General features: G+C 28.6%; 4 protein-coding genes across 4 annotated transcripts; all 4 read right to left on the bottom strand.

Annotated features, from left to right (window-relative positions):
• Nucleotides 1–17,694: 17,694 nt before the first annotated feature.
• LOC113389070 lies at nucleotides 17,695–21,718 on the bottom strand. Its single transcript, XM_026626125.1, has 3 exons — nucleotides 21,608–21,718; nucleotides 21,447–21,532; nucleotides 17,695–18,336 (listed from the first exon to the last, which is right to left on the bottom strand). Exons 1-3 carry the CDS (start codon nucleotides 21,654–21,656, stop codon nucleotides 17,875–17,877), a joined length of 597 nt encoding a protein of 198 aa, XP_026481910.1. The 5' UTR covers nucleotides 21,657–21,718; the 3' UTR covers nucleotides 17,695–17,874.
• Nucleotides 21,719–21,740: 22 nt separating this feature from the next.
• Nucleotides 21,741–42,537, bottom strand: LOC113389484 (leukocyte tyrosine kinase receptor-like; the record flags this gene model as incomplete). The annotated part of the gene is made up of 23 exons (XM_026626511.1): nucleotides 42,509–42,537; nucleotides 41,941–42,151; nucleotides 40,664–40,745; nucleotides 38,685–38,852; nucleotides 38,034–38,167; nucleotides 36,713–36,894; nucleotides 36,092–36,276; nucleotides 35,666–35,828; nucleotides 35,355–35,502; nucleotides 34,888–35,034; nucleotides 33,855–34,017; nucleotides 33,294–33,509; nucleotides 32,544–32,686; nucleotides 32,053–32,161; nucleotides 31,576–31,677; nucleotides 29,452–29,659; nucleotides 28,225–28,440; nucleotides 24,429–24,498; nucleotides 23,982–24,172; nucleotides 23,479–23,605; nucleotides 23,235–23,350; nucleotides 22,060–22,144; nucleotides 21,741–21,845 (listed from the first exon to the last, which is right to left on the bottom strand). Coding segments are annotated over exons 1-23 (3,300 nt in total), but the record flags the coding sequence as incomplete, so codon positions are not given.
• Nucleotides 42,538–43,859: 1,322 nt separating this feature from the next.
• Nucleotides 43,860–63,576, bottom strand: LOC113389483. The gene is made up of 5 exons (XM_026626510.1): nucleotides 63,460–63,576; nucleotides 60,477–60,796; nucleotides 56,943–57,214; nucleotides 51,013–51,319; nucleotides 43,860–44,068 (listed from the first exon to the last, which is right to left on the bottom strand). Exons 3-5 carry the CDS (start codon nucleotides 57,198–57,200, stop codon nucleotides 43,860–43,862), a joined length of 774 nt encoding a protein of 257 aa, XP_026482295.1. The 5' UTR covers nucleotides 57,201–57,214; nucleotides 60,477–60,796; nucleotides 63,460–63,576.
• Nucleotides 63,577–69,056: 5,480 nt separating this feature from the next.
• LOC113389481 (adult-specific cuticular protein ACP-20-like) lies at nucleotides 69,057–80,537 on the bottom strand. The gene is made up of 4 exons (XM_026626509.1): nucleotides 80,514–80,537; nucleotides 73,416–73,631; nucleotides 70,506–70,602; nucleotides 69,057–69,248 (listed from the first exon to the last, which is right to left on the bottom strand). The coding sequence occupies exons 1-4, from the start codon at nucleotides 80,535–80,537 to the stop codon at nucleotides 69,100–69,102; spliced, it is 486 nt and encodes a 161-aa protein (XP_026482294.1). The 3' UTR covers nucleotides 69,057–69,099.
• Nucleotides 80,538–118,665: the final 38,128 nt, after the last annotated feature.

Raw genomic sequence — 118,665 nt, 5'->3', positions numbered from 1 at the left:
TATACATCTTGTAATATACAATACAAAAATAGACTATAAACAAACTCCTGTACATTTTTTCAACAATAAAAAACTAAGATAACATTTTCTTCGTACATTTGATACTTTTCTTAGAATTTCCTAATCTAGAAGTTTGTCAGTGCAACATGATTTACTAGAATCTTGATTATTTTTGTTAAAACAGTGCTCTCCAGTTTTTTTTAACCCAAAGTCATTCTAATAGTTAAAATTGAAGTGGACTGATGCATTGTTAGTACTTCTGATTGATTCATATATTTTGTTAAAATGCATCCAAAAATTCTTTGTCATGACTCGGATTTTGGTAAGATTTTCAATTATTAATGATTAATGATTTATTGCAATTAGGTTGTATGAAAGACATCTGAATAATAACAAATCCAGGGAAATAAAACGCGTTCCAATAGATAAATTAGATTGGACTGATGCATTGTTAGTACTTCTGATGGATTCATATATTTTGTTAAGGTGCATCCAAAAATTCTTTGTAATGACTCGGATTTTGGTAAGATTTTCAAATATTAATGATTAATGATTTATTGCAATTAGGTTGTATGAAAGATGTCTGAGCAGGAAAACAAAATGCTGATTAAACTTTTACTATTAGCCCTGATTTGAACACCAAATCCAGAAACTAAAAGGTTCCTCATCGGCGCCTTCTTTTACTACCAGAGCATCCGCTCCTGACTTTGGTTTCATATATTTTGTTAAAATGCATCCAAAAATTCTTTGTTAATACTCGGATTTTGGTAAGATTTTCAAATAATAATAATTAATGATTTATTGCAATTAGGTTGTATGAAAGACGTCTGAATATTAATAAATCCAGGGAAATAAAACGCTGATTAAACTTCTACTATTAGCCCTAAAAGACAATCTTTTAGTTCATCGGCGCCTTCTTTTTCTGCCAGAGCACCCGCTCCTGGCCCTCGATTTCCCGGATCTGGATCTTTTCCTGGATCTGGATCGTTTCCTTCCTCTGGATCTTGGTTTAGATTTCGATCTTGATTTGCTCCTCGATCTGGATCGTCCAGATCTCGCACTTCCACATCGCTTTTTACGGGCCAAACGGCGTTTTAGCCTAAGGGCCTGATCTACGTAAGGTTTCTTCTCGCACTTTGACATCTTGTTCCAAAGGCGGGCTCCACGGACAGTTGCCTGATTAAAAATAAAATCAATATAAATATGACAAGTGGGATGCATGGCATCATACCTTAAGGCAAATTGCTGGAACTTCCCGTACCTGAATTAAATATTCAAAGACTAAAAATAATCAGTCAACAAAAATGTGTATGAATAAATATTAAAAAATCTAGAATTTTCATTATTTGTTCCTTGTAAGACACAATGTGAAAACTTATTAGATTAGGCGACGATGTTTATATACGTTTGAATGAAATATATATAAACAAAATCTAATTAAGCGGACTTATTGTTAGAATGAACATATTTCATTTCAAATGCATCAATTTTTCGTTCGCGAAATTTATGCACTGAGTTAACAATTTTAAATAGTTCATGTAGTATCAACTATAGAAACATAAAAAGTATTAAAAAAAAATATGATGTGGGATTCGAACCCAATCAGTCTTGACTTTCTTATCTACCAACGCGAATGAAAATAGCAGTGACGCGCCAACCAACTCAGCTATAACGTCATGCTCATGCACAACGCTATGAGCGGATGTCTAGGATCTATTAGGAATTTCTGCACTTTTTGCTATGTATCTTTGAAACGGCTGGACCTGTCTATACCAACAACTAATCAGTACGTCTCCACATCAATACGAATCGAATGTTTTTTGAATTATTCAAATCGGTTGATCGGCGTTTCCGAAATCGTCGACAAAAATTTGTATCCGTACACACACATACATACACACCCATACACACGTCAGAAATTAGATATTATGTCGTGAAAAATTATAATACTTCTATCAGTTTTAATAATGAAAATTTTTGCATTTCTCGACGTTTTGAAAGTTTCTGAACATTTTGGCATACAGAAAAAATGGATGTGTGTGTTTTGTATGTCCGCATTTTTTCGTCCACGTTTTCGGGCGCACGGATCAACCGATTTGAATGATTTAAAAAACATTCGATTCCTATTAGTAGGGAGGTGTGCTTAATAGTTTTTCGCAAAGGCAGGCCCAGCCGTTACGGAGATACGGTGCAAAGAGTGCAGAAAATAGAAATCGAGATTTTGAGAGAACGGATCATCCGATTTGTATGATCCAAAAAACATTCAGTTCGTAATGACGGGGAAAAGTGGTTCAAAAAAAACTTTCTGCTTGTTTCAACAAAATAATTGATTTTGGAAAAAAAAATTTGTTTTTCAGAAAATATTTTTGTAATTTTGGATAAAAAATTCATAAAATTACCCAGACTAAGCACAGTCTAAGCGCCACTCTGGTACAAATTTTCACCCAAGTGCGTTTAGGCTGTTTATGTATTGAACCACTTTTCCAATTTTGTGAAAACTACTGAAAAATGTAAAAATGCCGCCAAGCTAAGCACAGTATAAGTGAAAACGTCGCACAGAATTATTTGCAAATGCGTTTAGACTGCGACTATTCGGGAGCACTTTTTAAATTTTGTGTAAATTAGGCAACTATTTTTTTTAAAATAATTCTGGAATAATGTTCTGGAGATAAATTGATTTATGATTCACATTTGATTTGCTCAGATACAACGAGATAGCAAAAATAATTAAAGTTACAGTAATCAACAATCTTGATACCCAGTACTAATAATCAATACTCAGTACTAATAATACCAATCAATATTATTATAATTCTCAGGTGTTTTATGAAATTTTGGTTAATTCTTCATTTTTGTTTATATATTCTTCTTACTTATCTTATTTAAAAAAAAATGACATACTTATACAATAAACAAAAAGACAATAGAAGTCAAAACCAATAAAATTGGGACCTGCTAAAGGTGATTGTCTTTTGACTTCTACGCTAACTACTTCTAAAAACAGTCCCAAAAATTCACCGGTAAAAAATAGACTTGCATTCGTTGCGAAACCCTCCTCACCCGTTTTGAGCCCTGTTAATGTTGGTCACGATATAATTTGATTTGATTTAAACCAAACAACCAATTTATGAGTTGTCTTTTCAAACATTAGTCTCTCAGTATGTCCTCATCTTATAGAACATTTTACCCATATTATATAAACAACATGTCTTTCCTAATTAGTAGCAATTCCTCTTAATAAATATGTTAATTACTATTACAGTTACTAATTTAGTTTTTGCTCACCTGTACCATTGAGAGACCCTTGTGCGTGGCTCGGAAAATTCTCAAAAAATTCAAAAAGGGATTCGTTGTCATCTTATCCCTTGTACAAACTTTGATCGGTTTCTGACAACTTGTCCCTTTTTTTCCCTTCTCGTAACTGCGGTCAACCATCTGACACTTCTTTTTTCTTTTCCTGCGCTTGCAGGCGGCGGAGGCGGCCGACTTCGCCTTGCGTTTGCTGCGCCGGGAGGAGCATTTGCAGGACAATGCTTCAAACTAATAAATTAATAGTAATATAGTAAATATATTAATTATTGTTGTTTCAATTATTAACTATTTACTTAATATATCAATTGGAATTCATAAATTTTGTGTGGAATAATTTTTTTTTAACTAGAAATTAAAAATAATTGTTTTGATCATTAAGTAGAGTTGTATAAAATTATCGATATGTGCTTAATGAATGAATAACAATTCAATTTGACAACTTTCAAAATATAGATTTCATCCATATATACATTTATATATCCATTTATGTACAACAAAACCTACATTTATATATGAAATTTCAAGGGAAAATCTATATATACATTTATATATCCATTTATACACAACAAAACTTACTTTTATATATGGGATTTCAATGAAAAATCCATATATGCATTTATATATCTATTTATACACAACAAAACCTATATTTATAAATGAAATTTCAAAGAAAAATCCATATATACATTTATATATCCATTTATACACCACAAAACCTATGATTATAAATCAGATTTCAAGGGAAAATCCATATATACATTTATATATCCATTTATACACCACAAAACCTATGATTATAAATGAGATTTCAATGAAAAATCCATATATACATTTATATATCCATTTATACACTACAAAACCTATGATTATAAATGAGATTTCAATGAAAAATCCATATATACATTTATATATCCATTTATACACCACAAAACTTATGATTATAAATGAGATTTCAATGAAAAATCCATATATACATTTATATATCCATTTATACACAACAAAACCTACATTTATATATGAGATTTTGAAGGAAAATCCATATATACATTTATATAACCATTTATATACAACAAAACCTACATTTATATATGAGTTTTAAAATTATGATGTAGCCTCCCAAAGTATAATAAATATTTATGATTAATCTAATTACGTAGATGTTCTACTTACTATCTTTGAAGAATATTCCTGTCTATCATAAAATTTCCTATAACAATTTTTTTTAACAATTTATTATAATGAAACCGCCCGGCCAATCTTACTTAAAACTAATACTAACGGATATATTTTGGAAGAGATTTTGAATTTTTAAGATTGGTTAAGGATTTTTGACTTTACAATAAATAATAATTGGTATAATAAATAAATAAATAAATAAAGCCAAAGTGCCAAATTTTTCATCCACCATTTCGTAATTCGAAAACTGTTCGAACCACGTCATTTAAAAATCGCACTAATTAGTTGTTAGTACAGATCAGCAGAGTTATTTCTTTGTAATTCAAAAGATAATTTAAAATTTATTTTAAAAATGACAAAATAAGGTAGAGTGGGGCTTAAAAGTACGCGTTTAAAAAGGTCAATCATCGGTATCTTATAATTATATTGAAATATTGAATTAAGCAACTTTTAAAATAGTGACGATACAATTTTATATTTATAAATGTCTATTCTGTCTATCATAACATTTTATTTCATTCTCGAATTTCTTCTAAACGTTTAATGTAGATTTATAAGTTTTTGAGAAAACGTCGACTAAATGTGAAAATTTAGCTCACTTTACAACCAAAACTACCTGTTATTCCAAATTTTAACGAATTTTTGATAATTAATATTCTAGTCAATTTTCGATTAAAAACATTCAAGAAAATTTAATTCTAGCAGGTGATAAAAACAGGGGTCTAAAAAATTGGAACATAGCTATGCCCCTGATTCTAGCCCTCCAAATAATCAGAAGAAAAAATAATTCATAATAAATTCAAAAAAATTTAGAACTTAAAAAAGAAATTTAGAACTTTAAAAATTGCAAGATGTGATAGAGATCGGGGCCTAAGGTACGTGGATAAAAAGGTCCACAATTGATATCTCAAAAACCAGTGGATAAAATAAAAAAAAATTAAGTGGTAGATCTTTTTGCCCCTGGCTGTCCCTCTTCACACCGCTAATGTGGAAAAAAGAACCAGGTAATATATTCTAATATAATTAATATTTGTCATTATAAATTAAGCTCAGAATTTTACTTTTGTTAATTTTTTAATTAACTATTTTACTCTGAATTTATTTTAGTTAGTTGTTTATTTATTTATTTGACTTTATTTTATTTATTTGATTTGCTCTAGTTGATTTGATTTTTACATTATACTTGCAAAAATTCGAATTGGACCTTTGTGCCTCGCCTTACCCTATAATATTTCCCTAATTAAGACATTTGTTTTTACCAGAAAATCGATTGTGCCTAATTCACATTTATCCTCACCTATTAATCCACATTGTAAACAAAAAACTGCGTTTTCATCTATGTTTCACGAATTGATTTCTAAACTTTAAATCTATTTTAGATAACTTAATTATAACTTAATAATAACACAAAAATTTAAAATGAAGAAATGGCCTGATGAAAATCTAATCACTTAAAATAAATTATAGCTTTAGATAATTATCTACTAGGGAATCTTCTCAATGGAGAAGATTCTTACTTGACATTGTAATTCATCAATGACTTATAGAAACTGTTGTATTTTTCTAATTGTCAAAAATAAATAAATAAAATAAAATTAAAATACTACTTCTCTATCCGATTAATTTCTGAAGTAATATAAAAGGCGAAAAAAATCTGTCAAAAGACCAGATTTTAATTAGCCTATTTTAGGTTTAAATTAATAATACCTTGCTCTTCCTAAACACTGGTGTTTCAGATTTTTCATGCAAACGACACGTAGGAAGCAAAAAATCTTACCTGACTGAAAACAAGAAAAACATTTTATTAGTAATTGAGCAATATTATAAATCTAATTGAAAATAAAATGTTATTAATGAATCTGACATCAGTAAAAACTGTCTATGACCAAAGTATCTTAGGTCTATAATTTTGAAGTTGACAGTTCCATTTTTTCCTAAATTTTAAATTATATTCTTACCATGTGTCTGGTTTGGGTTGGTCAACATCCTGGACGTCGACTTCCTCATCAGATGAAGATAATGAAGAATCGTCTCCTGTCCCAGACTCTTCAGACATCTCTCTTTCCGACATTTGAGAAAAATTTTATTTAAATTGTGTAATACAATAAATTATTTATATTGTATTACACTAATAAGTGTAACTGTTGATTGGTTCACCCATACTTAAAATTTTGGTAAAACCACACGAAAAATTTTAAATTTCCATAAAATATTTTCCAACGATTTGGAAATAAACCGAGTTTTGTTTTAAAATTTTTAATAGCCAATGTGATGATGAGCAAAGAAAACAAATGTAATTTGGTACATTCAATTTTATTTTTGGCTGTCTTTGTGATTCGATTTATCTCGAAAATAAACGTCAAAAATATTTGAACACTTTTGTGAAATGGTAATAAATTTGATTTCTATCAAAATTAGTTCTAAGAACAAGTTGTTTTCAAAATTTTATATGCAGTTTTCTAAGATTTTTTTTGAAAATATTTGATAATTTAATGTGCCTACGCCTAATGATCATTTTTGACCGCCAAATGGTATTTTTCTAATTTTTTTTGTTGGATCTCTAAAACCGCTAGACCTGCCTTCCAAAAAATTTAATCAGTTCTTCATCTTGCCAATACAAGTAAAATTTTTATGAATATTCCAAATCGGACGCTCCGTTCTCTCAAAAACTGGATTGCCATTTTTTGTCACTTTTTGTTCCTTATCTTCTAAACGGCTAGACCTGCCTTTGCCAAAAACTAATCAGCTGGGCTCCCCATCAATAGGAATCGATCAAATGTTTTCGAAATTTGACGAAAATTTGTATCAGCACATGCATACATTTTGTCTAAGGTATGTAAAAATGTTCAGAAACCATTGAAACGTAAAGATATGCAAACATTTTAGATCAACCAATTTGAATAATTCAAATTCGTATTGATTAAGAGAATCTATACATTGTAAAGGTTTCTGAACATTCTGGCATACCTTAGAAAAAATAGATGTATGTGTGTAATTATGTGTGTATGTGTGTGTGTCTGTGCGTGTGTGCAGATACAAATTTTCTTCGACAAGTTCGGGAACACCGATCAACCGATTTGAATAATTCAAAAAACATTCGATTTGTATTGATAAGAAGACGTGCTGTTTAGTTTTTCGCAAAGGTAGGTCTAGCCGTTTAGGAGATACGGGGTAAAAAAAGTCGAAAATAGTAATTCAGATTCAAAAAACATTTTATTTGTATTGATGAAATAAAAAACCGAGAAATTTTTGAGAAGGCAGGTCTAGTGGTTTCGGAGATCTACCAGAAAAATTAAAAAAAAACTTCTTCGGGAAATTAAAAAGTAAAAAACAAAATTTCATCTCTACACAGCGCGATTTTTTTTTGGAAAAAAGTTCAAAATTTCCAGAATATCAAAAAAATCTAATTTTTCAAAAAAGTCATTTTTTTTCCAAAATTTCAAAATTTTCAAAAATCTAAGTTTAAAAAAAACGGAACGGAATAAAAAGATCTAATGAAAAAATAAAAAAGTTAAAAAAAAACATTTCATCTCTACGTAGCCCGATTGCTTGAAAAATGTTCAAAATTTCCAAAATAAATAATAAATTTTTTCAAAAAAGTCAAATTTTACCAAAAATTTCAAAATTTTCAAAAATCTAATTCAGTCAAATCAGAAATATCGTTTTTACTAATTGTGTCAACTTTATCCAATTGACTAGTAGATTAGTTTTCGGCAAAGGCAGGTCCACTCGTTTAGGAGATACGGGGCAAAGAGTGTCAAAAATGGTAATTCAGTTTTTGAGATAACGGAGAATCCGATTTGAATGATTCAAAAAACATTTTACTTGTATTGTTGAGATGAAGAACTGATGGAATATTTGGAAAGGCAGGTCTTGCGGTTTCGGAGATCTAATGAAAAAATAAAAAAAAAGTAAAAAAAGTCTTTTTGAAAACAAAAGTTCAAAATTTTCAAAATAAAATAGAATATTTCTATATTTCTATAATATAACAGATTAATTAAAAAAAAAATTTAAAAAAAGTAAAAAAAGTCTTTTCTTTAAAAAAAGTTCAGAATTTCAAAAATATAAAAAAATATCAAATTATTCAAAAGTCAATTTTTTTTCAAAATTTTCAAAAATCTAATTTTTTCAAATCAGAAATATCGTTTTGTTACCCAATTCTGTCAACTTTATCCAAAATGACGTCATCGTCCATCGACCAATCAGAGTTCCTTCCTAAAATTCCTTCAAAAAACCTAGAAAAAATAACAATATCAAATTAAAAAAATTCAAACAATAATTATTATTTGAATTTCATTTTTTATTTCATATCCATTTTTGTTACACACACACGGTGTTGTAGGGAGGTGTAAACTATTTTAACATATTTTCACCTATCAATTTTATTATTTATTAATAATAATACCATATCATCATTTTAATTATATTTAATATAATTTTTTGGTTTTCCAAAATTTTTACCAAGCAATTTCATTATCAATTTTTTTTTGGGGGTTTGGGGTTACTTTTTTCACATTTTTTTAATATATAATATCTCTTTGGGAATAAATACCAAGATCAACATACACACAACCATCATTTGTTTTTTTATTATTTACATTTTTTATAAAATGTTCTTGTTAATAAATACTTTTAAGGTTTTATAGGTTTTGGGGAAAAATCTGCATTTTCATGTGGAAAATGGGGAAATGGAGATTTTTAGAGATTTTTTACAAGAGTTACAAATTGTACTCTTGATGTAGAAAGAATTTTAGAGAAATTTGTAAAAGTCTGATGACAAATCTTTATTAGAAAAAAAATGATAAAAACACTTTTAAAGATTTTACTAAAAAACTTTCTGGATACTAAATTTAATAAACTTCATTCTTTTTGTGTTAGATTTGAATTTCTATAAATTTAACATTAAATTTTAATTTTTTCAATAAAGATTTGTCATAACTTTCATCATTTTTCATACAGACAGCAATTATATTTCTTACAGATAGAATTATGCATAGAGTGCCTATTTTTAGTACAAAGAAATAATATTTTAGATAAAAATTAATTTAATTTAATTTTTCAGTTTAGAAACAGCCTTTTGTAAAAACTCTGGCAATTTGTAATAAATTTTACCACAGTTCTTGCAAAAGAAATCTTCCGAGATGATTAATAAAATATAAGAATTCAGAAATTAATAATTATTTAAATTGTGGCCAAATGAGAAACCAAAATACCATTTTTTTTTCAAATAAATTTAGAAGTAAATTTAACAAATAAAATTTTGCTACTTAAACTAAAGCTTTGTCTAACAAAATTTCCTTTTCAAAATAATTTTCATCCAGTTTTTGTTATAAAATTAAAATAAAATAGTACACCTATTATGTTCAAAGACGAGTATTGTAAATGCAAATATTTTTCCAGCATTTTCTAGTGAAGTGCGAAAGTGTGAAATATCCTTAAAATTTATTAGAACCATACAAATAAATAAATTCACAATTTATTTATTCATATGCATCAATTATCATCATATACCTATATATTTCCATTCCTCTCAATATATTTTTAATAATATTTTAAACCTTTCTTATTCTCTATATATATAATTATGACATTTAACTTTTTTTGTCAACATCGAATTCTTGTTCATCAATATTTATTATTTTTTTTATTAAATGTGTTTTTCTGTTTTGCTTACTTATTTGACTAGGGTTGTTTTTTTACTTACTTAAATATTAATATATATAAATAGTTAAAGCATTTGTTTTATAACACACACGTGGCCGACATTAGAGAAAGTTTGACTATAAACTTTATAAAAAGTTCCTGGAATTTGGGCGAGTGTTTGTAAAAATTGTAAAGGATCATCTTTTCAGAAAACAATACTAGAAATAAAAAAATTTCTTTAATAAAAAAATGGATTTTCGTTAATTTTATTTTGAATCTTTGCAATAATACTTAAAATGCCCGAAAATGTGCCATCAACAGCATTGAATAATTGTGATAAACATCATCATCAATGACAAAATATGACAAAATTATATGCTAATTCCAATTTAGAATAAAATTCCAATTATTTTGTTTGTTTCTTTATATTACCCAAATTTTTATTTTGAAATCTATTCTTTGCTGAACAGGCCCAACCAAAAATTAGTACCGAATAAAATTTTTACCTATTTTACAAAAAATACCCAAATTTTCCCTTCCCCTTCAATTTCCCTTTAAAAAAATCCATTCCTTTCATAGAAAACATTTTCCCCAATGCCGGTTTTACAAAATGCGTGTTAGTTTTTTTAAATATTATACCCTATACATTTTTTGTATCACACTAACTGTATGTATATTTTAATAATATATTATGTATATATCTTATTTTATATAAATGGGGTTTTTTACTTATATTGTATAGTGTACAATCACTATACTAACATATATAATTAATATATACTATATACTAGTATAACTTTTGTTTATACTAAAAAATCGCTGAACCCTTTGTAATAATATTTCTTATGGAGTTTGGCGATTTGTGTGTGTATATAATATATATTTACATATATTTACATCCACATACTGTTGTACATGAATTATATATGGTGAATTTTTGTTAAATAATTTTTTTTAAATGAATTATGAAATTATTTTTCATATTTTGACAATATTGCTTGAACTATTCTAACAAAATTACTTTAGTAAATATATTATTTATAATTTTTTGAATTAAAATAGATTTACAAGTTAAAAAATATAGCAATAAATTTAATTTAATTATTATATTTTTATTTCAGCACTTTTGTTAGTCATTAAATTTTTTTGTAATGTTCTAGCCTAAAAGGAAAAAATTCAAATATTTTAGTTTAGTACAAGAAATTTAGACAAAATGATGTTCAATTTGAATAAAAATTTGTAGAATAATTTTATACATTAAATTACTTGATAAGTAACTTAAATTTTTGATTTATTGATTTTCATATCGGTTAAAAATAATTTAATTTTAATTTAATTTAAATAGAAACAATTTGCACCTTCTAAGATTTTATGTTAAGATTTAAGTCAATATTTTTATAATATAAATTAAAATAATTTAATTTTGAATAGTATCTCAAATTTTACTGTCAAAATATGAAAAATCGGCTGTAATACCAAATAATTATATGAAAAATACTATAAACTATTTTTTTAATAAATTTTAATATCTTAGTAATGATTTTTGTAAGTGCAAATAATATCATGAAAGAAATGGGCAACTACAAAAAAATTCTGCACAAAATAACCAGAACTATGGATTAGTCCTATTAAAAAAATAAATTTTTATGATTATGCATTAAAATAATCTAATTAGATACAAAATAATCAAATTTCTTTAAACTTTTGTCCATTTCTTAGACTTAGAAACCTTCTGATAGATATTTGTCGTCGTGTAATACTGTCATTGATGGCAAATATCAATATTTTCAATTTCGATTGAAAATATAAATTATTGTGAGCATTGTAAAGCTACCAATATAAAATTTAAATTAACCAAAACTTTCAGGATTTAATCCTTTTCTCTATCAATTTTCTGTATCCTTTTCCTATACCCAAAAATGTCTTTCTTATACAATAATTCGTTAATTTGCCTAATTATTTTATAATTATGATAACCAAAGTTTCACAATCATTTTACATGTCTATATAACCACATAACAGTTAATATACATATATAGTAATACTATTAAAATATTGTTACTTTGTGTTTATATGTTTAAACATATTTTTTGTTTAATATAACTTTGGTTTTACTTGCTTTTTTGCAACTTTTCATTATGTACAATTTCCAGGCTTTGGCCACCAAATTTTGAAATTTGGGAGGTGCAAATATTGATTTGGGGAAAAAAATTATTTTTATTCAAATCGCAGTTTGAATAAGTTAAATATTCATATACTACAAATTTTATCTCTTTCAGATGAAAAATAATTCTAGGAATGAATGAACTAAAATGAATGCAAAAGCAAATACTTGACTTCTTAGACATTAATATTTGCTCATTTTAATCTTCAATAAAATTAATTTTGAAAAAAAAATCTTTCTTTGTGTTTTATGAAAAAGTTTAGTTAATTTCTTTTTTAAGATAAATGAAATATGCACGATATTTTTAAATAATAAATGTAATTTTACTCCTAAGTTTTCATGAGCAGAAAAAATTCTTTTTCGATTTTGAAAATATTTGATTTGCTATATTACTTTCAACGTTTCAATAATGACCTAGAATTTCAACTTAGAAATACCAAAAATACTAAAATTTAGTATTGCAAGAGCAAAATTACTAACAACCTCAAAAATGAGATAAAAAATAAAATGGATTAAAACAATCCAATAAAATTTTGACTTGGAATTACTAAAAATACTAAAAATTTAGTATTACAAGAGTAAACAACTTCAAAAATGGGATAAGAAATGATAATACAATCAAATTCTACTTGGAATTGTCAAAAAAAAAAACTAAAATTTAGTAATATATGAGTAAAATTACTGAAATCCTCAAAAAATGGAATAAAACACATAACAAGAATAAAATTCAAATTAAAAATACTAAAAATACTAAACTTTTTTCATACAAGAGTTAAATTACTAAAAATTTAAAAAATGAGATAGAAATTAATAATCCATAAATTTCAAAGTGAAAATATTAAAAATACTAAAATTTAGTATTACAGAAGTAAAATTATTAACTATCTCAAAAATGAAAAAAAAGATACTCCAATAAATTTCAACGTGGAAATGTTTAAAAAAAATAAAATTTAGTAATACAAGAGTAAAATTTCTTAAACCTTCGAAAACTGTATAAAAATGATGATAATTCAAACAAATTCCAACGTAAAAATACTAAAATTTAGTAATATAGGAGTATAATTACTTAAAACCTCAAAAATTGGTTAAACAAAACTAATGCAATAAAAATTTAATATTAAAATACTAAAAATAAGTAATATAGGAGTGTTATTACGGAAACCCCGAAAAATTGAATATAAATAGTCCAATAAAATTTTAAGGTGGATATACATATAAGGACAAAAGTTGCAGAAATCCAAAACAAGTGGACTTAATACAAAATCATCAGATGTGCCCAAATATTTTTGGTACTTTTGAACCAAAAAAAAATTTTTTACCATTTACCCTCTAATCAATATTTGCACCCATCCAAAAAATGGGATAAGAATAAATATCCAATTGAATTTCAACGTAAAGATACTAAAAAAAACTAAAATTTAGTAATATAAGAGCAAAATTAGAGAAAAGTGAAAAATGATTTAAAAAATTAGATTTAGTAAAATTTTGCAAAGAAAATACTGAAGCTCCAAAATGTGGCATAAGATTCCATAAATTGGGCATAAATTCCCATAAATTGGGCATAAAAATTTCAGAAATCCAAAACAAATAACTTAATGGAAATTCATCAAATGTACCAAAAATTTCTGTTAGTTTTGTACCAGAACAAAATATTTTTACACGTGAATCCTCAAATCCATATTTGCACCCCACTTTTTACATCGGACGAATAAAAACCTACTACCTTCCTAATAATAATAATTTTGGCAACATATCGAGTATTTTTAATACTGTGTAACACATTTTTGGCACAAACACAATAATAATATCCATAATAACTTCACTTATAAATACTTCAACGATAAACATTAATATATTATTATATTTATAAAAATCAATATTGCAATTCAAGTCTTAAAGCTGCGCTTAAAATATAAATAAATAATATCTATATGAGCATTTTTTTTAAATTTAATATCATAACAATTTCTTTGGTGTATTGTGACAACCTGTATTAAAAACCGTTTATTGCATTTTAGGCCTTTTTTACAAAAAAAGAAATTTAGTTGGAGATTAAAATTCAGCAACCAAAAATGCAAAGTCAGAATAAATTCCTTTCCTAACTAAATTCGCAGTAATAAAGCTAATTTTCAAAATAGTCCTAACGATTCCATTTTAGCTATGATCACATGTAATTTTAATACCAAAAATGTAGATATGATTTATAAATTAAATAAATTTCATATGCCAACGTAACAAGTAATAAACTATCACTTATCACTAAGTTTTTACATATATTTATCATTCTTCAGCCAAAATCAAGGAATCATCCAACATGGTGAAGAATTTGATTGTTGATTGTAGAAATTTACTAAAGACTAATATTTCTGACCCTGGTAGTAATAGATTTTAAACAAGTTGACTGCTAATTGACGATTATAATCGTCATGGATAAAAAAACAGTGACCTTTAGTCAATTTTGTGAAACAGACTTATATTTTTCTTCTGATCCCACCAGCCCAACTAACTTTGTGATTGACAAATATACAAAATTTAGTGCAAAATTAGAAATTCTTGGACAAAAATTGTACGATTATAATGGATCATACAATGAAGAATTTCTATTTGTAACAAACTAAATTTTTGTAAAGACTTAGGATTTAAAAAAAAGAGCAAAAGATTCGCAAATCCAACTCCAAAATTATATTGCCCTTAAGTGACGATCTGAAAGCATTCCAAAAACAGGAAAACTAGGAGCTTAATTGTTATTAAAATATTTTTAACATCCTGCCCCCTCCCTTGAACATAATGACACCATAGCTACTGCACTGTTTCTCAGTATACAGAAGTGCGCAGGTGCATCATTATAAAATTGCACTATCAAAATTCGCATTTTCGTTCAAGTTTTGTTTCTTTATCAATCTTTGTTAGTTTGTAAAATTTTTTGAGTTCGCTGAATTCTTTAAATATTTGTCTTGATTATTGTAAAAAGATCACAAATAGGGTTCTTGGAACCAAATATGCTTCAAGTTATAATGTAGATAGTTACTTTTAGTAAAACTATAGATCAAATCGAAGTTTTTAATGACCCAACTCTGAGTTTCTCCAATCTACAAGAAACTTTTTTAACTTCCAGTAGGGTGAGTTCTAGTAATCGCTAAAAAAATCGAAAATGAAATTTTTGCATAAATTCACGTTTCAAACGTTTCTGAACATTTTGGCATACCTTACGAAAAATGGTCGACGATTTCAGGAACAATTATTGAAATTTCTATAAAATATCTGGTAATTTGATGTACATATGGCCAATAAACATTTTTGACCGCCAAATGACATTTCTTTAACTTATTTTTATTAAGAGTCCATAATCGCTGGACCTGCCTTCCTAAAAATATAATCAGTTCTCCATCTTGTCAGTACAAGTAAAATGTTTTTTGAATTATTAAAATCGGACGCTCCGTTCTCTTAAAAACTGAGTTACCGTTTTTGGCACTTTTTGCCTCGTATCTTCGGAACGGCTAGACCTGCCTTCGCCAAAAACTAATCAGCACGACTCTTTATCAATACGAATCGAATGTTTTTTGAACGATTCAAATCGGTTGATACGTGTTCCCGAAATCGTCGACGAAAATTTGTATCCGCACACACGCACACAAACACATACACACACATACACACACACATACATCCATTTTATCTAAGGTATGCCAAAATGTTCAGAAAGCTTTGAATCATAAAAATATATGAAAATTTTTCAATTTCGATTTTTTTGCGATTACTATAACTTGCTCTACGGGAAGTTAACAAATATCAGATGCAAAAGAAAATTCACAGTATTTATGGATACTCCTAAACATAATTTTTCACAGATTGTGTTAGTGGACGGAGCTAACACAATATGGTATGATCAGATCCAGAATCTAAAGTCAAATAAAGTAAATTCTACAGAGTATGATCAGATATCTTACGATTAATGACGAATATACTCGTCATGGGTTCAATTCGAGGTGAAAGCTGAAGTTAACTAGTTAAAATCCTTAAAACAAAAATTTTATCAATTCGCCTGTTCTTAAAATTGCTGAGTTGCTGCAAGACTTAAATGGTTACAAATGTAAAAAACTTCACCTCCAACGTGTGTCAAAATCTAAAACAATTGACAGTACACAACAATGCACTTTAGTTGTTCCCTTCTTATATAATATATATAGGAAATCTTCAGCAACTCAACAAACCTGACCACAGCCTTTATAGTGCAGTAAACGGAGCGTTTTAGTTGTGAATTTTTTTACTGTGCTCCGAATTGAATGACATTTTGGAATTAGGTTCATCTTACTCTCAAATTCAAAAGTGAAAACAATTCGGGTTGCGCCATCACCCCCCGGAGGGATAACACCCCTTCTCAATTGTGTAATTACATTTTTTCGAAATAAGTTCATTATAGACATCTTGATGGATTCTAGCAGATTCACTACTTTAGTTCAAACTATTTTCAGAAAACTCACGATTTTATAAAAACTTTTTTTTCTTATTTGCGCGGCCGCGCAGTCTTTAAACATTCATAACTCTGTCAATTTTTGTGTGAAAGAAAAATAATGAAAAACAATAATAAGCCAGAAAGATCCCTTTGATTTTTATCTATATGCTTTTATACGTATCTTTTATTCTGTTTGAGATATAATGAAAATAATTTCGATTTTTAAAAAAATTGAAAAAAAAAGTTTTTATAAAATCGTGAGTTTTCTGAAAATAGTTTGTACTCAAGTAGTGAATCTACTAGAATCCATCAAGATGTCTATAATGAAGTGAATTCTAGATGGAATGTGAATTACTTTAATTCTGGTGGAAATGGCGCTCATTAAACCATATGATTAAAAGAAAAAAGCAACGTATATGCTTCTTATTTGCATGATAGCTCACTCATTTTACACGCGAAAAACTTGTAACAGCACTCATTTTGAAGCCTGTGTTGAGCACTATAAAACCCAATTTCACCGAAATGCATAAAATGTAAAACTTCGACACTAGATGGCTTTAAATACAACAATTAAATCTTGAACGAAATAAAAAACGACTTTGCTCTTTCAAATCTTGCTTAATATTTTTTCTAGAACACTTTATGTAATACCGATCTATTAAGTTTTTTATTGACATTATTTTGTTCATTACATGATTTTTGTTAAAATGTATATTTTAGGAGATATTTGCACAAAAACGAAGAAAAACGCCAAAAATATATGAATCTTTAGTGGCCAGTAACTTGAAAAGTATTAGTTTTTGTGAAAAACTATAAAAGACATTTTTTTCTTATAATTAGTTCTTCTACCGATTTCCGTTATTTTGAAAAAATGTAATTACACAATTGAGAAGGGGTGTCATGTTATGGCGCAACCCGAATTGTTTTCACTTTTGAACTTGAGTATAAGATGAACCTAATTCCAAAATTTCATGCAAATCGGAGCACAGTAAAAATTCAGAGGCTATACCCTTATTTCCTCTCCGTTTACTGCACTATTAGTCTTTAGTAAATTACCAACACCATCATTCATTACTACTAAATTTTAGTCCAAAACAATTAAACATCACTCACCAGACACGTACATTCAACAGCTAATCTCCGAATCGTTATTCAAATATCCACCTCCTGCACCAGATCCACTTATGGTAACCTGCGGCTTATGGTTAGCCTGATCCGTCTTACCGACTCCTAGATTAATATAATTTTTACTATTACTATTACTATTTCTATTACCGACTTGATCCACCAGATCGCTCGGATTCAACGTTACTCCTGTGATGTCGGCCGTCGACGACGGCGACTTCAAGGGGACGGCCTGGTTCGCCATCTGTCTGATGGTTGGAATGATGGTTCGGTTATTGGGGGTGTAGTGTTGAGGATATCTTAGCAGATTGTCGGGCCTGTTCAGCACCTGGTTGTCGTCTATGCTGTCTCGACAGTAGTAGGAACGACTGCCGCTGTTGGCGTTGTTGCAGCTGATGCTGACTGGAGGCTGCGTTGAAGTCGGGGTTTGTTGCGGCGTGTCCATGCTCATCAGATTCTCAGCCTGGGAGGGAAAAATGGTCACATTATCTAGGTAAAGGATAAAACAAGTTATGGCAAGGCCTTGTTACGCTCCAACTTCCATATATTTTGCTACTGATTCATAATGCCAAAATGTCATGTATTTGTAGTGCATTCAGGCGTTTTACACATAAACTGCAACGTCACTCGCATGTTATGAAGCTGGGTCAGTGAGTCCTGTTATCTAACATAGTTTTTTGATATTTGTGCGGTTTCTTGGTTAGGTTTTCTGTGTGACAACTTGAGAAAACGCCTGACTGCATAGCAACCACATGGCTTTTGTTAAATTTAGTATGGAAAGTTTTTCATAACATAGCCTTGTCATAATCTGTTGTGCTACAGAATCAGTTCAAGTTATTTAATTTGAAAGATATTAACCATAGTTAAATATCTGCAGATATTAGTCGTCCGAATCAAGCTCATGACGAATATAAAAGTCAGAGTCTTAGAATATTCTAAACAACTTGACATTTCAGATATCAAGTTTTTTGAAGTAAAACTTCTTTAGACGCGACATGGGCGTATATCCGTACAAATGCAACGAAAGTGCGTTACGGCAAGGTCGAGTGCCAATGATTCGTCATTCGCTCTCAATGATATCATTTGCGTGAAGCATATGTTTCATTTATCGGTGTTTCATGTCACTACATTTTAAGGTTAAATATTAATACAAATCTTGAGTTAATAAAAAATGTCTGGATCGAAAGAATATTTTATCCCGTCCCCCATAAATAATTATAGTGCAAATAATAAAGTAAATGAAAAATCTGTGCCGTGTAAGAAACGTCAGTTTATTGAAGTAATTTATATTATTCGTAGTTTCTATAAATCTTTAAAGTTATTGAAATGGAAAATATTTTTTAGGCAGAACAAATATTACAGCTGTTCAAAGAATGAGATTATATGGCCAGCGAAAAAGTAAGAAAAATACCATCAGTCAATGAATGTATGTTAATTTTAATTACATGAAGTTCTTCAAACACAATTATTACGTAATGAGTGAAATAGCGAAAACAATATGTGTTTAAGCATTGTTTTACATAATCCACTGTGTGAACGAATATTATAGAATTTATTAATCAGCAATTACTTCAGCAGGGTTCATTTCTAAATGCTAATTACAATGACAAACCGATCATGTCATATTTGAATTATGACTTTAAATATATTATTGTTTTTAAATATTATACATATTTTTAATCCTATTATAAATATTTAATTTATAATTTATCATTATATAAATGTGTATAATGGTTGACACTAATAAATGTGTGCATCACGAGTGTTACCATATTATAATATATACTAATAAACATTATTCAAAATTATTATATGATTTATTTTTACTTAAATGCCATACTGTACAGTAGCAAATAAGTTTTACTTCGATCGCGTGTGAACCTTACGCGCAGTCTGTTTTTTAAATAAATTTAACAAATTAGTTCTTAACTTCCTGAAGAAAACTATGTTTTCGCGAAACAATCGTATTTGCTAATCAGTTTTCTGGACGTTAAGTCATTTCTGATAAATGTGGCCAAATTTGGAAAAAGTGCCACACGTTTTGCCGACGTTTTTTTCAAAAGCAGCTAAGCTGGTTTCAAAAATTTGAAAACTATTTATTTATATGTTTATTTAATTTTATTTTATCATAAGCAAGCAGTAATAATAATAATAAATATTATTTCAGGCTCTTCTTAAGCTTATTCATAAATAATATTAAAAGGATAGTAATTTTATAATATTCATAGTAGCTGCACCAATTTCGCTTCTAAAAAAAAATTTATTGTAATTCGATAAGAACTTGTGTCGACGATCGGTTAAGCCGTTTTTATAATTACTTATTATAATAAATTTTATAAAAACAAGTAATCCTAAATAAATTTTTAAAGTTAAAAAACCGTTTGCTAAAAATCGCGCTGATTATTTTCCGGTTAGATCGTTCGGGTCGGTTTTATTCATATATATATAAAAAGTTGAAAAAAAATGTCTACGATTTTTATAAAACTTGTTACTACGACAGAGATCATAGTGTTAAAAAACATACAAAAATATTACAGTCTTACGACAAGTCGTTTAATTTTTAAAAAATCACCCAAGTTTGAAAAAATAGGAGCATGTGGGACATCTAGATTTTTCCTCGACTTTTTCTCAAAAACGACTGAACCGATTTCAAAATTTCAGAAGCCATTCTATTCATTCAACATACTAAAATATTAGAGGCCTACGACAAGTGGTTTAATTATAAATTAATGGTAACATTTTTTACACAACCCGAGAAGTTGTAGACTCCTCATTAGGTGACACAGATATAAAAAATTTATTTAGATAATTATTAAGTAATTTCTGTAAACAATGCACGAATCCATAAATATGAAATGATAAGATTTTTACAAGAACAAAAAACGGCAGTCCTCATTGAGTGGCTTTTAAATTTATAAGATCGGTTCAGCCGTATTTTTGAAGAAAAACGTTATAAATCGACTCCAACACACACATCTACATTCTCTATAAGTGCAAAAATGATAGAATTCTAGATCCTTCCCCCACAAAGTAATGTCTAACAGTGGTTTCCGTGGGGAGAAGCAATGGCAAGGGCAAGAGCAAAGCGGAGGTTTAAGTCGGTATTAGGTATTGAGTCCGACATACCCCGACAAAAGATTATGATGTATAAATGCATTTCTAAGCCTGTAATATTTTAGTATGTTGAATGATTAGAATGGTTTCTAAAACTTTGAAATAGGTTCAGCCGTTTTTGAAAAAACGTTAAAAATCGACTCCAACACTCACACACCCACACATACTCCTTTCACATTCTTCATAAGTGCAAGAATAATAACATTCTAGATCCTGCCCCCACAAAGTAATCCCTGTGGACCCGAAACAAGGGCAAAGCAGAGGTTTTAGTCGGTATTATATCAGGGCGGTATTGAGTCCGACATACCCAGACAAAAGAACTAGTCCCCAGGATGCATAAAGGCATTTCCTTCGATATGCAGAAAAATCATTCTCTATTCAGAATGACTTTATGGCGACAAACACCTACTTCAAGAGAAATTTACCATGTTAAATCTACAATTGATATTTACAACTTACCAGTGGTGTTATTTTAGAGTAATCCTGATTTTCATCCTGCAGCAGCGGTTGAATAGAATTAGACTGTGGTATATATCCAACAGGCGCTGAAAATTACACATTAAATAACATCACACAAATCCATTATCACAAATCTAATCAACTATCTAAATTCTACTCACTAGTAGCATCACCAGGATGTTTGTGGCCATCAGAAATTTGATTGCCCATGTTGCCATGTGGTCCTGGTAGAGGAATAAGATAGTCTGATGCACTGGTAGTATTTTGCTGGACTCCTGATTGTGCCAAATTCGAATCATCACTGTTTTGGATTCGTTGATTTGAATTGGAAGAATCCCTTTCACTATTCGATGGCAGTCGCATGAAACTCGGCAGGGGCGCATTCATGATTTCGGGATCCTAAAATAAAAAAAAATATATAAATTACATGCAACACAAGGTACCAGGTCATAAAAATTCTAAACTATTAGACTGCAACGACATAAACTTGAGATCAATTGACCAAAACCAACAAACCAAGATAAAATAGTACCAAAATGATAATATTGTAAGAAGAAATAGCAAATTTTTATAAATCTATATACATCTTATTAATCAATTATCTTGCACTTACTTGAGTGCATATTGTCAGTCTTTCAAAGAGTTGACCAAATGTTGGCCTGTTTTCAGGAGTTGGATCCCAGCAATCGCACATAATACTGAAAGGAAAAAAGATCAATATAAAATAGAACTTTATGTTATTTTCAAAAAGTGTTTAAGGGGGTATTCCAGTGTAGAATCTCAAAAATATCAAAATTCGATTTTTTTTGTTTCATATTTTCAAAGTTTAACTATCTAAGAATATGGGTCTAATCGAACAAATGGCATTAGACCAATTTATGACAGTTTATCGTCAAATAAGTTATTAATTCGATGTTTAGTTTCAGAAACTCAGAACAATAATGTGTCTCTAACCTCGTTGATTTGGATTTTCGCGCCGAAAAATATTCATTTCCGATCTCGAGTATTTGAAAAGCAACATTTATTGCTGTTTGCATATTCAATGAAGGTATCTTTCCGATTTTAAAAATGATGACTCTTATGGTAATGCAAATTGGGCCAAAAACTCATTCATTTGCTGTAAAACGAGACAAGGAGTCTAGAACTGCTCCATTGGAGGAGAGAAATGCAGAAAATAGTTTTTTTTAAGTAAAAGAAGGTCCGATGCATGAAGCAGGAATGGCAGATTGAATAAAAGAAGTATAACATATCATTTTATGGCTTTGACAGCAAAAAAACTTCGCGCAAAACTTTAAATGCGTTTTTCTCAGAACAGACTTTTTCAGTACTGTTGAAACGATTTCTCGAGTTCTACTCGACCGATTCACTTGAAATGTTCAGAGAGTCTTAGTTATAGACCTATCTGTAGCCCGAATTAGCATCATTCCCAAATTCCAATTTTTACTATTTCTGAAAATTTCGAGAAACTCAAAAAAAAAACAGAAAAAAAGATACTTTTTTCAAACAGTCAATCACAGAGGTGCCAATTTTTTGAGACCTCCCACTTCATCAGCTGCCAGTTTGTATAATTTTCAACTTTTTTTCTTAATTTTTGTATTGTATTTAAATAATATTAATGAACAAGTGATAACAAAATGAATAGCAAAAACATTAATTTCTTTCTTTTACGACACTTTAAAAAAGACCTTAAATTCATTGCTCTACACTAGAATACCCCCTTAAAATAATTTATTAAAAGTTTGTCTTAACTAATTATTATTGATTTATAGATATGGAATTTGTTTTAACCTGTAAATGGCTGGTGGACATCCTGGAGGTGTATCCAGACGACCACCATTTGCAACTAATTGCATGACATCAGTATTTGTGCATCCTGTATAAGGCATTATGCCTAGACTGAAAATCTAAACATAAAAAAAAAAATTAAAACATTGTCACATGGTAAAAATGTTAGATTTACATAAGTCAAAAATTATAAATATTTAAATGCATTTGAAAGTTGTTTGTAATATGTTTCAAATAATAAGATTACCTCCCAAAGAACGACTCCAAAAGACCAAACATCAGATTTTGTTGTAAACAAGGCATCTATAAAAGCTTCAGGAGGCATCCATTTTATGGGAAGCAAGGCTTTGCCTCCTTTCCTGTAATAATCCGACCTGAAAATAAAAAAATGATAGTAATAATAATTCGACTTCACAGCGTGAAATATTTTCTAATTCCGACAGAATCTGGAATTTGAGCGAGCAAAAAATGTAAATATTTTTGACACATTCCATTCCATGACATTTTGACTATAGTCCATGACTTTTTCACGAGATCGAAGTGAATAAAAAGTGTTAATATATTCTAAGTCTGAAAAAATCTTGAACGAGTGAAAAATTTCATCTCATACAACCATTAATAATTTTTAGCAAAATTGTCGGATGCCATTATTTAGATTTTTCTACAACGATGATGATGCTTCCAGGTAACTTACAATTTCTTCTGTCTATTTCCAATTTACGATTAGTTAGTAATTCTTCTATCATTTACCTGTAGATATCTCTGGCCATGCCAAAATCAGCAATTTTGACGACTCGTCCTGGTCCTTTGGCAGTCAACAAGCAATTTCTGGCTGCGATATCACGATGAATAAACCTCCTGCTTTCCAGAAATCTGCAACCTTTTGCTATGTCCAGGACGCAGAACATCAAATCTTTGGTGGTTAAAGTTGAGGGTTTATCCTGAAAAAAAAAAATCAATCAATTGTATAATTATGATAATAATATAAATAATATAAATGCTTTCGAACATATTAGTAACAGCAAGCTCAATATAGCACAAATTTTACAAAATGGACTCTATCCAGATACTCCGGAATTTTAGATGTTATTCTAGGTAAATTACTCATAAGTAAAATATTTTATATCAGGAATTTTATGTTTGAACAAGTAATCAAAAGCTGATTAAATCTGGTCCAAGTTATGAAAATAAACTTACTGGTTTTGGTCTGCTTTCCCTTAGAAAATTCTTCAAATCTCCGCCAGCAAGTAATTCCAAGACGATGAATCTGTAAATATTCATCATATATAAATAAATTCTATATACCAGTATTGACAAAAGTTGTAATAAATAATATTTTACATATATTCTCACAATTTTGCTATTAAAAATTTAAAAGAACCATAAAAATCAATAAATTCAAGTTACTTTTTTAATATAAATTGTGAAATGAATGCTTGGCATTCAATAAAATGAATATAAAATTTTAAGTGTATTCATGCTTTTATTTTAGATAGCCAGTCCAGATAATAAAACTATCATTTATATCAACATTTTCAAATTTGATGTTATAAAATTAATATAATAATATAAAATAAATGGAATATAAATCGAAAAATTACTCAGGTCCACAAAAAAGGTTGTCTGTATCGGGTGTGCGATTTATGTTTTTTAACTTCCCGTAGGGTAAGTTATAGTAATCGTCCAAAAATCGGAATTGAAAATTTTTACATTTCTCGACGTTTTGAAGGTTTCTGAACATTTTGGCATACTTCAGAAAAAATGGATGTGTGTGTGTGTGTGTGTGTGTGTGTGTGTTTTGTATGTCCGCGTTTTTTCGTCCACGTTTTCGGGCGCACGGATCAACCGATTTGAATGGTTTAAAAAACATTCGATTCCTATTGATAGGGAGATGTGCTGATTAGTTTTTGGCAAAGGCAGGTCCAGCCGTTACGGAGATATGGAGCAAATAGTGCAAAAAATAGAAAGCGAGTTTTTAAGAGAACGGATCAACCGATTTGAATGGTTTAAAAAACATTCGATTCCTATTGATAGGGACATGTGCTGATTAGTTTTTGGCAAAGGTAGGCCCAGAGGTTTCGGAGATACAGAGCTAAATTTAAAAAAAATGGCTGTTTTTGAAAGAACTAAGCGTCCGATTTAAATGATTCAAAGAACTTTCTGCTTTTTTCAACAAAATAATTGATTTTGGAAAAAAAAAAATTTTTGTTTCTAATTTTTTTTTCAAAAAAATTTTTTTGTAATTTTGGATTAAAAATTCAAAAAATCACCCAAGCTAAGAACAGTCTAAGCGCCACTCTGGTACAAATGTTTACCCAAGTGCGTTTAGACTGTTTGTGTACTGGAGCAATTTTCCAATTTTGTGAAAATTATTATTGAAAAATGTGAAAATGCCGCCAAGCTGAGCACAGTATAAGTGAAAATGTCGCACAGAATTATTTGCAAATGCGTTTAGACTGTGACTATGCGGGAGCACTTTTTCAATTTTGGGTAAATTTGGCAACTATTTTTTTTTTTGGAATTTGATTCGAAATGAAATGACGATTGTTAATGTTCTGGAGATGATAAATTGATTTATTTATAATTAATTTTCCATAGGGTAAGTAATCGCAAAAAAATCGAAAAAGAAAATTTTTATATATCTTCACGTTTCAGAGGTTTCTGAATATGTTGGCATACCTTGGAGAAAATTGATGTATGTGTGTGTGTGTGTGTGCGTGCATGTGTGTGTGTTCGGATACAAATTTTCGTCGACGATTTCGGGAACACGGATGAAGCAATTTGAATAATTCAAAAAACATTCTAGCCGTTCCGGAGATACGGGGCAAAAAGTGCCAAAAACGGTAACTCAGTTTTTAAGAGAACGGAGCGTCCGATTTGTATAGTTCAAAAAACATTTTACTTGTATTAACAAGATGAAGATTTGATCAAATTTTCATGAAGATAGGTCTAGCGGTTTCGGAGATCTAGTAAAAAAAACTAAAAAAAAATAACATTTGGCGGTCAACAATAATCATTAGACATTAGACATATGCATATCAAATGATCAGATATTTTATTGAGATTTTAACAATAAGTTTAAGTTTTGTTTACATTCCTATGGGTTCCGTACTATTGTTTTTCCGTTAGACAGCGACGCGGCGCTTACGCGCTTCTATATTTCGTCTCTATGCAGTTAAAGCAGTACGATTGCTTTGAAAAAAAGTTCAGATCTTCCAAAATATATCAAAATGAAGATAACATTTTTTCCAAAAAAAAATTTTTATAAAAAAAATTGTTTAAAAATTTTTTTAAAAAAAAAATTTTTTTTTCAAAAAAAAGTAATTTTTTGTCCGATTTAAAATTTCTAAAAAATCTTATTTTTTCGAAGTGAAATTTTTTCAAAAATGTTAATCGTTTTTAAAAAAATAATAATTTTTGGCATGGGAAGTTCCAGCAATTTACCTTAAGGCACGATGCCTTAATTGCCTTAAGACAGAATTCCACTTACAGCTAGTTCAATGTATTTTTATAACCTAAACACGAATTTATAGTAAAAATTGAGAGTTGAAATGCAAAAAAAACTTTAGCATTTCTTTAGCAAATATTATTAATTACTTTTGGAAGCTACAAAAAAAAAACTCAACAGGGATGAAAAAAGCATTGGAGAAATCAGTCATTTAAGGTGAAAAAGACCAGAAATAAGATTTTAAATATTACGATATTGTTCTTTTATTTTTCCACGTTTTATTTTGACCCATTACAGATCAGAATGCAGACAACTTTTTTGTTAACCTGTGTTATTAATGTAATAAAAAAAAAACATGTAAAAATATACAAAATGTATTTGTGATGAAATTTGAATCAACGTGATTCGAAATTTGTTAGCAGTAGGGTAAGTTTTAGTAATCGCAAAAAAATCGAAATTGAAATTTTTTATATATCTTTACGTTTCAAAACCTTCTGAACATTTTGGCATACATTAGAAAAATGGATGCATGTGTGTGTAGGCGGATACAAATTTTTGTCGACGATTTCGGGAACACGGTTTAACCGATTTCAATTATTCAAAAAACATTCGATTGCTGTTGATAAGAAGACATGCTGATTAGTTTTTGGCATAGGCAGGTCTAGCCGTTTTAGAGATACGGGACAAAAAGTGCCAAAAACGGTAACTCAGTTTTTAGGAGAATGGAGCGTCCGATTTTCATAAATCAGAAAACATTTTACCTATATTGACAAGATGAAAAACTGATCAAATTTTCATGAAGGCAGGTCTAGCGGTTTCGGAGATCTAGTAAAAAAAGTAACAAAAAAATGCCATTTGACGATCAAAAATGACCATTAGGCATATGCACATCAAATTATCAGATATTTTATAGTGATTTTAACAACAAGTATGAATTTTGTTTACATCCCTATGGGTTCCGTACCAATGTTTCTCCGTTAGACGGCAACGCGGCGCTTACGCGCTTCGATAGTTCATCTCTATGCAGTCAAAGCAGTACGATTGATTTGAAAAAAAAGTTCAGAAGTTCAAAATAAAGAAAACATTTTTTTTCAAAAAGACTTTTTCTAAAAAAGTAAAATATTGTCAAAAATTTAGAGTTTCTCAAAAATCTAATTTTTTTAAAGCAAATTTCTTTCAAAAATGTTAATCATTTTAAAAAAATAATTTTTGTTACGGGAAGTTTCAGCAATTGGCCTTAAGGCACGATGCCATGCGCCCCACTAGGTTATATGTTGACTTTAACATCATGCTAAAATATACAGATGCAGTAACGTAACAATTTCGCTTTAACAAAAAATATCACAAGAAATTTCCAATAGACTTGATGCAAAAAATTGCAATCCACAGTCAATTCTTCATTTGACCAATTCCTACTATTTTTGTTTCTCGTTATATTTTAATTTTATTTACGTTTACACCACGAAGAAATCGATCAGTTACTCTGATTGTTCATATAATGCTATACTAATTTCAATAATCTATTATATTTTGCTTCCTATTTACCTGGGATGTTTATCAAAACAAACTCCTATCAGATGCACAATATTGGGATGATTAAATTTGGCCATGATGGCAGCTTCCATCAAGAAATCGCTTTCGGCCTGTCCAGTAGACATATCAGGCAGGGTTTTGACTGCCACTGGCATCTCGACTGCATCCTGGTCTCTATGCCTGTAGAGTCCCTGGTAGACCTCACCGAATGCACCTTGACCCAAAGCCCTGGGAAAAAGAAAAGATATAAATCACAAAGTATTCCAATTTATGCTGAACCAAAAACAATTTACACTTTTTTATTTATATATTTACACTAGCAAACCCGACGAACTCCGTTTCGCCACCAGATGGTTTCGTGAGAAAGATGAAGAAATTTTTTGGTTGTTTTATATTTGAAAAGGAAAAATTTGATTCTATTATACAACAGTAATGAATTTATTTCGATTACAAAAATGAAGTGTTTTTTAGTTGAACTTCTCTAAGTAAATGAAAGTGAATCCGCAATTTATCTGTTTCATTGAAGGGCTCTTTGGTAAACCACATTTTTTTTTTTGGTCTGACGTTAACACAAACAAAGCGGATGGTTTTCCAACTCGTGAACAGACAACGTATAACTGCCCATGTGAAAAACAATGATTTTCTAAATAATCTATTTGAAATTTATCCCGCAAACACTAAGCGATTGGCCTTGCGACTTGTTATTGCGAACGCAAGGCGAACTGGAAATTGCAATCGTTTGAAGTCAAACGGAATACCAGTCGGAATCATTGGTATGTCACCAAATCGCCAACAATTTTTGATTGAATGGTGAAATTCAGTGCGTGTACATCATTATTCTTTGCTGCAAGAATTGCTCGTTGACTTAACCAAGCATAATTCTGATAACTCTCACTAATTACTCGAATTTTTAATTACGGTGCGTGAAGTTCCAGCAATTTGCATTAGGGCACGATGCCATGCACCATTAATTTTCCTAGCTATAAACCTTGCTGAGCCCGAGACCTTTCCAACGAATGCAAAATTGTCGAAATCGATTCATGCGTTCTGGAGTTATTTCGGCAGGAAGGAAAACCCGACTTATTTTTATATAGAAGATTATTTTCATATCTCACACAGACAGAAGTGCCTGGTATGAGAGATTATGAAAACAGTTTTCATATTTACTTCATATTTACACTTAGCATCATCTTAATTTAAATTAATTATATAATTACTATAATTATTATTTTTCCTTACTTGACCAGTCTCAAACTTTCCCTCTGGACTTGGGGCAAACTTTTAACGTCTACGGTTCCATTCAGAAGTCCATCACAACCGTAGTTTGGGTTAAAATTAGTCAAAGCTGATTCATCAGTGGTGGCCTGAAGACGATTTAGGGACATGTCGTTCTCCAAAATTGCCTTGTGACGAAGTGCCACTTGCTTCTGGTGCTGGTAACGATTATCTATGAAAAAATAAAAAAAATATTAAAAATATACGTTAAATTTGTCAATAAATATGGTAAAAACTTGTATTAATATGTATTAATATTTGGTTGGTACAAAATACTATATTTCACTAATTTTGAATATTTCAACAGGGAATGAGAAGGGTATAATTTCACGTGTACTTATTTTTTACCAAATTTTTTCATTACCATCTGAACATTTTTAAAAATAATCAAAAATTTTACAATAACGTAACTAAAAATACTCGTGATGTTTGGCAGAGGAGGGGGGTGAATATGAATATTCCAACAGAAAAAGGAAAGGGTAGAATATCACGTGCACTTATTTGTTACCAGATTTTTTTTTAAATCCAAACATTAAAAAAAAAATCAAAAATTTTACATTTTTTTCCCGTAACTAAAAATACTAGTAAATGTTTGGTCGGGGAGGAGGATAATTTTGAATATAATCTCTGGGGAGGGAGAGGGTAAATTAAAAAAAAATCGATAACGTGATTAATGCATGTCCCCTAAGCCCTCAAAATGTCATTGTGTCATTTGTCCCATTTGGAGGTTAGTTTCAGATGGATTCAAAAAGAAAACTATAAATACCATAGGTTTTGGACAGTTTTGACTCCCAATATATTGATAGTCAACCAATATTTGTTCACCAGATTCAAATATAAATAATGTTTAATAAAAATTTATTTAATTTTTTAAAATTCTACATTTGATCCCACTTCTGTTATTTTTTTTTTATTAAAGAATTCGTCGTGAAATAAATATATAATTTCAAGCAAAATTTTTGGCACAAAAACAGACGTATCTCGGATCCCATAATATTATATATTAAATAAAACCCAAGTTTTAATTTATATTAATTTCATATTTAAACTGGTTTATTATATGGATCAATTTATAATAATTCTTTAAAGAAAAAGGAAATATTAGCTTTTTTATTTTTAAAAAATTATAATTAAATTATTTATTCTGCTTTTTTAGAAATTAAATTATTATTTAAAAAATAAGAAATTAGAATTAATAAAGAATACTTAATTTATGTTAGTGTTAAATTTCGAAAAATAAAACAACGTAACAATAAATTAAATATTCTTTATTAAACTTTTAAAATGAATAACAATATAAAATATGTGATAATAAACAATAACAAAATAAAATTATATATAAACTATATATATAATTATAATAATATAACGATAAAATTAAATTAAACATTTTCTAATACTGATTAAAATATTTAAAAAAATATGTATAACAAATAACATGAGTAATAATTACGTTCTTTGGTTAAATATATTATATATAAATACGTTTATTTAGTAGTTTTTAATTTACAGTTAACACTGATATTTAATATAAATTTATTATAATTTAATTATCAACTGAAGTAAATTTTATTTCTAGAAAAATACTGAATTATATTTGTATTAGGTGGATCGATCTTGGATTAATAATTTTCTTAATAAATTTGCCACGTTAAAATTAATCATATAGACATTTAAAGATTACATTGCACTACGGATACATTTTTTAATAATATTATAAAATATTATAATGAAACACTTAAAGCCAATTGTAACATTTGCTCAAACCTGGACACTTATCGGATATTCTGGTACGATGATGGTCTGCAAAATTATTTATAACATAACTACATATATTTTTTTCAATCTTTAGTGTCTTAAAAATTATTTAATAAAATTATACTAGTACTGTATTTATTAATACTTCACTATTACCATTATTAGTCATTTTAAGTGCACTGATTTTGAGAGGTGTTTTAACAAGTGTTAGCAAAATAGTTAATTTTTATTTAATTGGAATTGTTGAATTTATCTTTCGTGGTTTTTATCTAAATATCTGAATTAAGAGAGATTCATTTTTTAATATAAAATTAAAATAATTTTACTTACATAACATCAGGAAAAGAAGTGTCAGGGCAATCACAAGCATTACGACCACAACAGCAAAAACTATCAAAGTGTAAATTGAGACTCCATCTATCTCAGAATACACTGTAAAATATTATTTAATAAATATATTTAATAGTCATATTTATATATTCTTAAATATTTGTAAGAAAAAATCTTCATAAGATAATACATTAGATGAGAAAAAACAACTAAGTATACTATGTACTAGTAAAATTTGTACAGGTAGGTTCATAATTAATTGAATTTTATTTTGAATGAATTTTATAGTAATTTAATTCATTTAAAATTAAAATTATTTGAATTATTTCAAGCTTTTTGATGAATCAAATCAATAAAGCTTTTTATACCAAAGTTGGCATTTCCAATGAATCCAAAGAATTTCTTCATTTTTATTATGTATGTCTGACTATTACTCAATGTGTGTGAAATAATAGTAAATTGAATTATTTAAATTACCTTCACAAGCTCCATCTTCAGTTTTAACAGCCCATCCTTGAGGACAAATGCACCTGACATCGGCCCTAAATTCGTCTAAGGAAACGCATCGGTAGTCGCAACCACAACCCTAAAAAAATTAAATATTAAAAATAAAAATTAAATATTATATAAAATAATAGAAATATTGAATGTGAGCTATTGAATTTATAGGATATATTTGGTCTTTCTACTCATATAAAATAATAAGAATAAAATACATCATACATGATTCTGAAAAGCAAAAAAAAAATTGATGTAGCCTAAAAATAGAGCCTAAATTTAAAACCAATGTACTTTTAATTTGCAAAGTCAGTGATAAAAAAGACGGTTTTGTACTTTTGAGACGAGATAATTTATCATCGTAAAATAGATAAAAATTAACATATCTTAAGATAGTCAAATATAGTAATATTACCATAGAAAGAAACTAAATAGTACTATTTACTGTATGTATTAATATTTTATATTACCTGAATTGCTGGTATGATTATGACTTCACCAGGACCACTATTAGCTGCTGATGTCACATTAGCCAATTCTGGTAAACCTCTTTCTGAGGTTACATAGGAATAACCGCCTTCACCATTTTTGGAATCAGAGGACGTATTACCCCCTGAAAAAGTAAATAACTACTTAATATAAACTTAATGAATAAATATTTAGTAGATGTAATAATCCTAAATAGAGTCCAATTTATGGATCCTTGAATATAATAAATTACTTATTTTTTATCATAAATAACATTGTGCATACAAATTTGTATAGGTTCAAAACATTTTTAGAGAACCATATCTATTTATTGAAAGTTATTAAAAAAATGAATAAAATATTAATTTCCAAATTAAACATATTAAAAAAATGAAGAACGCACTGCTATCCACAAACACAACACGAAGACTCAAAAGAAAAATATTTAGTGATTTAATTAGCTTGTAATAACTCGTGTCACATTATATTACTTGCCAAAAGATTTACTTAATGTCTATGTAGGACACTTGTAAATATATTGTTGAATAAAAAAAAATGAGGAAAATACTAATTTCCAAATTAAAACTGGAAGTGAAAATCTGCCAAAAAACAGCTTCATATAGAAGGATATTTCCTTATAGGATTAAAATCAGTTTTAAGGACTAATTCTCTAATTATAATAATAATAATAAAATAAACTAAATATCCAAAAATACAAATATTTTGACAATTTTTGTTTCTTTATCCCTTACCACTGTAGCCGCCGCCACCGCCGCCCTTAGTGCAGCCACCTCCGCCGCCTCCAAAACCACCTTCGCCAAATCGACCGCCTTTTTCGGCACCACCACAAGGTCTGCCGCCAACTCCTCCACCACCAGTCAGAGATCGGCCTGATACCGCCGATAAACCATGGTCCGCCAGACCTCCAGAAATGGCGGTACCCCGAGGCGCCCAACCTCCACCTGGCCCTGAAGGGATAAAAGATTTTTGTAGATAAATATTTATGAGATCATTTTTTTGGAAAGCTTGTAAAGGTCGGAAAATCATAATATTCTCAAAAATGATGGACATTTTCATTCATTATTGTCTATAATGTTTATGTAAACTGCTATAATGCAGAAGATAATGTTTTAGTTTATGAAAGTTAAGTATATGAAATAGTTGAATGTCTTATTACTAATAGTCAAATGCCTATTTTAATGAATTTTCATAACAACCTAAATCATAATGTTCAATAATCTAAAGACATAAAACCCCAAAAAAATTATCCTAGATCAAGTTTTTGCTAATATGAAAGTGCATTTTTTTCTTACCGGCGCTGATGGTAGGCAAATCATAGTATTCTCCATCAGTTGGAGGTCTTGCAGAATCAGGTCCATGTCCATGTTGAGTTTCATCATTTTCGAATCTACCAAAACCTAAACCGCCACCACCTGCACCGATTACTAGAGGAATCGCCTGGTTTTCAGCATTCAACTAGAAAAAAAAAACAAATTAAATTTACAAAATTTAGATTATGATTACTTAAGGTCAGTATTTATCTTGACCAACAATAAGACTCCAGGGCATTAAATATGCTCATATTTGCAATTGTGCTGGATCGATCAGACTAAAGTTTAGGCAATCCAAAATTAATGGACCCATTCTGCCGCACAACACACCAATGTTATGGCAAGGCTATATTATAAAGAACGTTCCATACTAAATATTGACAAAAGCCACGTGGTTGCTGTAAAGTCAAGCGATTTTCTCAGGTTGTCAGATAGAAAACCTATCCCAAAAACCGCACAAATGCCAAAAAACAATCTTAGATGATAACAGGGTCTTTCTGACCCAGCTTCATAACATACGAGTAACGTTGCAGTTTATGTGTAAAACGCCTGAATGCACAGCAAATACATGACAATTTGACAATATTCAGTGTGATTCAGTAGCATAATGTATGGAAGTTGAAGTGTAACATGGCCCATAATCGAAATCATATCTGATTTCAGCAAGATTCAAATTTAACATAGTGTTCTTTTTATTTATTATTTATTTATATATTATTTTCATATTACAGTCAGACAGAGGTGTCTGGTATGAGAGATTATGAAAACAATAATCACTTAGATCCAGAACTTATCGTAAACCAAGACACATATCTAAAGACTTTAGATGCAAGATTTTAAAATATCATTTAGTAGATAATTATATAAATGTAGCATTATTTTGGTGAATCAAGAAGAAGGCTGAACTAAAGAAATATCAGATAATTATTCTAACCAAATTAATAATTGTGTTAAGACGTTAAGATGATTTTGGTGTGAATATTGCTCACAATTTAGTGTCAGTGTTCAAATTTACCAGAAAAACATAGGATGCACCACCGCCACCTCCACCTCCGTCCTGAATAATTGTGTTCCTGATTTCATGGGTTTTGCTCCTGTATTGTGTACTGGCATTTGCTGGTTTGTCTGCTGGACAGGATGAGTTGCCTCTTCCACTAACAGACTAGAAAAAATAATAAATCAAAATTGGTGTCTAATAGGTAATACAAATATAAAATCGGCTAATTTACTAAGACATTAAGACTGTATACATAATACAGTAAAAGAAGAGATTAGTCTATTTGTAGTCAAGTACAAGGAAAGACGACTACTAGTCCAGGATCTTATAAATGCAATCCTGAAAATCAAATCTAGAATGTCCCTATTATGTAACAATTCAACATTCTATTAAAAAATACTGACCACTAAAATTACTAAATGCCTTCCAAGGACGATTATAATTATAAATAAAAAAGTGATAAAATTAGTTTAATAATATTTCACCTTATAGCAGGCGCTGGCACCTTCCTGGCCCACCAGAACGTATATTTTTTCTCCTTTGAAAAGTTCTAAAACTATACGAGCTGATGCACCCCTGGACGATCCGAAACCATCAGAACCACGGCCACCTCCTGCACCTTTTGCTATTATTCTAAAAAAATAAAAACAATTTGTCTGATTAGGAACATGAAATTCTTAGGCAAAACATGACTTCATCAACTTTTGTTCAATCACAAAAAAATTGCAAACATTGTTTCTGAGTTATCTTTATAAAATAATAGACTATACAACTATCTATTAATATTATTACTTACGTGTATATTCCCTGATTTGGCACTGTCCAAACTTGCATCCCTTCATAAGGTGCTCCTACCATCACAGAAACAGAACTTTTTGTTTTGTTTTTATAAGCATTTTCACAATCCAAAGGCGTAGGGCCAAATGGACCTTCACTGTTACAAGTTGTTAGAGCATAATCTGAAAAAGAAAAATACCCAATATCAGAAATTAATCATAAAAATAATTGTGGCAAATAAAATCATAAACATTGACTAAGGAAACAAAGGAAAGTAAAATAGCAACTGTCTTTGACAATCTTCTTCCAAATTATGGTTTCATATAAAAAGTTTGCAACCAGGCAAATATTTAGTCCAAATAATAGATTTGATTTGAATAATGGAATATTTTATAATAATATTTCTTTTTCTCTATTAGGAGCTCTATGACAATTATATTCTTACATGATTTGTCAACAAAATCTGGATGAACAGTTGGAGAAGTAATCCTTGGATCATAGTAGTTGTATCCATCTAATTCTGATGCAGGAATGTTTAGACCAAAACATTCTGGAGACATTGAAAAATCATCTATGGCAACGTCTGTGAAAATTCGGAGACCCATACGTCCTTCAAATTGTAGGAAATACCTGGAAAAAAATTAAACATCAGTGTAAAGGTAGTATCCTTATGGCTAATATTCAAGCACCTCGAAAATTCTGTATGTGGATAAAAAATATTGGGTAACATACAACTTCATAAGGAAGGCTAAATAAATATATATAAAGAACATTATTTTACATTACAATTTTAAAAATATAAAAATTCTTGTAAAAAATAGACCATTTTGTTAACCCAATTAGGTTCACAGTTGACCAATAGATTCTCAGACTAAATTTCTGGATAAATGAATATAAATTTCTAGATTTATTAGTATTGTTGCATAATACTTGTTGGTCAAATGTGAGAACATTTCTGACAATTTTTGGTTATTTTTAAGAATAAATTAATTGTTTGAAAATTAAATTTTATAATGAAGTAAGTATTTTCTATGTCCTGATGATGATTTATCATTTTTTTATTTACCTTGTGGTGACATTTGGCAAAGTGATGTCAGCCCTGCTCCATTCCTTGCCTTTATTTTTGGAATTCCACCAAAGAGAAGTAGTCACGTTTTCCTTCTGTTTTAATTCCACTAAAAATAACTGGATGCTGCCAACTACGTTGCTACTCGAACTTATCCAATATTGGTGATGGAAAAATCGAATCTATGAAAAAATAATTTTAAAGTTACATCATAGTACAAATCTGGATTTAATGAAAAACGCCTGAATTAGAAGAATATTTTACCGTGCCTCTTGAAAATAATAAAACAAATTAAACATTTGTGCCGTGTACTAAACATAAGTTTATTGATTAGAAATTATTTCTATATTATTCGTAGTTTCTATAAATCTTTGAAGTTATTAAAATGAAAAATATTGTTTAGGCAAGACAGATATTACAGCTGTTCAAAGAATGAGATTATATCGCCAGCGAAAAAGTAAAAAAATACAAGCAGTCAATGAATGTATGTTAGTTTTAATTACATGAAGTTCTTCAACCCTAATTACATGACGAGTGAAGTTGCAAAAACAATATTTGTTTGGGCGTTGTTTAACATAATCTACTGTGTGAACGAATTTTATAGAATTTATTAATCAGCAATTACTTCATTCCACTACTGAAGGTTCATTTCTAAATGCAAATTACAATGACAAACCAATCATGTAATATTCGAAGTATGACTTTAATTATATTATTGTTTTTAAATATTATACATATTTTTAATGCTATTATAGATATATAATTTATAATTTATCATTATATAAACGTGTATAATGGTTGTTACTAATAAATGTGTGCATCACGAGTGTTACTATATAACTAATAAACATCATTCAAAATTGTTATATGATGTAATTATTTTCACTTAAATGCATCTTGTACAGTAGCAAATAAGTTTTACTTCAATCGCGTGTGAACCTTACGCAAACTATTTTTTTTTTCAATGCATTTATTGAAGATTTGTATTCAAAAGTTTTATATGACCCCACAATAAAGAGTCGGATGTGGGTATCATTTAACAATTATTCAAAATAACATTGAGTAACAAGTTATTTTTTAAGCAAAGCTAATAACTAAAATTATTTGGTTAATAACTAAATATATTCGTATATATTTAATATATTTTATTTAATATAGATTTGTATTCAAAGTTAATAACAAAATATATTTTTGTTCTACATTTTCAAGCAAAATAATCCAAGAAAATGATTATCACTACTGATGTATAATGTAACAATGTGTGTTCAATAAAGCAATTAATTTTTATATATTTTTGTGTATTTTTTTATAATTAACTTACCATACAAGAATTGTAATATTTAGAACTAGGATCACCATGGACCCTAGGAGGAGCGTTAAAGACGACGCTATTCAAAACCGCGTTACTCGCGAATTTTCCACCGGTCTGGTTCATGTTGACATATAGATATTGTCCTGAAATGTAAAAAAATACAGTAAAAATTAGATTTAAGCACTAATGTTAAAAGTTTAGTTGCAACTTTACTTTTTCTTAAATTTTTGTTCTTTCACTTTAAGCAATCAGAAATACAATAATAATTTCTATGAGCTAAATTGTACATTTAAATAGGTATGATGACTTAAACATGAATAATAATAATTGTTTTGTTGTTTTGTCAATAACAATAAATGTAGTAGCAAGTAATTATATAATATATAATGATGAAGGATGAAGGGCAAGGAAATCATTTGTTGTGGTGGCTCTCACACCATGGACCTGCCTTCGGGCAGACTACCATTTATTATTATTATATAATTATGTAGTATGGAGCTGGATGTCTTAACATATTATTCTCCTGAATAAATCACCAACTCAATAAAATAATTGAATGATATATGTAAGGTTAAGAACAATTTATTTTCTTATTAATTATAATACACCATTACTATAATGAGTGCAATACTCAGTACATATGTTAGATTATTTCCTTACCTGAGACGTTTGAAAATTGATGAGTATGATCTTCATCAGGGCCCGTACCATCTGTCGGAGTTCGTCCCTTATGCCTAGACCACCTGAGTACGGCCCTGCCAGGTTCAGCATTGCGCCAACCGCACCAGCCTGATTCGAAGTCGCAACGACCTCCGAAAGGGATTTTGTCTAAAAATGACGATATTGAGATTCGTTGGAATCACTAATTATGTTGGTATATAATTTTTTTTTAATGTTATATATGATAAAGGAGCATCCATTAATCAAGTGATCAATTTTTTAAGAATTTTTGTACCTGTCTTCCTCCTTGGTGATACGTAGTGATATTCAAAATTACTCCCACCATTAGTTACAAAGAATTTTTTTTTTTTATGTTTTTTAAAAAATGTTTGTTTTCTTTAAAAAAAATCAGACAAAAACAAATACACATATCTTACTATATCCCTCCTTCTTCCATATGATATTTCATGATCACGTGATTAATGGACGCCCCCTAATATGTACATTTGGTGGTGTGATTGGCTGTCGTATTGGATTTTCTGCTTCCTTGACAGGTAAACCAGAAAAAGACCAATTAAGGTACCTGCCTCCGTATTTATATTTGGCAATTTACTCCATCTACGTTACTAGAATAATCTTATTCTGAGGTAACTAATGTTCCTCTTTAAGTAGTGTGATCACACATACATCATATATCAATTTTTTCTAAGTTAAGCCAAAATGTTCGGAAGGTTTTTAAACGTAAACGTATATAAAAATTTTCATTTTCGATCATTTAGCGATTACTTCCCGAAAAAATAATTAAATTTTGATGTTTTCATGAAACGGACGGTTTAGATTCAAATAATTTGTATTAAATTTTGCCTACAAATGAAATGAATTGAAGTCAAAACAAGCACGTTGAAGATAACAAACGCTCAAGTAGATTCAGCACATCAATAAGTGATGAAAATGTAAAAAAGTGAAAAAAATAGTTATGAGTGCTTCTAAAGAGTTCTACAATTTATAGAGATTAATAGAAAATAAAAAAAGATACGATAAGATCAGAAGACAAATCAGAAATTAATACCAAAATAGATGGTCCGAATGGTCAGTTCGGACATAAAGGAAATTATCCATCTAAAATGAAAACAGATAGGGTAATAAAAGTGAAGTTACAAAATAAATGCAAAAGTGGTGGAGAATTTGAAATATCAGAAAAGCCCAGTAGGAGCCAAATCACAATTGAAAAGTTGCTGATAAAGATGACATATCAACTGGCTTATGTTAAAATTTTTTTCAAATGCGCTTGAAATATGGAGCAGAAATTTTATTCCAAAACAGCTTCATCAGTCATTGCTTGTTCGTACTTTTTGGCCAAAAACAATACCGTAGTCATGCTCCTAATTCCATATTCACCAGACATGGCTAAAAAAACTCATGTAAGGACGATGTTTTTTCCAAAAGCAAAAGTCAAAAGTCGGAAAGCTACCACAGACAAAGTAAACAAAGAATATAGCTGAAAATTTCATCATACTGCAGGGACACTTATATCAAAATTTGTTTTTGACAATCGGACTGTTCAGACCGAAAAAACTTAAAAATTTCTAGTACGTTCTGAACACCCCTCGTTTATACTAAAAAACTACTAGAGTATTTTTTTAGGACCTCTCATACTTTTTTATATCATGCTGCAAAACTCTTTCATTTATTTTATTTCATTTATTTGGTGCATTGTTAAGCTTTGTGACCAAAAGTTGTTAAATCTAAAGTGCTACCGTTCACGATGAAATATATTTTGGAATTATACATACATTTATAAAATATGTTAAATTTTTGTAAAATAAGTATGGTGACGATGAGAGGAATCATAGTCCAACATGTCAGCAATTTTATAAATTAAAGTTCGTGTAACACTTGAGTGTAATGTGTACTCCATGTTAACAATATGTATAAATGCATTTTTATGAAATTAAATAATAAGAATTCTCAAAAATTACCGCAATCTTGTAGTTCATCCTCTCCATTATCACAATCAATAGTGATGTCACAAATTCTGGAAACACTGATGCATATGGATTTCTGGAATCAAAAATATAAATCATTAAAAATACAGAAAGGGAAAAATAACATTAACATAACTATTATTTATATATTCACTGATTAAGAACTGACGATTATATAATTAACACATTTTATCCTTGGCCATAAATTTAATAAATTGTGACAAAATTTTATTATAATCTTAATAGATTTCTTACCAAACTTCTCGAAACAGTAGAAAAAGACTCATATAAATAAATAGTCAGAAAGTTAGTACTTGCTCTACTTTATTAAAATCAAAATATTTATTTTCTCCAGATTTCGTATAACAGGGTTAAATTGGAGGACGTGCAATATCAAATTCTGTAAGAATCTAACTAGATTTCTTATACAACTTTCCAAAATGCATTATAAAAATTCGCAGAGTTGGATTTGATAATAAATATATTGAAAAATTTATATTTATTTACAACAATTACTATATAATATAATTAACATATTTTGTCTTTGGCCATAAATTTAATAAATTGCTACGTAACTTTATTGTAATCTTAATGGATTTTTCAACAAATTTCTCAAAATAATGAAAGAAGACTCATATGGATGAATAGTCAGAATGTTAGTACTTGCATTATTAAAATTAAAATATTTATTTTTTCCTTATCTCGTATCACAGGATTAAATCCTGATTGGCAATACCAAAATTCAGTAAGAATCTAACCAGATTTCTTATACAACTTTCCAAAATGCATTATAAAAATTCGCGGAGTTGGATTTGATAATAAATATATTAAAAAATCTATATTTATTTGCCACAATTACTATATAATATAATTAACATATTTTGTCCTTGGCCATAAATTTAAGAAAGTGCGACAAAATTTTATCATAGTCTTAATAGATTTCTTACCAAACTTCTCGAAACACCAGAAAAAGACTTATATAAATGAATAGTCAGAAAGTTTGTACTTGCTCTACTTTATTAAAATCAAATTCCTTATCTCTTGTCACAAGAGTTAAATCAGACATGCAATACCAAATTTCAGTAAGAATCTAACAAGATTTCTTATACAACTATACAAAATGCTAAACCAAAATTATTCAGACAAAAATTTTCTGGTATATATTTTCTCCTTAACGTCGACTATAAAGTTAGATTTGATACATAAACCATGATTATATGTAAAAAATATATTTATTTGCAATAACTACTATATTAATTATTAATTCTTACCCCCTGAACTGTACATCTGGTTGCATTCGCCGTGCAGGCTGATGACCAGGCACCATCCTCATAGCAACCGACCAGGGCAAGTCTATCCACACTAAAATGTGGTGCCAAACCATTGGGATCTCTTGGATAATGAGATGGTTCTGGTACCACTTCGAGAACCACTTGGAAATCGTAGGATATGCGGCCGATTCTGGCCTTGTACCTATGCCAACTAGAAAAATTAAATAAATCATATTAGAAGCTTGAAGGAACAAGTAAAATTAGAGTGGGTTGGGAAGTAAACTATCTCAGGATTTTATATTAACTATTAGCTGTCCCGGCAAATGTTGTTTTGTTAAGTAAGGCATATCCTAAACATTTTCTAGAGAATCAAAAATATTAATACTTTAAGTGTATAAGGATGTGTTGTCTGAATGCTGTATACAATGAGGTATTATAAAAACAATAAACCCCATTAGTTTGTCTATATAATGTCAATAAAATCAAACTGGAAGTTTTAAACACTTTCTATAGAAAACATGGTATAATCCAATCCAAGTCTTTTTTGGTCTTTCGACTTATTGATTACGTTTCAAGTGATTCGGATTCTTTTTGCATTCTGAATTTTGTGTATAATTGTAAATAATACTACTGAGCTTATACAAAATTTTAAAAATTCTGCGAGGAGAGATAGATAATGAATTAAGTATTTCTTCTTTGACCTGATTTTTGAAAAGTTTCAAGTAACATTCGATGAATTAAAGTGAATTTAATAAAAAGTATATATGTTAACTTGGAGCAAATATTAATTATATAATAAAAATCAAACCAATTATATTACAACAAGTAACACATTTCAAACGAACGATTATCAGACTACGTTCAGTAAAACTGCCTGCTACTTCATCATTGTAAAAATGTGTTTTTTTACCGTCTTTCAAAAATTTGTTATCTAGACCCTTTTACTCTATAAGCGGAGTAATTTGAAACGGCCAGGTGGCAAACAGGTTTAATGTATTATTTTAATTTTAAAGATATTTTACAAAATAATTACATTTTTAACAAATGCTAAAAAGCTACCAACAGAAAAAAATACTTTTATCATGGATTTTCAAAGATTATCGTTTATCTCCCGATAGGAAAGTCATGAGAATCAAGGTTATAGCTGGTTATAGCTCTACTTTCAAATATTGTTGTTAAACAATGCTCAACTTTACTGGTTTCTGAAACATCGGTGGTGGACCTTTTGAACCCCGGACCTTCATATATTAATATCTATTCTTCGATAAATTCTGGGAAATTATAACTGGGAAAATGTTATTCGACAAAATGTCTCTTTGATCGTCACCAAATTTACGTTTTGAATTTATATAACATAAATAAAAAATAATATAACCTAGAAAATGTTTTATAAATACCAATAGGTATATAATTATACAAATGAGATCTTTCAGAGCATCGTGTTTGAGAAAAATATGATTTGCAGGAAAAGAGTGCTACAACGCCAAAAAGTGCATTTTCATATTAACATTTCAGATAAGTTGATATTTTGAGTTTCTAGTAACACTTGCGGCCCGTTTACTAACGTTTTTGTTTATAAATATAACTACGAACAAAACTGCTTACTACAATTTAATCATAATTAAATAATATTCATCCTATTAAATGTAATTGAACATCATCTGTCAAAAACGTTTGACATTTGACGTATTAGCCACCGTCCATTGTTTTATTTAAACTACGCTTCCACAAAAAATTTCAAAATAAAAATGTAAAGTTTCTACGCGATTTTGAAATAATATCTCACCTTTCCGACAAGCTACTGATTAGCAAGAATTTTTCAAGACTAAGACTGGCCAAATCGGTTTAGCCGTTTTCGAGTTTTACCGAATCATTTGATCGAGAGCTCCATTTTTATATACAAGACAAAAAGATTTAACTCACGCATTATTATTATTTCCTCGGCCTTCGTGTACGACAACCTCATGTTTGGGATTCCTCACGATTATCCTGAAAGTAGCATTTGCCATGCCATCCTGGTGCAACCAGAATTCCAAAGAACAACTGCTCCTGTAAGGTGCTCCAAAATCAGGGCTGACCAGGGCGCGAACTGTTGTGGTTGGTGTCAATTGGAGATGCAGAAATTTACCTTAAAAATAAAAAAGATTGATGTTAAAATAACCAAAACAGGTGATTTTTTAAGCTACTCTATTGTTTTGATGTACACAAGTTAAATAATAGAAGACGATTGCTTAAAGCAATTGTAGGGAATTTGGAGGGACAATGACTGTCTTCTGAATTTTTTGTTGACAATGTCTACTAAATTTTTTGTTGAAAATGTTTTCTGAATGTTTTGTTGACAATGTCTTCTGATTTTTTTGTTGACAATGTCTTCTGAATTTGTTGTTGACAATGTCTTCTAAATTTTTTGTTGACAATGTCTTCTGAATTTTTTGTTGACCTTCTATTCTGAATTTTTTGTTAACAATGTCTTCTGATTTTTTTGTTGACAATGTCTTCTGAATTTTTTGTTGACAATGTCTTCTGAATTTTTTGTTGGCAATGTCTTCTGAATTTTGTGTTGGCAATGTCTTCTGAATTTTTTATTGACAATATCTTCTGAATTTGTTGTTACAAAACTGTAATGGGTTGCTTGACATTGATATTAAGGTAAATTCAATTGATAAGTCAACTAATTTGTGAGCTTTTATTCATATTTATAGCACATGTTGATATCAATTTGATACAAAATCGCTGGACAGTACTCAATCATTTATTGATCACTAAAAGAAAAATGTATATATAATTTCATAATATCAAAAAATAGTTATCCAATAAGAATTTTTTAGAAACAGTTCATTCTTTACAGTAAATTAGAGATAATATTTTATGATTGGAACATCATTGGATTAAGTTAATCCCATAACTAATAACATTTATTTACGTAATAATGAAAGATCATAAAATATACACGTGTTAAATTTGTGTCACAGAATCACATTCAGGAAAAATCTATTTTGTTGATTTTAAATATTGCTGTTTGAAGAAATCGAATGCTAGTGAAATTGTAGTATTATTGGAACCATCATTTCCTTCATTGAAGAAGTCACCTTTACCTTCAACATATTGGTATAAAAGCAAATTAATAATAACCATCATTAATATATTATTTATAAATTTTGATGTATACCTAATATTGATATTACAAAGGACAATTGCAAAAAATCTAATGTGGATGATATTTTTTCTATTTATCTTATTTTTTTTCTAGGTGTTATTAGAAGATAACTTAGTAGTTGACCATTGTCTTTCTGAGAAAATTATTAAATTTACAAATTATTATTCATTTTTCTAATAGTGACATATTGCACAAATGTCCAGAATAACTATTTCTACTTGAAGACGTATTCAGATTTATATTTGGAAGTAAACAGTGCTTGATATCAAGTTGTCAAGATGGGATTAGCTCTTGGAAACTGTAGATGCAAGACCACAGCTCTTACCAAAAAGCCACGGACAAACAATAGCAATATTTTAGTATAATTAATACACACATTAAAATTTAATCCAAAATGGCGGATTAAATTTTGAAAAAAAAAATATAAATGATTTTTTTTTATTATATTATACAGCACTGTCAAGGGATTATAAAAATATTTATTATAGAAGTTTTTAGATATTTATTGCACCCGATAAATAATCTTAAGTAGATACAATTAAGATTATATTTGATAAAACTACTAGTATATAAGACAGAAAATTTTTGATACTGAAACAGTTTGTAGACATTGTGCATTTTAAATGGTTTTAATTAATAATTGTGCATAAATTCTAAATATGAAAGGTAAGATATTTTTGATAATATTTTCATTAGTAAAATTTATCGCAAATTGTAGTAAATTACTCATTATATTTAGATAAAAAATGTCTTCATAATTATATTATTTTTTTAAAACGATTCAATAATTGCTGATTTGTTCTCCTTAGAATTTACTCATAACAATATTAATCAACAATTATTTTATTACATCCTTTTTATAAAGTACATGAAGTTTATCATTTTATTGCATAATTCAGATTTTTATCCATCATATGCTCCAAATTTTTGGATTCAATACATGTCTCCAATTTAAAACTAGAAGGTTCGTAACTTAACTTTGTCTTAAATTTTCACCTAGTTTTTGTGTTTTGAGTGAATGATCATGTCTTCGGTGCGTTTCAAATTAATATTCAGTTTGAATTTTGAAGTGTTATAAAACAATCAAAAATATTACTTAAATTGCTTAAATTCCGTACAAATGCAACGGAAGTGCGTTACGGCAGGTAAGATAAGATAAGAGTCGAGTGCCAGTGATTCGTCATTCGCTCTCGATGATATCATTTCTATACGGGTCGATTGTGATTAGTCGTCGCGTATGTGAATAGATATCTTTCGTTGATTTTTAGAAGTCTATATTCATTTTTTTAAATTTATTTTTTAGGAACACTTGGACTATTCGTCTTGCTCTTCGGCATCGTCTATTGTACAAATCCAGTATATCGTCTAAGTTGTCCTTTATTCAATGAAGAAATAGAACTATCCAGATATGGTGATGATGATGATTGTGCAAGATATTTTACTTGCCATTCAGGAACTATATTCCACATGCAGTGCCCCACGAATAAATTCTGGTCGCAAAGGCACTCTTATTGTGTCGATTTAGAAGAGTCAGATTGTTCAACTGGAGGAACTACTACGGAAAAGCCGACAGAAAAACCTACCTGGCCAACGGCTTGGCCGACGGAAAAACCAACAGAGAGGCCGACAGAAAACCCAACAGATAGGCCGACAGATAGACCAACAGATAGACCAACAGATAGGCCAACAGATAGACCAACAGATAGGCCAACATATAACCCAAGGCCGACAGATAGACCAACAGATAGGCCGACAGATAGGCCAACAGATAGACCAACAGATAGGCCAACATATAACCCAAGGCCGACAGATAGACCAACAGATAGGCCGACAGATAGGCCAACAGATAGACCAACAGATAGGCCAACATATAACCCAAGGCCGACAGATAGACCAACAGATAGGCCGACAGATAGGCCAACAGATAGACCAACAGATAGGCCAACATATAACCCAAGGCCGACAGATAGACCAACAGATAGGCCGACAGATAGGCCAACAGATAGACCAACAGATAGGCCAACATATAACCCAAGGCCGACAGATAGACCGACAGATAGGCCAACAGATAGACCAACAGATAGGCCAACATATAACCCAAGGCCGACAGATAGACCAACAGATAGGCCGACAGATAGGCCAACAGATAGACCAACAGATAGGCCAACATATAACCCAAGGCCGACAGATAGACCAACAGATAGGCCGACAGATAGGCCAACAGATAGACCAACAGATAGGCCAACATATAACCCAAGGCCGACAGATAGACCAACAGATAGGCCGACAGATAGGCCAACAGATAGACCAACAGATAGGCCAACATATAACCCAAGGCCGACAGATAGACCAACAGATAGGCCGACAGATAGGCCAACAGATAGACCAACAGATAGGCCAACATATAACCCAAGGCCGACAGATAGACCAACAGATAGGCCGACAGATAGGCCAACAGATAGACCAACAGATAGGCCAACATATAACCCAAGGCCGACAGATAGACCAACAGATAGGCCGACAGATAGGCCAACAGATAGACCAACAGATAGGCCAACATATAACCCAAGGCCGACAGATAGACCAACAGATAGGCCGACAGATAGGCCAACAGATAGACCAACAGATAGGCCAACATATAACCCAAGGCCGACAGATAGACCAACAGATAGGCCGACAGATAGGCCAACAGATAGACCAACAGATAGGCCAACATATAACCCAAGGCCGACAGATAGACCAACAGATAGGCCGACAGATAGGCCAACAGATAGACCAACAGATAGGCCAACATATAACCCAAGGCCGACAGATAGACCAACAGATAGGCCGACAGATAGGCCAACAGATAGACCAACAGATAGGCCAACATATAACCCAAGGCCGACAGATAGACCAACAGATAGGCCGACAGATAGGCCAACAGATAGGCCGACAGAAAAACCAGCATAGAGACCGACTGAAATGTCAACAGAGAGCGCCATACTGGTTAACATATGACTATAATTAAACTATGAATCCAATAGATAAGACCAACAGATAGAGTAATATATATATAAGAGCCAACAGTTCTATTGATACCCATAAGGCTTGAAACAAATAATTTGTAAAAGTTAAAAATAATAAAACACGTTAAAGTAAAATTTCTTGATTTTTGTTTGAATTTTACACTTAAGAATATAATACATGACACAAGTGAATTTGAGATAGCAAAAATTATTGTCGTCTATTAAATTGTAATACCTTCAAAAAAAAAAGAGAAGATGATACTATTCGGTAAAATTTCTGGTATAAATTAGAAGCAATAATTATTAAGGGCATAAAATAACGATTTTATTAATCAGAATACAACAAAAATGTAAGTTCTTTATATTTTGTAGATAAAAACCGTGAAAGTGATTGTATTAGATAAAAATGACGTTCATTTTACATTAGCAATATAATATTTTTATTTGATTATTTTGACGGCAATATTTTTATTCATATTATCTTGATATAAACTGGTGGGAAGTGGCATTTAGCCTTAAGGCAAGTTGTATGAACTTCCCGAAATATGTAAGAATTCACTTAGTCAATCGCAATTGAAAATTATTCTTTGGATTCTCCAAATTATTTCTCCATTTTCTCTGAGGTATGCCAAAATGTTCAGAAACCTTCAAAACTTCGAAAAATGCAAACATTTTCATTTTCGATTTTTGGACGACTACAATAACTTACCCTACGGTAAGTTAATAAAGTTTAAATAAAATAAACAATCTTTAGTAAACAGTGAAACATGGAAAATTGTACGAAGAATTCTTTACAGTTCTATATTGGATGGTTTCACTGAAACGAATAATTAAAACCAAAATGATTATTTGATCTTAATTTTTAGCATTTAGAACGGATTTACTTTCATAAAATATTGTCAAATTTCAAGAGACAAACTAGTCGAAAAATTACGAAATAAAATTTCTGATATAAATGGTGTTATGGTTTTTAATGAAAATAATTTTATTGACTTTCATTAATATAGTTTTTAATTCAGTAGAAACTACACTAACATATTGCTGAAGGAAAAAGGCAAATAATTAGAAAAACCATTTCGTCATAGAGAAAGGACATAATGAGGCACTGGTTTTTAACAAGATATTACAAAAATAAACCCTTGATCCTCGTTGGACATATCATATATCGTAACCAATCTACCAACCTTTGCCCGCCTAAGAATCAAAAATAGAACTTTTCAATAAATGCAAGTCTCTCATTTTTATCAGAAGATTCTTTTACCTGTTTTAGATCCAGGAAAGTTCAAAACTAATCATCTTTTTTCTTGTCTTCTAACAAACTATCCTGTAGTGCCATGTACATTTTGAACATTGTAGAAATATGTCATTTTCCTCAAAAGTTTGCAAAAATAAATATAAAATCAAAATGCCATCAAACACTTAGTAACTGGCATTAGTAAATTGCCAAAATAGCTAATAACAATATAAAAGTCCCCAAGCAACTTTGACAAAACCACTCTAAAAATAAACTTTTACCCTAAGAATAATCCACATCGAAATACATCCACTAGCTTTTAAAATTTTGAAATCGGTTCAGGCGTTTTTGAGTAAACGTTGATGAAAGGTCTAATTTTGACAAATGTCAAAAAACTATACAAATGTTTGCAAACTTTGACGAATTTTTAAAATTAAACGACTTGTCATAGGGCCGTAATATTTTAGTATAACCTATAAGACTATGGTAATTGAAATTATTTAACATTTTACAAGAAAACGGCCCGGCCGATCTTTACCAAAAACTAATCAGCACGATTCCCAACCAATATCTTTCGAACGGTTTTTGAATTTTCATAATCGATCCAGAATTGCGGGCTAAAACGTTGACGAAAAATATTTCACTTTTCTGCTATTTACAAAGAACCGGCTTGGCCGATCGCCACGCAAAACTGACAAACAATAGTCCTCATCGAAATACATCGAATGGCTTTTAAATTTTTGAAATCGGTCCAGCCGTTTTTAAGAAAACGTCAATTCATGGCAAAAAATCTGTTCACATACATACACACACATCCTTTCTCCAAATTTAGTCTCATTCGATCCAGAATGGCTTGAAACGTCGAGAAAACATAAAATTAGCCAATCGTTTTTTTTTTATGAAAACATAAACTTCTCCTTCGGGAAGTTAATTATTAATGCTTAGATATAGAATTTTTCAGAGTGAATGGAAATCCTATAAATAAAAGATTGATTCTAAATATTTAACACAAATGAAATAAATCAAAACCATTTATTATACAAAACTATATATCAGCAAATATATTATATTTTGAATTACTATTTGATAATTTTTGGTGAAATCAGAAAAAATAATTGTATAATACATAAGAAAACTACTAACTAAGACAATTTTAAGTATTTATGAAACAGTTCTTAAATTTTTAAAATCAATATAATATTGGTATTAAAAACTGATGACTAAAACGTGGACAAACGTTATATTTATTTTGCTAATTATAAGAATAATTAAGAAACGTTTTGACCAATGTACAAAACGATTCAGAATGATATGAATCGTCGAGAAAACATGAAATAAGTAAGGCAAAATATAATTGTTTCTTTCTGGAAGTTAATAAGAGAAAAAATGGTTATTATATGGATTCCTTAAAATCATATAGAAATATAAACATTTAAAATGGAGTGAAAAAAATCTGTTCACACACACACACACACACACATACTTTTTCCAAATGTTGGTCTCATTCGATTCAGAATGGCTTGAAACATCGAGAAAACATTAAATTAGCGAATCGAATAGCGAAACATAAACTTCTCCTTCGGGAAGTTTATAACAATAAATAGGTAGAATGAATTTTGTGTTTCATTCTGACATAAGTAAGGATAAAGTACAAAATCTATCTCCCTACTCACCATCCCTATCCCCGCTGGCATCAGTCACAGGAAAGCTCATATGTCCATGGGACCTGTTCATGGTCGCCAATTCCGCCCCATCGGTGACCCTGAAACCATCGGCAACGGCGGTGTCCCACCTCCAAGCGCAGGAGGTCTCGAAATCGCAGGCCTGGCCCTGTCTGGTGGCCATCGTCGCACCGCCATTGGGCAGGGTGAGCTTCTCACCACCGCCGATGATCGCGAATTTATCGTTTGGGACGCGCCTCAGGGGCTGCTCCTCGGCGTAGAGGCTGCTGGCGTGCTGGCGGTCGTTTAGCATATCATACTGGGGGAGGAAAAGATAGTTATTAGTAGAAAAAAGAGTGCGCGTAAGGTTCACACGCGATTGAAGTAAAACTTATTTGCTACTGTACAAGGTGGCATTTAAGTGAAAATATATACATCATATAACAATTTTGAATAATGGATATTAGTAATATGGTAACACTCGTGATGCACATATTTATTAGTGTCGACCATTATACACATTTATATAATGATAAATTATAAATTATATATTTATAATAGCATTAAAAATATGCATAATATTTAAAAACGATAATGTAATTAAAGTCATACTTCAAATATAACATGATCGGTTTGTCATTGTAATTAGCATTTAGAAATAAATCTTCATTAGAGAAATGAAGTAATTGCTGATTAATAAATTCTATAATATTCGTTCACACAGTGTATTATGTTAAACAATGCCTAAACAAATATTGTTTTCGTAATTTCACTCATCATGTGATAATTGTGTTTAAAGAACTTCATGTAATTAAAATTAACATACATTCGTTAACTGCTTGTATTTTTTTACTTTTTCGCTGGCGATATAATCTCATTCTTTGAACAGCTGTAATATATGTCTTGCCTAAAAAATATTTTCCGTTTTTAATAACTTCAATGATTTATAGAAACTACGAAAAATATAGAAATAATTCCTAATCAATAAACTTACTAATAATTAATCTTATAAATTCTTCTGATCCAGGCATTTTTCAATAAATCGCGGTTTGTACTAAGATGTAACTTTAAAATGTTTATTTATCTACGTCGATATCTTTGTTGATATGGCAACGCATACAACATTGATGCCGGTCTCCGTTCACATGCACGACGACTAATCACATTCAAAGGATTTCATCGAAAGCGATTGACGTACAGTTCTGCCGTAACTGACTTCCGTTGCATTTGTACGGATTTACACCCTAGTCGCGCCTAAAGAAGTTTTACTTCAAAAAGTGGATAAAAGTCATTATTAGATTAGTAGAGTTAACTACTTTTGGCAAGTGCGACTGATAGCAAGAAACTTGGTTATGAGTCAAATGAATACACACTTAATGTGAATATCGAGAATGTGGTTGGTAGAAGTATTAGGGTCGAATCCTGGTACTGTGTATAAGAATGATTAATCAAGTTGTAAGTAGCATTTTGCCTTAAGGCAAGTTGCATGGACGTCTCAATACGTATACATAATCAACTTAATAATTAAGAATTGAGATTTGGCTAAAAATGGTAAAGGTAAAATGTTTATTACGAAAATAAAACTTTTGCTTTTTATACATCTTATTTTGTTCCATAATGTGTAACAATTATTGCAATTGATAAATTGTATAAAAAGTTATTTGATTAATATTGAAAAATTACACCTGGGGTTAGTTGAAACAAAACCTTGGGGCTAGTTGTACCATTATGCATTAATATATTAATTGTAGTTTACGTTTATGATTAAAAAAATATTGTAGGAGACATTATATACGTTATTTGTATTAATTATAGTTTAAGTTAATGCAAACAAAAATTTACTTAGAAACAGGTCAATTTTTTCTCCAAATCGTTGGAGACCAAAATTGGAAATGCACTTACACCTAATTTACACCTGATATACAATATTTTTTTATTAAAGATATACTACACCACTGAGTTTTCATTATATTAATTTAACCTATTTATTTCATTTATCAGAGAATCCAAAATATTTCGTCGTATATTGTCTTATAAGTCATTATTAGCACTAATGAGCAAAAGACGAACTGCCCTTCAATAGTTGGATATATATGTATATATATATATATTTATATATATATATATATATATATATATATATATATATATATATATATATACAAGAATACCCATCGTTTGCTTTCATAAATCATATTTTAAAAATAGACATCTATCTGTCTCGATACCGAGAAAAATAACAGACCTCGTAACTGTTGTCAATGACTGAAATTACTAATTATAGTAATTAAATTAACTGAACAGTAAATAACGTATTATGTGTCTTAATTAGTTACTTGGAGACTTTTTCTCTAGCTATGAATGGTGATGAAATATTTTGTTATATAGTATAATATTTGAAGACTATTTTCAGGGTTTGAAACCTCAAATTACCCAATATATGTGTAACAACCAAATTTGTTTCAAATGAATAGAAACAAAGTTAATAACAATAAGTAATAAATAACAACAAAAGTTCTATCATCTGTGAAATGATACAACTTTGCCTCCTAATTGTTAGATTTAAATTTTTGGCAAAATGATTTGGCAATTTTTTCCATTAAATTTGACAAAAGTGATTAATAATTTGATCTGATTACTCAAGTCATGTTTTTTCACATTTATAATTTAATTTTAATGAATAATATGTAATTTGAAAGAAAATTTACTAAAAGACAATTTAATTTTTGAAATTGAGTAAAATAAATGATATAACTTTATAAAATAGAGTATTAGAATCATAATGTGTTTTGTAAAAATTTTGGGGATTTCAGATATTACAAAATTTATATTAGCCAAGAAGGTGGATATATATATATATATATATATATATATATATATACTTCTCAGGTCAAATAAACAGTTTGATATACCTAAAAAACATGTGGTAAAAATTTAATATAAAATTCATTCAAAAATAGATTGTATTTACAATAACATTTCAAACATATGAAAAGATTTAAAAGCTTATTTTGCAATGAATTTTCGGTGAACTGCTTCTGTTTTAAAACAACGAAAAAAATATATATGAATGCATTGGTTCAAATTAAACAGTTTATATATACACATGAATAAAGAAATTTTTTATTTAGTCAATTGAAAATAATTCGCAGAAAATAAATATATAAACCGATGTTTAGTTCAATTGAAAATTTAATATATCGAATGCCATACAAGAAACAAATTCAAGCATAGAAAAAAATTAAAGGCATGTATAAACAAATGTTTGGTAGTAAAATATCAATGATTTTTAAATATTAATTTTCATACTAATCTTCATAAAAAATATAAAACTGCTGAAAAATATGAAATATTAAAAAGGGGTACAAAAGTAGGCAGTATGATGTGTTTGACCAACTAATAACCTAATAGTTGAGAAAATTGCATCAGGAATTAATTTTAAGTAAAAACAAGATTCCCTGATAAACAAGAAATGCAGTTTATAAAAAATAGTATATAGTTTTATGTTAGGCTCTAAAATATTCAATATAAATTAATTAAAAATCTATTTAAGGTACAAAAATCTTTCTAATCTTGATCTATTATTATTTACATTTTAAATTTTTTCTAATCTTTGTTGTCAAGTATTTACACCTTATTATTGTCACCTAAATTTTATATAAATCTACTATAATTAATATATATTTTAAAAAAATTCTGAACCAGTTTCAAGAATATCGATTGATTAATGTTTGGCACAAATCGTATATCGACCGAGTCGTTTCTTTGTAATGATTTGTTGATTTTTTTATATATTTTGATAAAACTTTGGTGTTAGAGGTCATCATCAATATTATATTATGGGACTCCTAAAAGTAGTTGAATTATAAAAAATTATCAAAATTTGGAATGGAAATGAAATGGAAGCTTGTGTTTGTGCACTATATTTAACATAATTTCAACATTTGAAAGATATTAATTGGAAATTGGAAATTGCATTAAATAGTTAAACAGCTGAATTTTTTTGTCTAAGCTTCTCAATTTTAACTATATGACTCTGGTTGATTAAATTATTGACATACACGTATCGGGAAGTTAATACAAAATGCCCAGTAATTTTAAAGTAAATTTCCAAAAAAGTTGTATACTTCTCTAACTCCGGTCTCCCCTAATTCAACTTAATAAATGCACACTTATTCAATCTATTAATATATATCTCGGACGGCCACTCGGAGATTATTTTGTTTGTAAAAGGAATACTTTGTACTTCATGAGAAACATCTGTTCCATGTCAAATATGATCTTTGACTATTTTTGAAACCAAAACCACATTTAACACTCGTGCCAGATATGTATAAGTATCAGAAGTCATAAAAATTATTATTGAAATAAACACTTATTGAATAAACACATTAAAATTATCGTTTATGAATTATGTGTAATATAAAAATTGTTTTCTATTCGAGTAATTATTAACTTCCCGTAGGGTGTAATGCGCCAAATATCGAAATTGAAAATTTTTACATTTCTCGACATTTTGAAGGTTTCTGAACTTCAGAAAAAATGGATTTGTGCGTGTATGTATGTATGGATACAAATTTCCAGTCACGTTTTCGGGCGCACGGATCAACCGATTTGAATGGTTCAAAAAACATTCGTTTCCTATTGATAGGCAGAAGAGCTGGTTAGTTTTTCGCAAAGGCAGGTCCAGCTGTTTCGGAGATACGGAGCAAAGAGTGCAGAAAATAGAAATTGAGTTTTTGAGAGAACGGAGTATCCGATTTGAATGATCTAAAAAACATTCAATTAGTAATGATTGGGAGAAGAGGTGATTAGTTTTTGGCAAAGACAGGTCCCGCCATTTCGAAGATACAGGGCTAAATATACAAAAAATGGCAGTTTTCAAGAGAACTAAGCGTCCAATTTAAATGATTCAAAGAACTTTCTGCTTGTCTTAACAAAATAATTGGTTTTGAAAAAAAAATGTTTGTTTCAACTTTTTTTTAGTTTTTTTTTTGTATATCGAAAATAATTCAGATTTTATTTTTAATTCTGACTAAAATTCTAATATACTTTAAACAAATAATTTTAACTTTGCAATTCAGTTTATATAATTCTTATAAATATTAGGCAATGTTACAATATTAATAATAATCTATTTGAAAACATTCAGTATTTCTCGAACATTTCGTTACGGTACGGGAAGTTCCAGCAATTTGCCTTAAGGCACGATGCCATAAACCCTACTAGTTTTTATTATTAATAGTTAATAAAGAAATTAACGTTATAGAAATATAAGTCTATATAATATATATATATATATATATATATATATATATATATATATAAAAGTATATTAATAAAAAGTACCAAGAAAATTGCAAAACTATTAATTTATCCAATATTTTTAGGACATTAATTTGTCAAAGAAAGTGGAAAATGTCGCAAAGAAAATCAATGTATAAAAAAATTTGTCAAGATTCCTGATAATCACTATTTTTTATGTCACATATATATGACTGACATTAAAGGATTCCCTTTTTTCACCTTATACCAAGTCACATATGTCCGACATGGCTCGTGTAGAACTTCTTATCGTCAGACACATATGACTGTCATGGCATTCAACGTGTCAACTTATTTAGTTTCACCAACATTTCATCTACTAATTTTATTCCCATTACTCACATGTTATTCGAGAAGAAACAAAAGGAATGGGTAGAAGAAGAATGCAGACGATTAACGACTTACGCGAGAAGAGAAAATACAGGGAATTGAAAGCCGAAGCACATGATCAAGAAGCATGGAAACAGAAGTTTGGAAAGAAAAATACATGAAATAAAAAAATGGGGATAGGAAATAGTGGTAATGGGATGAAGGGCAAGGAAATCATTTGTTGTGGTGGCTCTAACACCATGGACCTGCTTTCGGGCAGACTACCATTTATTATTACTATTACTCACATGTTGTTCCTTCCTCCCACTATAAGCAATCTGCTTCAGCTCCGTCAAACTGGAAGATTTCCTAGGACGATCCTGCATAGGACCATCGTGATTCCTCCTCCTTAAGACGTTATATAACGATGTTGAGTTACCAGGTTGATGGACGTATTGGCTGTAGCAGAATTCGAAGTAGAGCAGAAATATTACTGCTCTCATCAGAAGTAGAGGTCTTGTGTTTCTGTCCAAAACCATCATTAGAGTTGTGGTGGTGTTTGACATCTTGGTAGTAAGACCTAGAGGGTAGATAATAGTATTAGTATGAATTTCTTGACTTGGTTAGGATAACTTTACATCTTGGTATTAAAAAAAAGAGTGCGCGTAATGTTCGCACGCGATTGAAGTAAAACTTATTTGCTATTGTACAAGATGGAACTTAAGTAAAAATAAATACATAATATAACAATTTTGATGAATGTTTATTAGTAATATGGTAACACTCGTGATGCACACATTTATTAGTGTCGTGTTAATATTAGTGTAGTGTTAATTATACACATTTATATAATGATAAATTATATGTTTATAATAGCATTTAAAATACGTATAATATTTAAAAACAATAATGTAATTAAAGTCATACTTCAAATATAACATGATCGGTTTGTCATTGTAATTAGCATTTAGGACTTGAACCTTTATTAGAGAAATAGAGTAACTGCTGATTGATAAATGCTATGATATTCGTTTACACAGTGGATTATGTTGAACTAAACAAATATTGTTTTCGAAACTTCACTCATCAACTGTGTTTGAAGAACTTCATGTAACTAAAATTAACATACATTGATTGACTGCTTGTATATAGAAATAATTTCTAATCAATAAACTTACGTTTATTACACGGCACAAATGATTAATTTGTTTAATTATTCTCAAGAAACAGGGTAAAATATTTTTCTGATTCAGGCATTTTTCATTAAATCAAGATTTGTACTACGATACAACGTTAAAATGTTTATTTATCTATTCGGATTTCCTTGTTGATATCGGTACGCATCAACGTTGATGCCGGTACGCATACAACAACAGATCTCTCTTCATATACACGACGACTAATCACAATCGACCCGTATAGAAATGATATCATCGAGAGCAAATGACGAATCATTGGCACTCGACCTTGCCGTAACGGACTTCCGTTGCATTTGTACGGATTTACACCCTAGTCGCGCCTAAATTAGTTCTACTTCAAAAATAATGTTATTAATATCAATTTTTATCGATTCGGTGAAATCATCACATAAATGTAGATGTCACTGACAATGTTATTAGTAGTAGTAATAGCAATGGCTCTAGTAGTGTATATTAAATTGATTTTATTCACAAAGTAAAAATTGTTATAAAGAACTGGAAATTTGATAATCTTTTTGGTATAACTTAATATAAGCTTAATGTCTAATAAAATATTTCTGGTAAAATTTAAAAGACACACCAAAAAAATGCTGGATGTAGATTTGATTTTATATAAGAACTACTACTTTTTATAAAAAAAATAGAGAGTTATTGTGCGACAATTTTAAAATAGTAAATTAAAAAAAATTTTTTTTAATGTAATACATTTGGTAAAACTTGGAACAAAGAGCAACAGAGTAGTCTATGACTTTAGCTCTACTAAATGTAAATGAAAATGATGTAGTAGTTTGATTTAAAGTAAAAATTGCAACTGTCTGGATGAAAAATTGGAAATTTGGGATAGTGAAATTATTTGGTTATGATTTCTGGTAAAACTTGGAATGAAGAGCAACAGCTTAGTAAAGAAATCTGACAAAAAATAATATTGATATGAATATAAAGTTCTTTATATTTGGTATATTAAATAGTAAGTATGTGAAAATTACAACTTACGAGTATTTTGAAAATCGGAGATTTGAGAATATTATTTGCTAACAACATAATATAATATTTTTATTTGGTAGTAAACTGTTTTTTATTAGTTGCTAACATAATATAATATTTTTATTTGGTAGTGAAATATTTTTTATTTTGCCGGTGAAATCATGAAATATAATTTGGTAAGAATGATGTATTTAATTAGATACATTTGATGTAAAATTTACATTTTTTCTAGATGAAAATTAGAAATTTGAGAAATACATATAATTCTGCAAGATAATATTGGAAGAAAAGCGTTATTTGGTGAGAAAATGTTTAGGACAAAGTTAGTACCTACAAACGGCTATTTTATCAGAATAGAACATGTTATAACTTACTATATAAAAATTATATCTACTTCTATAATCTTAGAGTTTTATATAATTACTATTATTTTATTATTATAAAATTGAAATAGTGAATTTACAAGGAGGTTTTTCAAGAAAAGTTTTGTATGAATATGTAGAATCAAAATAGTGGCCGTATAATTTTCTATAAGAATAATTTTCTATAAGAATTTAAACATACTTTTGAACATAAAAATTGAGAATATTATTAGTGAATATTATATTTTTATTATAAAATGAGTAGGTAGGTTAAGAAAATATGTTTGCAAAACTTAGTATGAATATGTGTAACTTTGTGTAAGAATAGTGGCCGGTAAAATTTATTTAGTTATTTAAAAAAATTATGATAAAACTTCGTATAAAGCAGAACAAATTAGTGAAATCACAATAGTAAATTTTATCAGTATTATAAACATTTTAAGTAATTAGTAAAATCCGCATAGTGGAAAAATAAAATCAAACTGAAAAAAATTGCTACATCAATCCTTTTCGTATAAATATTACGATTGTATTTAAAAACTCAGAATTATGTTTAGTTAGGAAATGTTTCTGGTAACATGAAATTGAAAACATAATAACTTCGATCGGTTTTATCTAAAAATTTCAACTTATAAAAATTCAGATATTGAATGTTAAAATTGATTAAACAATATACAGTACACCCCTTTGTCCCCAATTTACAAAAAAAAAAAAAAAAAAATAGGCTTAAATATAATTAATATTAACGATCCTCAAATTACATAGGAAATGAAAAAAATCAAAAGTTAATATTTGTGTAACAAGGGCATAATTTTTTTTAGAAATGACTGTAAAATAGATTAAAAAGTTTGGAAAACAATTCTTAAATTAGAATGAATTTTCATTAGTATTCGTTTTAGTTAGTATTAGTATAATTATTGAAAACAGAAATGTATTTTTTCTATGAGTTTCTAGTAATCAGTAGTAAACAAAGTTTAAAATATATATAATTTTGAGTTGAAATAACAAAAACTGATTTAAAAAAATGATAGGCAAAATTTAGCATTTTCATTTCTGAAGACAGAAAATAAATGCAAGGTTTAAAATATGTGTATAGAGCTCTAAATTTGTTTGAAAATAATGAAGTGAGCTATGAACTAATTGAAAATTTGGAAAACAATACTACACACCATAAACTCTGATTAATGAAATTAGAATTTTTTCTGCTAAATAAAAAATATGTTAACAATAATATATTTATGATATTATTATTATTCTTAATCTATAATAATAAATATCATTTATAAATAATTTTTACCTTGCGTCTACGCTTTTCCTTGACACCTGGCCGTGGTAGAAAATCTTCTGGTATGGAAACCGTTTAATGTCCCTCGCATTTTGGCCTTTTGACTCTTGCAATCACTCATTTTCCAACAAAAAAAATTCCTATTGTACTTGTTCAAAATATCACATAAACACTAACTGAGTTTATCGAATTTCACACAATATCACATTTATTACAACAAAGTTTGAGTCCATAGTTGGTATTTATTTGAGCATTAAAAAATTTATGTAGAAATGTTTTTGGTATTAAAAAGTTGGGCTTTCAATTCACATTTTGGTGATGAAAATTTGAGACTAGAAATTTGAAATAATAAGTATATATATATATATATATATATATTTAGTTATTTATAATTATCTACTATAAATCACATCACTTATCCTTTCCTACGTTTGCAAATTCTAATAATAGTGATTTCTGTGCACCGTGTCGTTATTTATAGTGAAAGTGTACTGTCATAATGTTTATGAAGTCAACATCAGTTTTGGACCAACATCAGGAAATTTGTCTTTTAACACTTTCAGGAAATTAGAAAAAAGCATGAAAATATAGTGGAAAATTATTTTTACCGACAACAATGAATTGGTAAACAAATATGGCATGGTTGATGATTATACAAATATTTCTGAAGAAACATTTTTCGCCATTAGTGGACATTGCATTTGAATTTCTATAGGTCATTTCCAGAAACTTTTCGGAAATAACTATAGTTTCCAAATAAGTTTGAGCCAGCGAAATCTTCAAGAAAATTATTTCTTCATATAGGTAAATATTAACTTTGAAGAAATTCAGGTCTACCCTACTGCGAATTTGATAAAAAGTGCATTGTTGATTAATAATAAAGATTATTTTTGAAAAAAAAAATTACAAATGACTCATAGATCCAGAAATGACATTTGCCTCAATGGTCAGGAAAAATTTGACCCACCCTAATGGTGAATAATAACCGCATCATACTTTTGTTTTTTTTTGGTAGATTTAGTGTGCAAAATATGTTTCAAGAAATAATTAACAGCTACATGAATAATTTAAAGAAATATGTTTTTTGTACATTCTCAAATTGTTGTCAATCTTGTAAATTAATATGATGGGGTGTATTTTGAAAAACAGAACAAATTTAGAAAACAGATTTCAAATAAATTATTACTGGTTACAAAGATGATTTTTTCTATAACGTGATTTGATTGAAGAATATTTCTCAAATCAACTACATAATCATAATTACTACTAAAATTTAATTGAACATTGTAATTGAATCATGTGAAATAAAGGTAGGTATGTGTGGCATTTTGCCTCAAGGTAAGTTCTCATTATTTGTGCAATAATTGACCTAATCAACCAAAATTGATATTTCTCGAGGACATTTAAATAATCTGTAATTGTATTAACTAACATATTTTTTGAAAAAACTTAAAGAGTTATTTGTGAAATATTTAGCAAAATACTGACACGATTATGTATATCGTGTACGTAGTTCTTGATATTATTTAATAATTTAAATTAACGGTAACATTTTTTGAACAATTAGAGAAGTTTTGTAGACTTATCCTTAGGTATCACAGATATAGAAAGTCTATTTAGATAATTATGAATTAATTTCAGTAAACAATACACAAATGTATGAACTTGATGAGAGCAAGATTTATGCAAAAACTTGTACAAAAAAGCACTTTTTGTTAATTCCAAAGAAACGGCTTGGCGTTTTTGAATTTGTAAAATTGGTTAAGCCATTTTGGACAAAACGTCAAGGAAATTCAAATTTATGCTCAACACATCACAAAAGCGACTTTTCACACAATTTCGGAGCATCATATTGTTCAAAACTTTGATGACTTTTTAAAATTAAACCACTTGTCTTAGAGCGTAAAGATTTCAGTATGTTCTATAGGATCATGGTCTCTATAAACAACTTCATCAAAACTGTGCAAAATTTTTTTACTAATAAATGGTTCAGACCAAAAACTAATTCCAACGCGATTACCAAAATCTGCTCACACACACACACTACAGGCTTTTTTCAAATTTGGTCTCAATCATTTCGGAATGACTTGAAACGTCAAGAAAACACAAAATTAGCAAATCGAAGTTTCTGGCAAAAACATAAACGTCTCTATCGTAAAATTTAAAAGATTAAAGCGACTTTGCACACAAAACCATATTGTTTTAAACTGTCATGAATTTTTGAAATTAAAACACTTGTCTTATTATTGTATTAGGGAGTTACAATTTCAGTATGTTCTATAAGACCAAGGTCTCTATAAACAAATACATCAAAATCATCCAAAAAATTCTTTTCAATAATTAATTACTAAAAACAGCCCGGCTTTGCCGTAAATGAATCGACACGATTCCCAAAATCTGATCACACAAACACACATACACTACATGTCTTTATCAAATTTAGTCTCAAACGCTTCAGAATCACTTGAAGATATAAAACTAGCAAATCGAAGTTTCTGGCAAAACAGAAACCTTGAAAGAATTTGTTGTCAAACATGCAATTGGTAAATACTAGAAATATTGGTCACCACCAATTACAGAAATAACCAATAAGAAACATTTACAAAATTTTCCACAAGTATAAAATCCAATCCACAAACTCGTGTTGTTGTATTAATTAACTCCTGAACTTTAAATTTAAACAATCAAACCAATCCAATAACAATTATTCAAACTTTTATCACACACTGATAAACACCCATAAAACAACATTTTCAATGCCGATCAATGACGACATTGAAAACACGAACGCACGCACAAACGCTGGAAAATCGGGGAAAACACCTTTTTCTGCACAGAAAACCACCCACTTTATAACAAAATCACTTGTAAATTGATCAAAAATATATTCATCATTGTTGTAAAATATTGTAGAATTGAAAATATACGACGTATGCAACACGTTATAAATGATACCCCCGAATCGAGCGGACGAAAATTTTAATCAATAAAATACCTGGACCGAACGCGTTTTAGCACAACACCTCACTTATTTCCACTAAGTCACAGTAAGGTCGATTCGTCGACATTGGTGTGTTTGATATTGTTGTTGGTTTTTTTGGTTGTTTGTTGGTTGGATAGAAAAATATTGTTTAGTGAAAATCAAGTCACACACAATGCTTCTTGCACTTGTACTTGTGCCTACTACTGGTAGGAGTAGTTATTTGGTCGAGTGCGTGCGCCGGTCTCTCTATCGGGATGTAGCGCTACTAAAAATCTTGCGTGATAGACAACGAAGCAACGACATCCTTCACCAATACGAACAAGTAGATTTCTAGGTGTTGGTTAAGGCAGTGATGGTCATGGAGCGGTTTGCTTCGAATTGATTATGAGTAAGATGTCCGTGCGCACTGGATTGGGCAGCAAAGTTTGCCCGGAACAAGGGATTTTGGTGCCAAGACTGTCCAGAGTTTTTAAAAATGCCGTAACATAATTAACTTACAGTAGAGCAAGTTATAGTAATCTCAAAACATTAGAAAGTGAAATTTTTTGCATATATTTACGTTTCAAAAGTTTCTGAACATTTTGGCATACCTTAGAAAAAATGGATGTATGTATGTGTGAGTGTATGTTTGGATACAATTTTTCGTCCACGATTTCGGGTTTACGATTTAAAATTCAATTCCTATTGATGAGAAGACGTGCTGATTAGTTTTTGGTAAAGACAGGTCCAGCCGTTTCGAAGATACGGAGCAGAAAGTCTCAAAAATGATAATTCAGTTTTTGAAAGATTTGAATGATTTAAAAAACATTTTGCTTGTATTGATGAAATAAAGAATTGGTATAATTTTTCGTAAAGCAGGTCTATTGGTTTCGGAGATACAGAGGAAAAAATAAAAAAAAAATATATTTGACGGTCAAAAGTGATCATTAGACAAATGCACATCTAATTATCAGATATTTTATAATGATTTTAAACATGTGAACTATAAATGAACTTTTAGGGTTCACTTATACGGCTCAAACAAATTTCAAAATTTTCAGATTTTTTTTCAAAACTTTCAAAAATATATTAATGAAAATACATAAATTTTAAATTTACATTTCAGTTTGAAAATGTATATATTTTATATGCGTCATTTTACTCGTAAGAAATATATCCTCAGATGGATTCATTCGGCATCTCTTCTTAATGTAAACATTTTTAAGTGTTTTGAGCGATGAGATCGTTAACGTATATTATATTTACGAATAAATATTGTCTTTAAAAATATTTAAAACAATTGTAATTAATCGTTGATCAGCATTTTTTGATTATTAATTTATTTTGCTACAATACCTAATTTTGGTACTGAAAGGTTTAAAAAAATTCAAACTAGTTTTAAAAAAAATTCAAAAATAGTTCAAACTTAAAATTGTCACCACTAGTAATTGGCTTGTTGCCTTTCCAAAAGGCGAAAATAATCGACAAAATCGATAAGATTCCTTTTCCACTCCTTTGGGGGCGTCCATTAATCACGTGATCGATTTTTTGACCCCCCTACCCCTTGGTAATACGTAGTGATATTCAAAATTACCCCACCAACATCATGTGTATTTTCAGTTACGAGAAAAAATTGTAGATTTTTATTGAAAAGGTTTGGATTTTTCAAAAAAAATCAGGTATAAAATAAATGCGATATTTCACTATCCTCGACGTAAATTTTCGAAGCAAAGTCATTTTATTGGACCCTTCTATGGATAGAAATTACTACAGCTAGCTACATCTACTATGCAAAAATCGCCTCCCATATATACTCACAATCACTCATATACTTTTCCACTTTTGGTCTCAAACGACTCAGAATGATTTGATACATCGAAAAAAAAACAAAATGCAAGTAGAATTTTCTGGTAAAAGCAAACTTTTTCCATGCTCTTTCCATACAAACTTTGATTGAATTGCGCTCTATCTAAACGTTAATATTAAGAGCTAAAACTTTCAAAGAATTGTTTTTTAACAATTTGGAACCATTTGAGGCCCTGGGAGCAAGGAAATTCGAAAATGACCATATATAATATATGTATATATATATATATATATATATATATATATATTTATATACAATATATCCCATGTACTCTTTTAAATGGTTGCAACTCAAATACTATTTAAAATATCGATTTAAAACTTTAGTATGTTATTTTTAAAGGTATAACCTATCGAAATATGAAAAAATTCAAATTCAAATCACAGAGATGGGACAACCGTTTGTGTTGCCATATATCAGAGCTACGACATTCAAGCCCAAGGAACTTGTTGAGATATGATTATTGTTAAAAATGCATAAATATATATAAATAAATAAATAAATAAATAAATGAATATGTTACACAAGTACTATATTTAGATGATCAAAGTAGGTGTCTTTATGATATACTCCGCCGTTCTGGGTGTTCAAAAAACAAACCCAATCCCTCATCACCTCGACCGTTCCTGCTTTGTGTACACATACACCATCATCCTACCAGACCTACACCAGCATCGAGAGCAAATCATGACAGCGTAGAATCGCACATTTGCCATATCCTACGTATGAAAATCAGTCGATTCGTGCAAAACTGGGCCTTAGTCCAATGCTGCCGAGAGAGCGAATTCGCTCGACGACAGAACGAACGAACGACCGACCGACCGAACAAGCCGGGACCGAAATAATCGTTAAATTCGCGCAAGCGTTGGAGGTTAGAAAACGGAGGACGGCGGATGGAGGTTAGAGGATGGCGGACGGAGGACGGTCGTCACGTAACGCAGACGGCGGTCGTGACGGAGTAACGAGAACGTCGCAGGGATACAGGGATAACAGTGACTGAGGTCGAAGATTTCATTGGGATTGAGGGCTAGCAAATTGCTGAAATTCGTCATTCTTATCTCCGAAACCGCTAGACCTGCCTTACCAAAAATTTCATGAATATAAGTAACATGCTTTTTGAATCATTCAAATTAGGTACTCCTTTCTCTCAAAAAAAATGAATTACCGTTTTTGGCACTTTTTGCCCCGTATCTTCGAAACGGCTGGTCCCGTCTTCACCAAAAACTAATCAGCACATCTCCTTATCAATATGAATCAAATGTTTGTTAAATTATTCAAATTGGTTGATCCGTGTTCCTGAAAACGTCGACGAAAATTTGTTTCCGAACACACCCACACATACTCATTTTTCCTAAGGTATGCCAACATGTTCAGAAACCTTTGAAACGTAAAGATATATAAAAATTTCCATTTTCGTTTTTTTGCGATTACTATAACTTACATATATATATTTCTTCTACGCTCAAATGTAATTGATCCTGCATCGAGCAGCCTTATGTCAAGCAGTAGTAACATCACTTGAAAATATAAATATAGTGGGCATAGCATTGTGCCCTCAGGCAAACTATTCCCGTACGGTAATTTAAATTTTTTTAAGCTCAAATTAGTAAAATTAGATTTTTGTATTAGTATTTTGAATTTGTTTGTACACTTTTGAAAATTGAAAAATTTGAATATTGAAAAAAAATGCCTTTTCTGAAAATATTGATATTATTTGAAAACTTTTAGATAATTAAAATTTTTGGATTTATTTTAAATTTAATTTTTTTTGTAATTTCTTGAAAGTTTTTGATGCCCATTCATATTGGTTGTTTCTAATTGAAAAATATCTGATTTTCGACCGCCAAATGACATTTTTTAACTTCCCATAGGGTTATTGTAAATTGTAATCGTCAAAAAATCGAAAATGAAATTTTTTGCATATCTTTACGTTTAAGAAATTTCTGAACATTCTGGCATATATGTGTATATATGTTTGAATACAATTTTTCGTGCACGATTTCGTGAACACATATTTGAATGATTCAAAAAACATTCGATTTTCTATTCTAAGGAAACGTGCTGATTAGTTTTTCGCAAAGGCAGGTCCAGTGTTTTCGAAAAAACGAGCAAAAAGTGCTAAAAATGTTAATTCAGTTGTTGAGATAATAGAGCGTTCGATTTGAATAATTCAAAAAACTCTTTATTTGTATTGACGAAATGAAGAACTGATAAAATTTTTGGGTAAATTGGGACTCGAAACGTATGGGTAGACAGGATCAGCGGTTTCGGAAAATCAAAAAAGAAATTTAAAAATGCCATTTGGCGGTCAAAAATAATCATTTTATATGTGCACATTAAATTATTACATATTTTTATATAGACTTTAGTAATAAATACAAATTTTATTGTTTTGTACAAAAATAAATATATGTACTTACAAATATAAATAAAACCAAATCAGTCAGATCAATCAATTTATTATCTAATTTCCATGTTTAATTTTTGTTATAAATGTATCTTGTGTTTATATTTTGCATTATAGAAAATTTTCCTTTCCTTCTTGTTTCTGACACTATTGTATCACACCTTTTATATTTAAAATAATAATTATTGTATTGATAGAACAGATATTAGGGATGATATATCTGCGGGTAGAAATTCGAACAGTATCGGAAGTGTTATGAATACATTCATAATTATTGAAATATATGTCTTTATATATCAATTTTGCATTATCTTAGATGTTCTTGAGTGGATAAATCATCTATAACCCCATCTTGTTTGAGAACTCCAAACAATATTTGGATTATTTTCAACAAATTGGTATGGAAATAATAAAATATATAAAAAAATATTTCCATGTATAAAAATATATATTAAATTTGGTTGATTATGAAACTTTACAAAATGTCATGACCATTTATTTCTCTCCAAATTCACACCTAGTCCACTTGATTCTCACACTGGTAATATCTGGACAAAGTGATCACAGAACTATTTACAAATACCGTATAAAGTTCTTTTCATCGGGATCACTATTGACAATAGTTTTATTTTGATTTCTCTCTTGGTAAGTTAACAGCATCAGATCATAATTTGAACCATGAACTGATATTTCTTGTACAAATTTTTTGACATCTTTCATATAAACATCCTCCAAAAACAGGTTTTTTTCGAGAATTCCACTAATTATTCCATTATCTCAAACTGAAAAATTCCCTTTTCATAAATTTCAAATTAAACCAAAAAAGTGCTAAATGAAGCACCTCTATGCTAAGTATTATTATAGTCTTCTATCTTATTTACAACTTTCCATAAGGCCTCGGGGCACAAAAAATTTAATCTTATCCAAAATCTAAATTTGAATTCATCTGTCTTTATTTGGAGATTTTTTCATTATTTTAGAAGTATTCTGGAAAGAAAAGGTAGTTGGAATATCCATTTTCTGCATGACTACTAGCTGGCCAAGATCTTCTTGCTATGTGTGTATGAAACTTAAAATCCCGAAAAATCTGACCTTATCCAAAATCTAAATTTGAATTCACTTGTCTGGAGATTTTTTTATAATATTAAAAGCATTATGAAAAGCAAATAGGCTTGCAATACCATTTTCTGCATGACTACTAGCTGGCGAAGGTCTACTTCCTACATGTGTATGAAAAATACAATCCCGATAATAAAGCAATATATTTTGTTATATTTTTCAAATGCAATTTATTCATTAACGTATACAATATAACTCGTAATACTTATACAATATATAACAAATATTCAGTTCCGGGTCGATCGTTGGGGTCTTTGAATTCCTAAATTTTTAAAACTATTTAGAAGGATCCTTCGTCATATTTTTTGTAAATTTGAGGATGTTCGGCATGTCCAATTCTCTTGACGATGGCGTTGAAGCCATTGTGTTTGTCGGCAGTGTATTCTACGACTCTGGTAGTGCCATCAGCTTCTTTTAGCATGTAACCTCCTTCATAGAAATAGTCAAGTATAAATCCATAATAAAAGATAGAAGTCTTTAGTAAGTAATTTCAACAGCCCATCAAAATTATTATTCACTTAAGCTTTGTGTTAAATTTTGCATTAATTCTAAATAGTTCGTACCAAGTACCAATCCATATCTAAAAGATCCCAACACCAATTATATTCTTCCTCGAGTTTTGTAGAAAGAAAATCTACAGGTTCTATATGAATTTCTTGTTTTTAGTTAGTTTTTAATTTATATTAATCAGCAATCTAAACTAATGAAATCTACATTTTCAAGTCAACCTTTTTAATTGAAATCAAGTTGTCAATTCAACCAAAAACCTTGCCTAATTACCAGGTCAAAGTTCTAACTTTTCTACTAGCCACGACAAGCTCAATTTTTTAAATTTGTTATAAATAGTAATATGTCTACTATATCATAGATAAAGAAGTCTATGCCTTAAATGGACAGAAATTGTACCAAGTACTAATCCATATCTAAAGAATTCCAAAAACACCAATTATATTCTTCCTTAAATTTTGTAGATAGCCAATCCTCATGTTCTATAGAAATTTCTTATTTTAAGTTTGCCTTTGAAATATAGATCTCAAAAATGTTTAAGATCTACCTATATTTTGAAGCCAATATTTTAATTGATATCAAGTTGTCAATTGAACCAAAAAACTAGGCCAAAGTTCTTATCCCTCGATCACCTCAAGCTTAATTTTTGAAATTTGTAATGAATAGTGGTATGTCTAACTATACCATAAATAAGGAAGTCTATGCCTTAAATGGGCAAAATTTGAAATATTATCCAAGATGACTTTATTGGTAAAAATCTCTTGCAAGCTTAGCAGGAATTTCTGTTTTTGAGAAAATTTTCAGATAATTCCCGAGAAAATTTAGAAAAAATACCCGACACAATATGTTTAAGTTCAATACAAAGTTAGAGTTCAAGATAACTTTATTGGTAAAAATATCTTGCAAGTTTAGCAGGAATTTCTGTTTTTGGGAAAATTTTGAGATACTTCTTAAAAGAATTAAGTAAAAGTACGCGGCAAACTTACTATTCAAGATAACTTTGTTGGTAAAAATCTCTTGCAAGCTTAACATAAATTGGGGAAAATTTCTGCTTTTGAGAAAATTTTGAGGCAATTCCTGAGAGAATTTAGAGAAAACATACACCAAAATCTCTTGCAAGTTGAATTAGTTAAAAAATATGAATACTTTCATCATCAAAAATATTATATAAACTTGTACCTTTGACAACATCTCCATGTCTGGTTTCCCATGCCTTTTTGTGGTCACCTGTATGATGGTCTTTTACAGCATAATCGTATTTGTACTCTGGGAAGTGCTATATAATATATTAAAAATATTTTTATAATAATTCTTTCTTATCATTTAACAATATGAATCAGATTTTGAGGTATTCTATTATAAGTTGTCTTGAACTATGTCTATTTCTACTTGGCTATTAGAGGCCAATCCATAAATTGCCTGAGAAACTAGATAAGATACTATTTTATTTATTTTTTAAGCAAACGCAATCCAAATGTTTTATAGCAACAAATCATAGAAAAATTGCTTGCAATTACTGCTAGAAATATTTCATCATTTAAATTTTGAAGTCAAAAAAAATATTTTTGCTGCTTGGTCACGATCAAGATAGGTCGAGGTAAGTATTGAATCTGGTGCAAGGACCAAGGCTCTTACCCCTATGCCACGGGGGACCCCATTAGAATTCTTGAATTAAAAAAAGTATCCACAAAAACAATATTAAGCATGCAAATACAACATAAAATTATGCAGATATAGCAATATATTTGGTTGAAATCGATTTTTTCCTGAGTGGAAATCATTTCTTAGTCGAAACCTCTTTTTTATACATGTTTTATTTTTAAGTTCTTCCAAATCATTTAAATATTACTATTAGAATTATTCATTAGAAACCAGATTAAAATATTTATTGTGCCGGGAATAGCTCACTTAGTAGCATTCCCGACTCGCATGCCGGGGATACTCGGTTCGAGTCCTTGGCCCTGACATAGAATTTTCATTTGATTTGTTGGATTGAAATTAAGAAGAATATGATTTGCTCATTTGAATTAAAAGTAATTATTTAATGTGAAAATGTAAAAACAATGTAGGTATGGCAAGTGCTCTAAGTAAGCAAAACCAAAAAGAAAAATTCCAGTATAAGGTTATCGTGAAATTGCATTATTCTAAATTTCTGCATTATGATTCTATTATTTTACAAAAATCCTTAATAATTGGTAAAATAAACCATTGACATTGAAACTAAAATAGATTTCCTACAGAGTGGTCAGATACAGAATTTTCCAGTTTAATCGATAATATAGACACCAAAATATAAATTGACAGCAATTTAAATATAAATATTTAATGATAGTACATTACGCACTTTGTCCATTAGATTTGATGGCGTTTTTTTACATTTTTTATTAATGCTAATAACTCGAAATTATAGAGATATATTTAGATAAAATTATTCTCCCTTGTAGATAAATACATATAAAAATGTGTATCTTCGAATAATTTATTTTTGAAATATAATTCATATTTATTTATTTTATATTAACATGCTTTGTTTCTAAGTAATAATTTTCTTTGACACGTTTTTGTTTTGTGTTTAGTGCACTAATTACTCTTGTGTACTTTTTCAATGATAAGTCAAATTGGGATTCGAAACGTATGGATCCATTAAATTTATTTTAAGAGACATAATTTAGTTTTCTTTATATTTATCATTTGGATGGATGCCTGTTTAAAGTTTTTTGGTTTTATCAACTTCCGAGATAATTGTCACACTTTAAAAATGATATTTATATTCATATTAATATTCCTTCATTGTCTAATGTCAAACTGTATATATTTGTCTATCAATTTTTTCTTACAATGAGAGTATCATTGTTTTGTAATTGTTGGTAAAATTGTTTCTGAAACCTAAATTTTAACCAATATAAAAAAACTTGTGTGAAATTTTCAAAAAATCGAATTTTCAATTTTATATTATTTCGATAGGTTATACCGTTAAAAATAACATACCAAAATTTTAAATCGATATCTTAAATAGTTTTAGAGTTACAGCCATTTAAAGAGTATATATATAATATATAGTATATGGATCATTTAATCTTTAAACGCGTTTTTCTCGAAACAGCATTTTCCGAATTTGCTGAGCGATTACTCAAAAACAAATGATCCGATCACTATCAAATTTTGTTTACCTGCTCTATATATAGTTCTCCGTAAAATGAACTATCGTTTTTTTAATCGGATCAAAAATCGAATTTTGGCAGTCCAAAAACGACCAAAATTTTGGGTAAAATACGACTTTTTTTTAAAAAACGCCGTCATTTTGTCAATTTTTGATTTTTTTTCTTTTTCTTAGTTCATTTTACAGACAATATTATCTAGTTTAACGAGATTTATTTTTAATTTCATACACGTAGAAGACCGGAATCACTGCAGCAGCGAAGAGCCTTTTTTGTCGCGCCGTTGGAGATCGTCGATAACTTAAAAAATATTCAATTTTTTTCTTCAAAAATTTTACTATGTATTCTTAAAACATGTATAAATATATTCCTAAAATTTTGAAATGATTGATAAAGTAGTTTTTTTAATATAAATTCCCAAAAATTACCTTTGTTTTAGGCGGTTACACTAGATGTGCCCCTTAATATTCTTTCGTTTTATAATGTCATACCTATATAAACCTTTTTTTTGACAAATTTTCAAACTGTATATGTTTGGCTATCAATTTTTCCTTACAATTAGAATATCATTGTTTTGTAATTATTGGTGAAATTGGTTTTCAGTATTAAATAAATCCTAAATTTCAACCAAAACATATAGATTTAACCCTATATAAGAATTTACTTTTATTACCAAAACTCCAGAACGCACGAACCGATTTCGACAATTTTGCATTCTTTGGAAAGGTCTCGGACTGCGCAAGATTTATAGCTAAGAAAATTCGTAGTGCATGGCATCGTGCTCTATTGCAAATTGCTGGAACTTCACGCACCGTAATTAAAAATTCGAGTAATAAAAATAATCAATAATTGTTTTAAATAATTGCTAGTAGATTATCTTCTATAAATATAAAAATAAGTCAATTCAATTTTTTATAATTTTTCTACATACATCATGGTAATAGTGGTGTCCGCCTTCACCGCCTCCGTTGCCGCCACTTTCGCCAGATTTGGCGGTCTGGTGGAGGTTCTGGAAAGAGTAAGCGTGTCCATGTCCGCCACCGCCGCCACTGCCGCCTTCACCGCCCTCGAAGCTTCCGAAACCGCCACCGCCGCCACTGATGTAACCGGCGCTGGCACCTCCAAGGGCGACACAGACTAAAGCAACCTGGAATAAAAAAATATGGTAAATATTGATAAAAATAATTAGACTAGTGGTGTATGACATCGTGCCTTAAGGCAAATTGCTGAAACTTCCCAAAAATTATAATTTTTAAAAAAATTAAGATTTTTTGAAAACTGATAAATTAGATTTTGGTGAATTTTGAATTTTATGAAAATAAATTCTATTATATTTTTGTATGGTTTTATTCCTATAATTATTGAAGTAAAACTTCTTTAGACGCGACTAGGGTGTAAAACCGTACAAGTGAAACGGAAGTGCGTTACGGCAAATAAGATAAGATAAGAGTCGAGTGCCAATGATTCGTCATTCGCTCTCGATGATATCATTTCTATATGTATGTGAATAGAAATCTGTCGATGTATGCATACCGGCATCAACGTTGTATGCGTACCGATATCAACAAGGATCGGCATAGATAAATAAGCATTTTAAAGTTACATCGTAGTACAAATCTTGATTTAATGAAAAAAGCCTGAATCAGAAGAATATTTTACCCTGTTCCTTAATATTTCACCCTGTTCCTTGGAAATTAATTCTATATCATTCGTAGTTTCTATAAATCTTTGAAGTTATTAAAATGGAAAATATTTTTAGACAAGGCAGATATTACAGCTGTTCAAAGAATGAGATTAAATCGCCAGCGAAAAAGTAAACTACAAGCAGTCAATGAATGTATGTTAATTTTAATTACATGAAGTTCTTCAAACACAATTACATGATAAGTGAAGTTGCGAAAACAATATTTGCTTAGGCGTTGTTTAACATAATCCACTGTGTAAACGAATATTATAGAATTTATTAATCAGCAATTACTTCATCTCTTTAATGAAGGCTCATTTCTAAATGCTAATTAGAATGACAAACCGATCATGTCATATTTGAAGCATGACTTTAATTACATCATTGTTTTTAAATATTATACATATTTTTAATGATATTATAAATACGTAATTTATAATTTATCATTATATAAATGTGTATAATGGTTGAAACTAATAAATGTGTGCATCACGAATGTTACCATATTACTAATGAACATTATTCAAAATTGTTATATGATGTATTTATTTTTACTTAAATGCCATCTCTTTTTACTTACAACAAAGAATTTCATCTTGTCTTCTGAATTTATTGTACTTATCACAACACTGATAATCGTGTAACTAATATCTTAATCAAAAATTCTCTGTCTTATATATCACTGCCGCAAATAAGTGAAAAACACAAAATTAGACTTTAAATTGTGTCACATTATTATATTCAAGACCAAAATTATGTAACAAGTTTTCTAATTTCATTTAGCAATAGTCTATATTACTAATGGGAATAGTTTTGCATACACATATTATTATTTCTTGTGCAAAATTTGTTAATATTTATATACTTATACATGTGAACAAAATAAACCGCATGCTCAAGTTTCACATGCATTAAATATTTGTAAAACCACAAAGAACTGTTTTTTTGGTTCATGCAGATATATACATTTATAATTATATACACACACACATATATATATATATATATATATATATAAATATATATAGATATATATATAGGGTAGGCGGGGCAAAAAGATCCAATTTGAATTTTAGCAATAATATTGTAAAATCCAAATAAATTTTATTGCAACAAATAACACATATCAGAAAAACAACTATCTGACTATGGTGAGTGAAAAACCCAGCTAATTCGGGAGAAATTTGTTTTTCAAAAATTTGTCACTTGATTCTTTTTACCCCATAGGCGCAAACAAGTTTAATGTCTTATTTGCAGTTTTTAATGGATTTTGCAAAGTAATATCCACATTATTCACCCAAAGTGAAATGATGGGTACATTTTTTACAGATTTAGCACTGTATATAACCTTTATCTTGTATCCAGTCAGAAATATTTATCAGCAGAGTTGGATTCAATATTTCATTATTTTAACTCGTGTAAAAATGCTTTATTTATATCAATTTACTTTTCCATTACTACATTTACTTGTTAGGTGACCAAGTTAGATGTGAATGTATAGAGAACATGTCAAATTAAAAACTGTTTCAGTAGTTTAGTTCATTTCCGAAAAACTTCGTGACATATCAAAATCAAAAGTAAGGGAAATCTAGATACGGTTTTTCCCTTTTTTCTGATAAGACCTAATTTTGTTGAAATACCAGTTAGCTCAGTAAATTTAATGGTAATTTGAAAATTTGTCTACGTGGAAATATTGAAGTACTGTCTTTAAATACGATAGATTAGTCATAAAATCAAATCACACAAAAAAGGCCAGTGGCAAAACCGGCCACATACGCGGGACGGTTGTGACAGCGATTAAGGTCATTAGTGAAAATAAATAAAATATAAGTAAAAAATGATTATAACAACATCATGATAATTGTTTATTATTAACTTCCCAAAGGAAAAGTTTATATTTTCATAAAAAATCCGATTCGCTAATTTTATGTTTTCTCTGAATCGATTTTGAAAATTCAAAAACCGTTCGAAAGATATTGGTTGGATTTAGTGCTGATTAATTTTTGGTAAAGATCGGCCGGGCGTTTTCTTGTAACAAAAATAAAGAAAAATCGACGATTTTTATGATTTTTTTTGACGGTAGATGCCATAGTCTAATACATTATACTAATATATTACGGCCCTACGACAAGTTGTTTAATTTTAAAAATTTGTCAAAGTTTGCAAAAATAAATATCGTTTTTTTTGCGTTTGTCAAAATTAGAACTTTCATCGACGTTTGCTTAAAAACGCCTGAACCAATTTCAAAGAATTTAAAAGCCAATCGATGTATTTCGATGTGCATTATCGTTTTTCTCAGTTTTGTGCAGCGATCGGCTAAGCCATTTCTTTGTAATTTGGAAAAAAGGGCTAAACTTTGCGTCCACATTTAAGCTAATACTACCGAATCGATTTAAAAAAATCAAAAACTGTTCGAAAGATTTTAGTTGGGAATAATACTGATTAGTTTTAGGTGAAAATCTGTCGAGCCGTTTTCTTGTAATTAACGGTTGAAAAAAAATTCCAGCCGATTTTTATAGAACTTTTTTTGGCGATATATATCATGGTCTTATAGAACTTACTGAAATATTACGGCCTTACGACAAATAGTTTAATTTTAAAAATTCAAAGTTAGATAAAATGAGTACTTTTTTTGATGTTTGTTAAAATTAAAATTAGACGATTTAATTGGTATAACGACAGAGTACTTGGTCTCGATGAACAAACTACACTGGTTCAATTATCAAAATTGTTGATTTTTGAAAATTTGCTTTTAAAAAATTCTCCGAGTTAACTTGTTCGAACGCTTTCAATTATGTGTAATAAATCCACTCATAAATTTATTTATTTTTCAAGTCGATTATTTACACATATCGGAAAGTTCATGTAACTTGCCTCAAGGCAAAATACCAATACCAACCAGTTTATACACTGTAGTAAGTAGTATAGTACATAGAACAAATACTTTATGATATTCAAAATTAACATCAAATCATCTGCATTCGCATATTTCTCCATTTATCATTTATTGCATTCAGACCTGTTCTCTCTTTGCCCAGCTGTCATTCAATCGTCTGATTTGAAATTTATTGATCTCGAAAAGAAAATAAACATAAAACGTCTATACTCATTATATGAAGTGTGTATAAACCAGTTTCTTCGCTTTTCTTTTTGCATCTAAAAATAAATGCGCCTGGTGGCTGACAACCGAAAGAACCGTCACAGTTCGTCGTCAAGGCACATGCGCACCAAACCTAATATTATAGGAGATAGGAGGACAGAGGACATTGGGAGAAAATTCGAGAATTATAATGAATTTAAGTGAAGATTATATGTGGCTAGGTATAAGTGACATTTTGATCTTCTCGCAAAGTCAGTTAGAGTAATCACCAAAAATTCAAAAGAGATTTTTTTAGTAAATAAAATTACTACTGACCATAATAATTTACCTGACTTAAGGACTCACTCTGGTGTCATCTGTTTTCAGGAATTAAGGAACTCTATTTTCCTTGAAAAAAAAAACTTATTTTGTAAATCTAATTACCAATTTTAGCACAGTGACTAACACTATTATTACTAAAACAAAATATTTTAAAACAAAATAACCTTTGGTCTATACAGATTTTTTTAAACCGACGATAGCGAAAAATATATTTATATAAAAAAGACGTATAATTGAAATATCTTTTATAGATATTATAAGGATAATATGAGGGTCCGATTCTGCCGCAATGTTATGATAAGGTCATGTTATGAAGAATTTTCCATAGTAATATAGACAAAAGTTATGCGGTTGGTGTTCAGTCAGGCGAATTTCTCAGGTTTTCTCATACAAAACATAACCTAAAAGCCGCACAAATGTCAAAAAAACGATGTTAGATAAGTGTGTGTTTCTGTTTCCTCTTAGGTAACATACGAGTGACGTTGCAGTTTATGTTTAAAACGCCGGAATGAACAGCAAATACATGATATTTTGACAGCATTCAGTATGATTCATTCGCATAATGTATGGGGAGTCGGAGCGTAACATAGCCATGCCGTAACATTTCTCTGTTATGCGCAGAATCGGTCCATGAGTCTCAATTTAAAATCGAAATATATTAGTATTACTAATACTGTATTAGTAAAAAAAAACTATCGAACGTCCCAGAAATCTCATTTATCAAATTAATTGTTTAGATTGCAACTACAAAAATTCGAGGAGAAATTTGCCACAATTTAATAAAACGAATTCAACCGCATAAAAACGATTAAAAAATCCCAGACAATTTAAAACTATGCATACAGAACATATTAATACAATAAGATATAATATAGATTTTTTTAACCCGACTAGATAATATATTAAAAAAATATATAGACAAAAGACGTGTCATTGTGGTATTTTTTATAACCATTATGAGAATAATATGAGTCTTAAGTCATGATTAAAATATATTATTCTTAGTAACACTATTTCTACTAAAACAAAAGACTTAATATCGGACGTATTAGAATTCACATTATTTAACATTTATTAAATTAAGTGTTTAGATTGCAACTCAACTTATATTTGAAAAATTAGCCAAATTTTAAAAAAATCTATTCAATAACATAAAAACGGTTGAAAAAATTCCAAATAATTTAAAACTATGCAAACAGAACATAATAAAACATTATAATATAATATTTATTTTTCTATTCCAACTATACTACATTTTAAAGAAAATATACAGAACATATTAACACATAATATAGATTTTTTTTTAACCCGACGATACTATATCTTCTTATATATAAAAATGTCTGTCTTTCAAATGTCGGAATAAAACTCGAAAACGGCTGAATGGATTTGGCCAGTCTTAGTCATGAAAAATTTGTGCCAATCCAGAGATGGTCGGACAGGTGAGATATTATTTCAAAATCGCGTAAAAACTTTACATTTTTAATTTGAAAATTTTTGTAGAAGCGTAACTTAAATAAAACAATGGACGGTGGCTAATACGTGAAATGTCAAACCTTTTTGACAGATGATGTTCAATTACGTTTAATAGGATGTTTTACGTGAATATTATTTAATTGAGAATAAATTGTAGTAAATAGTTTGGTTTGCAGTTTTATTTATATATAAAAACGTTAGTAAACGGGCCGCAAGTGTTACTAGAAACTAAATATCAACTTTTTTGAAATGTTAATATGAAAATGCACTTTTTGGCATATATTTCTCAAACACGGTGCTCTGATAGATCTCATTTGTGTAATTATATACTCATTAGTATTTATAAAACATTTTCTAGGTTATATTATTTTTTATTTAAGTTATTTAAATTCAAAACCTAAATTTGGTATCGATCAAAGGGACATTTTGCCGAATAACATTTTCCCAGTTATAATTTCGTAGATTTTATCGAAGAATAGATAGTAATATATGAAAGTCCGGGTTTAAAAAGGTCCACCAGCGATGTGTCAAAAACCAGTAGAGTTAAGCATTGTTTAACAAGGAATTGAAAAGTAGAGAGAAAAAGATGTATAACCAGCTATAACCTTGATTCTTATGACTTTGCTATCTGGAGATAAACTGTAATCTTTGAAAATTCATAATAAAAGTATTTTCTTCCGTTGGCAGTGTAATTATTTTGTAAAATAACTTTAAAATTAAAATAAGACATTCAACCTGTTCGCCACCTGGCTGTTCCAAGTTAGGGTAAAAAGGTCTAGATAACAATTTTTTGAAAGACAGCAAAAAAGCACAATTCTACAACGAGGAAGTAGCTGGCAGTTTTACTGAACGTAGTCAGATAATTGTTCGTTTGAAATGTGTTATTTGTGATATGATTCGTTTGCTTTTCATAATATAGTTTATATATGCTCAAAGTCAAATTGGACCTTTGTGCCTCGCCCTGCTCTACTCTATACTTTTTATTAAATTTACTTCAATTCATCGAATGTTACTTGAAACTTTTCAAAAAGCAGGTTAAAGAAGAAATACCTAATTCATTTTCTATCTCTCCTCGCAGAAATTTGAAAATTTTGTATTAGCTCAGTAGTATTATTTACAATTATACACAAAATCCTGAATCAAAAAAGAATCTGACAAACTTGAAACGTAATCAATATGTCGAAAGACCAAAAATGACTTGGATTGGATTATACCATGTTTTCTATAGAAAGTGTATAAAACTTCCAGTTTGATTGTATTGATAAAATATAGACAAACTAATGGGGTTTATTGTTCTTATAATACTTCATTGTATATAGCATTCAAACAACCCATGCTTATACACTTAAAGTGTTAATATTTTTGATTCTCTAGAAATTGTTTAGAATATACCTTACTTTGCAAAAAAACGTTTGCCGGGTCAGCTAGTTAAATTACCATTGAAGTACCATTGAAGTATCTTTTATATCCATTATAAGGATAATATGAGTCTTAAGTTATAATTAAAATTTATTATCATTAGTAACAAAAAAAATCTAACACTGTTTCTACTAAAACAAAAGACTTAACATCGAACGTCTTAGAAATCTCCTTTATCAAATTAATTGTTTAGATTGCAACTCAACTTAAATTGAAGAAACTAGCCAAAATTTAATGAAATGACTTAAAAATAACTCATTAAAACAATTAAAAAAACAATATAAAACATATTAACCCATTAAGATATTTTTAAAATAATTTATACAACAGACGTATTACTGAAGCATCTTTTATAGCCATAAGGATAATTTGAGTCTTAAGTCATGATTAAAATATATTATTATTAGTAATACATTACTAAATAATTCTGATACATAATTCAAAGTTTTATTTAACTCTTTATTGTGATTTTCGAAAAAACTATTAGCGAATATTTAATTCATATTTGTCATAAAAAGAAATTAAGAATAAAAAAATTAAGAATACACTTTGAAAATCAATCAAAATATTATCTCAGTTTATTAATTTTTTGACACACAGTTTTCTTTTTTTTAGTTAGTTTTTTTCTCAATTTTATAAACGTTATATATATATATATATATATATATATATATATACATTTATTTATCTATAAAAGTATGCCCTTCACAAAAGCACGAGTATCTATAATACCATATAAAACGCAAATTCTACGATGCATCTACTTGCATTTGCAGCTATTTTTAGACCGATTTATTTACATATATGTACTATTTTGATTTTTATTTTTATTTTCCGAGATCAATTAATTCCAAACCAAATGGTAGAATCGCAACTCGAATTTGAAAGTAAAAATATGATCAAGTATTTACAAATTTCATTGTGATAAATTTGTATGTTCTAAATTATCATTTGTAATTATTATTATTTATTTATTTTAATATTGCCATTATAAATACATTTTAATTTCGTACAGTTAATGTGTATCGCCTGATCTGATTATTATCTATATATTCTACTAAAGATCAAATTTCTATTTCCATTATTGAAGTTAAATTAGTCAATGAAACTTCATAGAAATACCTAGAAAAAATATAATAAATACATGATAAAAAAATATAAATATAAACAGGCACATATATTGTGAACACTCTTGAATTTTTTTAAAAAACTTATATGTAATTTCCCACTAACTCACTAACATTCCTTGTTCAGGTTACAACAAAAAGTATTATTGAAACAGGTAAATAAACCCAAAAAATTGGAAAAATTCAATTTACCTGTAATAATTCAAATAAAATGTTTCATAACAATGCACTAAGCAAGATCAGAAATCCCTTAGATAAAACCAAATCTGATTCAGGATACAACAAAAACTTTCCTTAAATTCTATGGGCAACCACACCCAAAAATACTGGATATCCAATATACCTAAAATAATTCCTTATAAAATATTCCATAATCCTTATTGTTCGACTATTAGTTCGAATATGTATTATGTTATATGGGAAAACCTTTGACATTTAAAAACGATCCATCAAAGCTTGCGGTAAATGTTAGAGGATGTTTTACATTGTATTGTTTTCCTAACCTCTGGCTCCGGGTGCTCCGGGGGCTCCTGCCAGACACAGGCGGAAGCCCCCACATTATTAACTTCGTATTAACAATATTAAATTATACATGAATTGTAATAGTTGTTATTTTGAAGTTTGGGATAATAATATGATGATATAATATTATTTATTAGCCAGATTTGTGTATTTTGAACAATGTAATCAATATGTAATAAAATAATATATCAGAATTCTTTAGTTTGTATTTAATTATTGGTTTGTTGGTTTTTAGAAATTTTTAAAAAATCATGAAATTTGAAAACCGGGTTTTGGTAGGAAATGGAACGGTTTCTAGTACGTATATAATACTTAAAACTAGTTGAAAGAGGCATTTAGCCTCAAGGCAAGTTGCAGAACAATCGTAGTTGAGATTTAGATATTTAGATATAATTCTTAACTTTATTTTGAAAATAAAGTACGAGTATAAACTAAGAAATAAACATTATGATTTTCAATTTATATATCTCAAACATATTTATATAGGTGCTTGTATATCCTAAAATTGTAGCTTATTATTATTCAAAATTTTAATAAATTTATTTAATTTAACCAATTTTCGTAAGACTGTTTAGGGCATGAACTTCATCGCTATGTTAAATTTCATTAAAAATGTCGAAACATTTTTTTAGAAACTTAATAAATTATTATTACTAATGCATATATCACGATCGTAGTCCTTAATATTATTTAATTATTTAAATTATTAATAATATTTTTACTAGAGATGTTTTGTGGATCGCTCATTAGGTGACACAGATATAAAAATTCTATTTAGATAATTATTAGCTAATTTTTATTAACAATGCACGAATTCATAAACTTGAAGTAAAAAGATTTTTGATAAATCCAAAGAAATGGCTTAGCCCATCTTTTCACAAAACTAACCGTGATTTCTCCTCACAAGTTAATTCCAATGGCTTTTAAATTTGTAAAATTCAAATTTTGACTTATAACATCAAAGAAGTGACACAAATTTTTCCTATCATATTTTTTTAAACTTTGATGAATTTTTAATATTTTAGTATTCGTTACACCATGATTATAGAGCAAACATGAAAGTTTCATCAAAAAAAAAAATTCAACGGGTATTTAATTACAAAGAAACTGCCTTGCCAATCTCAAAACACGATTCTTGAATAATATCTTTAAAATAGATTTTGAATTTTTAAAATCGATTCAGTATTTTTGGCTTTCAATCACTTTCGAAACGTCGAGAAAACATAAAATTTGCAAGTCGTTTTTTGGCAAAAACAATAAAAATTCTTTGAAAAATAAAAACGTACAAACACCTATTTTGATGAACAAATCATTTACTGTTAATAATAAGCCTACTACTAAGTAAAGATTGATTAAACTCCAAAAATTGTCTAAAATTTTTATAAAATTGTATAAAATTCAATTACACTAAATAATATGGCTTTATTTTCCTAAAAGGTGCGTATTAAGCAACCATATTCTATTAATTTTAAAAATTTTACTACAATGAGTCTAATCCTGTATTCGAAAAATTATAATATACAAAGACACATACTTTACTTCAAAACAATGTGCAAAAATGTAATAAATCATATATAGAAACAAATTACGCCGAAGTCACCAATGTAGAAATTGAATAATTAGAAATAACTTGTAACAAATATATATACTGTATGTAAAAAAATGCAATCTTATAATAAAAATCCTAGTCAAATTAACTATTAATTTGATTATTAAATGCCACATATAAAAATAGTTTCGTTTCTTCAAATATTTTAAAATTGCCGCCATAAAAAATACTCTCGAGCTTCTGAAGTACTTGATAACCCGAATAATCGAAAATTTATATAAAAAAAATCAAAATCGCAATATATGTGTTAAATTCATGTACAGTTATTTTTCAATTTATATACAGCTATTTTTTTAAACATTTTTTCTACAAGTTAAAAATTTTATTGTGTATATATTTGATTGTCTAACTCTTGTGTATATATTTGATTGTCTAATTGTAAATAACATTCATGCAAAATAATTCATATTAAAAAAAATCAATTAGGTATTATTTTCTTCTTCACGTTATTCAAATTAACTACCTTAATTTTAGATTCCAAATTGCCGCCTCAAAAAATACATTAAAAATTTCTAAAAATGTATAAATATAAAAACAAATATACAACTATTTACTATTTTTATACATGTTAGAATTTTTATAATAGACTTATTTGTTACCTTGTCTATATGTATCAATGTATATTTAGAAAAAAATCATATACAACTTGGTTCCAATAAAATATTTAATCAACTGAAATTCCTCGCATATTTAAATTTGCCGCCTTACAAAACACACCCTCTACTTTCCCCGCCTCGGCAACCCCAATCCTTCGACCAACCCCCAATCTGGCAACCCTGCCCGACAGCCCCAGGAGCGTTTCGTGGAAAAGCGAATCATTACATGTGCTAGGTTATGGTGTTCAAGACTGTTCTTTGATAAAACAAACAGAAAATTCAATAATAATATGGTTGTTATTAGTGATAATAGTTCGGAATAAATAGGATAAATGATAAAGGATACATATTTAATATTTTTAATGTATTTTGTGTAAAAATAATGAAAATATAAAGTGTAATTGATATAGTGCTTTTTATGATTCATAAAATGCTTTAATCGGGTATCTAATAAAATTTATTATATGTAATTGTAATTAAATCATATAAATTGATATCAAATATTTATTAACAAAATATGTGGTGTAGATAATTTTCATTGTTAAATAAACATTCGTATTAATAAAAAAATTATTAGTATTCAAAGCAAATTTTTGCAAGAAGATTTGACTCAGATTTTTGAGGTAAGTGTTTTTCATTAATACAAAATAGTAATTGAAAAATATTGTATGAACTAATATTGATGTTGATTCATGTTTTAATGTCGATGTCATCAGATTTTTATATCAAAAACATTTTTTTATGAATTAACAATATTGACAAAAATGTTTACAGAATATTTAAAAATTTAAAGGAATTTTTACATTAATACAAAATGGTAATTGAAAAATTATGTATCAATTAATACTGATGTTGATTCATGAGTTGATGTTGATGTCATCAGATTTTAATGTCAAAAACATTTTTTTATGGATTAACAATATTGACGAAAATGTTTACAGAATATTAAAAAATTTATAATATTTATATATTATTTGGTGATGGAGAGTATCAAGTTGCAAAACGACATAAATAAGCATTAATAGAAAATTATTTATTGGATTAATCGTTCGAAAAAGTATTTTATCAATTTATTAAAAAATCCAGGAAATACCTCTTATATCTTATATATAAAATTCTTCAGTACAGGTGTATGATTTGATACTTCTCCTAAACGGTTATTCGGATTTTGATAATTCTTTTTAGAGTTTGTCAAAGGAAATTTTTAATATTTAATGAACGACAAAACTGTAGTAATATTGTAGAAATAAATGGCAAAAATTACAAAAAATCCCTTATCATTGTTTAGCATTTGAACTGTCATCTGCTAGATATGTCAATTCACTTGAAATTTAAATTTAGTTGAAATTATGAGCCCAGATAATATTATAATATGATATACAAGAAAAATATAGTGTCTGCATTATTTTTGCCGAAAAGCAGCCTAGTTCTGCCAGAAATTAAAATAATACAAGATACAGTCAACAGTATATGTTTGGCAGATGAAATTATATTCTTCAGTTTAATAAATAACGCAATAAGTCCAAAATTGCATATACTTTTTTCAAAAATTATGCATGTCGCATTTTAGTTTACTTCACTAAATTAAATACAAAAAAATACTTGATTTAGAATTTTGTTCTATGTATCAAAAATTTATTTGTTTGGCATCGGATATAAAATATTTAGCAAGATGATCTTAGATTAGAAAGTGCTTTTATGAACTAGATTTTACAAATTAATTTACCTAAGATTTGAATGTTTATTAAATTATTAGTAAGAAAAGTGTACTCTTTCGGGCCATCTAGTATATATATATATATATATATATATATATATATATATGAATTTAACAATAAAACAAACCTAGTATGAGGTTTGTAACAAATACCATTAAAAGTATTAGTAAACTATTAAAAAAAAATTTAAATGTTATTTCTGATTATTTTATTGTGACTATTTGGCAATTGATGCTTTCATGTTATAAAATACTTTTAAAAACTTTATTTAATTTTGTTTTCATTTGTTTCGGAATTGTAATAAATTTCTTACTAAATCTATATCTAAATGAATATATTAATTAGAGTCATTTTATTTGCTATTTATTGGCTAATACTTATATATTTATGAAGCAACAAATTTTTGTTTGTTTTTCACTTATTTCCAAAGAAAAATTACATTCCATATCTCCGAAACAAATTATTTTAAATTTATAATAACTTGAAATTTTTAATTATTTCTTATGTAAAATGTTTAACACTAAAAATGTGAAAAATCAAGATCGAAACGTTTGTATTCGAATATACTATAGTAATAATTTAAATATTTATGAATATTGTCGATTATTTATTTATACGTGTTGAAATTTAATATGTATCATCATTCAGCTAAAAATTACATAAAGCTTTGAATAAATACAGTAACTTCCGGGTATATCTTTAGAAAAAAAAAATTAATTTTAAAAATTGATTCAGATTTTTTTTAGAATATTTCTGTTGATTAAAGCTAAACTGATCGTCTCGATGAACTAACCAATGATAATCCGTAACGGGTTTCATCGAGATTTCCATATCGGTCTTTTAAATTTTATAAATCTGGTTTGAGAAAACTTCGGCACAAACCTCTTCCAAATTCTCAAACGATTCAGAATGCTCTCAAACTTCGAGAAAACATGAAACTAGCACGATTTAAAGTTAAAAAAAAACGTAGATACACTCTACAATATCAAATATCTGATAATTACGTTAAAAATAGACATTATTGATCCTTCCCAAACACTTTTCCTACAATCGTGTGAAAATAGCTCAATAAAAACGTGTGTTCAGTTAAAACATAGTAAACACTTAAGTATATTGTTAGGGTAACCACAAACCGACTGTGTAAGTTTAATCTATAAATACTTAAAACTAGTTTGTGTAATAGTAAAAGATTTTATAGTTGGTTCACCATAAACCAGAAAGTTTCAATTTGTGATGTTTCAAATTTAATTAGAACGTAAATGTTTTATCTAGTTGTGTGGCATTTTGCCCAAAGACAAACTGCTAGAACATTCGTAACTGATAGACCAACTTAATAAAAAATATATAGACCGCTATTATCAGAAAAATCACAACTATTAATATTAATAATAATACTAACATATAAGAATTTTTTATAAAAGTAGCTGTGTGTCTCTTAATCCAGTCACATCATTTACAGTCTTATGCAAAAATTATACAACACTTTTATTATTTCCTTTCTATTTTATTTTCGCGAGAAAAAAGTTTGTGTTCAAATTTATAATTATTAAAACCACATACGACATGACAAACCTATAATTATAGTGGCCGAACTACTCTTAAGGATTCTTTTGAATTATTTTTATTATTATTAGTATTAAGAATTCATTTTTTAATTATTTTTTTATCATTGTTTAGTTTAAGTGAGCACAGGATGCAGGTGCAAATAATATAATTTTTCCATATATATTTCCATAGCCTAGGTAAATACGCCGCATCGCTTTTTATATTTTTATTAACCAATGTATCCTTACTTGAAACCCATTTAAAAAAATGTACCAAATTGTGCGATTATAGTAAAATCGCGATACTAGGCAGATGTTAAGCCTAGCGCATATTAGTTACTCAATCATTTTAATAAACTTCTTACATTTCTATGTCTATTGGCCTCTTTTCATCTTCTAATAATTACATTGCACACCAGTTTTCAAAAGTGTAGTAATTAATTTTCTTTAAAATGATAACGGCAAAGGCAGCATTAAGGTGTGTTTCGACGCCTTAACAAATATCTTTCTAGCTCGAATACTTATCATGTCATTTTCTATGACAATTAATAAATTCATATTTCTTTAAAAAATTGCAACTAGCAATTAGTTATATAACTTTTAAATAATACCATTCATCTACATTTTTTTCTATAAAATTATAATAGTTGTTTATAAATGTAAAAGTGAATAAAAAATCTACACGGCGTCTCCACCGTTTATTTACCTCTTTTTCAATTTTCGGATATAACGATAGAGTGCATTTGCGTCAATGGATTTTTTTTTCATTATTTTCTCTTATTCTAATAAAATTAAATAAACAATTTGACCTATGTTTGGGAGTTAATATGTTACCTATAATATTATAGCAAAAATTTTCATCACATTTTTATTTAATCATAATTCTCTTATTATATGTATTCGAGACAGTTGTTTATGATACAATTTAAAATTATTTGTAAAAAATATACAAGACCGTTTTAACATTTTTTTATTATATTGTTGATATGATAATAAAATTCTTATATAAAAACATTTGCGTCATTGGAATTTTTTTTATATTTGTTTTAAGTTCAAAAATCTTAAAGAATTTGGATATAAATAAAATGATAATATTATTGTATTTGTATCAATAGAGATTGTTGTTACGTTTTATTTAAAAAAGAAAAATAGGTTATTTGAAAATCTTAAACAATTTATTTGTATTTTGAAGCTTTAATGATATTAATATTAAAAACCGAAACTGAATTTTTTTTACATTTCTTCACGTTTTGAACGTTTCTGAACAATTTGGCATATCTCAGAAAAAATGGATTTGTGTGTATGTGTGTATGTATGGATACAATTTTTCGTCATTCGATTCCTATTGATAGGGAGATGTGCTGATTAGTTTTTGGCTAGGGCAGGTCCAGTCGTTTTGAAGATACCGAAGTAAATATGCAACAAATGGTAGTTTTTGAGAGAATTAAGCATCCGATTTGAATGATTCAAAAAAAAATATTTCAACATTTTTTCCATTTTTTTAAAAATTTGAAAATAACTCGGATTTTAATTTTAATTCTTGCTAAAGTTCTAAAGCTCACTTATATACTTTAAACAATTAACTTTAACTTAGTAATTCAGTTTCTATAACTTTTATAAATATTAGACAATGATACAGAATTTATAATAATCTGTATGAAAACATTTAATATTCTCGAACATTTCGTTACGGTACGGGAAGTACCAGCAATTTTCCTTAAGGCACGATGCCCACAACAACTAGTTAATAAAAGAATGAAGTTTTTAAATGGAAGTCACATTAATTTTCGGTCTGTTTTTTAATGGAAATTTCCATTAAATTTTTGGTGTAATTTCAAGTACGTACGTGAGAAAAAAAGCTTCCAAATTACAGTTAATTTAACTAAAAAGCTAGGTGTAGCATTTAATTTTCACGTGTGGTAATTTTCCACTAAAGTGTTGTATTATTGGCTTCGTCCAAGTGTAAGGGAGGGCAGGGGCGGACTACGCCCACAAAAAGTCATTAGAGAGTCGTTTTATATGAATCCTGTCCCACGGTGGTTACGGCCAAGGCGCAAAGGTTGACCTCTAAAAATGAGTCACAACATATCGATTACACATTCAGTATGAGGATTTGGGAAAGAAAACATGGGAAAAAGGACGTATGTGTAAAAAACTTATGAGTAGCCAAAATAGGGCGTTAATTATAAATGGACACTTTGCCATTATTAGTATTTGTACTTTGCTAACACTCTTCTTTTCTCACTTTTCCACTTCAAATGCATTTTGGCAGTAATAATGTAGAAATTTCATTTTTCTTATTTATAATCATGAATTTACTATACATATTTTAATATTGTCTAGGCTCATAAGTGATTAAAATTTTTGGCAGATGACAGTTTTTATTTGTTTTCAATGCCAAACAATGTCTATAATGCCAAACAATGCCAAACAATGCCAAATAATGACATGCCGTTTTTTTTGCAATTTTTCTATTTATTTCTACAATCTAAATATATTTTTATAATCACATACATTCCAAAAAATTCCCTTTTTCCTTTCTTCTTCCGAAAGATTTATCAAAATCCGAATAATCGTTCAGGAGGAGAATTTCAATTCTCCATTACAGAAGAATTTTGTATATAAAATACACACACATACATATATATATACATATATATATATGTATACTAGCTGACCCGGCAAACGGTAGATTGCAAATGTGGGGCATAAGTGAAAGGGGCAGCTAACAAAAAACACATGAATAGTTTACCCACTGCAAAGTACGCCGCAATTGGTATGGTGAAAAAAATATTATTATTTAAAAATAACAAATACTATTTAAAAATCCAATAAAATTCAGTCTTTTTTAAATGAATCAATTTTTTTAATCAAAAATGTGAAATATTATTAAAATTATTAATGTGAGCAACCCGTATTGGGAATTTTTTATACGGCAATTTTCTCATTCATAAAGTATTGTTTCATATATGCATACTAATCACACTAAAATTTTATTATCAAGTAAGAGCAAAAATTCAATTGATATCCTGTACTTTTCAAAAACCCGGAACAATCCGGGACAAAAGTTCTAAATCCGGGACGAATTCTGCTCACAGAAAAACCCGGGACACTCAACAATTATCAGAAGTTTGGATACTATAATTAATACTATCATACATATTATATGTATTATTATAAAAATAAAGAAATACTATAAGGAAATTGAAGAGTTATATATAAAGATATTTTAATTGTAATAGATATTATATTTAAAATAGTCAAATGAAATGTATATATAAAATATGAAAACTGTTTTTCATAATCTCTCATACCAGGCACCTCTGTCTGACTGAGATATGAAAATAATGTATATATGTAAATAAGAAATATAATAAAAATAAATATATTTCTATTTAAAAGTTATCAATTTGAAATCATCTTGATTAGTTTCTAAGGAAAAGCCAAATGTATTTTTCAGATAAACAGTTAAAAATTTTACCTGAACTACTCAATCCCAATTCCATTCAATTGGCCATGAGGCAAAATGCCACTTACACCTAGCTATATTTTTGAAATACAAATTTAAACAATTTTTTAAAACTATTCTTATGTTTATAGGCCTTTACTTGTAGTTACTATCCACATCCATATATTAATATAAAAATATAACTTATATTTTATTAATATCATATTTTAATTCTTTTTGGATTAATAAACATAGACAATTACTTGCTTTTACTATAAATGCTAATATAACATACTTATTATTATTACAAAATTTAGTTCAATTTGCGTATAGATCTGCATAGTTTTGATTTTTATCATAAATTATTTGTTTCTTCAATAATAAACAATAATTATTCATTATCTTTAACTGCATTTTTATTAGTTTTATTTAGATAAAAGGTAAAAGCATGATAATTTATTTTTGAAAACAACATTATTTAATTGCATATTATTAAAATATATTATGTGTATAAAGAATCGATTTTAAAAAATCAAAAACTGTTCGAAAGATATTAGTTGGGAATGATACTGATCAGTTTTAGGAAAATCTACCAAGCCGTTTTCTTGTAATTAACTGTTGAAAAAAAATTAAGCCGATTTTCATGGAACTTTTTTTTGCGATATATATCATGGTCTTATAGAACTTACTGAAATATTACGGCCTTACGACAAGTAGTTTAATTTTAAAAATTCATCAAAGTTTTAGAAAATGAGTAGTTTTTTTGACGTTTGTTAAAATTAAAATTAGATGATTTACTTGGTATAAAGAAAGATCACTTGGTCTTAATGAACATACTAAGTCATTAACTTCCTACAAAAACTGATTCAATTATAAAAATTATTGATTTACGAAAATTTGCTTTTAGGGAATACTCCGAGTTAACGTGTTCATTCGTTTTCAATTATGTGTAACAAATCCACTCGAAATACTTTCAATGACTCATAAATGACTAAAACGCGGACAAAAAAATCACTTTTCTGCTATTTACAAAGAAACGGCTTGTCTGATCGGCGCTCAAAACTGATGAATGCTATTCATCATCGAGATACATCTACTGGCTTTAACTTATTTTTTATTGATTAAGTCGATTATTTACACATATCGGGAAGTTCATGTAACTTGCCTCAAGGCAAAATACCAATACCAACTCTCATTATTGCTCATCCCAACTCAGTAATCTTTATTAATACGCAAAATTGCTAAAGCTATATCTTTTTATTAAGAATTGCAATAATTCAAAATATTTATTCAGCACCAGGTGCAAAACAAATAAATTAATCACTGTCTGACTGACTCCGCGCAATTCATATCTTCCGTCACTTTTTTGTTTGCAAATAAATGTATCAGCAAGATAAATTAGTATTCTAATTATACTTTTATATCAATAATATTGTTATGCTTTCAAATATGTATCTATTTATAAGGAAAAAAACTTGAGTATATAAATATGATGATGCACATCTGTGCGGAATTAACTCTGCAAAAGTTCAACGGCTGCACGGTGGAATCAGAAACAGATGCGAATTGGGATATATATGCATAAATATATTAGGGTAGTCCTTAATATGGATATTTTCGTATTTTTTTGCTTCCAGGGGCTCAAATTGATAAAAAAAATTCTTTGAAAATTTTAGCTTTTAATATTAACTTTAAAATAGTCCGCACTCCAACCAAAGTTTCTTATAGAAACAACATGGGTAAATTTACATTTGTTTTTTAGAATTTTATAACATAGCGACAAGTGAATCAAAATTTTGAGAATAACATTGTGTTAGCTTATTTTGACCATAAATAAACAATTTACAACAAAAATTTGATATATTTTATAAAATAAGTATTTACTTAGGAAGAAGAACCAAGAAACTTTTGTTGAAGTGCGGACTATCTTAAAACTTTCAGAGATTTTTTTTTAATCAATTTGGAAGCATTTGAGCCCCTAGGGGTAAAAAAATACGAAAATATTCATATTAAGGACTACCCTAATACTAAATACTATTTAAGAATAAAATGTTTAGTTTTTTGCATTTCAGAATTACCGATAAAGGCTAATTTTTTTATATTCTCCAGATCAATGTTTTTTTTTGCTTTCAGGCCTTTTTATAAAATCCTTTACAATTTTCTTCATAATTAACTTTAGTATAAATGTCGTTTATAGTCAATTTTTTAAAGAAGTCAAGTTTGCAAGTGTAACTTTTGTAAATTTTGAAAATAGAAATTCAAAATTAATGAAGACTAAAAGAGACTTTTTGAACACACATTTGGCTTCGAAAATTTTCTCTTTTTTTGTGACGTATATAAATCCTTATATCCATTCTCGTATAAATAATTTTCAGGTATTTTATGGATACATACTTGTAATTATTTTAGCAACTTCAAACTATATTTTTCAAAAATTTGGAACAAGAGATTTTAATAGTTATCTTGTTCTATTCGCAATTTATTTTAAGTTTTTATGTTTTGTTTTTTTTTCTCATAAAGAATATGTAGGTTTAATGAATGAATAACTAGTATTTATTCTTTATTATATAATCTAGTATTATGTTTATAAAAAAAATTTAAAAAAATCTAACCCTTTCCACTCGTGAAGTGGGGGATTTATATGAATTTTGCCGCCAGAGCATCCGAGTGGAAAGGGTTAACTTAGATAAAAATTTCAATTGGCGACATTTAATAGAAATATACGCTTTCAATCAAATACTTCAGAATATTTCATGTAATTTTTAAGAATAAGTAAGTAAGAATTTGCAAGACAATTCTAAAAAACTATAAAAAGTATATAGAGCATTCTACAAATTTGGAGTAAAGTACAAGACTCATAAAACTTTCTAAAAGATTCAAAAAAAATTAACAGAGATTTAAAAAAAACGTTCTGAAATGCTCAATGATGGTAAAAATAAACGTGACAAATGGATTTTTCAACTGCAAAAACCTCACACATATTTGGCTAAGGAAAAAATTATAATTTTTGCTTTTTTTTAAAAAAACCCATATGTATCTAATCAAAAATCTACTCTAATAAAAGTACCTATAGAACAAAAAACACCAAAACTTCAATATGTAAAATTTTAGACAACATGTAATCAAATAGGAAAGCAAAAGAGTTTTAGAACATCTTTATTGCTAAAAAATTAAATTAATGCTAATTTTTGTGTTCTACAGAATTTATACAAAGCATAAAAATATTCTTGCTCAAATTTGTTGTGAACTGTATACATTGAATTTGTATTAAAGTTTTATACATTTTGTTTAAGTTTGCACACATTTTTTTAAGTTTATTTGTCATTTTTTGTAATTTTTAATATGATTTTTTTAACAATTTTCCAGTTCGACTCTGTTCAAAAAGTGTTAAACGTGCTATGAATAACATTTGTCAACAATGCTAAAAACAAATGCATGAAATTCAGATGGCTTTGTCGAAGACGAGAGCCAAAAATAAATTTGTTACTTGTTGCAGATTTATTTTCTTGGATAGTTTTGGATTATTTTGTATGAAGAATTAAAGTCATATTTGCGTCATCACCAAAATATAAAAAATAGAAAAAATACTCCTCATTCGAAAAAAAATATATTTGAGAACCGTTGACCTCGACCAAAAAATAAATGGTATGATAGAAATTCACCAAAATATAAACAATAAAAAAATACTAAATCTTTAACTCCTCATTCGAAAAAAAAAATTATTTGAGAAACGTTGACCTCGACAAAAAATAAATGGTATGATAGAAAATTAAATTAACTCATACATTTATTAATATCGAGCAACACTATCATTATTTCTAAATATTTTTTTTATTTTTGCAAAACAGCAATCAGAACATAAATAGTCCTGTAAGCTGTTGTCATAAATATTTAAAGACAAGGTTTTACAAACGGCAACCCAAACGGTTGTCCTATCTCTATTAGTATAGTTCCAATAATGATGATATTTAAGGCAGCATTGCAGAGAAAGGGTTATTTTTATTTGTAAATCTTAAATATTTGTACTTCAAAGTAAAAACCAATATCACTAAATAATCCTATAAACTTATAGACAGCAACCCAAACGGTTGTCCTATCTCTTTTAGCATAATTCTAATATTGATGATTTTTGATGCAGCAATACAGAGAAAGGGCCTTTTTTATTTGGAAATTATCATTATCTGTACTTTAAAGTAAAAACCGATGTCACTACTGCTTGACATCCGACTGTTCAAAGCGAGTAAAACCTGATTGAAATTCCATAGCTCTAACCACTAAACCACGGGGGGTACCCAAAGCAAATTACTTAAATTACCATTTGAAAAAATTCTGAAATAAATGAAAAGCGTATTACCGTCGATTTAAAAAATTAAACTAGTGGGGTCTATAGCATCGTGCCTTAAGACAAATTGCTGGAACTTCCCGTACCGTAACGAAAAGTTCGAGGAATACAGAATGTTTTCAAATAGATTATTATAAATATTGTAACATTGTCTAATATTTATAAGAATTATATAAACTGAAAAAGTTAAAATTATTTGTTTAAAGTATATTAGAACTTTAGTCAGAATTAATTTTGATTTTTGAAAATCTGAATTATTTTTGATATACAAAAAAAAACTAAAATAAAAAAATATACAATTTTTTTTTCCAAAATCAATTATTTTGTTAAAACAAGCTTTTGTTAAAAGTTTGTTAAAAGTTCTTTGAATCATTTAAATTACACGCTTAGTTCTTTCAAAAACTGCCATTTTTTGCACATTTAGCCTTGTATCTTCGAAATGGCTGGGCCTACCATTGCCAAAAACTAATAATCACTTCTCCCAATCATTACTAATTGAATGTTTTTTAGATCAATCGAATCGGATGCTCCGTTCACTCAAAAACTCGATTTCTATTTTCTGCACTTTTTGCTCCGTATCCTCGAAACGGCTGGACCTGCCTTTGCCAAAAACTAATCAGCTCTTCTCCCTATCGATAGGAATCGAATGTTTTTTGAAACATTCAAATCGGTTGATCCGTGCGCCCGAAAACGTGACTAGAAATTTGTATCCATACAAACACACGCACACACACACATATCCATTTTTTCTGAGGTATGCCAAAATGTTCAGAAACCTGCAAAACGTCGAGAAATGCAAAAATTTTCAATTTCGATTTTCGGCCCATTATAATAACTTACCCTACGGAAAGTTAAAAAAATGGCTTTGACATTATTTCTGATGACTTATAAAAAATTTTCAGTCAATAATTATAAAATTATTTAAAGCGTTATTAAATTCCTTAACATATGTTTTCCAAAATTGTAAGAAAATGTAAAATCCATTCGTTTGGAAAATTTATTTAAGATAAATTAAATATTAATTTTTGATAAATGTATTCTCATCTGAAGCATTTAACCCTTTCCACTCGGATGCCGCCGCTCCGCCGGCAAAATACATAATAATTTCGCAATTCGTGAGTGAAAAGGGTTAATATGCGATTTGGTATAATAAAAGCCCTTATAACAATGATTTTGAGATAGGGTCCAAAAGAAGGAAGATGAGGTATGTTTCTTCGAACAAGTTTCCAATATTGCATTAAGTCAGCGCATTTTTAAGTAATAATTATAAATAGTTATATATTAAGTCTAGATGAAAAGCCTATCTGACTATTACAACCTTGACATTCATTACATATCAATTAACATAATTTTAATTATTGAAACAGTATTGAAAAATTTGTAAATTGTATTATTTACATATCTACAAGGTTATTCTGAGCCAATGTTACAATGAATAACGTTATCAGAAAAATGTTATCGTGAATTAAACACCGCTTATTATGTGTAAAGCACAATATATTTTAGATTAAGTGTTCCACTTTATTAAATACACTCATAGTAGAGTTATTTCAGATAAATAAAATTGTATGTAGTTAGATGACTCTGGGTATTTTTAATAATATGGTAAAGGAAATATGGACTGATTGTTCAAGGTTCTAAATGTAAGGTACACATATGACAATTTTAATGTAAGATACCAAATTTGGTACTAAAGATTGGATTCTTATAAATTTTGAGTTTTCCAATATATTTTTAGTAGTACATATGTGATAGAAAAAATAACCCTAGACTGCTCAAAAAACACATAGCATTTTCACAGTTTTTACTACCAATTTCTATAAAGAAAAAACCGTAACATAGCGTTGCCATAACAACGCAAGGTGACGCTCTATTTTATCGACAATTTTGTCCCTTAACATTGCGTTTCCTCAAAAATCTATTTTTTTCAAAGTTCTGCAAAGATTTTTTTAAATTTCGTTTTTGGTACGGGAAGTTCTAGCAATTTGCCTTAAGGCACGATGCCATACACTCTACTAGTATTGAATATAATTGGTCTAGCCTAAATAAATCATTTCAACGACCATAAATTATCACAAATAATTTATTTCTTTCTTATCTGAAAAATTTTGTTCTGGAATAATACTCTTAATAATATTATTGTTTAATGTTTAAATTTCAATAAAATTCTTGTTACATAACACCATGACACAATGGCTCATTCGACCGACACGCCGAATTATTATTTTAACGTTTTATAACAATGCGATTATTAACAATTCTTAAACGAATTGTTTGTTTAAATAAATTATAAAGTCATTCAAACATCAAATTGTAGTACATTTGATTCTGTTGAAGTCTTTTATTATTTTAAATATGAATAAACGCTTATGTAAACGTGGATAAAAAAATTAACTATTGGGGTGTATGGCGTCGTGCCTTAAGGCACATTGCTGGAACTTCCCGTACCGTAACGAAATGTTCGAGTAATATTAAATGTATTAGATGTTTTATAAATAGATTATTATAAATACACTGTAACATTGTCTAATATTTACAAGAATTATATAAACTGAATCGCAAAGTTGAAATTATTTGGTCAGAATTGCAACTTTAGTCAGAATTAAATATAAAATCTGAAATATTTTTGATATACGATATAAAAATGCGGACACACACACACATCTACTTTTTCTGAGGTATACCAAAATGTTCAGAAACCTTGTAGACAGGTAGCAAGTTAGACAGGTATCCAGGTAAAAAAGTGTTCGAATTGGTAACTCCGTTATCTCAAAAACAGCCCTTTTGCACTTTTTGCTCGGTATCTCCTAAAAGGCTCGACCTACATTTGCCAAAAACTAATCAGCAATTTCTAATTAGTAGAAAATAAAATAATAGTAGCGGTTTATCATATGTTCTGATAGCATAGTTTTGAATTGATTTGGGTTTCTAGAATTATAGATAATAATAGATAAATATGTAAATATGTGTACAGGTAAACAGGAGGTCCAAAAACCCCTAAACAATCGAACAATGGACGCCCCTTTGCTTATTTTTTCAATAAAAATATAATTGTACATCGACTACCATTTATGACCATCTGAAGAGAAAGTTTGATATCTACGATAGCTACAGAACATTACAGCAAAACTGTACAATATTACAAGGAACAAACCTATCTTGCGAAATAGATTATAAATCCTATCGTTTTATTTTCCATCATTTCCATCTATTTCTTTGCCAACCATAAATGCACTTAACTGCAAGTGCAAAACACAATCGATTTAATAAAAAATCTTTTACTGCAGTTCTCGCATCTATAATGTTTTTGCTTTCTAGAAAGTTAAATTATCATTCCCTATATCATAAATAAAGCAATTGGAATTGGATGCGAGAAAATACTTCAATGCAAATTGCACTTTAACAGTTCCGTTGTATATTTATTAGATCAGAACACAAACTAGTACTAGTACCGAGATCGATCCCAAACTCGGCCAACTTGATATCAAGCAGCAAGATATCAAATTGGCACTTGAAATCAAATATAATCATCTATTGTGAGCATTGCTGTAACACTAATAGATATATGGTAGAGCGAGGTGCAAAGTATTTTATAATATATTCCAATTATCTCAAAAATCCCATAATTTCCAAATTCTTCGAATTTCATCCTAATTACCACACATCTCCAAAAGTCCAATTTAATCAGCATAATACATTTAAAACCACATTTATCTCTCTCAATATATCCTGTACAAAACTGATAAGATAAAGTGCGGTCATGAAGACAAAACTGTGAAACTTTTTGCAACCGGAGAATTTGAATTTTTTGTTTGCGCATTGTAATTATTATCATCACAATTAATACAACAAAGATAATAATTTGTTAGTTATCTAAAGAAATGACATGGTATCATATAATATAATATTGGCAGAGTATATATATATTTCATCACACACGAGTCGTATTCCTTCCAAGTTATCATATATTTAGCCGGTGGAGCAGTGCTGGCCAAGAGTAAAAAAAAACTTTAGGACTGTTATAGTATGTATATAGAAAAATGTGAAAATGTAAAATATTTAGTAAAATTAGTCTTGGTTTATAAAAAACCTGCTAAAATGTGACTTCCAAATTAATTTATCTATATAAATCAACTCAAAATTAGAGAACTGCCTATAGTTTTTTTTGTTGCAAATGAATCTTATTATTTTTAATTATATTCATTTGGAATATGTAAAATACCCTTAAAATAGAAGACCATGTACATAATTATATATATTATATCATATTCCACATAATCTAATAAAAATTTGAAAAACTGAAAACTCGAATTTAAAATGTTCTTAATAATATGAGCCAAAGTAACAATAGTACAAAAACTTGTAAAGTGGAATCGATTTTTCCTATATATAATATTTAAGTAGGATAAATACTGAGAATAGCTCTTATAAATAAAAGAAACAGTACTAGAAACAATTCTCAGAATTACGAGGGAAAATACTGAGAATATTCCTTCAAAATGATAGGAAAAATATTAAAAATAACTCTTAGGAAGATAAGAATAAATATTAAAAACAATTCTTAGAAATACGAAGAAAAATACTGAAAACAACTCCTACAAATTAGAAATTATTTTATATAAATAGATTTAGTTTCATATAAAATTATGACCACAAGTTACTGGATTTTTTATTTCAAAACTGAAATATGCCACAATTGCATTAATTTTTTAAATCTATCTGTGATAGTAATTAAGACGTTCAATGCTGTCCAAGAATCTAGTGAGTGTGCTTTATGTACAAATGTATTATGTACAAATCTGGTCATTTTTTAAGTTAAATTTACATTTTTTTATTTTTTTTTTCTGCAATTTTACAATTCTGCAATTAATGCAATTGTGGCATATTTCTTGATTAAATTTACAATTTTTCTGATTTTATATTAAATTGTGCGGAAATTTAGTTATTTTTCTAGTTAAATATATATTTTTTATTTACATAATTTACGATTTTTCCGATTTCATATCAAATTGTGCCAAAATCTAGTTATTTTTCAAGTTAAATATATATTTTTTCTAGATTTTTTTGCCAAGTTCTGCTTAATTCTGCTCAATTGTGATCACTTTTCTGAATATACGATTTTTTATGGTATACTCGTACTATCGGATCATGCCCAAATCTGGTAATTTTCCTGATTTATTTTTTGGTTTTTCTTGGTTTTCCGTTAGATTATGCTCATATCTGAATATTTTCCTGATTATATATACAATTTTTTGTAGTTTTATATAATATTTTGACCAAATCTGGTTATTTTTGGTTAAATATACAATTTCTTCTGGTTTCATATCAATTTACACTCTAATCTGATGATTTTCATGATTAAACAGACTTTTGCTGGTTGATGTCTAATAGATCATGTTTTTTGATAATTTTCATGGATAACTATACGATTTTATCTGAGATGTCCGAATTTATTTTTCTAGTTGGATTTTAAATTTCTAGTTGAAAATTATTTCTATATTATTCGTAGTTTTTATAGATCTTTGAAGTTCTTAAAATGGAAAATATTTTTTAGGCAAGGCAGATATTAAAGTTGCTCAAAGAATGAGACTGTATGGCCAGCAAAAAAGTAAAAATAAACAAGCAGTCAATGAATGCATGTTAATTTTTATTACATGCAGTTCTTCAAACACAATTACATGATGAGTGAAGTTGTAAAAATAATATTTGTTTAGGCGTTGTTCAACATAATCCACTGTGTGAACGAATAATATAGAATTTATTAATCAGGAATTACTTCATTTCTCTAATGAAGGTTCATTTCTAAATGCTAATTACGATGATAAACAGATAATGTCATATTTGAAGTGTGACTTTTATTACATTATTGTTTTTAAATATTACTCATATTTTTAATGCTATTATAAATATATAATTTATAATTTATCATTATATTATTCAAAATTGTTATATGATGTATTTATTTTCACGTAAATGCCATCTTGTACAATAGCAAATAAGTTTTACTTCAATCGCGTGTGAACCTTACGCGCACTCTTTTTTTATTATTTTTTTTTTTGTCTGAGTATTCCTGTAGTGCAAGTCGAGTTCTTATTCTCAATATTAATTTCACATCAAACGTCCATTACTATTATTTATCCCGGACCTGCAATTTGCCACAACTGGCGATAGTTATAAATAAAAAGAGCGCACATGTGTGAATTGAGTCAGTCAGTATGGGCCGCACTACTCAACGTCAGTCTGTCCTGTCTGTCAGTCAAGTCAGTCAAGTCAGTCTGTCACGACAAATCGAAGGCGGCAAATTTATACAAGTTTGAAATTTTTTGAAATTTAAAAAAAACTTACATAAAGGTGTTTGAATTTTATAAAATAGTTTTGTGCAATCGGTCAGTGATAAAGTGAAGTGAATAAAAAAAAATATATAACAAAATTTTAAAATTGTTGACAATAATAATTTGTTATTAATTAATTTTTTTAGATAAAATATTTTTAATAATATTTTGTTATACAACTTAAAAAAAACGTTTTATAATACATAAAAAATTAATTAAAATATTTGTGATAATAAATTTTGGATATTTAAATTTATTAATAAATGGTAAAATAATACTAACCAATTTATGTTATTATTAACAAAAATTGAGTATTGTGCAAATTATTTATCATAATCAGTGTCAAATATTTTATTTTTATAATATTATTAATGAATTTTTAAATATTTGACTTTCTTGACAAGTGCAAATTATTTTTATAAATATACGAGCGTGTATTATTTAATAAATTTCAAAAGATTTATTAAATTCATATTTAGCGCCTAAATAATTTGTTGTTAATTTAATTCTGATTATTTGTTAATTATTTATCACAAACAATGTTGTGTTTTATTTTCATCAATATTATTAAAATTTGAATTTTTGTATAAATCAATATTCTTGACGTGCTTATTACTTTTGTAAATTTTTGTAAATTTTGTTAATATTTATTTTTATTAACAAATTTTGTGAGAATCCAAAAAGATTTAACAAAAATTAAATTCATGTTAATAGCGTCTAACTAATATGTTTTATTTCAAATAAAAATATTTAATTAAATTTATGTAGAAATTACAAAAAATATTTTCTAAAATAATTAATTTCTTTTAATACAATATAAATAATAAAAAAAATTGAAACTTAATTAGAACTTAATACTTCTTAATAATTAAATTATTATTATTACTTCTTAATAATTAACATTAAAACTTAATTAGAACTCCTTACATTATTAGATTAGATTAAATTTAATCAGTTATTTCACTAAAAATTAAATTGATTTGGTTATTTTTATACAAAAATTTAAATTTGTTGTTTATTATTTGAATATCGCAATTAATGAATTTCATAGACTGTTTTGAATTAATTTAGTAACATAATATTAATAATAAAACTTTTGCTCATTTATTAGGTAATAAAATTAAATCTGAATCAATAAATAACGTGTAATATCAAAATATTTGTTTAATATAACAATTCACTTTATTTTCAATTTTTCTTTCTTTATTCAATTCATTCAATTTAATATTAATAATTAATTAGTGTAATTTAAGAATTAATAAACATTCTTAACGTGCAAATTATTTTTGAAAATATATACTATACAAAATCGTCAACCAAAACTCTTTATTAACACAAAAAAAATCTTCATGAATGATAATATATTTTTATTTAAAATTTAAATATTTATTAAAATCTTGATTATGAATTTTATATTTTTTTATATATTATAATTTTTTTAAAAAAATTACTTTAATTTTTATATTTCCTAAATTTCTGGTATTTTAATATTTTAGTAATTCTTTTTTAATTTTGCTACACGCGTTTATACAATTTTTTACTTATTTGTTGAATAGTAATATATAATATTATTTAATAATTTTGAATCATCGTGTGCAAATAAAATTATTTAATTAATTAAGTTATTATTGCTGCTTTTTTAAACACTATAAATCTTTAAATAAAAATTAAATATTTGATCACAATAAATTTAGTAAAATAAAAAATAAAGCAAATAAAATTAAGAACAAAACTGGGATTCTTGTTATTTTGATATAATTAAATATAAACTAGTTTTTTGTTATAATTACAGATTATTAGTATTTTAAAAGACTTTCAAAAAACTCTCAAAGAGTTAGAAAAGTGCCATAAATAGTAGAAACAATAATTGAATAAAATTTCACTAATAAAGAGATAATTCAGATTTAATTATTAGTGACATTAATAAATTTGTGAAAAATCAATATATGAAAAACTATGTTGTAATGTTTGCAATAAATATTTTAAATAAATGACAAACAATATATAACATTTTATCTCTCCAACAATACTTATCTGTTATAACTAGTACCTAATGCAAATAATTTAAATACACAAATAGATAATTTCAAGTGTACTTATGCTACTAAATGTGTTTGAAAAAAAAAGTAGTGTTCCTATATTTGTAGAGAGTGTTCGAGTTTGAGTGTTTAGTGCTATTGACAAAGTACATACTTGTATGTATATTATATATGTGAAGTTTAGCTTATTTTTCTGATTAAATTGTTTCTTGGCATAATCGTTTATGTTATCGACTTCTTCATTCATTAACCGACGGGTCAAGTGATTTTATTGAAGGCAAGTCGCATTTAAATATATTCTCATATACATATATATATGTATATATATATATATATATATATATATATATATCATATCTTATATATAAAATTCTGTACGAGTGCATGATTTGATACTTCTAAACGGTTATTCGAATTTTGATAAATCTTTCTGATGTTTGTTAAGGAATTTTTTTAGGATGCATGTGAATTTAAAAATATACTACTGTAGATATAAATGAAAAAAATTGCAAAAAACTACATGTCATTGTTAAATTGAAAATATTTGATACATTGTTTGGTATTGAAAACAAAACTGTCATCTGCCCTGCACTGGTATTGAAATGAAAACTGTCATCTGCCAAAAATTTCAATTCACTTATGAGCTAAGACAATATTAGAATATAATAAATTCATCATTATGAATAAGAAAAATGTAATGTCTACATTATTATTACTGAAAATCATCTGGGATGTGCCAAAAATTAAAATAATATAAAATACACTATATGTTGGCAGATGAACAGTCTTTAAAGTAAGTACTATACTAACTACTAAATTCGGTATAAATTTGATACATGGAATGAAAAAGTAACCATTTATGTCTTTGTTATTACGAAGCATAATTGAATATGTAAATGAGAAAAATATTGTAATTATAGTTCATTTACAATTTACTTGCAATTTGTTCATTTTTTCGAAAAAAAATCCATGGTTATGTCAAGTTTTGCTACAGGTATGCTAGACTTAAATTTTAGTACGACCAATATGCATAATAAATTTGAATTGTTTGAAGAATGTTAATTATGAATATTAGGATCATTTAAAATTGAGAATTGGGTCACGTTTTTAATATTGTAAAGATTCAAAAATTCAAATTATGTTATCCCCTAGGATATAAGTCATTATAAATATTTGGTTCACACTTTTTTCAAAAACAAGCTGAACCGAATTGACTCTTTAACCATTCTTTAGCAATTTCTTCATAGAAAATTATATAATAATTAATAAAATGTTTTATAATTATCAGAAAAGTGCAAATTTTTCCTAATTTTAGTCGACAATCCTGAACCGATTTTGAACGTTCAAAACCATTCGAAATATGTCAGTTGGAAATAGTTTTGATCAGTTTTTAGAGAAGATTGGTCGAGTTTCTTTGGAATTAACTGTTGAAAAAAAATTGTTGACCAATGAAGTAGTAATATTGCTCATTGTTTTGATTAAGATCTTAAAATGTTGTAGGTGTAAATATAAAATTTCACAAAAATTTGGAATAATGAGCATTTAGGACAATACATATTAAAAATCAGCTGGAAATATATTAATTGTAACTAGTATTGATTAATATTTTTTAGTGAATCCGAAACTCGAAATAAATAGATACCAATATCATCTAAATAGCAAAGATTACTATTAATTTTGCGTAGAGTAATTGAAATTGAAAATATTTACGTATTTTCACGTTTCAAAACCTTCTGAACATTTTGGCATACCTCAGAGAAAATGGATGTGTGTTTTGTGTGGATACAATTTTTCAACCGACGATCTTGGGCACATGGTACAACTGATTTAGAATATTCAAAAAACATTCGATTCCTATTGATGGGGAGACATGCTGATTAATTTTTGGCGAAAGAGTTCAGAAAAGTTCCGGAAATTTGCCTTAAGGCTTGTTGCCGTACACCACTAGTTCTACTTATGGAGTTGTACCAGTACCAGAAAGTCCATGCAACTTTCCTTACCCCAAGATGCCACTTACGCCTAGCTTTTTGCTATTATTCTTGATGTACACTATTATAAATTTATCATCAGTATTATTATAATCAAATGTTACCATCAATTTTAATCATGGGAAATTCAACCGACTAATTTTGCCGGCATGCGGAATTACCATTGGCACGCAAAACGCCAACTATTAGGTCAATAATGTTTAGATCGAGCACATAATATAAAGATCCTAATAAATAAATAAGATAGTCTTATCTCGTTCCATATAATTTGTTTTAGAGGCTTATCATTGTGCTTATCAATACGCAGATGTGTAAAATCATAACTCGGTTTGCCTTTGCTGATAGCGTCTTTAATTAGATCAAAGATTAATTCTGGATAGTCATTGGCAATTTCTGGGTGATATACTAATTATCAAAATTTGTTAATAAAAAAATCTGTGTCTTAGATAATTAATTTATATCAGTATTATAAAATTGATAAATTGGCAAAGATTTTTTTTGGATTATTTGAGAAGCGATCAGAACTTAAGGATCCTAAAACTTGTTGGCTTTTGCAGATGGTAACTCCAATTAGTTCTCTTTGATAAATTTTATTATTATACTGATGAATTTTTTTAATACCGTGTGAGGGCTATTTTTACTTGAAAACATGTTGCTATCTATATTTCCAAGTGTCACTACTGCCTGATATCAGGCTGTCCGGAGGCAGATATCAAACCTGGAACCTCTGATTGAAATATCTCATAGTAATTAACTAATCAATACAGAAGCCTTTATATTAAATGTCTCGAAAGTTGTATTTTCATATTAAAACATACTTTGATCTATATTTTAAGTGCAAAATTGATATCACTACTGCTTGATTAAAATTTGATTAGGCAGTTTGCGGATTTCATATCACAACTTTGGGATTACCAAAACGGGTACTACCATAACCGTGAAATTTCTCTAGAATATATAAACAAATTACAAATTTATTGTAAATTAACTATAATTACAATAATTTTCTCATTTGCACCAGTCATTATGTATATAAGTTACATATTCAATCATGCTTCCTAATAACAAAAACTTAAATGATTACTTTTTCATTCCTTATATCAAAATAATACCGAATTTGGTATTTTTTTATACAAAATTTTCAAGAAATTCAACTCCTTCATTTTTATTTACAATGTGCATATGTAAATAACCATCCAGAGGTCAATAATTACTTTTATATCTACAAAAGTTACTCATGAAATATGCATTTATGCATATATGCAATGTTTGGATAAAGAAATGGTGAGCAATCTATTTTTTTCTTGTATTTTTCAAACAGTCATCCAATAATTATATATTTTCCATCATCATAAGTAGATCAGTATAATTTTGATCTGATAAATATGTCCCAATGGGAAAAATTTATTTTAAAAACCAGTATAGTTATGTCAATTAAATTCAAGAGTAACGTGTTTTTTTATAATTTTTCTCTACTATGAATCACTAATTGATACAATTTAGATAAAATTTCTAATTGGATCTGGTGGTGATTCATAGTAGGAAAATACTAGCATCAATAATTTGTTATTTAGATTAATAATTATTGATTATATTATTGAGTTAAATAACTAAAATTTTCTCTTCTCTAAAAATCTACCTAAATAATATCTTACGAGTGCTAAGAATTTTAGAAGCAATTTTTGCATGTGAATTTGGAATACTTGCTGCTTGATATCAAGATGTACGTAGGGTTTAAACTCAGGAATTTGTAGTTGCAAGACTAAAGGATCTACATTCTAGTCAATGAAGTCTTAAATACTTATTTGTACAATAATGTTTAAAACTCGGTTTCACAAAAAAAAACATTTGGAAAAAGAAGGATCACCACAATTGAGCTTCAGGATGATCTAGTATCTAGTGGTATTATCAAAAATCCATACCAAATTACAAAATATGGTAAACAGGATCAACAAAACTATATAAAATAGAGATCAATGTCGACAAATCAGAAATTATGAGAGGTAAGATGAGCCCATGAGAATATTTGATGGAACATCAGGACAAAATATTGTTCCCTTCAAATACTAGGGCAGCAAATTAACCATAGAAGCATTTTGCATGGAAGAAATCAGGTTTGGAAATGCCACAAAAATAAAACTTCATTGATGATCAAACTAAATTTTTTACTTCCAGAAGATACTAGGAAGAAAGTGTTACATTTGGAGTATGACTATTTGCATGTAAAAAAACTAGGAGGAACATGCTCCCAATTGAAATACTTTCTGCCTAGTATCTTCTGGAAATCAAAAATTAGTTTGATCATCAATGACGTTCCATCTTTTTAATCGTCAACTTAGAGATCTCTTTAACAACTCTAACACTCTTAGAAAAAGCCCATAGATGGCATAGTTGTACTTGATATATTGAACAATATCTGATGAATACTGATGATTCAATTCTATCATATTTGGGTATATTTTCAAGTAAAAACCGATACCACCACTGCTTGATATCAGACTGGGAAAAGTAGGTTCTGGAAACTTTTGGTTGAAAAACCACAACTCTTGCAATTGAATCATGGAGCTCTAATGTCGCAAATAAAAGGGACCTACAAGATGCTAAGTAATGAAGTACCTAATAGAAACAAGTTGTAAAGAAAAAAACTCTATAGCATTCGATTGTTGAAATAGAAAATTTAAAAAAAAAGTTGATCAATGTCTTTTGTAAATAAAGAAAATACAGAGAATTATAAGCCAAGGCATAGGGAAAAATGCAAGTTAGAAATTTGTCAATTAAATGTCTCAGATCTTCGTTGAAAATACCTGTTTGTATTCACCGCAAAAATAAGTTTTATTAACTTCCCGTAGGGTAAGTTATAGTAATCGTCCAAAAATCGAAATCAAAAATTTTTACATTTCTCGACGTTTTGAAGGTTTCTGAACATTTTGGCATACTTCAGAAAAAATGGATGTGTGTGTGTGTGTGTGTTTTGTATGTCCGCTTTTTTTCGTCCACGTTTTCGGGCGCACGGATCAACCGATTTGAATGGTTTAAAAAACATTCGATTCCTATTGATAGGGAGATGTGCTGATTAGTTTTTGGCAGAGGCAGGTCCAGCCGTTACGGAGATATGGAGCAAAGAGTGCAGAAAATAGAAAGCGAGTTTTTGAGGGAACGGATCAACCGATTTGAATGGTTTAAAAAACATTCGATTCCTATTGATAGGGAGATGTGCTGGTTAGTTTTTGGCAAAGGTAAGCTCAGCGGTTCCGGAAATACAGAGCTAAATGTTAAATAAATGGCAGTTTTTGAGAGAACTAAGTGTCCGATTTAAATGACAAAGAACTTTCTGCTTGTTTCAACAAAATAATTGATTTTGGAAAAAAAAATTTTGTTTCTTATTTTTTTTTTCAAAATTTTTTTTTGTAATTTTGGATTAAAAATTCAAAAAATCACCCAAGCTAAGCACAGTCTAAGCGCCACTCTGGTACAAATGTTTACCCAAGTGCGTTTAGACTGCTTATGTATTGGGACACTTTTCCAATTTTGTGAAAATTATTGAAAAATGTAAAAATGCCGCCAAGCTAAGCACAGTATAAGTGAAAATGTCGCACAGAATTATTTGCAAATGCGTTTAGACTGTGACTATGCGGGAGCACTTTTTCAATTTTGTGGAAATTTGGCAACTATTTTTTTTTGAAATTTGATTCGAAATGAAATGACGATTGTTAATGTTCTGGAGGTGATAAATTGATTTATTTATATTTAACTTTTCGTAGGGTAAGTTATAGTAATCGCACAAAAATCGAATATGAAATTTTTTATATATCTTTACGTTTCAAAGGTTTCTGAATATATTGGCATACCTTAGAGAAAATTGATGTATGTGTGTGTATGTGTGTGTGTGTGTGCGTGCATTTGTGTGTGTTCAGATACAAATTTTCGTCGACGATTTCGGGAACCGGGATGAAGCAATTTGAATAATTCAAAAAACATTCGATTCGTATTGATAAGGAGACGTGCTGATTAGTTTTTGTCAAAGGCAGGTCCGTTCCGAAGATATGGGGCAAAAAGGGCCAAAAACGGTAACTCAGTTTTTAAGAGAACGGAGCGTCCGAATTGTATAATTCAAAAACATTTTACTTGCATTATCAAGATGAAGATTTGATCAAATTTTCATGAAAATAGGTCTAGCGGTTTCGGAGATCTAGTAAAAGGAGTAAAAAAAAATAACATTTGGCGGTCAACAATAATCATTAGACATTAGACATATGCACATCAAATTATCAGATATTTTATAGAGATTTTAACAATAAGTATACATTTTGTTAACATTCCTATGGGTTCCGTACCAATGTTTACGCGTTAGACAGCGACGCGGCGCTTACGCGCTTAGATATTTAGTCTCTATGCATTAAAGCAGTACGATTGCTTTGAAAAAAAGTTCAGAATTTCCAAAATATTTCAAAATAAATTTTTCAACTAAAAGTAAGTTTTTTTTAAAAATGTATATAGTTCCTCAAAAATCTATTTTTTTCAGAGTAAATTTTTTTCAAAAATGTTAATCGTTTTTAAAAAAAAAAATAATTTTTGGTACGGGAAGTTCCAGCAATTTGCCTTAAGGCACGATGCCATGCGCCCCACTAGTTTTGTAAATTATATTCAGTATGTAAGTTCCAGCTGTCTTGTTACCAAGTGAGCTAATTTTTCTTATACCCAAGTTCAACTTGAAATAGTTCAATTATGAAAGATTTTAATAATAGTTTTGATCAGTGCAGAAACTGGAGCAATGGAACATTGAGCCAGTCGCAAATTACTCTTGCGTACGCGTATGGACTGTCAATATAAAACTAGTGTAATAATTCCAATGGTGAATCACATCTAATAACATGTGTTTATCAAACTCACACATTATATCATTCTCCGAATAGATAAAAAGTTACAAATATTTGCATATAGAACATATGCAGAGGACTTAATGACTCCATCACGGAGAGATTGAAGTTGTCAATCTTATGTCAACGTATTAAAAGTCTATTGATAAAAAGTATACTTCTGTTTAACTAAGTTTTAATTTACTAAGGTTCAAGTGATAATTAACTTCCCGTAGGGTAAGTTATTGTAATGGGCCGAAAATCAAAATTGAAATTTTTTACATTTCTCGACGTTTTGAAGGTTTCTGAACGTTTTAGCATACCTCAGAAAAAATGGATGTTGTATGTATGGATACAATTTTTCGTCCACGTTTTAGGGCGCACGGATCAACCGATTTGAATGGTTCAAAAAACATTCGATTCCTATTGATAGGGAAATGTGCTGATAAGTTTTTGGCAAAGGCAGGTCCAGCAGTTACGGAGATAAAGAGCAAAGAGTGCAGATAATAGAAATCGAGTTTTTGAGAGAACGGAGCATCCGATTTAAATGATCTAAAAAACATTCAATTAGTAATGATTGGGAAAAGTGGTTATTAGTTTTTGGCGAAGGCAGTTCTAACCATTTCGGAGATACAGAGCTAAATGTGCAAAAAATGGCAGTTTTTGAGAGAACTAAGCGTCCGATTTGAATGATTCAAAGAATTTTCTGCTTGTTTTAACAAAATAATTGATTTTGGAAAAAAAAAATTGTTTGAAATTTTTTTTTTCAATTTTGTTTTTTCAATTTTTTTTTTGTATATCAAAAATAATTCAGATTTTAATCGTAATTCTGACTGAAGTTCTAATGTACTTTAAACAAATATGTTTAACTCTGCAATTCAGTTTATATAATTCTTATAAATATTAGACAATGTTACAATATTTATAATAATCTATTTAAAAACATTCAATATTTCTCGAACATTTTGTTACGGTACGGGAAGTTCCAGCAATTTGCCTTAAGGCACGATATCATACTAGTTTGTTTTATAGATTATAGACAATTGGTAAAATAGAATATATTTTTTTCATACTTTAATTTTTATTGGAATTTTGAAAGAGGTCCTATATTTTTATAATTATACCTATTAGGGGTTGTGACTAGGGTTTGTCGGTTTTCAAAAACCGGTTTTAAAAACCGGTTTTTTGACGAAAATTATGGTATTAAAAAACCGGTTTTTAGTAGAAAAAGTCGGTTTTCACTCTATAAATGGAAAATGACAAATATATCGAAATATAAAAGATAGTAGCAAGCGCTTTGATTCTTGGAATCATATTGGTTCAATAGTATTTGAAATCTAATCAGTCTGCTATGGTTTCCAAAAGAGGTTGTGTTATCTTTTATCTAATGTATATATTAATTTAGATTTTTATACCAATGTATATATGAATTTAAATCAGTGTGACTTTTTCTTGAAGGAGTAACTCCCTCTACTCAATCTTAAAGAAATGAGTTTTCAGCCCTAGAAGCCACAAATAAAGGCTTAAAAGAAATCTATAAGTGAAAATGATGCATGAATAACGAATAATTATTTTCAAAGTTATTTAATCCAGATAAACTATTATTTTTTTGTTCTACTAATTAAAATTAAAATAATTTTGTTTACTATGCTTAAAATTGAACAACAAATAAATTCAGTCAAATACTGCTTTAAATCGCACTAAATTTGCGTATAAGTTTTTGTTATTACAGAATATTCGAGCAAAAATTTATTTTCTATATAAAATTCGAAAACCGGTTAAAACCGGTTTTCTCGTAAAATTAAAATTCGGAAACCGGTTTTCTGAATTGTCGGTTTTTGTATAAACCCTAGTTGTGACAAAGAAATATGATTTGAATCGAGAAATCGAGAATTGATTACATTTTTCCTTTGGCAACTTGGCAGTAGTCTTGGAGATGCAGAAAAAAATTGCAGATGCAGAAACATTAATATTTGCTGCTCAAATATGGTCTTCACAAACCTTTATTATTGTTCAAATAATTATAAAAAGTAAAAATTATCAAAACCAACTTAATCCTAGATGTGATATCGGTTTACAAGTGCATCTCTCAATAATTTTCTTGGTCGTTTTCTGGCAGACGTCCTCGTTTGTCGGATGCTGTTCTATTGATTTTGTTAATAAAAACGTTTAAAAAAATACAAATATTGCCGACCAAAGTGCGAAACAATTATTAAACACACTCTTGTATAGGTGTTTCTTCATAAATCATGTCAAGAATAACGATTTATTTATTTATTACCATAACGGTGACGTATGAGACTCATATCTGGATTAAATAATTGTTATCGATAAAACTAGTAATCAAAATACCGTTGAAAGAATTTATAATAAAACGATTTATATATATATATATATATATATATATATATATATATCGTTAGATTCATTCCAGTTTAAACTACATGAACTGAACATTATTGAAAATTAGGGAAGTACATATATAAAAATTCTTGGCAAATATTTATTATCTTCAAAGTATTTTTTTAAATCTTACCTCGTGGTCAAGTGGTTAGAGCTATGGACTTCGTATAACAGATTTTAAGTTCGATAGCCGCCTTGGACAGCCTGATGTCAAGTAGTAGTGGCATCAGTTTTCAAGTGAAAATAGCCTTTACCTAGAAACAATAAAATTTTCATTAGTATTGCAGAAATTGTAATAGAAAATTTTTGACTTAGAAATGGGACAACCGTTTGGGTTGCCATTAATAGAAAAGGCAGATCGTTTAGATTGCTTTAGAAATGAGAAAATAAAAAAAGGATGCACATCTTAGCAATATTTTCTAATGAATGTCTTATGAGTCTCTTAAAATTATCAATATCTGTTTGGACCGAGTGATTTAATAACAATTGTTATTTTTATTTATTTATTTATTTAATTATTAGACAATTATAAAATACAATATTTTTTTAAGTCACTTTGATGTGTTGTTATTGAATTAATTAATTTAATAACAATTGTTACTAAAAATATTACTCCCTAAACTTTAACAATAATTAGTCTAGTCATTTCAGCTTAAATTAGCTAAGAATCACGGAATTCGAGATACCTAGCTGTGAGTCTGTAAATACCCTAAAATAGCACCCTAAAAGTTGTCTCAAAACCTACATATGATAGGGTGTACGTACCATATGTAGGTTTTAAGACAACTTTTATGGTGCTATTCCAAGGTACTTACAGCTGGGTGTCTCGAATTCCGAGGTGAACTTACTATGATGACTGGACTAAGTATAAAAATTGTATGATACAAAAGTTGCATATACAAAAACTTGCCAACAAAATCTGATTATTATAGATTTTACTATTATTTATTTATATTCATTATACAAAAAAATGATACAATATTGCCACTGACCTAAGCCAATAAATTTTTTCAAGGCCCATTAATTTTAATAACATTGGTCATTTAAAAAAAACTTAAACAAAAAATCTATTTATAAAGGTCTATGATTTTTATCCAATCATTCTAATGAATCATTTTAATGATTCTATTGAGGTTATAGAATTTAACGACATTTTTATCAGTGGTATATATCATAGAAATTATTTGTATCGATCATAAATATTTCAACAGTTGTTACGCAATTTGTTAAATGTGTTAAATCACAAAAAAATCGAAAATGAAAATTTTTGCATATCTTTTTTGTTACAGAGGATTCTTAATATTCTGACATACTTTAAAAAAAAATAGATTTATGTATGTCTGTGTTTTTTTTTTGTATAGCGAAGGAAATGCCTTTACGCATCCCAGACTAGGTCTTTTGTCTGGTATGTATTTCAAATAAATTATGAAAGAATGTCTTCTATTTTATATTTACAAGGACATTTTCAATTAATTTCAAGACAGTTAATCTTAAGATATGTACAGAAAATATCACTACTATAAACTTAAAGCAGCTGTCTCTGTTTTAAAATATATTATTAATAATTGGAATTATTTTTCCAAAACAGTTTTATCAAACCTTGCACTTGACTGTACTCAATAAACAGTAGTTTAATTCATCGCACAATATTGTCTCAATTATATCATAATTTCACGGATAATAAACGCAAATTATATTTATAAAAAAAGATTCACATCATTTTTTATATAACAACCTATAATTATAGTTCAAATATATAATTTATAAAATTGGTTGCTAGGGAATCTACTATTTTATATAATTTTCTCTATTATTAGTTTAGTAATTAAAAGAATAATTATAAATAACATCAAACGGAACTTATAGTTAGATAAAACGAGATTTTCTATGAGAAAGTTTTATGATTTATAAAACAGGAACAATCAGCCTTCTTCCTATATTGTCAAAAATTTTAGAAAAACTGTTACTACAAGATATTTTGAAGGAATCCAATATCTTCCCTGATCACCAGTTTGGATTTCGTAAAGAGCACTCAACCATACAGCAGTGTCACAGGATTGCCAGTCATATCTATAACTCATTCGAATCCAAACAATATTGCACCGCCGTCTTTTTGGACGTCAAACAAGCATTCGACAAAGTGTGCCACGACAGACTCGTCACAAAAATTAGACTCTACTTACCAGTGAAGTATCATAATATCTTAATATCATATATTGTCAACAGAAAGTTTATAATCAAGGTTAATTCCTCGTCGTCTGACGTATTTCCTATCAAGTCAGGGGTACCGCAGGGAAGTGTGTTGGGTCCATTCCTATACACCCTGTTTACGCGCGATATTCCTACAACATCTATTACCACAATCGCCACTTTTGCAGACGACATATCAATCTTATCCACTGATGACAACCCTAGTACTGCTTGTTTAAAACTGCAGTATCATCTTAATTTGATTGAAGATTGGACCAAACTGTGGAACATAGGCATCAATGAGTCTAAGTCTAGCCACATTACTTTCACTCTTAACAAACAATCGTGTCCTGCAGTGTTCTTAAATGGCAATCAAATTCCAACAGTCAGCACCATCAAATATCTTGGAATTCACTTTGACGAAAAACTCACCTGGCGACATCACATTTGCACTAAAGTTAAGCAAATGAAAACGCGAGTCAAAGAACTCGGCTGGCTCATTGGACATAGATCCAAATTATCTCTAGAAAACAAGGTCCTTATTTATAATACGATAATTAAACCGTTGTGGACTTATGGTCTTCAGATTTGGGGCTGCTCAAGCAAATCAAATATTGCTCTTATACAACGGATGCAATCAAAAATTACTCGTTTGATCACAGGAGCACCCTGGTACGTAACTAATCAGATGATCCATAACGATCTAAATATACAGTTCGTTAATGAAGTCATTAAATCAATCAGTGAAAAACATCACCGGAAGCTCGAAAACCATCCAAACACACTAATGGCGCCACTGTTAGCAACTCCAAACAGCAGAAGATTGAAGAAGAAATGGCCGAGTGATTTGATTTAAGCAGAATATTACTTGATGAAGTTACCTCTATTAAATATTTATAAATCTTTTATTGAGAGAGTGTGTGTGTGAATGTCTGTGCGTATGTATGTACGTATGTTAGTGTATATGAAAAATTCATAACATTAGATCTTAAAATACGTAGTTTTCCCAGTAAACGGCCGAAGGACCTGAGCCAACTAGTATACCACTTGCTGAAGTGGTTACTAATATATAATTTCTTTTTTTGTTAACGTGCGTGTGAGTTTGTTTGTGTGCATGTACGTATGCATGTGTGTGTATTTGTTAAATTATCACAATAGCTTATAGGATACCTTGTATTCTGATTGCTGTAAATAAAGAGATAAAAAAAAAAAAAAAAAAAAAAAAAAAAAAAACAGGAAAATACGAGAAAATTATGTAACAAATTCATAGAAATATAGTACTCTTGTAGTAATTATAATAAATGTACTATGTATTGTTATAGTTTTAATTTATACACTTTCTTGGAATAATTAAAAGTGACAAGTTTTCATCAGAAATGTACATGTAAATGTATATTAGAGCGGGTCGATTTGTACGGGTCAAAAAAAAGTCGCTTATGATTTTTGGATACTAGGAATCAAAATAAGATACTTTGCTGAAGAAACCATACCTCTAAAATGAATTCTGATGCCCCGTGTATTGACCCCAAAATAAGAGTTGAAATTCGAAAGTTTATTGTATACTTCTTAAAGTTTTCGGTATGTTTTCTTGGATACTTTGTTTTGGCTTAGAATACTTTTATATTTGACATATTATAAAATGTCTATACTGGAATAATATTGTTATTTTACCTTACCCATAGTTTACTGTGAAATAGCAAAGTAAACAATGTCAGTTAGGTTAGGTTAGGTTAGGTTAGGTCTTGTTGCAATTTTGAGTACGTGTTTCATACAAAGGCTTTACTTAAATATTTCGTTAGATCTTGTATATTTAACAATCTGTGAAATCAAAGCAAGTAATTTCATCTTATGATAGACAAGTTTAATAAAATATGCTGTTAAAAAACTGACGCCTTCGATCGTTCCAAAAGTTGAACACAAATAGTAAAAAAAAACATTATAGTTATTTTATTTTATTTTTATATTATAATTTAGCATATATACCTTGATCTAATATACAACTCAATCTTCAAATCACACAATTAACACTTTTTAACCACTTTATTCAATAAAAAAACATTTTAATTCTATTTTTACAATATTTACAATTGACATTTAATTCACGAATGACACCTACGTACAACTTCACACCGAAGCCAAATTTCTTAAGAACTCAAAAAATCTGGCGGGGAATTCGAAATCGATTGATTGAAAAGAATCAGTTTTTAACATTTTTTAATTGGAATTTATAGGACTATACTAGGATAATATTGTTATTTTATCCTACCGATAGTATATTGTGAAATAGCAAAGCAAAAAAAAGTTATGTCAGTTAGGTTAGGTCGTGTTGCAATTTTGAGTACATAGAATATCCATCGCTTTACTTAAATATTTTGTCAGATTTTGTATATTCAACAATCTGTGAAATCAAAGCATGCAATTTCATATTATAATAGACAAGTTTTATAAAAGATACAGTTAAAAAACTGACGCATTTTATCCTTTCAGAATTTGAGCACAAATAGTCAAAAATAACATTATAGTTATACTTTAGCATATATACCTTGATCTAATATACAATCCAATCTTCAAATCACACAATTATCACTTAATAACCACTTTATTTATTAAAAACACAATTTAATTCTATTTTTACAACATTTACATTCAACAATTAATTCAGGAATGACAGCCAATGAAACCTACGCACAACTTCACACCGAAGCCAAATTTGAAAAAATATGGCGGGGAATTTAAATTTGAAATTTGAATGATTTGATTGATTGAAAAGAATCGGTTTGTAACATTTTTGAATCGCTTTGAATGAAAATGTTTCTTTTCATTATGAAGGAAATTGTGTTACAACCTATTTCTCCTGCTAGTACTATTTATAAGCTCTTATGTTTTGTCTATAAAATACGAATAATGATATTTCTCGAATATTTCATTACGTTCCAGAAATTTGCCTTAAGGCACGATGCCATACACCACTAGTAAAAATATAAATTATTAAAAAGTTCAAGGTCAAGTGATCAATTATTTAAAAATATAATTATTATAGATCGTGTACATATTGTGCAGTATGAATTTTTCATGCTTATGCATGCGAAATATTAGCAGATTAAGGTTAAACGTATGCAGAAATTGCATGCATGAAAATTATATCACCACTCAAGTTCATATTTCAATATAATTATGATTAATAATGCTCCAATAATATTATAATAGCACACACACACATAAATAGGGTAAGGCGGGGCACAAAGGTCCAGTTTGACTTTGAGCAAATATATTGGGAAAACCAAATCAATTATATCATATTATATCTAGGTTCAGTAGGACTCCCAGAGGCCAACATATACAATGTCCAACTTTTGGAAGAATTTTACTAAATCATAGCTACATTATTCAACCAATGCAAAATATAAATTGAATGGGTACATTTTTTACAAAGACAACACTGATGTATATAACCTTGATCTGGTATT

The sequence above is a fragment of the Ctenocephalides felis genome, unplaced genomic scaffold (genome assembly GCF_003426905.1).
Source record: "Ctenocephalides felis isolate EL2017-DRISC unplaced genomic scaffold, ASM342690v1 CF-g0.4_SCAFFOLD_03573, whole genome shotgun sequence".
Classification (NCBI taxonomy): domain Eukaryota; kingdom Metazoa; phylum Arthropoda; class Insecta; order Siphonaptera; family Pulicidae; genus Ctenocephalides; species Ctenocephalides felis.
Note: the sequence above shows the minus strand (reverse complement) of the source record. Positions and strands in the feature narration are given on the sequence as shown.

Coding starts and splice junctions, on each gene's coding strand:
- LOC113389070 (XM_026626125.1), bottom strand. CDS start 21,656: ATGGGCAATCAAATTTCTGATGGCCACAAACATCCTGGTGATGCTACT. Junction 21,533..21,607: donor ACATCCTGGTGATGCTACTA/GTGAGTAGAATT, acceptor TGTAATTTTCAG/CGCCTGTTGGATATATACCA. Junction 18,337..21,446: donor ACTCTAAAATAACACCACTG/GTAAGTTGTAAA, acceptor TTTCCCTCCCAG/GCTGAGAATCTGATGAGCAT.
- LOC113389483 (XM_026626510.1), bottom strand. CDS start 57,200: ATGTCAAACACCACCACAACTCTAATGATGGTTTTGGACAGAAACACA. Junction 51,320..56,942: donor GTGGGAGGAAGGAACAACAT/GTGAGTAATAGT, acceptor TTCCTCCCCCAG/TATGATATGCTAAACGACCG. Junction 44,069..51,012: donor TGCCAGCGGGGATAGGGATG/GTGAGTAGGGAG, acceptor TTTATTTTTAAG/GTAAATTTCTGCATCTCCAA.
- LOC113389481 (XM_026626509.1), bottom strand. CDS start 80,537: ATGGATATAAAAGATACTTCAATG. Junction 73,632..80,513: donor ATATAAAAGATACTTCAATG/GTACTTCAATGG, acceptor TTTTTATTCCAG/GTTGCTTTAGTCTGTGTCGC. Junction 69,249..70,505: donor ACATGGAGATGTTGTCAAAG/GTACAAGTTTAT, acceptor ATTTCTATGAAG/GAGGTTACATGCTAAAAGAA.